Source organism: Patiria miniata, unplaced genomic scaffold (assembly GCF_015706575.1).
Source record: "Patiria miniata isolate m_02_andy unplaced genomic scaffold, ASM1570657v1 HiC_scaffold_16, whole genome shotgun sequence".
Lineage (NCBI taxonomy): Eukaryota > Metazoa > Echinodermata > Asteroidea > Valvatida > Asterinidae > Patiria > Patiria miniata.
The window spans coordinates 2,970,646-3,114,824 of NW_024037054.1; the positions used below are offsets into that span (position 1 = coordinate 2,970,646).

At 40.3% G+C, this 144,179-nt stretch overlaps 5 protein-coding genes across 11 annotated transcripts; all 5 read right to left on the reverse strand.

Annotated features, from left to right (window-relative positions):
* Positions 1-3,757: 3,757 nt before the first annotated feature.
* LOC119722674 lies at positions 3,758-26,200 on the reverse strand. Of its 4 annotated transcripts, XM_038192918.1 has the most exons (11): positions 26,088-26,200; positions 21,012-21,139; positions 18,942-19,069; positions 17,632-17,817; positions 15,084-15,273; positions 14,011-14,070; positions 12,354-12,559; positions 10,548-10,750; positions 7,841-8,019; positions 6,003-6,266; positions 3,758-4,050 (listed from the first exon to the last, which is right to left on the reverse strand). In XM_038192918.1, exons 2-11 carry the CDS (start codon positions 21,055-21,057, stop codon positions 3,797-3,799), a joined length of 1,716 nt encoding a protein of 571 aa, XP_038048846.1. In that variant the 5' UTR covers positions 21,058-21,139; positions 26,088-26,200; the 3' UTR covers positions 3,758-3,796. The 4 variants fall into 4 exon arrangements, with proteins under 4 accessions (XP_038048846.1, XP_038048842.1, XP_038048845.1 ...); XM_038192914.1 differs by lacking the exon at positions 26,088-26,200 and having other exon boundaries at positions 21,012-21,508; XM_038192917.1 differs by lacking the exon at positions 26,088-26,200 and having other exon boundaries at positions 15,084-15,225; positions 17,656-17,817; positions 21,012-21,506.
* A 7,058-nt stretch (positions 26,201-33,258) lies between these two features.
* On the reverse strand, positions 33,259-34,507 carry LOC119722564 (adenosine receptor A1-like). Its single transcript, XM_038192750.1, has one exon. The coding sequence runs from the start codon at positions 34,413-34,415 to the stop codon at positions 33,384-33,386; it is 1,032 nt and encodes a 343-aa protein (XP_038048678.1). The 5' UTR covers positions 34,416-34,507; the 3' UTR covers positions 33,259-33,383.
* A 6,872-nt stretch (positions 34,508-41,379) lies between these two features.
* On the reverse strand, positions 41,380-42,704 carry LOC119722675 (adenosine receptor A2b-like). The gene has a single exon (XM_038192919.1). It carries the CDS (start codon positions 42,576-42,578, stop codon positions 41,526-41,528), a length of 1,053 nt encoding a protein of 350 aa, XP_038048847.1. The 5' UTR covers positions 42,579-42,704; the 3' UTR covers positions 41,380-41,525.
* An 11,677-nt stretch (positions 42,705-54,381) lies between these two features.
* Positions 54,382-96,590, reverse strand: LOC119722676 (fibroblast growth factor receptor substrate 2-like). Of its 4 annotated transcripts, XM_038192920.1 has the most exons (7): positions 96,505-96,590; positions 86,464-86,521; positions 73,765-73,876; positions 61,235-61,341; positions 59,741-59,927; positions 57,961-58,328; positions 54,382-56,173 (listed from the first exon to the last, which is right to left on the reverse strand). In XM_038192920.1, exons 4-7 carry the CDS (start codon positions 61,295-61,297, stop codon positions 55,154-55,156), a joined length of 1,638 nt encoding a protein of 545 aa, XP_038048848.1. In that variant the 5' UTR covers positions 61,298-61,341; positions 73,765-73,876; positions 86,464-86,521; positions 96,505-96,590; the 3' UTR covers positions 54,382-55,153. The 4 variants fall into 4 exon arrangements, with proteins under 4 accessions (XP_038048848.1, XP_038048849.1, XP_038048851.1 ...); XM_038192921.1 differs by lacking the exons at positions 86,464-86,521; positions 96,505-96,590 and having other exon boundaries at positions 73,765-73,977; XM_038192923.1 differs by lacking the exons at positions 73,765-73,876; positions 86,464-86,521; positions 96,505-96,590 and adding an exon at positions 69,156-69,362.
* A 1,509-nt stretch (positions 96,591-98,099) lies between these two features.
* Positions 98,100-120,772, reverse strand: LOC119722677 (G1/S-specific cyclin-D2-like). Its single transcript, XM_038192924.1, has 5 exons — positions 120,232-120,772; positions 118,134-118,349; positions 115,553-115,712; positions 111,054-111,184; positions 98,100-102,160 (listed from the first exon to the last, which is right to left on the reverse strand). The coding sequence occupies exons 1-5, from the start codon at positions 120,436-120,438 to the stop codon at positions 101,927-101,929; spliced, it is 948 nt and encodes a 315-aa protein (XP_038048852.1). The 5' UTR covers positions 120,439-120,772; the 3' UTR covers positions 98,100-101,926.
* Positions 120,773-144,179: the final 23,407 nt, after the last annotated feature.

Below are 144,179 nucleotides of genomic sequence, written 5' to 3' on the forward strand. Positions count from 1 at the left end.
GTAACGTTTCAAAGCCAGTTGGCTTTTAAGCACATTTTTTTCTTGAACGTTTATGTGCTAAATTTACAATTGTTAACACACTTGTAGATTATTGATGTATTTTTTTAGAATATCAAACTTCAGGTACTGATATTTCTATTCAAGTCAAGAAAGACACGAATAAATGTTCTTATACCCTCATTTCTGTTAAAAAAAAAAAAAAATTGACGAGCCGTTTATCTATCCATCGCAGGTTACTCCCAGCTAATGCTGATATTCATTAAAATACTCGTGGGTGGAGAGAGGCAAGTGGGGTGAAGTGGCTTGCCAAAGGACACAACACATGGCCACTTATCTCTATTATACTGACTTGATAGCGCTTCGACCATTATGCGTGTGCACAAGACCGTAACGCCCTCACACATACGTAGCGGCCATTTTGAAGCTCCCTCAAAAGCCCCACACTGCACGGATCGTATATAAAAAGCGCAGAATTATAACAGTTTACGAAGCAATTTTGGATCATCAAACACATTTCTATTTATTCATTTTGCCCAAAGTGTTATTTTACTCATGTTAATGTGTTGAAATATATAAATTTATTTTATAATTTTGCATATACTTTTAGGTGGCCAAAGGGAGTGTCAAAATGGTGTCCAGTGACTTCACCCCCACGGCCCGAAGCGCTATCCAGTCAGTATAATAGAGATCAGTGCATATGAGCAGCAGCTGGATTCGAGCCCCTGACCCTCTGATCATGAGTCACGAACCCTAACCACCTGGCCACACTGCCCCCAAATATTATTTGCCCAAATATCGGTTGACGTACCCCCGTATGAGAAGAAAAACATATAAATAAGCCATTATTATTTTACAAACTGTATATCAGTTTGTAAAATAATAATGGCTTATTTATATGTTCAAAAGCACCACATATTGACCGACTGTCAAATATTGTCTACTTTAAACAGCGCCCCCATTAGTCAGGCAGTGTCCATTGTGATGAGGGGTGAGCAATTTGACACATTTAACAAAAATGTTTACTTAAATACTGTTTCATTTTTAAAAGTTTTTTTTATTTAAAATAGCAAATGCAAAGTTTATATAAACATTAACGATATTTACACATATCTTCAATCACATAATCTGCAATTATTCAAGCAGATGTAAAATATATAGTTTTTGCAAACAAAAACTTGACAAAGAAATCCATGTGTACTTGGTCAACACTAATTTACAGAAATGACTTATTTCAATTCATTTTTAAACTTGCCATAATTCTCGACTGGCCTGGCAGCACAAGTCAAACAGGGTTTTAGGTTTGGCCTTCAGTTGAAGGAGAACAGCCAAAGAGCTAAGAAGGTATTGTTCTGTATAACTGACATACAGAACCTTATCGTTTGATTGGTGGAACTCACATCACGTGATATTCGTCATTTGCTCCCATTCACGCCGGGGATCAAAAAGACCCATTCGCTTATGGGGAATAGGAAATACTATTCAACAGTTGGGATCATTCTTGTTCCATGACGCGGTATTTGTGTGCAAATGCATGCTGGTGTGCGCATTCAGCGTTGCGCGTAGTGCATATTGTTCCAAAGAGCCAGCGCTACAGAGTTGAGTTCAAACATTTTCGTGAAGGGGTGGTTTGAAGACAGAAATACATTTTTCACCAATTTTGTATTGAAATAAAAGTTCAAATTTATCAAATGACAAGGATCTATATGTCAGTTATATAAAACAAATATTGAGTGGCTTTAAATTGTGAAATGGGAGGAATATTATCGTTCGGTAAAATCTGGACTTTTCCAGTTCACTCGGCTTCGCCTCATGAAATGGAACAGTCCAGATTTAACCTTGCGATAATATTCCTCCCATTTCACTCCGAGCCACTCTACATTTGTATACTAGTACATGAACCAAATATGGCCATACAGTGGAATGATAATACAAAGAACATGCCACTCTATTTAAATTTGACTTCCAAATGTCATGTTCAGTTATACAGTGCTCCTAAATCTCATACACAATTTTACGGAGCTTTGGAAGCTGAAAATTGTCACCACGAAAGACGTTAATACTGAAGATTTTTTTTGTGGACTGTATGTATTCATAATAGTGAAGTTTTACTGTATACATTTATATACATAAAAACACAAATACTCGGCTAAAGTTGTCTGCAATTTATCCCGGATATTGAGATGACTGCCTATGGGATGCAGGCATGTGACCTTGTTCTGTCAAAACAAAACTGAACCGGGCAGACCCTGAAATTGAGAAACAGCCAAAATTGGCCTCAGGGTGTATTTCGACCACTTTGACATTTGGCTTATTTCTTATTCCTCTAAAAACCTCATGAACATCCTGCTGAAGTTTTAGATCAAAATTCCATCCATGAAATATATTTTTGGTGATTTTTTTTTTAGGCTTATCAGTTCAAAGTTTTCACTATTTTTTTTATTTTGTTGCATAACGAAGCCACAAAATACTTACTTTGCAACTCCTCAAAAGACAGCAAAGTATCATTAGAAAGCTTTTAAGATAAGATTTTAGATAAAAAAAATGCTCAAAATGGATTTCCCGCCCAGTTCTGACAGAACACGTCACACATGTACACAGGCCAGGACTCCTTGCCATCCCATGATTTAGCCGATAAGTTAGTATACAAATAACGAATGTTTGTGAGTGCGATGGTAAGAATAATTTCATGAGGTGACAGATTGAATGTTCTATTCCACGAGGCGAAGCCGAGTGGAATAGAACATTCAATCTGTCACCGAATGAAATTATTCTTTCCATCGCACGAACGTAAAACATTCGTTATTTGTTTTATACAACACCTGAATAAATTCTCGTCATTTGATTGGTAAATTATAAACTACAATTTATTTTGATTTTAAAGATGTTAAACTACCCCTTCACGAAAATGTTTGAACCCAACGCTGTAGCGCTGGCTCTTTGGAACAATACACGCTACGCTGAACGTGCACACCAGCATGCATTTTGCACGCAAATACCGCGTCATGGAACAAGCGCAAAGTTAAACGGTATAACGCATGGGTATAACGCATGGTCGCACTGTGCATTATACTGAATAATAATATGTCACGTGATCTACAATTCACCAATCAGATGACGGGGATTTATTCAGGTGTTGTATAATGCAGAATTAACTACAGTTAGGAGGGATTCTTCATAAAATGCACTCTCTGGACTAATAGAGACAGTAAAATGGAAGGAGTTTATAAAACTTGGACACATCAAAGCACTAAGGGACCATCATTGCTGTCAATAAACACACAAGGAAATGGTGAATGAAATAGCAGCTACCAAGATTCAATTCCCATATGCTTCAGCACACAAAGCTTTAAAATAGTGACAATGAATGTCAGGCACAAAAGGTCTTTGCGGTCATACTTGGGAGTGTTATCACTCCCAACCTGCGGTCGTCGCACTTTGGCTACAGACAGCGCACAGAAGTACCCCCTCAATACAAAGAGAGAGTTGGGGGAAACAACTGGAATGGGCATTCGAACGCATTTCCTTCCAGGTCTGACGAACTACTAACGGAAATTGCCACAGATACGTCTCTAGACGCATCTTTGGAAATGACCGACCTTTTATTGTGTCCTTCAAAATGACAGCATGCCAGAAAGTATCATTTCACAGGGAGTTTAGTGCCATTACTATATGCTTTTTAAAAATAATGTACTTGTTGGATAGCTGCCATGATATACTCACTCTACCTTTAAATAAGGTAATTGGCTAGCTTATTTTCTTTTTTTTATGGGCAAACTATGCCCACCTTCCCCCTCCTCTACGTAACAATGGAGTCTCTGACCAAGCTTAAGTATTCCTGAAAGCTGACGCCCATGACCAGCATTTCTTGTTGCTCTAGAGTCCTGAGCCAGTGTAACGAGGCCTTGTGTTCGTCCGTTGTCACGCCCATTCTGTCGTACATCAAGGCCAACCCTTGGCTGTTAGCGGCTTCAACTATCGCCCTTGCCTCGGCCTCGCCCAAGGATCGGATCAAGCTGGCCGTTGCGGTTCCGTTGTTGGTTACTTCAGAAGCTGCGGATGAGGATTATTCAAGAGTGAGCTCATAAATTGATGGTTGTTAACTCTTTCGCTACGGCGAGCCGCTGACAGCGGCATACAAAAATTGTACATGTCGTACGGCAAGCCGCTGGCAGCGGCTCGTTGACGTCGCTGTGAATAAACGGGGTATCCGCATGACGTGTGCCTTATCTACATAATTTATATCGCATAACCTCTGACCCTAGTTTGAGCCGCTGCCAGCGGCTCTCCGTCTCGCCGGGGTCTGCTGCAGATTATTGTGAGCAGATTGTTTACAGAGAGACATTTCAAGATGGCGGCGTCCACATCGACACACGGTGGAATTTCCAGCGGTTTATTACGTCCAAACGTGGAAAAATCGGTAAATTAAATTCTGTAGCAAAAGAGTTAAACATCCATTTCGATAAACCATTTCAATTTGTTCAGTCCATGACACCAATAGTTGAGTTACAAAGGATTAAAGAGTTTCTGTCTGATTTTTAATTGGTGCGTTCAATTAGCTCATCTGGATCGACTCGGGTTAGCCCCGTGCCGTTCGATTAGCTCTGACGTCATACTCGGGGCTCACATGGATCAGCCACCACAGACCCTGCTCATGGAGTGGAGTCAGTGATTGAATACGTCACACACATGCATTGTTCATTCCATGAAATGGACAATGGAAAAGATCGAATGGACCCACAAATCAACTTTATTTGAAATCTAAACATAATTATATATTAATCTCATCGCAATTTAGGCCGCTAATTTCAGCCCGACTTTGTTATTTTTTTGCGATTGACGGAAAAGCAGTTAATCTTAAAGGCTGTGGAGGAAGGAATGGTAAGACTCAGTTAAAAAAAGGGTGTTCTGTCAATGGCTACTGTCACAGCTACTGTTCTACAGACATCACGGGAGGATCATGAAGGCCAGCGTTTGAACGTTTGATTAGCCTCGTGGCTAACCCGTCTGCCTTCACCCAAGTCGATCCAGTTGAGCTACTCGAACGACGAATGCACCCAAAGGGACTTTGGTAACTTTCATATTTGTGGAAATGTACTCACACTCGTATTCAGACTCATTGGAACTAATTGCTCTGTACGCATTCTCTATGAGTACTTTGGCTAAATCGACAGTAAACTCCGGCTAAGTTGGCGACTTACGCGAATGCCAACATCTGCTGTAAGTCGTCATTGTGCTGCCTTACATGAATGGCCTTTTTGCACACATGATTCATTGTACTAATTGGCTTTGATTTATCCTGGTTTATCTCCTTAATACTTGAGCTGAATCCAGCAAAATAATACTCAAATTTTTCATCATGTTTGGGGTATTGATAGTGGAGACCACGTGTACAAAATAGTGATACATTGTAGGTACGTGCACAGTAACGAATTAAATGCGTGCATGGTCCGGTATACCATGCATGCATTGACTGTAGCACTAGTCATTCAATAAGACAACCCCCACAATAGACAGAGCGCATGCGTACAGCCTAGAGGGGGTACTGGTATTGATATGCTCACGATGCATATGTGATGTATGCAGTAGGACACCTTTTTTCGACACCAATGCATGCAGCGATCACGGGCCGTGCCAAACCACTTTTCACTCGACACTTCTTGCCAACCGCAGAACAGGAAGTCGATGCCAATGCGTGATTTTTTGAATGCCGACTTACACAAAGGATTTTGTAATGCTTTTTATGGAAGGGGACCGAGAGTAACACAACGACTTGAGCGAAATGGCGACTTATAAAAGCCGACTTAGAGAAATAAAAATTCAATGGAAATGCATTACAGACAATCGGGACTTTAGTTAGACGGCCGACTTGAGCGATTTGACGAGTTGTACGATGTTGATTTAGCCGAAGTTTACTGTACTCATGACTAATTACCCATGCTCATTGCAAAGTGTTTGTACTTGTACACATGGAAATGCACCCAACCACAGAACTGCTCCCCCACCTGAATTGAGAATTTCCTGGGTTTCTTTCTCCGTCTTCTTCCTAGCCAGCAACTCTAGCTGCAGGAAGGTCTCCTCCTCAGCCTGTTCGTTCAGCAACTGCACCTGTAGGTTCCTATCCAGGATGACGTCGGGCAGGTCGATCTCTAGGAGCTGGAAGTAAGGCACGTCCACGTGGTAGCCCTGGGTACAGTTGGTGGTGGAGTTACTGCACAGATGGCAGGTGTCGTAGCGTAGGCAAAGCTCTTGATCAGGACAACAGTCGCCTGTCAATTCAAAAGCAAAAAAAACACCTCTACAAATATCTTTTATTAATATTTTATTCCTGGTCATGTAGTTGGTAAAGTGGAGTGCTGGAGTACCGAATTCTAGATCTGAAGGTAATTGACCTATCGCGTTAGAATCGCGTCCACGCAGCATGTGAAATATTGTCCAATTACATGATATACAAATGGACGCGGAACGCGCAAAATCTGAGACAAACAAAACTTTATTATTACAAAAATTCCATTTGGTTGTCTAAGGGGCGCGGCTAACTCGCAAACGGCGATAGGTCAATTCCTAAGTAGGGTGCATATTTAACAACTAACCCGTTGAAGTTTCAGCGTATACAAAATGTTTTGGGTCTTACAACTGGATTTCGTTACTAATGCACGTAAAAGCATGTGCCCGTGGGCAACCTATTGTTTTGAGACCACGTTCAACATTAGTTATCCAACAAACAATACCATTTCAACCAAAAGTAATTTCACAGGATATTAATTTCTGGAGCGCTGTGGTCCAATGGTTACGGTGTTCGACTCACGTGCCTTGGTACGTGGGTTCGAACCCTGACGGGGAACAGGGTGCTTGTGTTCTTGGGCAAGGTACTTTACTACAATTGCCTCTCCCCACCCAGGAGTATAAATGAGTACCTGTGAAGGTAGAGACCAGAATGCGCTGATCTCGAGCTGCTGCAAAAACTGGTCTCATGACCTTATGAACAGGGGTAATAATTGTAAAGTGCTTTGAGACCGTTGGTATAAAGCGCTATATAAGAACATTATTATTATTATTACTTCATACTAGTTTTATCTTCACGTTGAGCAAAATTTCTGTCATTACAGAAATCTCACGGTACATGTAGATACTTTTCTGGGTAATGGGAGACTTTTAAGACAGTGGTGGCAGCAAACACACCAGTCCTTTTCCATTGAAGGCGTAACTGTGAGCGTGCGCACATTAGGGCAAGTTTGAGCAAGGACCAGTGGTTAACTAGTGGTTGGTTCGTGACGTAACAAGCACATGCACACTGACGTTGAAGTGCAAACGACTCTAGTCAAACTATTGTCATGTCAACAACCATCAAGAAATGGCGGTTGCACAATTATTCAACACTTGTTGCTTCTCTTTATTTACACAATAATAGTGATTGTGTATAGTTAAGGACATCGTACATAATCGCCAATATTATTGTACAATGGTGACAAAAGTGACATAATCGTAAACTAACTTGGAAAAACTGTGCAATGAAAATGAAAGGTTCGTTTCAATAGTTGGTCCCTTCTGCACTATGCTGTGGAAATTGCTATTGACAACCAGCTATAAATCGTTGCGCGACCAGCCGCGGTAGGCTGGTTCCAAATAGTCGACTAGCGTAGTCAACTATCGACAACTAGACAGAGTTTGGGCAGACTATGGTTAACCATTGGTCAACAATAGTTCTTGCGCGAACTTGCCCTTAGCTTAATCATGATGTAAACAATTGAAAAGGACCGGTCTGTTTGCTGCCACCGACGTCTCAAAAGTCTTTCATTGCCAATAATTACAACTACGTGATTTTAATTTCTTCTATTCTTACCACCCAGTTTGGCCCGGAGCGCATCGTGAAACATGATCTCCACTCGTCTCCTCTGCTCTAGATACATTGATAAGGAGATGGTGGCCGCGACGTTCTTGAGAGCTGCCTGGGCCACAAACTCAATCACATCAGGGTACGACTTGTCAAATCTCTGCTCTAGAAGGCCTAGTTCCCCTTCTCTGTGGTTCAAACAGAAAGCACAGGGGCATTAAGAGGGCTGTAGTATACAGGTCCAACAGTGTTTAACCCTAAACTTCCTCAATCCTCCAAAATCCTCCAGGTGGTTTTTGGAGGATTGAGGCTGAATAGCAAAAAAAATATTGTTTAAAGGATGCATTGGGTCGAGTTTGTAGGCTGTACCGAGCCTTGCTTATGTACAGTCATGCATCAGTGAGCAATGCATTATGCTCGATATCATCTGCACTGCTTCTGAATGTCAGCGGCATTGCCTCAAGAGTTGTAATGAGTTGTAATGACTCGAGTCCATGACTCGACTCGAGTCCGATTCGAGTCACAATTTTTGGTGACTCGACTCGACTCGAGTCCCTAAAGGCAAATGACTCCACTCGACTCGAGTCACTGCGAGCAAATGACTCGACTCGACTCGAGTCCCTTATCAGAATGACTCGACTCGACTCGATGAAGGCTAATGAGACTCGAGTCCCAAAAATAAAAGCAAAACTTTGCGAAAAATATTTGCAATGACTTACGCGGGTGCCGGTTTTTGTTCACGTCACGTTAGAATGTTCGCGAATAGTGTATACATATACATACATAGTTTGTTCAGTGTCCCCATTAGTTGAATGACGATCAGCTGGCACCCCCTTTTTATTTTCATTAAGAGGCAAATGTGGTGTCGCCACATGTAGTAGCCCGAATGTAAAATTTAAAAAGCCAAAAAATGAATTTCTCTCTTGTGTTTATTTATTGTATAGTGCTCAAATATTTGTGACTCGAATTGACTCGAGCTAAATACTTGACTCGAGTCGACTCGACTACTCACTGTGACTCGACTCGACCATCTTGACCTAATGACTTGACTCGACTCGAGTCACTTCTTTAAAATGACTCGACTCGACTCAAGTCACAAAAATCAGTGACGCGTTACAACTCTGAGGATTGAGGCAATGGTCACTCCACCACTGAAGAAAGTCAAGAAATAACGGATGACTTCGGAGGACTGAGGCTGAATTAGGGTCAACTAAGGGGCAATAAGTGCAAATTCACTACTTTCCGACACAAAGCGGAGGGAGGTGGTCCAAATCAGCCAACACAAAAGGACCAGTGCTTCTTGATCACAATAAATCACAATAACATGATTACACCTCGTACATAATAAGTTCCAGTATCAACCTTTGACAAAAATGGTGGAGACGGTAATTTATAGCTTCCCCAACCCACGAGAGACAAGATTCCCTTTACTTTGTCAAAAGTTACCATTTTTAAGTCCCAAAACCTCCATGACAGGGTTCCCACAGAAATCTGAAAACCACATTCCATGACTTTTGCAGGACTTTCCAGGACTAAAATATGACAATTTCCTGGAAATTTCCATGACATTTAATGCCATTTTGCCATTTAAAATGTTTAACGCCAGAAAAGTTGTTTGGTATTATGGTACTGATGAACTGCTGATACCATTTGTGAGCTTTTGAAAATGACTTTGAATTAATAATGGCCTCCTCTTCCCCTTACAGCAATCCTTAAAGCGGCCCATCAAAAATAACCCTTAGGCCAAAAAAAAAGTCTCCGGTATCTGGTATGCGCGCGCGTCGCCGTAGCCATGCGCGTCAGCAAAATGAAAAAGTTTTTTTTTCAATGAAAGATGATGTCTCAAAACTGCCAAACCCACTGGTTTGACTGGAATCCTGCTGCTGCACAATTTTAACGTGTTTTTAGATGGGGTTATGATCGAGAATATGCTTTATGTGGCCTCTCTGGTCTCCCATAATATTTGCACTAAGTTTAGTCGGGCACCGTTTGCAGTCATCAGCCGACATTTGAAGCAAAAAAAAACAGGTAAAAAAAAAAAAAAGCTGCGTCGCCGCACCACTTTTTGGGCAAGCTCCATGCCAGAAACCGGAGACTTTTTTTTTTGGCCTTACATGATCTAGATTTCCATGACTTTTCCATGACGTTTGTAATTTTTTTCCAATTTTCCATGACTTTTCCAATTCCTTTTCCTGGACAACTTTTTTTCCAGCACTTTCCATGATATCTCCATGACCATGGGAACCTTGAATGAAAGTCCTGGAGAGACTGCTGTCAACAGACATCTCGATTCTCAGTACAAGAAACTGTTGTGTTGCACTCGCATGAAAAATATCAGGAGGGTCGGTCCAGTGGCGCACCCAGGATTTGGCTTGGGGGGCTCACAATTTTTTTACTTCAAATTTTTATAATGCCCAAAATTTTTGGCCACAGAAAAAAATGGGGGGGGGGGGGGCTGAGGGCCGGGTGCACCACTTGGTCGGTCGGGATTTTATTGGGGCTTTAATGAGAGCACCAGTGAGAGCTCCTTGGCAGGGACACATCGCTGAATGTGCACAAATTGGCATTCCAAATGTAAACGAACTTGTGATGTCTTTGCGTGAGTTTCAGGCACTTAGGGCGGCAATGCGTTTTGCATCCTTTCAAACTCTCTCTTTGTAACCGGGAGATGACGGGGTACTTGGGCCACACTAGTTTTATTTGATGCCATACAAACCTGATGAAATACTGAAAGCTACAGGAGAAGCTGTGAGACAGTCCAGACGTCGTGGTCACCGAGATGTCATCCAGCTGAATGTTGGTGGCCCAGGAAGGGTAGATCTTGAAGGTGTAGTCCGGCCCGATGGCGTGCCGGCCTGACTCGTACGCCCCATCACTGGCTAAGACCCGTCCGGTGGAGCGCTGTCTCTTCAGGCCAAGCTGGAGAGGGTTAAAAAAAAAACCCATATATTTGAGGTTTCTGTCAAAAACGGACTTTTCTGGCCAAAAATAAGGTCTTTCCCCACTTCAGTCACAGCTTGATTTTTAAAAATGGACGTCCTTGGTAAATTTTTGCATTTGGAGTTCATGATGTCACAAAGAAAAAATAAAACCGAGAAACTGCCTGTTAAGTTTTTTGGTTTTACATTTCTTGAACTGATACACCTCTAAAAATGATTAAAAAACATCCCTTTTGAGGTACGACCATGATCTTAAACTTTTACAGTACATTTGTATATATTTAGGATCACATATTTGCCAAAATAAAAACCTGAAAACTCAACAACAAAACAAGCATCCCCATATCAGTTATCAGTTTTTGGGGTCATATTTCCATTTCAAGCTTTGCCCAGATGTATCTGGTTTTCACAGAACATCTCACACATGACAAAGGTATTACAAAACCTGACATTTACCGTTTGAGTGGAAGAGGTACAAAATTAGGGAAGAATGCAAAGATAAACCTTGTAAACCTCGAGGTAAACCTAAACCTTGAGGTTTTACCATGAGGCACCCCACATAACCCTGTTAAACCTTGGAAACCTTGAGGTAAACCTAAACCTTAAGGTAAACCTAAACCTTGAAGTTTTACCCTGAGGTACCCCACATAACCCTGTTAAACCTTGGAAACTTTGAGGTAAACCTAAACCTTGAGGTTTTACCCTGAGGTACCCCACATAACCCTGTTAAACCTTGGAAACCTTAAGGTAAACCTAAACCTTGCAGTTTTACCCTGAGGTACCCCACATAACCCTGTTAAAACTTGGAAACTTTGAGGTAAACCTAAACCTTGAGGTTTTACCCTGAGGTACCCCACATAACCCTGTTAAACCTTGAAAACCTCGAGGTAAACCTAAACCTTGAGGTTTTACCCTGAGGTACCCCACATAACCCTGTTAAACCTTGGAAACCTTGAGGTAAACCTAAACCTTAAGGTTTTACCCTGAGGTACCCCACATAACCCTGTTAAACCTTGGAAACCTTGAGGTAAACCTAACCCTGTTAAACCTTGGAAACCTTGAGGTAAACCTAAACCTTGAGGTTTTACCCTGAGGTACCCCACATAACCCTGTTAAACCTTGGAAACCTTGAGGTAAACCTAAACCTTGAGGTTTTACCCTGAGGTACCCCACATAACCCTGCTAAACCTTGGAAACCTTGAGGTAAACCTAACCCTGTTAAACCTTGGAAACCTTGAGGTAAACCTAAACCTCAAGGTTTGACCCTGAGGTACCCCACATAACCCTGTTAAACCTTGTAAAACCTCGAGGTAAACCCAAACCTTGAGGTTTTACCCTGACTCTCTGAGGTAACCCATACAACCCTATTAAACCTCATAAAACCTCGAGGTAAACACGGCTATGTACCGGTACCTCCAGTCTCAGAATTCCCAAAACTGCAGTTTGACGTATATCACTGCACTCAGTCATAAAGTTTAATCTAACCAACTGGATTTTCACCGTTCATTTTTAAGTCAATGCAAATTTTAAGTTAGTATTTTGAGCATGAGATTGTAACCTCAGACCAGCGTTGAGTTTTGTACCTCAAAGTACTCCACGTACGAGAAGGTCAGAGGGAGAAGAACGACGATCAACACTGCGAAGACAACGACGAGAACGCTGAAGACCATGATCAGCAGACTCCGCGAGTTGGTGTCCTTGAAACCCACGTGGAATCTGTCCGACCAAAACGACTTCTCCAGCGTCTGGCTTTCAATCTCCATTGGCTGTACGTAACGCTTGATGGAATCTGCGAACATGGGAAAAGAGATACAGAGCTATGGGAGGGACGCACCGCATGGAAAATGACTGTCGACCAAAATGTAGCATTTGACAAACAATAAATCCATGCAACTTATATAAGACCTGTCTACCGCTTGGCGAGTAACCTGATTACTCGAGTACTCATGAGTAGTTTATGCTACTCTTTCTACTTGTGGTTTTTCATCTACTTGAGAAGTTTTCCTGGCGCGAGTACAAGCAGGTAATCGCGAGTAGCAATTTAGGGTTTAGGGTTCTTGGCTTAATACGTCCCCTGCAAACAGGGAATCACTCCCTCCACCTCTCTCTCCCTAGGATTCCATTCATCAAGAAAACAAATTTAAGCAAATGACTCAAACGTCGCACAGTAAGGATATCTCATTGCTGAAGAATGAGGTGTGACTTGCACGCTATTTGCTTGCAGCTACTTTCCATCTAACTAACCTATGTGTCATTTTTCTGCTTTTATGGGAATTCGGTTAACAATTCTTGAGTACTTGACTACTCGCAAGTAATTTCTTTGCAAGTACTCGAGTAGAAAAATCGACTACTCGCCCAGGACTAGAGACCTGTCACCATGAAATGAGCTTAAAGTTGGAAATTGGGATTTTGCAATACAGTGGGGCAAAGCCAAAATTTGAAAGGGTGGTAAATTTTTTGCTTCCAGGCAAAGCTTGATCTGTAAGTCCTCTTTTACATTTCTCCAATGTTTTTGTTCTGTCAAACATCTTTAAACCCATTTCATCCCGTCTATTTCAAGTTGACTGTTCATCCACAACTGTAACACAACTGCAGGATTGCCATTTTCTTGAGAATCAGTTCAACAACTTCAAGTAAGTTGGTGGTCAATGGGCCATATGCACGAGTCGGCCACATTGAAGTTAAAGTGTGGTAAAATCTTCATTTGTGGAACTTGCGTACAGAAGTGAAACCAAGTAATTACAATTTAGTTCAAGTCTGCTTCAGTGAATAATCTACAATTTGTAATTAAACATTCCCTAATGTTTTACGTCAGATTAAAAAAAACCCAGTAAAATAAGGCTGCATAAATAGTCTGGCGCCATCCCATTGAACAGTTTACAATTTATGAAGGACATTCAGGGAACTAAAAAAAGCCCACATTTCTGTTACTGAACTCAATAACCCTAAAGGTATACATGTGTATACCATTGGAAAGCTCTTGTTCTGCAGAATCCAGATATGTAAATATCCCAATTCTGAAAAAAATTGACTTTAAGCTCATTTTGTGATGACAGGTCACATATGATTAAACTAACAACATTGATATTTTCCTTCCTTGTTTGAGAGACTCCTTCAATTTTCAAATCAGAAGAATGCTTTTGGGGTATTCAGTGATGATCAAGTATTCAAATATTGGGTATACTCGGAACAGCCATAAAAATTGTACATATTTTTTTTTCTTTTCTTTTCTTTTCTTACCACTGCTAGAGGTTATTTCAGCTGCTGCTTCGGCTGATTGTGGTGAGTCATCTTTAGAACCTGCAAAAAATGATCAATCTTTTCTTCAGTGGAAAAAAAAAGGAATTGTCACCGACTCATTCAATACTGACTCAAACAACCTGCGACTGCATCAGGGACACCTTTTTTTTCTTCTTCTTGGTTTTATTTTTTTTATTTTTACTAAGTGTCACCATCAGATTTTAAAAACTAAAGGGAAATCAGAAAGAAAGGAAAGAAAATGGGGAGGTGGACTATAGAGTCCAGCACCGTTCCAAAGCATAATGTAGCGCCCAATGGTAGTGCCCGTTATAAAACACTTGTGTGATATTGGTAACCTAGGCATAAGCAATAACGGCCAAAATGGAAGAGTGGTCAATCTATCCACTCCACTCACAAGTACCCCCTCACCGGCAAAGAAAGTACAGTTGGGGGTGACCGAACGACGCCATCTTGCCTGACTGCAATATTTTGCCGCGGAGCGTGGCCACTACGTGTACATAGTACAAATCCCCTGGTGTACGTGCGTCACACACAAGGAACGGTGCAGGCGCGTCAACCAGCGAAATGTATTATGTGTCCCGCCCATGGGACGTCGTTGCTAGGTAAAAGGGCGCCCTCTTTTGTTGGCGCACGGAGCCCATACGTACTTGTAGGCAATCCTGCGTGTACAGGTATGTCCGTTTCCTGGATCTGACCGGACCGCTGTACACCGGTGCGGCACAGAGCGGTGTGACCATACACACGCTTGCTAAATTGCAATAACGCAGCAGCTTAGTACAAAATGTCAATATTATTGTTCGACGCTAGGCTGTGCACAAGTACAGGATTCTGGAACTTTTGAAAATCTCATGAACTAAAATGAAGTGTAAAAATGTGTGAGTATTGGTGAAAAAAAGTTGTTTCTCGTCGGGCTGGCAACCTGGAACTTTTGATTGTCCGACAAAATATTTTGCTTGTCCCAAGACGTCAGATTTTGTGAGCCCTGCATCACCCCGACGCAAATTCTATCTGATAAATAATTCCATTTATATGTAAGTGGTAATCCGACTTACCAGTCATTTCTCCCATCTCAATATCCTCCCATTGTGCTCCGTCCCTCGGCTCATCAAAGGGATTAACCACTACATGAGGCTCAACGGAATCTTCCTGATCCCTTACTATATCCTCGTCCTGATCCCTTACTATATCCTCATCCTGATCCCTGACTTTATCCTCATCTGGATCCCTGACTACATCCTCATCCTATACAAAGAAAAAAGAACCACAGGAAGGCCATTAGCACCTAATTTACATTGTAATACATTGTATATATTTGTAATACATTGTAATACATTGTATATATTCTCAATTAAAACCCCAGAAATCCACTTCAGCACTGGCAGCTGATTTCAAGAAAAAGTGCGTAGCTTGCGCCATGCGCAAGACTTACGCAACAAATTTTGTGCGCAGCTGCGCAATAAACTTACGATTGATTTCACGCACTTGACATAGCTGGGCAACATTTTAAATAACTTAAAACATCTTGGGCGCGGATAATAAAAGCATTTACGGCGGCTGTTTGTGTATGAATTTGTTTGTTTATGAAATAGTTGTTGAACTACCTCAGCCCGCCATGATTTTGAAACTTATTTTGTTTGACTTTCTTTGGAATCATGGGGTAGCTCTACACATTCTGTCGCCAGTAAAATAGAAATTCAATTACTTCAAACAAGAAAGCTGTGAGTGTCTTGTATCAACCTTGATAAGTTGTGCAAAAATTACGCCACCTAAAATGAGACTTTCGTGAAATGTGTCGTGAGTGAAATGTTGCCCAGCATGAAATGTTGCGCAGCTTACGCAATAAATTGTGGCGCAAGCGGAGTTGCGCCATTGCGTGAAGTTTCGTGAAAGCAGTTGCAGGGCCGTTTGGGACTTTACAGAGGATAGCGGGCAGGGAAGTTTCATCAGTGTAGAGCAAAGAAACATTAACCAAAACCTTCCCAAATCCTCCAAAATCGTCTTGGAATAAGTGGGAGATTTCGAAGGGGAGTCAGGTTGGCGTAGCGGTACTGGAAGTTAGGGTTAAATATTTTAAAGTGCTTCTACATTTTCCGTACTACTTCCTGATATATGAGGGCGCTGTTGCCTTGATGTCCTTGAGCAGTGGACTTTACCTATATAGGGACTATGAACCTAAACTGTGGCACACTCATACAGTTTGTGCGTCAAGTTTGTCCAATGACTGGCAGTTAAGAATGGTGTAAATAAAAATCAACACAGCAACACAGAAACAAGAGATTTGACCACGATATAAAACAAAACAGAAACTTGTTGTATGCAAGTAGCTGCAGGGCTGAATCCTCTACCTCTCATGACATCACTGATATGCTCATGAATATGGAAATTCACATTTGCATAAGTAAAAACACGTACCTCAACACAACAAAAAGGGCAATGCAGGACTGAAAATAACTTGATAATGAAACTAGCAAGAGGTATCTTGTGAGTTACATTTATCTTTATGCAACGGTAAAGAAAGCCAAATAAAAACAATACACAGCACACAATAAGCACAAGGTCAAAAGAGAAAAGATATGTTTCCAGTAACCCGATTGACCAATTTTCAGCGTAAATGGGATCGGTAAGTAGGTTTTTTTGTGTTATCAAAATATATTTTTGGAAGTTAAAAAAGTAATGTCCTTATAAATAGTAATGTTGTTACAACTGATAATGTAGTAACCAACGGATAATATATCACCATTCACCAAACGATAATGTCACACAAATTGACCGATATTGTATCACTAACCGACAATGGACTGATATTGTATCACCAACCAATAATGTAACAAAAATTGACTGATAGTGTAGTAAATGTTACTATACATGTACTATCAGTCATTTTTTTTTACATTATCAGTAAGGACCGATAATGTAACAATTGACTGATAGTGTAGTACATTTTACATTATTGGTCAATTTTTGTGACATCATCGGTTGGTGATACGTTATCCGTTGGTTACTACATTATCAGTTGTAACAAATGTCCTCCTTAAATGTTTGATTTCTTTTCTCCAAGTAAACACTGACTTTAGAGTTTTTGAACTGAAAAGTTGTATTTCTTTTGCTATTTTCGGGTGTCTGCAACCCCTTCAAAAAAATCTTATTTCTTTTTTTGGTTGTTTTGCACAAAACAGAATTTCCCTGCAAATAGACTGGTTCCGGGTCCCCACAATATGGATTCTAAAAGTGGGTGGGAAACAGTCTATCATACGAGAGCTCCATTGTTTTCAGACTGATTCATTCAAAATTGTATACCTTTTGCAATTTAAAAACAAAATCTATTTTTGAGGTGGAATAATAGCTTGGACAGAACATCTTTGAAAAATGACAAAAAATAGAAAGATGTCTATATATGTACACAGTGGCGTTACTACGGGGGGGGGGGGGGGGGGGGGGGCAAAGCTTAACTTGCACCAAAGCACTATATCAGTTGCCTTCTTTACTTTTTGGCAATGTTACTGGAACGTTTGTTTGCTTTTTTGACCCAATGAAAGAGCACTTTGGCACAGGCTAGAGCTACTACACATTACACATGTACATGTAGTTGCCTACCGGTACCTGGCTCCGCGTTTGATAGTTCACCTCAATTCCTGACAGCCGCAGTGTCTCCCTGTACGATGGGGGATCCTGGTATTCTGGAGGGAGGGACACCGCAACTCCCTTGTCTACTTTATCTTCATTATCACCTCCATCTGCTTGCGTGTTGTCGTCGCCTCTGCCATCAGTTGCGGCATCAGGTCCAGTCTGGGGGGGGGGGGGAATTACACAAGGGTGAAAAGTTAATTTAATTTGTAAAATGATTCCGAATGAGCTGAGATTAGTCTTTTTCCCAGACTGAATTTTACTTTTTGTAACAACAGGTCCCTGTAAGCAGTGATAGAGGGCCCTGCCAACAAGATATTTTTGGGCAACGGAACCAAGAAATTCCAAGTAAACCTAATGCACACTACCGGTATATTACAGCTAAATGTGTGCACAAGAGATACAGGCTCCGTGTACAAGTACCCCCTCAACGGTAAGAAAGGGAGAGTTGGGGGAGACCACTGGGAGAGACATTTGAAAGCATTGCCGACGACGCCCGACTCTCACGCGAAGATGCTATGGCTTTGTGTACATTCAAAATAAAATAAGTCGTGCGTACTCCACGCTATACGCATGCGAACCAGTAACATGGAAACTGGTGTAAACAGATGATTAAAGGTTCTGTGCGCCAACGAAAGAGGGCGTGTTTTTACCACAATTGAGAGTCCCATGGACGGGACACACAGCGTGTGCGTACTGTACTGGTTCGTGCACGAAGTACGCACGACTTCCTGAATGTGCCAAAGCTATTAGCTACGCGTCTTCGCGTGAGCGTCAGGCTCTTGATAAGCCAGCTTTGCCTACAACTTGCCTGGTTTTTTTTTGTCTGTTGACTGAATTTGACAAGTCAGAGTGCTTGCCTGAAATATGATCTGACTGTTGGTGACTAGCCTGTGTAAAACACATGGCAGGGGAAGAGGATTGATTTTGACTGTCTTTGACTGTTCAGATAGCAGGAGGGTTAAGAAAGCGACAACATCCCCTTACTAATTAATGAGACAAGTGAAACAGGATGACAAAACTGTGAATATTCAACACAGTATCGTACATGTAATTCACACAGAAACTGACTAGGGAATTAAAATAATTTGTAAAGTTGGCGTTTGTAAATTGACAAGATGGGGACTTAAAACTGTGACCCCAAAACAAGAACTACCATACATAAAGATAAAGATTTCCCATGCCCGGGCACAGACATTAGACACACTCAAGTTCTAAATAAATTTTAATTATCAATTCAAACCAACTTTCCTAGGTTTTCCTACAAAGCTATGAAAACAACTTACTTCGGGCTCATCCACAGGGCCTCCCTCAGGCTCTGTCTCACTGTCACTGTGCGGGGGTGTGGGGGTGTCATCTGCTGTCCCGTTTGTCACGGGGTCCGACTGTGTCTGTGACATGTTTTCACCAGAACCTAGAGACACATGCACATGGACACACACATTTGTTTATGGTGTAAATCAAGGATTTTCATTTGTTCCTCTTCCCTTTTCCTTTGTTTATACTCTAACTTTTTTTGCAACAGCTCTCATTGGTTTTGTACACGTTTTCTAATCGAGGTCATCCTCGATTTGCTTATCCTCAATTCATCGATGATGTTGCATGCGTGTGTCCTCGATTTACACCATATACCTATTCACGCACACAAAACCTACTGCATCGTCCTGAATTTGCAAGTATCACATGTACTTCCTCAAAGTTTCAAATGTCATATAGGAAATGCAAGTCCACAGCATCCTTTTGATTTGTAAGTTCAAAGACTGTGATTGTAAAATGGTGTCACCAGGAAATAGATGTGTTCACGTACATGTACTTCCTCATGCACCTGGAGACTGCACGAACCACACGGTAGGCCATGCCAGGTTTAAAGGTGACAGTCCAGTGAAGCAAATAAAACATGACATTGAAACACATGAGATTGTGTGACGGGTGCCAGTGATGTAGTGCCTTGATGCTGGGCCTTGGCCTTAAGGCTGCCTTAAGGCTGGATTTTAGGGCCTTGGCCTTGAGGGTCAAAGCCTTGGCCTTGGCCTTGGCCTTGAGGGTCAAAGCCTTTGATCCAACACTGACGGGTGCATTATGTGAACTTCCACTAATGAACCATTCAGAATAGTCAATATTTCAAATGTCGATTTATTTTATTTGAAATGGTTTTGATCCACCATCCACCCACCCCAAATTGAAATTTGGATTGTTCAATTAACCTATAAACTCCCTAGGCCTTTTTGCTAGGATGCAGCCTCAATCCTGCAAAATCCTCCAATTGGCCTCATGGAAGGATAGCATATAGCCTCAATCCTGAAAATTCCTCCATTATTTCTTGAATATGGTCCGTGGAGGAGTGACCACTGCCTGAATCCTGCAAAATCCTGTCAACAATCTCAAAGCACTTTACAATTATTCCCCCGTTTATCAGGCCATGGGACCATGCGGCAGCCGATATCAGCGCTCATTCGGTCCTCGACGCTCACAGCTACCCATTTGTACTCCTGGGTGGAGAGAGGCAATTGTCTTGCCCGAGGGCCCGAGGGGGAGGGGGCCAATGGGGGCCTCCCCCCCCCCCCCAAAAAAACGAACCCAATTGTTGTTTTTTTATTGACCTCGAAATAAAGGCAGGCACTGTGCACACCACCATCTTTTCCTCAAAAAAGATTTGGTTAAAGGGAAGATACAACATTTGCAAACATCAAAAAACGAAATGATCAAATTATCACAAAATATCTTACTGGATTGTCTGGGAATGACAGTCTAAAGCATCCTGTAAAGTTGTGGCTCCTGGTGTGCTGACATTTTCAAGAAAAACTGTGTTTTTCCAACGCTGGTCGGCCAGCGTTGGAGAAAACTGGCTTTTTTTTCAAAAAGTGCTCCTAATTTTTCATATTTAGTTCGTCTGTATTTTCTTTGCAATTGATTACACACCTGTGGAGACTACAAGCCTGCTCCAGATTGAATCTCTGATCTTACAATTCCCCAAAGTCTATAAATTGCTCAATTTCATCTTAAGTGGGGCCAGGGAGCCAGCCTACAAGAATATGATTGGTTTTCTTGGTTTTTCCAGCATCTACGAACCCAAAACTTGAAACAAGTCAGTGTAACAATATTTGCTATAACATACTAATCCTCCAAATCCATTTATTTCTGAAAATTGCAGCAAAAGCAAATGTTGTACATTCCCTTTAAAGTGGTTAGAAATTGCCTCAGATCGCACCAGAGCTTCTAGAATCCAAAACAAATTCGAAATTTTTAAACAATGACTATTCTGAATGGCCCCTAAAACAAACAATGTATTGACTATTGTGCAAACGAGTTAAAAATATATTAAAATCCCAAATCCAATCTTGGATCAAGACTGGTACCTTGAGCATCTTCCTCCTGGAAGGCATCACCGTCCTGCTCATCCATCAATGCAGTTTCTTCATTTACTTCTTCTTCCTCTTCGTCCTCTTCACTGATTCTAGATAACTGGTACTTGACTCCGCGTCGTCTGAAATCCATGGTAAGCGATTTTACGAGGTGGAATCAGTGGAAAATCATGTTTAAGTCGATTGGCGGTGCTGGCTTGCCGGCATGCAGTTTTTGGAGGGGGACAGACAGGTTTTTAGGGTGAAGAACGGAACCCACCCAACATACAGGGATTAGCAGCAAAAGATACAGGCTGGACGGAAAAGAAACTCAAATTAAAAACAAAAAGACAAGAAATCAAAATGACAGAAAATTTAAGTAACTAAAAAAAATTAATGACAAGAAATTAAATCAACAAAAATTGACACCAATTATCGCAAAGAAGTCTACAGGTAGTACAGGCAAGGTTAGTGATGGGGGAAGGCATTAAGGAGGTCCACGTGATCAAGAAAATAAACAAAATAAAACAGAAAAGATTATAATTTACAGACTTTGTTAAAAGAAGGAACAACCAAAGAAAGAACATTTAACCCTAACAGAACTCAGCCCGTCAAACCCCAACAGCATATTTTGTTGGAATCTGTCACGATGGGTACAGTACCCCTAAACTGACAGTCTTTAACATTGGGTTGGCACACCTCCAGAATCAAAGTCAGAAATATGTGTGTGCAGTTTCCCATATGGTATTGGCATTTGCCAGGATGGGTATTCCTAGTAAATCATGCTAGGGAGTTAGGGTTAATGCATACGTAGGAAAAGCATCCTGTCGCCCCTTTTTTCATCAATGAACGTCAGTTGAAAAAATGTTGAAAAGATGTGAATCTGGGACTGAGAAACATTTCCAATTTTGTTAGAAAATACTGCACTTGACTCTCCCTAGACTTTGTACACAACCAAAGAAGTGACGTCTGGATACTACATTCTTTCCAGCATGTATTTCAATATAATTATGTTAACATCACAGGGTGCCTTGATTATTCATGCCGAGTAGAACATGTAACAGCCGTCGGGTCAGTAGTAGTACTAGTACATTCTGCATACACAGTACAGTCCATTGACCTGCAACTGTTTGATGTCCTTCTCAGCATAAATAAACGAGGTGCCCTGTGCTGCGATTGGCTGTTCTGATCCTCGGATGCGATTTTGGCCCCGCATATGATACGGCCAGATCTGGCCATCACTTATCAGTTGTCACCCTGTGCACAAACCCTATGAGACTGGTCTGAAAATTTCGAAGTATTTTCTCAGTAAAATACTTAAATACTTTCCCTGCTAATTTTGACTTTTTTTGGACATATTATCACTTTCTGATGGTTGATAGGTCGCTGGAGGGAAAAATTAGTGATAGCCAGATATGGGAATCTTTCCCAACTCTCCGTAGACTTTGTACACAACCGAAGAGGTGGTGTCTGCATATTACTGTTATTGTTACTACATTCTGCGCAAGTCTACTTGAGTGGATATTTTGCCCGTAAGGCCAAATAAAAAAAAAACATGTTTAGCGTCCCCACTCACTTCCTTTTTGGAGGCCGCCTCCTTTTTTTTTCTTTTTTTTTTTTTTTTTTTTTTAAACTGAAAAAATGAAAAATTTTAAACTGTGACATCATTTTGCCCTCTTTGTCTGTTGCATCTAGCCCATATAAAGCTTGTATACCTAATGTCATTTCCTGAGTCCAAGTGGTGGCCATTTAAAAAAAAAGCTGGCAGCCATCTTTAAAGCCTGGTGGGGCGGCCATTTTGGAGGGGAAAAAAAAATTTCAAAAAGGCAGGACGCTAGATATGTTTTTTTTTAAACTTGGCATAACTACAAGATCGCTAGTCTACTGAATATGAACAGAATCGCTGATTAATTAGGCAAGACAACTGCATCTTGACCTCTAGATTTTGACCAATCAGCGGGCGCTTTCTATGTCGGGTCTTCGGTCATTCACCCGTTGCGCGTCATAGACAAGGTTAAAAAAAAAACTGTGTCACACACTCTGTATCATGTTACGCGATATGCGCCGGGCTGTTGTTGTATTACAAAACACTGCATTCGAATTGACCAATCAAACCATTAGTCCTGATTCGGGAATGAAATGACGTCACGACTTGCATGTTTAGACATATCAGACGTTTATACAGGAGACTTAGCTCCGTGGATAACGGGTGATACTCAGACTACACGATCGCCTACATTAAAGGGCTTATGAAAATAATTATGATTAACGATGTTTAGCCTAGTCCAAGTAACTAGGACTCTACGAATCGCCTTTTTTTATCATTTGGACATGGTCGGGCGACCATGTTAAAAATGTTTAAATGGTGATTCGTAGAGTCCTAGTTACTCAGGCGATTGTGTAGTGTAGGGCCCCTGTTTTCTTTCGATCAAATTAGAAATGGAATCAACATTTTTTTTATTACTAAAATATGACACTTTAAACCTAAAACAGACTTCTCTCAATGTAATGACACCTTTTTCGTTATTTTTAACAGTTTCTTGGGATAGAAATTACGATTGCAGCGTGACTTGCGCGCTCACGGTACATCGTGCGATGAAAGCAATCTTTATTTTCGTGTTGCGTTGTCGTTTTGCGTTAAGTCATTTTACCCCCAAATTTCCCTCAAAAAATCAAAACCCTGCCCTTTATCTACAGTCCTTTTCCTAGCTCCAGATAGCAAACATCATTCAGGCTGCTTTCGGCTCAACTACTCCACAAATTCAAGTGGCATTGGTTAAAAAGTCCACAAAATAATTTTCAAATTTAAGCTCTTTATATTTTGACTTTACGATGTCAAAAGTACCGATGTCGCTTTTCCTAGCTCCGGATTGGTTCAATCAGTTCCGAAACGATCAAAAATTGTTTCGCGCAAATAAAAAAATCACACGAAAAAGTCAATTTTTTCCGCCAGAACCAACCAAATCAAGCATATTTTCTGATAAAGTATTATTTGGGCAATTCCACGGTTTGATGTGTTTGATGATCTAGCCAACAAAAGTCGGAATGACATGAAAGCTATACTTCTTTTTTAGAAGCCGACGCTAAGGGGGGATCCAGACAACAATTTTTGGGGGGGGGGCCAAAGACAAAATTTGGTCCCCCAAAAAGTGAGTCCCAAAAAAATAGGGCGTGGGATTCGGGGCCGTAAGGCCAAATAAAAAAAAACATGTTTAGCGTCCTGCCTTTTTGAAATAAGGAAGGAGGATGCCCTTTCCTTTTCCATCCAAAATGGCCGCCCTCGATTTTCTACTGGTACACAAAAAAATTAAATTTGGTTTTATGGTATCAAATGTTCATTTTTCTGCCGGTGGAAATTCGGAAATTTGGTTTGGTCATAAACGCAATTTCTGATTTTCTGCTAGTAAAGAAATTCGGAAATTTGGTTCGATCGTAAACGCAATTTTCAATTTTCTGCTAGCAGAAATTCAGAAATTTGGTGTGGACGTGAACGCAATTTCCAATTTTCTGCTAGCAGAAATTCGGAAATTTGGTTTGTCCACTTTTGCCGCCTGTGTACAAGAAAATCAAAAATTCAAATTTTTGATTAGTTCTACTGAGTGGAGCGTTGAACTCCGGTACCCACCGTACTATACGCTCCACCAATTTGCCATACTTTGGTGACGGATACACTGTAGCAAATTGTACATACCCACGCGAGGACAAAAGACCACCCAAGACAATGGTAAAGAGAATACAAAAGAGAGAGACAGCTACCCTGGATAGATCTACACATTTCATGACATTCCATAAGACCCGTTATATCGTTCCCAAACAGCGACAATTTAAAAAAAAGGAAAGATTCCATATAAGAAGTTCACTCAACACTCTGTGTACAAACCCTATGAGAGTGGACTGAAAAATTCTAAGTGTTTTCTAAGAAAATGCTTGTATTTTCTCACTGCTCAAATTGACTTTGATGACATGAAATTGCTATCTGGGGGCTTGTTAGTCAATACAGAGGAAAATTAGTGAACTTCGCATATGGTAATCTTGCCCAACGACTGTTTTGTATAATGATACATGCTCCGATCTGCGCCATATTCAAAGCCCATACCGTAGTACAGCGCAGATCGGAGCCACCTATTACTACACAAAACAGTCGATGATAAAGCGCAACTTGTTTTTCTTCGATTGAGCGACGACGGTCACGTCACGTCAAGCGCCCTCATCGGTAGAACGCTAGTGCGGAGGGTACCGGAGTTCAACGCTCCATTTAGCCCCATAAATGTGGCCAATTTACTGGACTACCTCCGTAAATAAAGGCCACACTTCCACCATGTACAAAAACATGTCGAACTTTGTCAAATTTGATTTTCACATTTAGGCTTAGTTTGTAGAACTTTTATTTTTGCTTTAAAAGTATACTCAAACTCTTTATAGGCTTATCAGAAAGTGCTGCCTTTTCAGATGTCTAATTTTCGTGAAATTTCATGTTGAAATTTTGATACGCAAACCGTCATGACCGTCACGTCAGACCGTCAGCCCCACTAGTGTGGCCGTCGGTATGCTGCGCTGGGTTCAGCGCAGCATACCGACGGCCACACTAGTGGGGCTAGTCAGACCGTGTGCAAACGAATCTGGAAATTTCACAAAAAATAGACATCTGAAAAAAGCAGCGCTTTCTGATTAGTGTGTAACGGGGACAAAATTGAACATTTTCCAAATTTTTTTGCAAATACTACAAGTTTTGAGAAAAATGCGCTCCAGCCCTAGATGACAACCCAATGATAAAACTCAGGGCTGGGTAACTCCAGCTAACCTATAAAGAGGGTGAGTATGCTTCTAAAGCAAAAATACACTACAAACAAAGCCTAAATGTGAAAATCAAAATTTGACAAAGTTCGACATGTTTTTGTACATGGTGGAAGTGTGGCCTTTATACGGACATGACGGAGGTAGTCCAGTAAATTGACCATTATTTATGGGGCTACTTAGACCCGTGAACGTGGCGTTGGGTCTAGGGCTACTGTCATACTGAACCTTAAGGCTTAAGTCAAACTTGACAGACGCTTCAAAATCACCTCTAAATAATATTAGATGACAACTTGCTTTTAACAGATGTCGACAGCTACATGAATTTACGAAATCACTAAGAGAAACTAGCCAGAATACTTGGATTTATATGACCAGCACAGCAGTACATGTACTTCGATATGTACGTGTACTGTACTTGCGCATATTGCAATGCATAGGTGAAAATAAAATATATGGCGCCCTCTAGCACCAGTTCTTGAAGGCAATGCATCGTGAACTGAGGTACAAGTACACTCGGTGAAAAAAAACCATAATCACAGCATTTTTATAAAGGTGCTCTCCCCATGTTTTTGTCGAATTTCATTGTCGAAAAATAGATCATGTATGATATTTGCTTGTTTTCTATAACAATACAAAGTTATTTCGGAATGAGACATATCGACATCGAACGAAAACAGTCCGCTCACTCTTCAGGCAATGATTTTGTTTTGTATTTTTTATAGCCTAGCAATGATTCCAGCGGAACTGGTTCCTCTACGTCAGTGCCAGGCGCAAAAGCAACTCAAAAGTTTTTTGAAGATCTTGCAGGCCAACAAAATAGCCCCCCCCCCCAAAAAAAAATGGTTCAAAAAAGCACAAGTTCAAATTCATTGAAGAGCACGGGGGCGCAATTCAAAAACTATAGCCCCCCCCCCTCGAGTCGTACGCCCCTACCCCTTGCGCCGGCAACCTCCCCCACCCTAAAATTTTGGGACTAGGCAAACATTAGTATTGTTAAAAATGCAATAAGTACCCCCTCTAGAAAATGAGGTCCTCTAAGTGTCCCCATGCAAATTGGAACCCAGTTACGTCACTCCCCCCCCCCCCCCCCCCCCCGCTCCGCCACGAGGAAGGCTGCAGCAGTTCTACTTTAGGGCCGCTGCGGAGGGCCCGCCGCCAAGATATGAGGCCAATTGCCCCTCCCCCCCCCCCCCCCCCCCCCCCCCCCCCCCCTCCCCCTCCCCTCCCCCTCCCCGGCAAAATAATCACTTCATTGAAATTCTCACCCTCTTTGTGTACCTTGACTCCTTATTATAACGTCGTCTTCTTAAAGGGAATGTGCAACATTTGCTTTTGCTGCAATTTTCAGAAATAAATGGATTTGGAGGATTAGTATGTACATAGAAAATATTGTTAAACTGACTTAATTCACGTTTTGGGCTTGTAGATGCTGGAAAAACCAATATTATCATATTCTTGTAGTCTGGATGACCCCCTTAAGATGAAACGGAGCAATTAATACAATTTGGGGAAGGTCAGAGAATAAGTCTAGCAAGCTTGAACCCCTTCACAGGTGTGTAATCAATTGCAAAGAAAAGCCAGAATAACTAAGTAGGAACAGTTTTTGAAAAAAGCCAGTTTTCTTAAACGCTGGTCGGCCGACCAGCGTTGGAAAAATACAGTTTTTCTTGAAAATGACAGCACACCAGGAGCCACGGTTTTAAAGGATGCTTTAGACTGTCATTCCTATAACAATTCAGTAAGGTATTACGTGATAATTTGATCATTCCGTTCTTTGATGTTTGCAAATGTTGTATCTTCCCTAATGACAATAACAATTCAAACGAAACATCACATTCTCACGTACATCCTTGTGCAAGGGCAGGGGGGGGGGGGGCAAACAAAAAGTGGGTCCCGAAAATTACAGCGCAGCGTGGGGTTCGGGGCCCGCTGATTCTAGATGCTCTATAGAAGATGAGGAAAAGATGGTGGTGTACGCAGTCCCTGCCTTTTATTACGGCGTCACTTTACAAAAGAAATGGATTCGTTTGCCCCCCCCCCCTTCCGCCCTTGCCCTTGGGAGAGTAGACTGTTAAAATGAGCGCCACAAAAGAACTCCACAAAGAGTCACTAATAAGATGAGACTGAACACTCATGTTTTTACTGTGCCACATTTTATATTTCATTACGAACAAAGTCTATTCACAACATGAAGTACGTGAACTTTTAAATTTGATTCAGCTGTCAGCAGTTGTCAGAAAACAATTATATTCCTTCTCTTTTCCCGTTGTTATCCCCGTGTTATTTCGAGGTTTCCATTGTCATATTTTCTGGCAATACAATAGCTTACTTTGAATCTGCCAGCTTCAACGGTAATGGAATAACTATAATGTCCACATTTTGAATTGAATACTTGCCGCCAAGCAATTATTCAGACGGATCTTGTTGTGCATTAAAGGCATAAAAGCAACCCACAATAATTATAAGCTTTTCTTTGAGATATTACAGACGCCCCAAATAAAAGATGTTTTTTTTTCACTTTAGAATAAGGCATATAAAATAGCGGGGGTTGATAATTGGGATGAAAATCAAAATTTTGGAATATGATTGCGCCCACTTCAGAGGTGATGCATTGGGTCATTTTGGGGATATTTTGTATAGGAAGTGGGTATCTAGCATGAAAAAAAAAACCCACCCCGCCCAAAAAACTAAATCTGCACTGCACGCACAGTGGACAGTGAGTATTATTGCGAAATGAATGATTTTTTTCCCATTTTAATCGTTTTGACATAGTTTATATTGAACAAACCACTGAAGTCAATAAGACTTTCATAGATGAGCACATAACTGACAATTTAATATATTAAGAACATTATTAATGCACTAATATCACTAAATATCACAGACAGTCGGGGCATACATGTAGATACACATGTAAATGATTGTATAAAACTGATATAGACCTAGGGGTCTTTCCACACAAACGGTAACTAAAGTGTGACATTTAGAGGGAACCATAGACAGAAGTCGATACATGAAGTACTCTGTCGTGTTTTTTTCCCCTCTTCCTACATCCCATGTACTAGTAAGAACATTGTCCACCAACAAGTTTGATACATTTCTCAGGATTCCAGAAATTACAGAGGACTATCTTCAAGATTTAACGTTCATAACATGGACAGACATTTCATTTTTAAGTGTTGGGAAGCAGTAAATGAAATGCATGAATTATCCCAGATTTGTTCCTAAAGTAAAGCTATCAATTGAGGGATTGCTACTGGCCAATCTTACATTAAACCTGTACCGGTAGGTATTTTTGAACTACAGGGATGTACATCTTCAAGACTTCATACATTTTCACAACAGGAACAGAAATTTATCACAAATTTGTGTCCTTGTTATGAACATGTATCAAGTCGCATCTCAATTTCATCAATAAAATTGGTTGCTTTAGTGTTGAATGATACCAATTCTACATTGAATAATGGACCAAGAGCTGGATTAATCATAAGAATGAAAGTAGTATGATTCAAGAATGTCCATCCATGTCCGTCTTTTCATCTTAAAGATGGCATAGTAATTCCATACATATCCATTGATCAGCTTACTTATTTATCAGTGCAATCACGAATAATACAGGAATGTTTATAAAAAAATTAAAAAAATATCAAAAGACCTGCTTTGAAATCCACCTCCCATGTCTCACCAAGGGGGTCAATCGCTTCTCAAAATTGGTGGGACATACCTTGATCAGAATGTGATCGCAAAGCGCGAAGCCCTAACGGTGTGGGGTCCGGGAAACTTTTTGAATTCTAGACGATCTGTTTTGCGATCTTAGGCAATTTTGACAATTTAAACAAATTTTTGTGAGCAAAAGATAATCTTTTAAACATTATTTGTTCGAGTTTGAAGTAATTGAATCAGCCTTTCTGAGCTCACTTTCTGAGCCCTTCTGAGGCTACAATTTTCATACGGGGACGAAAAAAGTACCATGTATACGAAGGGGGAACATATGATATCCCCCACCCACTTTAAAAATTGTCAGGGGGGCCTCGGCTCCCCCCCCCCCCCCCCGTTATCAGTTGTAACTTTACAAAAAGTCATGCCATTGTGCCATCGGCTGTATGGGGGCGCCTTCGTAGGAATTTTATGTATGTATCGCCCTGAAAAGCACTATACATCCGTTATACTAGTGCGCATAATTTTCGGCTAGAACAGCACCCCCATCGACAGATGGTACCAGGCCCCCCCCCCCCCCCCCCCCCCCCCCCCAATTTGATTTTAAGGATGCCAAGTGTACTAAGAAAAAAATGTGGCTGTATAAACATTTCAGCCTGGATGTGCAAGTGCCCTTTTCAAGACATTGTTACCCCCCCCCCCCCATATACATGTAAATGCCCTTGCTATGCTCCTGTTGCCTCCTTCAGGGGTTAAACTTTCAAGGCAGCACCTCAAGCTAAGCATCTTTCTGAGTTCTTTCCATATGCTGTTGTGCCTGAATGTTTCCAATTTGAAATAATAAGCCTTTATTCATCATTACTACAACACGACTAGTCAGGGTATGAACAGCAGAATACTCAAATAGCCAGAAAAAAGGGCTATTTTGGGGTTAATTTTGAATTTCAAGGGGTGGGGGGTTATTTAAGAGATACAGCATTAGTTTTGGTGTCAAAGTCTTGTATTGATGGTGTTAACCATTTCCCAGATGGGCGTCTTCATATTTTGACATTGGACTTTACCACCCCCCTCTAATATAAATTAAAAATTCAGTCCGGGGAAAATCGAATTTGTTAAAGAGTAAAAGAAGATCAACTCTAAACTACACATAATTAATAAACAATCACACAATTATTACAAAAACAAGCGCAAGAGAAATGTAAATTCCACATGACGTGTAAATAAATTGTTTCTTCCTTAACAGCACAGTGCAGGGTGAGTCAAAAAGAAAGTGAACCGAATTCAAGGTTAAGTTTCTTAAAAACAATCAAATTTGATACACCAAGTATGTTTGAAGTATGTCTTAAAAGAGCTTTGCTTCCACTGAAAAAAAAAAAGAATTACTGAAATCGATCCATGCCATCAAAAGTTATGCATGTTTTACTAAAAAGAACCAATTTATATAGCTGTCCATGAAATGCCATTGGAAGCTATTGAGCTGAGTGAGAATTACACTCTTTTGAATATGAGGAACAAATCAACTCTTTTTTTTATCTGAAATATTGAGGGCGATTTTTGTATGTTTTCCTTTGCAAGTTCTCGTTCATTCATCGAGGTGGGAAAACGTCCATGTTTCATTGTACTCGATGGATATTCATCAGTTCGTCACAGTAGAACGGTAAATGATCAGTGGTGGACAGCCATGTGATCTTTTTATTGAAATAGACATAAGTTAAGGAGAATACACGAGTGTGGATTCGTAATTTAAGAATTCACGAGGCGCGAAGCGCCGAGTGAAATTCGTAAATTAAGAATCCACACTTGCGAGTGTATTCTTCGACTTAATACCATTGCGTCAACATAAGTATTGGAAAGAATGTTGCAACCCGACGCCACTTTTTTCTTCATATATCATCTTAATGAAGGTCATTCGTTGCAAAAATGATGATAATACATGAATCTGGGACTGAGAAATGTTTCCAATTTTGTTAGGAAATACAATGTACTTCAAATGACTCTCCATAGACGTTGTACACAAGCGCGGAAGTGGCGTCAGGTTGCAACATTTTCTTCCTGGCGTGTTTAGCATGACTGTGTGTCGCCACACCCGTACAACCAAGTCATTTTGTGTGTGTAGGCTCCTCACGTCAAAATGGATAGTTCAGACGACGATTTCTTTCTGACTAAAAGTAGATTTTGCAGTGACGGCGGGGAATCTGACAGTGAAGATACATTGGTAATTTTTGGAAAGCAAATTTTCATGCAGACGGTCCTATTCATGCTCATCATGGAGAACAATTGTCCGACATGTTCAATGTGTGGATTCGTAATTCCGAATCCACACTTTACTAAAGATTCGTTGTTCCGAATCCACACTTTGTGACCAGCGTAAGAGATTCGTAGATCCGAATCCACACTTTTAACGATAGTGTGACGTCATAGCAATGGTTTAATTTGGGAATAGAGCATGCAAATTAATTAGGGAAATGTTCACAGTTACCAGTCAATAAGATATACCATATCCCTATGGGTTTTTTTTCTGAATGAAATGGAGTAAGCCAAATAGTTTTCAAATGCATGTACATTAATTTAAAGCATTTCAAAGAACGGCTTTCGTCGAGCTGCCACAGTGGAATGAACTATGGAACGCAATATCTGTGGTTCGAATGTTCATTTCATCAAATATTTTGGGAATAGAGCATGCAAATTAAGGGAAATGTTCACAGTTACCACTCATACCAGTCAATAAGATAAAATAATCCGTCAGTACTTGAGCATATCGTGGGCCATGAATATGAGGGTTTGTAAAGATAAAAAAAAATAAGGTGAAAGTTACAGAATTTTAGACATAACATGCACCGTTTTGAAGTTCTGTCCACGAATCACAAAAAAGGGTGTGCGTTCTTTCAGCAAAACAAAAACAATTCACACACATCCCATTAGTGATTTGTTTTCGTTTTGCTGAAAGAACACTTACCTTGTTCGTGATCCGTGGACAGATCTTTAAAACGGTGGTTGTGTTTACAATTCCATAACTTAAAAAGTACATAAGTGATTTGAATGATTCTTGTACTAAAAAAGAAAGTTTATGAATTGGGCTTTTATATGCTAGATTTTGAAAGTGCTACATGCAGAACTTTACTAATCAATGGCCCAAACATTTAGGATTCGGGTTTTTTTACTCACCCTGCTATATTATAAAAGGGCCGCAGACCAGTACACCCTTCTTCTTCTTTTTTACATGCTTTAGCAACGGCATACGAGACCCCCAAATAATGCACACGTTCTCGTAATTTTTTAATTTATGAAATATGGTATCCGCTGAGCTGAAACTTCAACAAGTAAGTTGCATGCTTTGCACCCATTTGAGCAATTTTGTTACTCCAAACAGGAACAAATGCACAAATAGCAAATGAAATAATTATGTATCTTTAGGCCTACGCTCGTTTCAAATACTTTTGAGGCAGTCTCCCGATGCTTTTTAATATAGGCTTCAAGCGGCCTCCCCTATCAATGGTCATTACCACGATCCGAAATGTTTATCCTAAGAACCAGTGAAGAAATAAATTGTCATTACAAATCAAAAAGCACGTGCCGCACAGACGAATTTGAATGCATTAGTCTTCCAACTGATCAAACTGAACTGCAATGAACCTTTTAATAGTGGCTTCAAAGAAGATTTAATGAATGTAACTTTCAATTCCATTCCAATGAACTTATTTGTCCCTTAGAGTCCCTCCGATTCTTTTCAGAACCACACATACTCACAAAAGAGATTTATTCACATGGTGCTACCGCAAACTTATCTTGTCTTAACTTATTTGTCGAATGCATGCGCTATAGGGATGAAGCAAAATGACTCTTGGCGACTTCTGTATGTAAAGGCAGCATTCATTCTCTAATGAAATTGAATTGACCAAGGAGTGAAGGAATGACGGGGGAGTACTCGCAGGTTCAGGCAGGATCTGTTGACGAGCCACCCGATGGATGGACGGCAGTAGGCCCCTGACACCGTCTACAGAAAATCTTGGACAGCGTTTCACGAAACGGCCGGAGTCGCAAGGAGTAGAGCAGCGGGTTGACGGCGCTGTTCATATACGTCAGGGTGCTCAAAATGAACCGGGTCTGAAATGTCGGGTAGTAGGTCGGGTCGTAGATCTGCCTCAGGAGCATGCAGGTGGTCGGTATCCAGGCTACAGCGGTCGTACCAAGCACCAAGGTGAGCTTCTTGATCACCTTCAACTCCCGTCTGAGCCACTTCTTGCCTCGGCCGGCCTCCTCGCCTTCGGCTCCGGCCGGTATCTGGTCAGATTCCGCCCGGAGTTTCTGCCAAACTACCGTGAGGATCTTGCCGTACATGACGAACATCAGCAGGAAAGGCGCCAGGCCGTTCACGTAGCAGTGAAACTGAAGGTGCGCGATGTTGAAGACGTCTTTGAAGTCAAAACACACGAAGGACTGGTCCTTGATGCCGTTGACGCCGACAAAAGGCAGTAAGAACGTGGTGATGAATGTGTAGCTCCAGACGAACGCCAAGATGCCACAAGCCCAGGCTGAGGTCATGTAATGATGCAGTGGGTAGACTATCTTGAGATACCGGTCTAGACTAAGAGCAAGAAGGGAGAACACGCTGGCGGTTGATGAGAACATTATGGGGCACCAGAGCGAGAGACAAGCGTACTTGTTACTGGCTCGGGTGGGATGCAGAATGAGATCTATCCCTGGTATCAAAGCAACAGACAGCAGCCCATCTGCAGCTGCCATGCTCACAATGAACGAGTTCTCCAAATTCTGCAGGGTCTTGAAATAGGCGACCAGGACTAGCACCGTAGCGTTGGTGAAGAAAATGACGAAAATCAGCAGGAACTGGGTGGTGATGGAGAACTGGAGCCAGCCGGTGATATCCGGATAGGACGGGACCAATCCGGTCGGCTCCGCCCAAGTGCAGTTTCCTGCGCCGGTGCTGTCGCTGCAATTGTCAGCCATTTATGTTTTTAAATTCGAGTATACAATCTGAGACGAGACAATGGGGAAAAACACAAGAAGGTGCAATTATAACCTACACATGTATATAGGAGGCTATTACATAATAAACGATGATTATTATTATTTTTCGGTAACCAGTTTACGCGTGGTCCATTTTATTGATTTTGTCTAGGTTTAAAACCATTAATTTATTTATTATAGGTTTTCCGGCTAAATCAATTGACATTTTGATGGTTTTTTTTTTGGTTAAAGGCGTAGGCCTACTGTTCGTATTTTGTTTTTAGACTTTCACCCCGAACAATTAAGTTGTTTTCTGAATTGTTATTTTGCTACAATATAAACAATTGTCAATTTTGAGTGAGATATCGACAGAAAAAATTGACCCATAAAGTTTAGTCATGGAGTAATTACTGTACACAATTATTTCTTTTCTTTTTTTTTAATATTTTTTTTTCCAAAGTATTATTATTCTTTATTATTCATTTCAGAGATGCAATTACGTCATTCTATTTCGCAAAATTGCTGGGATTTCAAATAGTTATTCTTGTTTACAAGCAAACAATTTTGCACAACAGCAATTTGAAAGGCACGAGAGATGTCCATTTAAGTACAACCACGGGATACATATACTTTGTTGTACTAATGAACATTTTTTCCCTATCTGTTTATCGATACTGCTTTAATCTGTTAATTTACTCATAATCTGCTATATTCTTTCTGTAGTGTACTTTTGGGGGGGGGGGGGGTATTTGAATTCGATACACGTCAAAAAAGAAAATCACAAAATACAGCAGCCCGTCTGTATGCTCCCGAATAAGTTTGAATGAGAAAACGAACGCTTATCAGAAATCAATGCAAACTCGGTTGACGCCGCGTCAAATTCGTTAGTTAAAGCTTGCATACATAATGAACTTTAAAGCTAAGTTTTAATTTGCTTATTAAAAACAAGTACCAAAAGCTTGAATTGAAAGACGCATTAAACTTTGCTGCTATACGAGTTCGACGGGGAACATTTATATTCTTGTGATTTTGTTTGTTTTAAAAATTCGCAACAGCCTTAGGTTTTGAAGTGAAAATTACAAGCAAATCTTTGCAATATTGTTCAACCACAAGTTTTACAACACATGTATGTTTGTGTCACTTTACGACTGAAAACACTGATCAAAATTACTACAATCTCAGCATTCCACGATTTCCAAGTATTATTGCTCAATGATGGTTTCATGGAATTCCCTGTAAGTTTGAGAGCATTTGTTTTTTTTCAAAGAGTTAATCGGTGCTTGCAATCCAATATAACCAGTAATTTTTAAAAATATTATTATGTGCTTTGGTTTTAAAAATTTAACGCTGTTTCTTCAAAATTCTCATTATTTTACTTAAAAACCAACGGGTTTAGAGAAAAACTGTGAGTCTTTCTTAGGCCTACCTGTAGTCAGAGCTACGGCGTGGATGAAGATAGTACAGGTTCAATGAGCTTGCTTGAAGATGTTTCCCGTTCGCGTGCTGCCTGTGTTAATGGAAGCAGCGTAATTTCTTATCCAAGAAAATGGGTGAAACTTGTATAGACGTTTCGTGAGCAAAAGCGAGAAACGTCGTCTGATTTGGGGCTCTGTTTGTTTTTTTGTTTTTTTTTACAGTTTCTGCCCTGACCAATGGGAATCTATAACGAGGGTTGCGGTGGTTTTTGACGTCTGACTTCAGCCAATGATAATTGTTGAATATTATTTGGGCCTCTGAGAGGATGCTGTATACATGACACGTATAGGTAACACCTACTGCTCTGTTATATCATCTTGCAAGGGTGAGACAACACTATTTTTTATGCAAGTGTATGCGTAAGCATCTTTATGAGAAAAATCCCCGCCCATGGCAAGCCAAATTCTTCAAGAACATCAATTCCTTCGAGTATAAAACCCCTGTTCATAGCGCCCTCACCGAGGAAAAGTTTTGTTATGTGAATTCTGTGACAACGGAAGTATAGCGGGGAAGTGTATGCGTAAGCATCTTTATGAGAAAAATCCCCGCCCGTGGCAAGCCAAATTCTTCAAGAACATTAAGTCCTTTGAGTATAAAACCCTTGTTCATAGCGCCATCACCGAGGAAAAGTTTTGTTATGTGAATTCTGTGACAACGGAAGTATAGCGGGGAAGTGTATGCGTAAGCATCTTTATGAGAAAAATCCCCGCCCATGGCAAGCCAAATTCTTCAAGAACATTAAGTCCTTTGAGTATAAAACCCTTGTTCATAGCGCCCTCACCGAGGAAAAGTTTTGTTATGTGAATTCTGTGACAACGGACGTATAGCGGGGAAGTGTATGCGTAAGCATCTTTATGAGAAAAATCCCCGCCCATGGCAAGCCAAATTCTTCAAGAACATTAAGTCCTTTGAGTATAAAACCCTTGTTCATAGCGCCCTCACCGAGGAATAGTTTGTTATGTGAATTCTGTGACAACGGAAGTAGCGGGGAAAGGACTGAAAATAAACGGTTCATTCTGAAATGGCTACAAGCACAAAGAGTCCTGGGTTTGGATGCTGATTTTATTCGTATATAATACAATACCTGATGGAAAAAACCCTCTTCTGCAGTTTCTACAAAAATATAACCTACATATAAGGATTAGTTTGTCTCCATGTTAGTAATACATCGAGGGCGCCATTCGAGGAAACTGAAAACGGATCCAGGCACGGCTAGGGGTTTAGTTGTCAAGACGGAAGGAGGTTTTAAGCCGGTGTAGCATGAATTGAGGTTTTATGAAAATGACATACGGACTCATTGGTGATATTAAGCATGCTCGATCATAGATAATTAGGAGGGGGACCAGTCACGTGAGAGGGTTTAACCAATAAAAGGGAAAAAGAGTCCGATTTTCATACGAGTCCGATTTTCATATGACACCGGCATGTGCACAAGATTTAAACTTCGAATGTCCCTCGTTGATCTAGGTTAACCTGTCGCCTCTGCAGCCAAGTATAGTCAATTACCTTAATGCGCATGCGTCAGTTGGTAACATAATTGTTCTCGTACTTAACTTTCCTTTTAAAAAACCTCCAGAGCTATGAATCAGAAAAAAGGGTGAACTATATTTCATCGATCAGTAGAACTTGATAATGCACAATTAAAGAAAGAAAACTTACCTCCAGGAAAAAAAAAACATGCAGCAACCGCAACCTGCAGCACTGTGACGCTCGACATAATTATAGTGCTTACCACGCATGCATTTCGCCGGTTTCAAATCACATGACGTATTTATTCAGTCACGTGATATGTTGCACGCATTCGTTTTATTATCTCCGCCTCCGCCAAGGGGGTTATGTTTTCACTGGCGTTGGTTGGTTGGTTGGTTGGTTGGTTTGTCTGTTAACAAGATAACTCAAAAAGTTATGGACGGGTTTGCATGAAAATATTTTTAGGGGTGGCCCTTGGTACAAGTACAAATCGATTCTCCCTCCATGATTAGATTTCGGAAGTGATTCAGATCTTCAAGGGTCTGGATCATCTTCAAGGGTCTGGATCCAGGAATTGTTTTAATGGACTCTTTCACCATTTATGCGAGTATTTCTTTTGGGTGTACTGACAAGCATGTCAATAGACGGCGCCCTTCAACACTCGCGGTCATCGCGCCTTGGTCGTTTCCCACCCGGGTATTTCTCACGCCCCACCACCGAAGGTATGGCGGGGAGTTGCTGTGTTGCAACGAAAGTAGTAATCCACCGAAACTTGCGCTCTCTGAATGCTTTCTAGTTAAGGTAAATGACTTTACTAGCCTGAAGAAGAAAAAATAGCCAGCCGGTCCCCGCGGCGGTAGAGGTCGCTGTCTACAAGATAAATCAAAGCCAGTTTAATCTGCCAAAGATTAAACACAATTCTGTGCTGCAGATCCAGCTGGAAGCTTTAATATTCTTAATGTGCAGTTTCTCCCTGTATAGTACACTCTTCTGTTACGGTCATGAAGTCGTACACGGGATGATCAGGCACAGAATGACTAAAATAAAATGGAAAATAAATATATGTCATAACAAAATATCCAGTGTTTGCGTAGGCTTTTGATTTCAGCAAAATTAGATCAATAATATATACATGCACATGACTAAAGCAATGTTCATGTTTACACAGAAAAAGTCATGTAGGCCTACATCGACATAATTATACGAGTTTACCAACTCTTACCTAAACTCAGTGTTAATGCAGTATTTGCACTCATAGCTATCTTCATTTCAAGAATATTTGGTGTCATGTAAGAAAGGTTTATGCTACACCGTGCAATCTCGACCAACGGTCGGACCTACTAACTTGGGCCCTATACTTATCGCCTTTTTAACATATGGACATGGTCTGTCGATAGTGCCCAAGTTGAATGTCAGACATGGCTTTTCAAACAATTAGCGACCCAGTCATTTGCCAAGAAAAACATCAGATTTCGCCCTCAAAACGGCCACAAAATTACTAAATACACCACCGGCGCCCTCTCTCTGGTGAACTGATCATTTTTCTGGCTTTATTATTATTAAATGTTACGTGCATTTTGTTTACAATGGGGGAAAATACTTCGTGCTTACGATTTTCGATTGTTGTGAATATCCTTCATCAAATTATCTCAACATAATCATCACTTCTTATAACCGTCTGAAAACTCAGCTCTTTTACTTATTATAGAATTTAATGTACAATCTATACACTATTTCACTCAAATTATTACAATATACTATGTGCAAACGGTACCTAACGCAATATCGTTGAGCATAAATAATTTCACAGACGCTCAAATTATACTTTTGAATAATATAAAAAATAAACATTTTGTGCAATATGAATATAAACCACGAAGTGTGTTTATAATTATAGCAATATTCAACACAAAATAAGTTTGCTCCGGTGTAGTGCAAAATTGGGACTCTGTGAAATACGGACTCGCTGTATTGCGCATGTACAGAATCGAGTCACGTGAGAATGTTGTAGTCCATATAAGGTAAAACAGACCAGATTACATAGGAGTTCAAATTTCATATGAAACCGCCCACATTGTTTTCCACACATAAAAACAGTGGGTTTTATAAAGTTTGTACATAATCCAGCGACATCTCCCAGCCCCATCCCCTACAAGTACCCACCTTATAGTTGCCTATACGCCACTGCCACCGCACTTAAGTCTTGTAAAGACTTGGGTTAAGTGATAACTTAAGCCAAATTACTGAGACTATTGTAACTTCTTGGGGGAAATTCAATGTTATACTTTCATGCCACGGTATGATACTACATTATTATGATGACAAATTTACTGATGCAAAACTTTTCTACTTGCGTCAAGCGAATATATCGGCTCAACTTCGTCTGCTGACGTGAACGAACAGATACGTCATGACGTCATAAAGCGTTGTTTTAATAACGTCTAATTAGGGCAGTTAAAGTTAAGAAACTCTCAAATCCCAATGCGTTTGTCACAAGTGATTGGAATTAGGGCCTACTACTATCACATTGTTAATGCTTAAAGACACGTAGAATCATTTACCCTGAAAGGTACCTACCGATGTAACGACAGAAGCCTTACACAAAGTGAACATATAACTGGTATCAAATACCCTGTGGAATTATTCCACACCAGAGATGGTAAACTCAAATTTAAGAAAACTCAAATTTAAGCTATTTCAAATTAGGGTTCCCGCGGGCCGGCACCCTTTTTATGTTTTACGTACGTTACTGGCAACGGAATCTATACACGATACACCCAATATAATGCATATACGTTTTCGTTGTTTTCATATAAAACGTACAAACATCCGCTGAGCTGAAACTTCAACAAGTTAGTTGCTATCGAGCGATTTTGTTGCTTCAAAGGGAAAAATGCACAAATAGCAAATGAAATGATTACGTACCTTTAGGCCTACGCTTGTTTCAAATGCTTTTTACAAATCGAAAAGCACGTGCCGCACGGACGAATTTGAATGCATAAGTCTTCCAACAGATGAAACTGAACTGCAATGAACCTTTTACTAGTGGCTTCAAAGAAGATTTAAATAATGAATGCAACTTTTAATTCCATTCCAATGAACTTATTTGTCGAATACATGCTCTAGGGATGAAGTCAAAATGACTTTTTGGCGACTGCATGCTTCTGTAAGGACGCATTCATTCTCTAATGAAATTGAATTGACCATATTAGATTAACTTTTTGTACTGAACTTTGCCGGGAAAACCTACGATTGGCAGTAAATCACGGTATTATGTAAGTAAAATAAAATATATCGTCATCAATATTGACGATGTTGTGGTCCGTATAAGTTTTGCAGATAAAATATTGTACTATAGTGTGCATTGAAACTCAATTACCAGAAGTACATGTACAACAACAAGGGATTGTTATATCTTCTCCTAATTGACTTTGTACGCGTTAATTTACGTGTGTACCAATATCACCGAAATAAGTTTAACGTTTGAAAGTTTGGCAAATAAGAAAATATAAAATATAAACCAATACAGGGTGCGTCATAACAAAGGAATCCCAAATGGTAGGACCATTTTTTTCTTAATTAAGTTCTGCATGTAGCACTTTCAATGTCTAGGATCATGAAAGCTCAATTAATAAGCTTTCTTTTAGTACAAGAATCATTCAAATCACTTATGTACTCTTTAAGCTACGGAATTTTAAACACAACCACCGTTTTAAAGTTCTGTCCACGGATCACAAAAAAAGCGATGTGTGTTCTTTCAGCAACACGAAAACAATTTACACACTTCCCTACGTTTTGCTGAAAGAACACTTACCTTTTTTTGTGATCCGTGAACAGAACTGTAAAATTGTGGTTGTGTTTAAAATTCTGTAACTTGAAAAGTACTTAATTGAGTTGAATGATTCTTGTACTAGAAGTCAAGAAAGCTTATTAATTGGGCTTTCATATCTTAGATTTTGAAAGTGCTACATGCAGAACCTCATTAAGAAAATTGGTCCTGCCATTTGGGTTTCCTTTATTTTTTTACCGGCTCTGTACATTATTGGTGTAATTATAAAAACAAAAGAGGAGGGTGGATAATTGGATGGGAATTAAGGGACGAACGGATCTTTACTAGACAAACGGATCAAGGAGTGAAGGAATGACGGGGGAGTACTCGCAGGTTCAGGCAGGATCTGTTGACGAGCCACCCGATGGATGGACGGCAGTAGGCCCCTGACACCGTCTACAACAAATCTTGGACAGCGCTTCACGAAACGGCCGGAGTCGCAAGGAGTAGAGCAGCGGGTTGACGGCGCTGTTCATATACGTCAGGGTGCTCAGAATGACTCGGGTCTGAAATGTCGGGTAGTACGTCGGGTCGTAGATCTGCCTCAGGAGCATGCAGGTGGTCGGTATCCAGGCTGCTGCGGTCGTACCAAGCACCATGGTCAGCTTCTTGATCACCTTCAACTCCCGCCGGAGCCACTTCTTGCCTCGGCCGGCCTCCTCGCCTTCGGCTCCGGCCGGTATCTGGTCAGATTCTGCCCGGAGTTTCTCCCAGACTACCGCGAGGATCTTACCGTACATGACAAACATCACCAGGAAAGGCGCCAGGCCGTTCACGTAGCACTGAAACTGAAGGTGCGCGATGTTGAAGACGTCTTTGAAGTCGAAACACACGAAGGACTGGTCCTTGATGCCGTTGACGCCGACAAAAGGCAGTAAGAACGTGGTGATGAATGTGTAGCTCCAGACGAACGCCAAGATGCCACAAGCCCAGGCTGAGGTCATGTAATGATGCAGGGGGTAGACTATCTTGAGATACCGGTCTAGACTCAGAGCAAGAAGGGAGAACGCACTGGCGGTTGATGAGAACATTATGGAGCACCACAGCAACAGACAAGCGTACTTGTTACTGGCTCGGGTGGGATTTAGAGTGATATCTACCCCTGGTATCAAGGCAACAGACAACAACCCATCTGCAACTGCCATGCTCACAATGAACGAGTTCTCCAAATTCTGCAGGGTCTTGAAATAGGCGACCAGGACCAGCACCGTAGCGTTGGTGAAGAAAATGACGAAAATCAGCAGGAACTGGGTGGTGATGGAGAACTGGAGCCAGCCGGTGATATCCGGATAGGACGGGACCAATCCGGTCGGCTCCGCCCAAGTGCAGTTTCCTGCGCCAGTGCTGTCGCTGCAATTGTCGACCATTTCGCCGGCAGAGAAATTCATGTTTTTTATTTGAGTATCCAATCTGAGATAAGACAATGAGGAAAAACACAAGAAGGTGTCGGTCTTGGTTTAAACTATTTATTGATTGGTTTCAGGTTTTCCGGCACAATCAAATTGGCATTGAAAATCATTTTGATGTTTTCTTGTTTTCAAATTCCTAAAATGTTCTTTCACTTCTAAAAATCGATCATTCATTTTTGACTGAATTTGAGAATCACTATGAATACGCGTTTCATTTTCGCTACCAGAGCATTCGATTCCATTTCAGTTCAATCAATGAAGTGATTAAGCAGCACCTTTCGTATGCTTTTTCAGATTCGTTTACAATACTTCCTTTTCGCTTTTAGAGAGGGCGATTTCAAACACTGGTCATTCTATTTCACTTTTAGTTTAATGGTGTGTGATGTAATCTGCTATTTTGAATGAGAAAAACGTACTTTTGATTGCACATTCACGAAATTGTATGCCAGAACTCTGCGCGAAAAGGTATGCTTGCGTAAAGATTGTACATGCAGGTATAGGCCTAACGTATTTGGCCGTCTGTTTCTCAAAACCGAATGCACAGACAATGAAAACGATTGAAATTTCATTGAATTGAAATGGGATTAAAGACGTGCATTAAAATTCAGACGAAAATAAATAACCGATTTTCAGAAATAATGAACATTTTAGGAAATTGGCCAGGAAAACCTATATTACTAACTATGTGCCATAACAAATTTCAAAAAATGCACCTAACAGTGAGTCAAGACAATATAACAAACACTATCCGCCATTTTGAATGCATGTCTCATAATTACCGCACCTTGTTGCACTCCCGGAGCTCATTCAGTGCATCAATAACACCCTTAAACAATTATACATAACAGGACCATGCACGCATGCTCAATGCGCTCGAAACAATCCATAAGCATCCTAAATATGTCAAGAATTGACGTCATCCCCTTTTCAGAGCAAAAATACTGTTAATTTCACATACATTGTCGGTTTTCGATGATTTTCCCACTGAAAGTTCCTTTCGTGAATCCGTCAGCCATATTGGAAGTGATGTCAATGATTGATCAAAGATATAGGGCGCTACTAATTACATCTGAAGGGCCAAGGGTATAGTCAGCTAGGCACTAATCATTCATGCGTCCCATATTACTTGCAGTCCCATATTACCTGCAAGTATCCTAATAAAAGACGATTGATCGTTATTATCTTAGGAGAACCAGTTTACGCGTGGCTCATTTTATTCATTTATTCTAGGTTTAAAACCATGAATTTATTTATTATAGGGCCTACAATCCCGGCAAAAATGGTTGGGACACGTCCACCCAATCAGCATACCCTTCCCCGGTCCCCCGCTTCCCCGGTCCGATGTTGTCATCTCGCGCTTGAGCAGAGACCGCGCAATTAGAGACAACATTGGCCGGGGGCCGGGGGTGGGGGCCCCGGCGAGTTTTTGCCGGGATTGTAGGTTTTCCGGCCAAATCAAATTGGCATTTAGAGTCATTTTGATGGTTTTTTTTTTTTTTGTTAAAGATGTACTGTCCGTTTTTTTTTTTTTAGACTTTTACCGCAAAAAATAGATATATTTTCTGAATTGCTATTTTACTACGAAAGTAAATATAGGTTTTCCCGGCCAATTTCCTAAAATGTTCATTCACTTCTAAAAATCGGTCATTCATTTTCGTCTGAATTTTAATGCACGTCTTTAATCCCATTTCAATTCAACGCTACCAGAGCATTCGATTCCATTTCAGTTCAATCAATTAAGTGATTGAGCAACACATTTCGTTTATGCTCATTCAGATTCGTTTACAAGACTTCCTTTTCGCTTTTATAGAGGGCGATTTCAAACATTGGTCATTCTATTTCACTTTTAGTTTAAAGTTATGTGATGCAATCCGCTATTTTGAATGAGAAAAACGTACTTTTGATTGCACATTCACGAAATTGTATGCCAGAACTCTGCGCGAAAACGTATGCTTGCGTAAATGAATGCACAGGTAACGTAATTGGCCGTCGTTTCTCAAAACCGAATGCACGGACAATGAAAACGATTGAACTTTCGTTGAATTGAAATGGGATTAAAGACGTGCATTAAATTCAGACGAAAATGAAAGAACGATTTTCAGAAGTGAATGAACATTTTAGGAAATTGGCCGGGAAAGCCTATATAACAAAAATCGACGCGATCCATCAAATTTATTCATGGAATGATTACTGTACCAAATAAAAAGCCCGAATTATTTGCGGTCAAACAAATTTGAAGCAAATACAAGTTTTGTCATTCTTTTCAGAGATGCACATAGGCCTACGTCAATCATGTTCGCCTAATTGCCGGGATTGTTTATTCTATTTTTACTGTTGCCTACAGGCAAGCAATTATGCACAACAGGAATTCGAAACGCACGAGAGATGTTCATTTATAATACAACTGCGGGATACAGAGTTTATTGTACCGAATGGCTGTTTTTCCCCTATCTATTTATCGATACTGCTTTTATCTGTTTATACTCCATTATCTGTTATATTCTTCCTGCCCTTTTTGTGTGTATTTGAATTCGATGCACATTAAAAAAAAGAAAGAGGTATAGCACAATACAGGGTGAGTACAAAAAAAGGAAAACCGAACTGGCAGGACCAAGTATTTAATGAAGTTCTGCATATAGCACTTTCACAAACTAGGATATGAAAGCCTAATTAATAATGTGTTCCTTCAGCAAAACGAAAACAATTCACATAGGGATGTAGGCCTATGTGAATTGTTTTCGTTTTAGCTGAAAGAAAACTTAGCGTTTTGTTCGTGATCCGTGGACAGAACTTAAAACGGTGTTTGTGTTTAAAATTCCGTAACTTGAAAAGTACGCGAGTGATTTGAACGATTCTTGTACTAAAAGAAAGCTTATTAATTGGGCTTTCATATCCTAGATTTTGAAAGTGCTACATTTAGAACTTCATCAAAAAATGGTCCTGACATTTGATTTTCCTTTTTTCTGACTCGCCCTGTTTATAGCAGCGCGTCTGCATGCTCTCGAATAAGGTTTGAATGAGAAAATGAACGCTAATCAGAATACATTTAGTGTGAAATCGGTTGGCCCCGCGTCAAATTCGTTATTTAAAATTTTCCTGTGAAGTCTAGTTTCAATTTGCTGGAACGAGTATTACAAAAACTTGAATTGAATGACTAATACAAATTTGGGGCTGTATGACGAGTTTGACCGGTAAAATTTATACTTTTACATCTTATTATTTTTTTGGTAAAAAAAAAGTTCGCTTCAGCCTCAGGTTTTGAAGTGAAAAATAAACAGAACACAATCTTTGCAATATTGTTCTACCACATGTATGTCTGCGTCACTTGACGAGTGAAAACACTGATAAAAATTACTGATATTATAGCTTCCAAGTTTCCAAATTTATTGGCTACTTAAATGATGGTTTTACGAAAAACCATGTATTGAGAGCATTCTTTTTGAAAAAGTTCATCTTCATCGGTGCTTGCAATCCAATATAATAAGTATTTTTTAATCATGTGCTTTGGTTTTAAAAATAAATGTTTTTCTTTAAAATTCTCATAATTTTACTTAAAACCACCGGGTTTTGAGAAAAATTGTGAGTCTTTCTTAGGCTTACCTGTAGCCAGAGGGACGGCGTGGATGAAGATGGCACAGGTTCAATGAGCTTGCTTGAAGATGTTTCCCGTTCGCGTGACGCCTGTGTTAATGGAAGCAGCAAAATTCTTATCCAACAGAAATGAGGGAAAATTGTATTAGACCTTTCGTGAGTAAAAACGTTAACCGAGCTCTGATTGGCTGCTGTATTTTTTGACAGATGTTGCCTTGACCAATGGGAATCTATAATGACGGTTGCGGGTGGTTTTTGATGAGAAAAAAATCCCCGCCCACCGGGCAAGCCAAATTCTTCAAGCACATCAACACTTTTGTATAAAACCCTTGTTCATAGCGCCCTCACCGAGGAAAAGTTTTGTTCAGTGACAATTCCGTATTACTTAGACCTTCACAATTCATTTTCTTCACAATCTTTGAAACGTGACTTGAAAACAGTATCAAGCAAACATTTGGGTAAACTCCGGACGAAAGTACAACAACTTTAAGTTTGCTGCTACCACAATGCTGCAGACTTATATGACTCGTGACTCGGACTCGGACTCGAGTCCGACTCGAGTCACATTTTTAGTGACTCGGACTCGGACTCGAGTCACTTTGACTTACGACTCGGACTCGGACTCGGACTCGGGGCTACGGACTCGGACTTGGACTCGAATTGACTTGTGACTCGACGGAAATTACCGCACTGCACACGCACACATACGTAGAAGTCTAACAAAAGATATTTGAAACACCTGAACTTTAAATGCATAAGTTAGGCCAATACCAGTTTTGTCTGAATTGCCTTTATAACTGTTTTTGCAAATGAACTCCTTATTTCCAGAGAAAATTCCAGAGAAAAGCTGTGGGAAAAAATGGAAATTTACAGGACCTGAAATGTACGTATTTCCAATACTATATCAAAGGTGACTCTGCATCTCTGAATTCCATAAAATGTACGTTTTTCCAATATAATGTTAGAGGTGACTCGTGACTCGGACTTGGACTCGACCTTTGTGACTCGTGACTCGGACTCGACCTGGAGGACTCGGGACTCGGACTTGGACTCGAGAAATGTGACTCGGACTCGGACTTGGACTCGATGTTTCATGACTCGAATACAAGTCTGCAATGCTGTGACGAGAACCTCAGCATAAGCACGGAGAAGTTTGTTGTGTTTTTCTTAACTTGATCAGCCTTCATAATAATATCTCCTATACTAAACTCTACGGCATCAAGGGAATTTTATATAATACGCAGTCGCCATTGTCATGGCAGCCGTCTGCGTAATTACAAATCCTCGGCAGAAACACAGAGCCGAGCCTTTCAAAAGCACAATTCGCACGCAAAAAGTCCTGACAAAGAAATTCAACAAAAAGTCCTTCCGAGCCACAATTAACTGCCGTTTCGCCGAAGAAAACCCAATCAAATCTCGGAGTAATCTACGACGTTTGCTGGAGCCCGCTCTTTTAATGAAATAGCGATAAGCTGCTGAGCAAGACTTTCAGTGGAGATCAATGACCTTCTTATTTTAATCAGTCTGTGAAAATATTTTCTGGAATACTTTAATATAACGATAACTGCAGTTTAAATATTATAAGATTAAAGGGGGGGGGGGTGTCTTTCAGGAAAACAATAGACGCTCGCCCACGTTAAACGTGCTGAATGCTGATTCGGCGATTTGTGATGAAAGACAGCTAGACGCGCTCTCGGCCAATCAAGACACAGAATCTGTGAGTGAGGTGTTATTTTTATGTTGACCTTCAGGAGTCTGTTGTTCCTTCGCCGACATTACTGACCCAAACAGCTGAAAAATAATACTTTTTCTCGATACCAGTAGGAACTGAACAAAAGCATGGCGTGAGTTACGAAAATACGATTTATTTAATGAAACTGTTACGATCTTATCGAAACAACATGCAGTATCACATTTCATATTAATATGAACAAATTGGAAAGGAAATGAGTATTTTTGAGAAGGCGTGGACGAATGATCGCGAAAACACGTACTGCACGTTTTGAATAACAACACCAAGTACACGATAAAAATCCATTTGTAGCCAATTGCGGTATCGAATCAGGATACAGGATGAAAGTTTTCTATCCAGGGCTTACTATTGGAAACGCGGTTGGAAATAAAGTAAGCACTGGGGACGAGGTTGCCTCGGACTAGACAGAGGAACAATGTTTCCTTTTAGTTTCATATCCTTGGACAAATTCGTATTGCCGTTATTTTTGGAGCCCAAGAGTGACCGTAAATCGGGGGGGGGGGGGAGTTCTGGTTGGCAATCGGATTGACAGCGAATTTAACGCTACTTGCAACCATGGTGTTAGAGTGTTAAATAATGCAAATTACATTTTTTAGATGCCAAAACGACTTTAGTGATGTGAAAACAAACCACGTGTTTGATTTAAAAAAAAACCACACACACACACACACGTGTAAATGCCGGCAATCGTGGACGCCCCATTGTCCCTAATCCTCTTTCCTTTGTTTGTACTTTTTAGCGACAGCTCTCATTGGTTTTGTACACGATTTGAGATCGTGGACGTTCGGTCAATCGTGGACGTATTGTTTGCGCCCCAATTCTTTTGTCCTATGTCCACGATTGTCGGTGTTTACATACTTACACCCACACACACACAACCAAACCCAGTCGTAAGAGTACGTCCGAGGACAATGCTTTGTGAGTCCCTTTGTGCCTGTAATATAACACTTTCTCATAGACTAAGCACATAACCGTACGATCGAGGACCGTTTTGTTCTCCCTTTGTGTGTCTGTCCTCTATCGTAAAGCCATACATGAACACACACACAGTGTGTAAGCACCTTCAATCATGGACCCCCTATTGTCCCTCTTTTGTTACTTTTAACTTTTTAGGAAGACCTCCCGTATGTTTTGTTCACGATCATCAATCGTGGACCTTCGAAAATTGTGGACCCTAGTGTGTTCTATTGTTCAACGTCCCCTATTGAATGCAATAACCAACACACACACATCCATGTTTGTTTCACGCTATGTGGACATTCCTTTGTTTTCGTGTAGTTAAGAGAACTCGGTACAAAAAATAACTTTACTTAAACTGTGAAAACTCTTTCAACCCCAATTTGTTTTTTTTTTTTTTATTTCCTTGAATGTTTCTCTTCATTCTGCGACAAATAACCCTAACCCCGAAAATGCCTCTAAACCAGTTTTCCAGAGAAGGCGAAACGGTATGTGGACACGGCTTAGTCCACATAACGTCAACACAACCTGCATTATGTGGACATCTTTTGTTCACATGTCCACATAGTGACTGTAAGACAAACTCACAAAAACAGCAAATGTCTGGCAACGCTGCCGTATATTACATTTATTTTTAGTATAGACATTGCAGTTTACTGAAAACGGTGGGAAAATAAGAAGACAGATGAGAGGATTTCAATTTTTGTGGAGGCCAGCCTGGAAATTACGACATCGGATACGACGTGGTCATTGAGGCTTGATTGGTGAAACTATCAGAGAACTGACATTAAAACACCCCGAGCAATTCGCTCGTACGAGCGAACCCGAGCAATGCCATACACAAAACTTCTACAAAGGGCTAATTATTTCCCGTACCAAGTTTCGTAATTTGACCAGCTACCTTGTGTCGAGCCGGGGGAAAATGAAAAACCCCACCTACCTTGTGTCGTGCCAGGGGGGAAATGAAAAACATATCTCCACGGGCGTTATTACTTCTTTGAAACAGACAAAAATGGCGAGTCTGTTATATGATTAGCAAACTGTTGTTCACTGTATAGCTTTTGTACTTTTTAGCCGCGCGTGGTGTGTGTGCGCGCGCAAAGATAACGGACGGGGGTTGACCCGACCCCACCGGCCCATCCCCAAAATGCTTATTTCAGTTGGCATTCAGAACCTCAATCGGCAAACGAACTGTCAATGTTAATCTAGTCAAGTCTTTGGGTTTATCCTATTTTAATTCTATTCCCGCCTGTATCCCACCTCTCATTTACCTCTAAATTCCCGGTATTTCAAGATACAGCCACGATACGAAGAGGCAATTTTCACGAAACGGAGAAATCTGGGAGTTGCAATTTTTTTGAAATCTAACTGTTTGCTTGGATCAGGCCGCATAAATGTCGGGGGGAAAAAGTGTTTTTAGTAACTCAGTTTTTCTTTGGAAATTTTCACGAAAATCACAGCACACCAGGTGTCATGATTTCACAGGATGCTTGAGACTATTATTCATTTACAGTCAAGTAATGAACCGGTACAGTATTTTGTTTTTCAATGTTTGCGAATGTATATTTGTCTGTACATTTCTTAGATTAAAAAAAAATCCAGTCAAATGACAAACGTTTTAAATGTATGAATACTAATTTGAGAAAAAAAGTTCTGGTGGCTGGCTCCATTTTGGCTTACAATGGTCAACCTATGAGTGTCTTGGACAATGCTGAAAGCAAAAATAAAAGGCGTAAAATAAGGCTATTTAGCAGTGTTGTAGTCGAGTACCTTTTTCCGAGTATCAAGTACTGCCGAGTACTTAGGTTGCCGAGTACGAGTACGAGTACTTGTACCTCTGAGTACAAGAACAGGTCTCCGAGTACGAGTACTAATACTTACGAGTACGAGTACTGTACTTCCGAGTACGAGTACAAGTACTTGTATTTCCAAATGCGGCCATACGGCAAATGGTTCGTTGGGCGTAATTGGCCCAGGCCCAGTCAAACCTATATACAGACTCACTCACGGCTAGCTGTTAAATGTGTTTGTCCGGACGTGCACAGAGGAAAATCAGGAAACTTCGATTTCTCCACAAGGCAAGCAACCATTTCAAACTGAAAGTATCGATAAAATAAGGCCGTGGTATATAGTCAAGCTACACAATTTTTCCCCGAGCACTGCTATTCGAGTACGAGTACTTTGATGATCGAGTACAATTTCGACATGTCAAGTACGAGTACTTTGCTGCCGGAGTACGAGTACCGTCATTTCGAGTACGAGTACTTTGACATTCGAGTGCGAGTACAAGTACGAGTACTCAAAAAAAAAGTACTGGAGTAGTACTCGAGTACGAGTACCGAGTACGAGTACTACAACACTACTATCTAGAACTAGGGTAAGAGACGTACAAATTAAGAGGATAAGCCAGATTGTAGTTTACTTTGTGTCATGTGTGGGTATATGGAACACTTAAAATCAGAAATTAAGATTTGGAATAAGGGAAAACTCAATGACCAGGAAAATGTCTGCACAGTTTTTACATTATCAATTTACACTTAATATTATTATTATTACATGTACATGAATGCTCACACGAAAAAAAAATATTTAAGAAGAAATATACATTATCTTTACATACAGTAAAAACTACATATACAAACCACAAGACTTGGATATAAAAGTAATTAATTTTTACACGATACCATTTTGTAAAATTGATTTTGGGATTATCATTTAACATTTCATTACAAATTAAAATAATTAATCTGACATGATTTTTCATGTACAGAATACCACACACTTCGTGGAATTGTGATTCACATAAAATATGTTTTTCCCCCAAATGAATTACATTGAAATTCAGCAAGCACAGTTCGCAAGCCTACCATACATGGCTTGAACTGAAAGACCTACGAAAAGTATCGACCAATCCCAGCTCACTATATTATTCTGTAGGCCCCCTTCCATGGCGAATTCAGCATTGTGCTAGCTATTGTTCAGATAATCGATTGCGGGTCAGTTGTTTGGACAATAGCTAGCACAATGCTTTCGCCATTGAAGGGGGCCTCCGTGAATATACATGTACATCGACAGAGTGGCTCAGAATGGTCTTTTATTCTTCTTTCTTTGAGCTTTTTGGGAAAGGAAGGAGGAAACATGCAGTCAAATTTGGGGGAGCGGCAATTTCGAGGTGGACAGTTCGGGCCATGGCAATGGGCAACAAGTTATTTCCATATTTTCCGATATATACACTCTTGCATTGGTATCTTCCTGGTATTCACGATCGAAGAGATTACGAAAGATCTGCCAAAACCGGTTGTTGGCATAGCATCAGGAACACAACGATGTAAACATTGCCACCACTCACTACGTACTTGTGTGATGTCCGGGTATTTTTTCGTCGTTTCGTTAGAAACTTGGCAACAAAAATCTGGTGTGACTTTTATTTGTATGATAACAGTCTGCAACTAAAAGGTTGACCATCGTAAGGTAGCAATTATTCACCAATTTTACCGAACGATTTTACCTCGCCTCGGATACACGTCCAGTACCAATGGCTGGATCAGTTGCCAAGTGTGCGGCATGATCTATCATTCGGATGAATCCAGTGACCTCGCTGGCTATTACGTAGCACTTCGATTGTGAATTCAAGTAGTACACTGCATTTTTCTGGAAAGGTGTTATTCTATGGGCTCCACTCATGGGTGGAAATGAAAATAATGTTTCAGTACATGGTATGCAATAATTCTGAAATGTTTACCAATGATAATGGCACACACATAACCACCGTTGCATTAATGGTCTCCCTCCTAATTTTTTTTTCGTAACTCTCTTTCCAAGTCCAGAATATAAGGGGTACGATCAGAAACCCTTCATGCACCCATTTTAGACTGGCCTTAAAGTTAAAGTAAAGTAAAGTCTGTTACAAGCCTATGTGGCCCATCAGGCCGGCGTTTATCTCCGGTTTCAGTAGCATGAAATGACTGAGACTATATGGGATGCCAGTCCATCGCAGGTTACTCCCCAGCTAATGCCGGTACCCATTTATACTCCTGGGTGGAGAGAGGCAAGTGGGGGTGAAGTGGCTTGCCCAAGACGCAACATATGACCAGCAGCTGGATTTGAACCCCTGACCCTCTGATCAGGAGTCACGAACCCTAACCACTAGGCCACACTCCCCTTAGACAGGACTCACAGAGTCCCACCTTTGTTCCTAAGATTTGAATTAAGACTTAATTAAGTACACAAAAAGTTTGACGTCTGAACAAGTATGGAGCAACCACATGTCTGTAGTCTTTCCAAATTACTCAGGAACATCTTGATTTGAGTCGCCACTCTAGTAATGCAAAATGAATGCACAAAGTTTGCCTGTTCAATATCTTTAGGGGTTGACTTGAGTTGCTTACTGATATTTTGGTAAGCCATAATAATAATAATAACAACTGGATTTATAGGGCGCCAAATTGCCAAAGGATACAAGGTGCTTATTATTACCCTGCTCATTAGGCCAATGAAACATTCTAAATACCATCTCAGCTCCCTTGGGAGTATACAGCTCCATGCTGCCATTTTGGCACAAGGCAGCCAAAATCAATCACAATAACCATCTCTGCCCTCACAGTGACAAAGTGCCTTGCCCAAGGGCAAACACACCATAGCCACAGGCTGGACTCGAACCCACAACCTGCAGAATTACCCGCAGACCACAAATTCAATGCTCCAGACAACGAGGCCACGGCACTCCATAAATCTGGAATAGCAGTCCCAAAAAGGGGTAAATTGCCTCCAACCCTTGATGTTATATAATGCCACAGTCAGAGATACAGTCGAGTTCTCACATGTAAAGCTTGTGTAAATCACAGATCCTTCAGTCACAAGCCACGTCACAAGCTATTCACATGAACTGTAACAGAGTCATAAGTCTGTTATTGCTCATACCATATTAATTGTGACCTTACAAGTGACCGACTTGTGATAGACTTGTGATTTGACTTGTGACTCAACCTGCGATGGACGCGACTACAACTCTTGCCAACTTTAGTGCATAAATAAGGTATGAATATAATTCTTTACTTTTTTAATTATCTATATATTATAATGGTGAGGATTTTTTTTCAATACTGTTTGCACAAAATTTCTAAGGTTGAACTGGCATTGGGATAGCACACTTTCAAGAAGACCGACCAAAAATTAAAGATGTGTGTCTTGCCCATGGACACAATCACTGCGACCTCGCAGATGAGTCTACATCCTAAGTTTCAAAAAGTCAGTATGCAATTACATATTTATAGCTAATACTTCGAAGGTTTTTCACGTATTATACAGCACACTGCATCTTTCCTGATGTCCTGGGTATATATCGCTTGGAAAATATACAACTTTGAAAAAAATACCCTGAACAAAAATGTACCTTGCTTTCGTAAGTTTGAACTTGGGCGTTTTTTTCCGCGACCATGACCACAAACATGTTTTCGCTTTGGTCATTGGTTGTGCGTTTTCGCGTCTTTGGTTATGGCTGTGTGACGTCATTGTTTCGACCAAACAAGAACCGAAAGTTGGAGTTGGTTATCACAGGTTCAAAATGGCAGAAAATACTGAAACGTAAGCAGACGATAGGTTTGTCGTCCCAAAAATTAGTGAATTATGTGAAAAGAGAGGGCAGCGGTGGGGGAAACACACCAAATGTTGGCCTGTAATGTGAGTGAAAATGACGTTCGTCGTCTGCTACTTTAAATATTACTTTGCTATGCGCGTGTGTTCGGTAACCGACGGTTTCTGGTTCTGCGTTTTCGCGCGCCTATGTAAACATGTTCCTGGCTATTGTTTTTGACGTCACAAACATGTTTCTGGTCATGGTCACGAAAACACACCCCTGCTTTATTAATTTTTATATGTACAACAAATATTATTATGCATATTCAACACCATCTCAATCAGTCAGAAATCTCTAACTGTTCACTTCAATGTGCACCAAACAGTGTCGCATAAGGGCTGATGAGACATGTTCCAGAATTTCTCATATTTATATCGTACCAGTTTTTCCAATGATTGCATTATACATGTATAAATATATTAAAAGTGGAATGGTTTATTGTTTCAAAATATTGGAAACTTCAACGCAGTGTAATAAAAATGTGATCCATACTTGCTGTTGAGCTAACTTTTCAGCAAATGTACGTAATTTATTACTTAAAATAGAGTACATTTTTGTTTCAACTATGCATGAATTTCCCACGCTGTCGTCCATTTTCCCATAGAGGCATCCATTCTTCTATCGGATCTTACTATCATGTCTTGTCCTTCTCAGTGGGCCTCCCGGAAGATCTGATTCGTCAATTTGTCGCTGAGAGTTAGCCAATGCCGTGGTGCGATTGAAATCAATCATGGCGTAGGTGTCAGTCCTGCGACTGGACCCCTCGGAGTTCAAACTGGCCGGGGTCTTTGGTGGGGAGCTGGTCATGCTGGAGCTACGACTCTGACGAGTCTGGATGATGGGCGTGGTCTGAACCGCCTCCAAGCTCTCCATGTCCAGGTCGGCGTAATTCATACGTCCTTTCGGAGCCGGCTGGAGAACAACGTTGGAGTTCCCGTTGTGCGCGGCCGGTCTCATTCCGACCTCGGACAGCGCGTCCAGGTTAGCGTAGCTGTGCTCGCTCACCGGTGACCGGTTCCCCGCCACGTTGGTGTCAAAAATGAACTCCGACCCCGCACTGCCTTTGCTGGAGGATGTGCTGCAGGGGGAGCGCAAGTCGCAGCAGAAGACAAAATTGTTGTGAGGGAGTTCCCCGACGGTGTCCAAATTAGCGTAGTAGCTACTGCTGCCCGAAGTCCTGCTGCTGGGCGTGGTGAGGGAGTTCTGGGAGACCAGACTGAGGGGCGTTGTTATCGACACAGGCGAGGCCCGGTTGGTGTGACTCTCATCAGTAATCACCTCCGAGGTGGTACTCGTCAAGCTGAGGACGTTTGCATTGCCGTTCAGGTTGAGGACGCTTGTATTGCCGTTGACAATGTCTTTCACTGAGGGTGGCTTCATGTAGTGGGATTCGGGTAGGTTTGCGGCCGGCAACATGGTGAGTGGTGGAAGCCCCACCCTGTCCATGTTACCGTTGACGTCGTTCTGAACCAGCGTCACAGCGTCGGTCTCTGTGACACTGACATGTGACGAATCTTCGTCCACGTCGTGCTTGAGCCGCGCATAGTTCACGTTAGGATCTTCGTCTCCTGACGATTGTTGGACGGTCTCTTCACTCACCCGAGGTAATAAGATGGCAGTCACAGACGATGAGTCGGTCTACATGAACAAAAGGATGAATGAAAGCAGAGACAAATTAATCATTTTACACTATAATTCACATAGCTGTAGTGTACAAATGCATTTATGAATGCGTTACAGTTTTTAAAAAAATTCCTACAATTATATTTTGTGGTGAATCAAGAAATAATACATATTGGGGAGGCAATTTTATACAAGACCTTTTCCCACAAAGCCTGGACATAGTTGAACAATTTCTGCTGTTTTAGGTTTTGGCATTTGAAAATGCCAAAGGTTCCTACTCGGGTTCCTACCCATAATCAAAAGCCCAAATATGCTGAAATTTGCAGCATACCATTTCATCAAAATAGTCAGGTTCCTACCCATAATCAAAAGCCCAAAGACTCTGACCACATCTGGTAGCACATGTTAAATCTGGACTTTTCCAGTTCACTCGGCTTCGCCTCGTGAAATGGAAAAGTCCAGATTTTACATTGCGATAATATTCCTCCCATTCCAATCTGAGCTACCCAATATTTGTTTACTATCATATATATTTCGGTAAACTTGTTGGCAGTGAACAAAGTAGTCGAGTTCATCAAAACGTCCTCACAATTCTATCACAAGTCCCAAGCTATTCAAATGAACGGTGACAAATGCAGTCCTTTTGAATAGTTCATCCCCTGTTACTTGCGACTGGATTTGTGAAAGGAATTGTGATTTACTTTTAGCCGGACTTGTGATGGACTTGACCACAACACTGGAACTAATTGGCTTCTATGCCATTGTTACAAATCTAGCTAAGCTTTCAGAGAAGATGTACACATATAGTAAACTCTCGTTAACTCAAATTCGGATAACTCGAAACTCTGTTTATCTCAAAGTAATATTCCATTCCCCTCACAAGAATAGGATATTATGGACATGAATACCCCCGTAACTCAAAATGCCAACACCGGTACCTCAGTTAATCTCAAACTTTTGTTCGGCCAGTCCATGGAAAACGCTGCCAAAACATTCACAAAGTAGTGTAAAAAGATTGCAAAACTTTTTTCCTGACTCATTACTGCCCAACACACTTCGTCTTTAAACGTGGGAATGCATTGTGAACGCTCCATTGTGATCGGACTCCAGCCCGTTACTGCAACAAATCTGGCTTTGAGTAATAGCCTGATCGCTACCACTGGCCCATTGTAGCCTGCATGTCGGCAGCCCAATCACTGGCTTTGCAATGGCTGCAATGGAAACCTTTTGAGGATATGCGCGAGTTATATCATGAGCATTACTGCCGTGCGCACATCATGTTTTAATGTGGGGATGCAACGTGAACGCTGCATTGTGATCGCACTCCAGCCCGTAACCACATCAAATCCTGGCTTTCGAGTTAGCCTGATTGCTACCGCTGGCCCAATTGTAGTCTGCGTGCCGGCAGTTCAATCGCTGGCTCTTTGTGGTAGCTGCATGGGAAAGCTTTGAGGATGCACTGGAGTTACAGCCTGACCGCTCTGCTGGCCCAGTTGTCGCTGGTGCGCCCTCTACCGATTATACAGGACCGACCACATGACTGCACATTGGAAACCCCCCCCCCCCCCCAGCATGGTGTTTCGATATTGATATAGACAAACGACACAAACTGAAGATTTACTACATGTGGATGACATGAATGTAGAAAAAAGCAGGAACCTTGCTTAATCAACTCAAACTCCGGATACCTCAAATATTTTATCCATTCCCTTGAAATTTGACTTAACGAGAGATTACTGTACGAAGGTTCCTTCTACTGGTTCTCGTTTGTTTTGTCTGTTTTATTTTCATTTGATCCTTACCCCGCTCTCCTGGGGCGACTCTGGGATATCTGGGAAGGAGTTTGCATTGATGTAGTGTACCGACGTGCCGGGTGATGCTGGACTCTGCACACCAGACGAAGACGACGCGATTGACACCGTCCGGCCGGAGTAACTGGCCAGTCCATACGCGCTGCCGTTCCGTTGATCGCCGAGGCTGGACGTGTCCGTGGAGAAAGCCGAGAGGACTGGGGATGTTGGCTGGTGAGTGGGGGAAGCATCGCTGTTGGCGAGCTCAGACGAGGCCGAGTAGCTGCCCAACCGGCCGTTGCTGTTGCCACAGGCCTGGGCGTTCTCTTGGACGTTGCGGAAGAGGAACTCGGCACGCTTGCATTTGAAAGCGTAGATGCCTGTATTAATTAGGGAAACAAGTCCAGGCAAAAAATTAAAATCAATCACAAGTACAATTTGGGTGCCATAAAGAATGAGTTTCTGAGAATTCATAATTAACAGAAGTTTTTGGTTTGATTGAGGACACTGAATGGGGAAAAACAATGAACAGATGAGAAAATGCGCCAAGGACAAAGTAGGAGCTAGAAATTTTCAAAACAGTCAGTTTTAATGGATTCTTATGTCGATACCCCAATCTTACTTTATTTGCCATCTGTTAGGTTCCTGCACTCCCAATGGGAGGGAAATGCACAAAATGCCCTCCATCAAATAAATATTTACAGCTACGTGTAACTTCTCCCTGGACAAATCCAAAATACTTCCAACCTAACAAGGCATGTACAACTTTGAATCGTAGGAATTCCACAGAAAATACGATCCCATAAAACTGTAATAGACTTTAATGGACCTCAATGATTTGTTTCCATCCACTTTTTAAAAGGGGTCACAAAGATGTCAACAAAGTTTTTTTATAGGTTACTTTATGATCTCCCATCCACAGAGCAAAGTGCAGGTATCATTTATGGAGGCAATGGATCTCTCAAAGACCTGGAGGACTCCTATTTCTGAGATTAAAACCACATTTTGAACTGACAATAAATGTTTAGAGCCGTCCACCATATACTGAATATTCGAATATTCGATCATTAACCGAATATTCAAATAGCTTTTTGCCGGTTGGAATATTCAAAAACAAGAAAAACTACGCACAAACACACACGACTGTGGTGTTACTTTATCGTAAAGTTCGGTGCTTTATTGTCGGGTGCCACGTTTTTGTCGACGGCGATTCATTGTTCCCATCCTTTTAGCAGGTTAAAGCCCACGATAGTTATAAATACTTACTGCAAAACATTCCAGCGGCTCATATTGATCGCAGCACGCAAATTTGAACTCTGCGTGCAACTTTTGACCAGGGCGGTATGCAGTTGCAGCGGGCAGTTTCGAATATCTGAATATATATTCGTTCAAACACAGTTTCGAGTAACCGAGATCCGATACACCGTGCCCTCTGGAGACATGCACACAATAGGAAACAAAAGATTGTATACGTCTCCACAGAGCAATTTCTGTAGATGAATACGTCTCCACAAGATTTTCATGAAATAGATATATGGATTTTACTCAAAAACTAGGAATTTCCAAGGTGGGTTGATCGCAAATGGAAGAGTTTTAGAAAAGGAATATTAAATCCGAATTTCAGCCCAGGAAATTAATTCTGGTTAAAACAAGAGCATTTTAAAACTACACTTACTACACGAGAACAAAGAAATGTCTCCACAAGAATACAAATTTCAGTATCCGAGTACTAAATTATTTGAAAATAGACAGCCCTTCTCGTTCTTGTTGTCTTTTGTGAAACCTAACTCACCAGGCCCGGTCGCACACCGGCGTCCACTCTCAAAGGAAAAGAGTTTCTTGTCAAAGCCGTAGCGTCGTAAGCTCCTCAGCGGCCACTTGATGGGATCCTTGCCTCGCTGATGGAGGATGATGTCTGTCTTGCTGACCTCAATCACCGCCCGTTGGATTTCGGACCCTTTGTCGTCCACGTTCCGCACCTGCAGATTGACAAGACATCGTTACATTTAATTGATAAATACCTTGGAGAGTTGATAGCTTCTGATTGGTCGAGACTCACGTGGGGGTGTATTAAAGGGGTACTAGGTCTTGAAATCCCCCGAAATTTCATGTTTTGGATTGTTTACATTTACAATTTCAACATGAAAACGCCCAGTATTTAAAGGATAGTTGTGTAGATGTTTATATCCTACTTTTAAATGTTCTTTCCTATTAACATCATTTTGTTCAAAGTGCGTTTTGTAGCCTAATTGGTCTGTTCCAGGATGCCGTGTCCTTTTAAAATGTGATGTAAAGACCGGCTTCAAAAACAAGCGAATAAATGGCCCCCGAACCAGCATTGATCCAGCATCATGTAAGCCAATGATTGGCCAATATACAACAGTCCTACGGTAGCTTGTAACATTACAGCAGTACACATGCCCTCAACCACGACACGCGAGAAGACTTACGCGTGCATATATACAACACAGTTGGTATGTGCGCGGAATAAGTCTTCACATGACATGTTCATACCGAGGATGTTTACGACAAAAGTGCAGATCTGCAATTATTTTCTGTATACACGTCGCCCAAAGACATATTTACTTTTTCTAAACCAAGCATCTTTGTAATTCTGGACGCAAGGAATTTGTAAACAAAATTTCAGTTACCTCCTTTAGGCAAAAATATGAAAAATGAAAAGTGTTGTAATTTGTTTCACTATGGCAGCAGAAATTCATACCCTGGACATCAGTCGTAATGCAATGAAGACGAATACACATTGAAGAGACAGGGTAGCATACATGTATCTCAGGCATTTATAGCTAAAATATGAACCCTCAACATGAACACAAAAAGTCTGGAAATATCGCCGGGGGATGGCCGCTGTTAATGGACCTCGCCTTCGGCTCTGTCCATTAACAGTGGCCATCCCCCTGTTCTTATTCCCCTGTTCTTATTGGAAATACGGTAATTCTCGTAAGCGAAAGTAGACACAACCACATGGTGTTACCGGGGCAAACCGTAGCTATATCGATACTCCACCACGCAAAGCCTAAAATCTTATAAGTTTAAAATATATATCACATACCGATACATATATGCGATGTGATTTATAAAAGTAAATGTAGTTAAATGCAAAAATTTCTCAATTGCCAGTTTCAATATGTCTCAATTAACTCGGACACAGAAAGAACAGCAAAAAGTGCACGACACTAAGGAATGGATGAAAAGTTATTGGGAAAAGGTATTTTACTTGTAAAAGTGATGGCATTTTTAAATTAAAAATCCTACTTGTAATTCTTACCTTGAACATGTTCTGTGCCAGTTTGGCATCTTTTGGACGGATGCATGCCTGCTGGTTCCCCATGGTGATCACTCTTTACAAATGCTCAGAAAGCGCACAGAGGTAGTCTGCAAAAACAAGAAGAAAAACAATTGAAAACAACCACGAGTGATAATAACTTCAACAAGTCTGATATTTTTGGTTGTGACAATCTGCCTTAAATCACAAACATGGTAAGGCAAATTTATACCTGCGTGGCAAAATTTGTCCTGTGTACGGACCATAGTTATTGCAAAATCTAGTTGACATTTCCATGGCAACGCATGCGTATGGAAACTCAGAAGGTTTAACTAACCCTGAAAAATACAGCTATAAGCAGTCCACTTGAAAGTCAACATGACAGGGTTTTCCCAATTACTGCGACTGTCATGGAAAGATTGAAAATAATTACAAATTTTCTGTCTACAGGAAATGATACATGTACATTCACATGATTAAAAAAACTGTGGAAAATCTACAAGAACACACTGAATATCTGTACGCATGTAGGATTTGGAAAATTGCCAAAAAGATGCATGCCTAGAAACTCACGTGTCTGACGCAGGTAAAACTCAAGGCCTACAGTTCGTGCCTAACGGGGTCTACAACTGAACCTTTCAGCCAATCAATGTATTACTATTAGCACATACACACGTACTGGTAGTTCCAACATTTCACTAGCCTTGGTCAAGGCGTTCGTCAATATTCGTCCGTATGCGGTAAACGATCGGCAGCATGTCCTCACACTATGCAGTGCATTAAAAACACAGCGCGAACAGCGACCTCATGCGGCCACTATTTTATGCAAATCATTTGGACCCAGACGAACGCCTTGGTCCAATCATCCATTTGAGTTTTTGGGGTGGTGCTCATTATGCTAATAGCCTAAGCTGACCTAAAAAGTTGTTTTCTTATTGGTCGATCTTTGCATGGAAACGTGCTTGCTCTACAATTGGTCTTGTGTTTGGTCTTGTGTTTGGTCTTGTGATGGTCTTGTGATTGTCTTGTGATGATATTGTGATGGTCTTGTGATGGTCTTGTGAATGGTCTTGTGCTTGCCCTACAATAGGTCTTGTGATGGTCTTGTGATGGTCTATGGTCTCGTGAAGGTCTTGTGATGGTTTTGTGATGGTCTCGACTACATCACTGCATTTGCAATGTTCAATGGTCTGCTGATGGTTCAACAGTTTAAATGGTGCCGACTTGAGGCCAAACGAAACCATGGAGGACGGAACACTATTCACTAATCAATTACAATGTTGTTTGTCAAGGTAGTTAAAAGCGGATAAACTCTTTGGAGATGCAGTCATCTGAATGCTGAATCGGTACATTATTGCAAATTGCATGTAATCCTCTTTTGCAGGAATCCCAGTCTTCAAAAAAAGTCTTTTGAGTTTTTGAAAAGATTGCCCTTGTTTGTTTCCAAACTAGAAGGATGTGGTGGAGGACAGAATTCCTAAGAGGATTACATGTATCTCCATTGTCCATGTCTTCACAGATGGCGTGTGCACGTTGGTGGGCCCTGCATTGAACCTAGGAGAGCGTCATGCCCAAAGCTTGCAGATCAATTCAGTCCTAGCTAAGTCGCTGTTTTGTGCTGACGCTAATAAAAAGCACCAGTGTGCAAACAATCGGTCAATTTGCAACGGGAAAATTAAGTGTACAGTACTTGGACATTGTGAGCTGAGTGAGCAAAATGTACCTAAGCCCTCCACATTGGAGTGAGCATGAATTAGATTTTGTCCATTTTTTTTGTCCAGAGTTATTGCCTTTACAATGTAGGTCTTCGACCATTACAACTACATGAATGTTGGAACATGCCGACAATAGACATGTACAGCCATACATGTAGCTAGCTCTGGAAACCTGTTAACCCTAACGTACCTAAATCCATCAAAATCCACACCCCTGTTTTGGAGGATTTCAGTGGAATCAGGATACCTCCATATTGAAAAAGTTCGGGGATTTTGATGGATTCAGAACAGTGAGCCTAGTGGTACTGCAGGATTTTGATGGATTCAGGATACCTCCATATTGAGCTGTTGGGGGACTTTGATGGATTCACGATCTCAACAGATTTACTCCCGCCTAACTGGTGGATTCTGATGGACTCACTGGCAAAATTGACTGATTTGGGCGGATTCAGGATACTTTCTGGTAAAAATACCCAAGGGGGTTAGGGTTAAAAGAAACAATTAAACCTATACATGTATGTCATCCATAATCATTCACACTTTCAAAATTGTACAAAAACGTACGCTCAGTGAGAGGGGGTTAACAACCCATGTACGCTTTTCAAATTTTGTAAAAATGTTGATCAATATTGTGGGTTCAGTATTTTTTGTGATGGGCTTTCTGAAGATCTGTCATAAAAAAACCCTGATACCTCAACTTGGTAAACTCCCAACCAGCTCGCGAGTCATAGGTGCAGCCATATTTGCCATTCAGCTTCGCGCTACGTGCTGGTGACAAACATGTACACGATGCAGACTTTTTCAGCCGCCACTTTTGTAGCAATGAATTGCATGTACCGGTACACGTGCGCGTACGGCAAGCACCTCGTGTGCCTAGCCTATCTTCAAGACGGTAATATTTCCATAACTAATCCCGGCGCTATGAATGAACTGATCGTTCCAGTTGTACCGTGTTAGTGCGCCGTCCTGATGCATTGTTGTTGCCTCTCACTTGCGCCTTGAGCCAAGACTAGGCCGCAGTTCCCAGGATATCTTTGAAAATCAACATTTTTGAAAGTGCTCTTTCAGAGTTGGGGAGGGGGTCTGCCAAAAAAGTATGTTTTCAAAGCTTTTGATAAAATGTTGATAATTATGGATGACCCCTAAGTATTTCAGTAAAAAAGTGGAAAAATAAGACTTTCTCTACAATCACTCCTGGTATGGGAAAAGTATATCGAAAACAGTACAAGTGAGGTATTCTTCTTAGGAGGGAGAGGAGTTTCGTAGAAATTTAGCGTATCTCTCGGGGAAACCGTATAGTTGAAAACACCTCTAGAATTTCTCTTTTTGCATACAAGCTTTTCATTTGGCAACACCCTTGCTCCAAGTAGCGACAGAAAAACATCTTTCAAAAACAACTTTCCCATGAAAAACAGCTTTCTCCATCATGATCTCCAAGGATAGTCTAATGTATTAAGAATTCCTCTTCATGAACAAAGACTGAAAAAAAAATACTCCAGGCTTGTCATTAATCCATCCCCAACAGACAAAAGCACTTCCTCCGAGCATCGGTGCAAAATTGCCCACTTGTATTTTTTTTCCTTTTTAGAACCACCTGTGAAACTGAAAGATCTACATGTACTGTGTGCGCTTACATGTGCATTCTAGGATGCAAGAAAAAGTTACACGGTTTGCAAAACCACAACCACAAATCTACCAGACCGGAAACATTTTCAGAATGTCTAAGTCCCAATCTCATTATCCTTCATGCTATTATTGTCAAGTACCGGAATTGAAAGGTCTACGTTTTTGGAATGTCTTAAATAGCCAAATATTTCCGTCCGGTCTTGTCAGGCAAACCCTCTATTCATAACAGGAAGAATTTCAACTCTCTTGCCGCAGTCTTGAATGTTAATCTGGAATGGCTGGCTGATGATGTCATTGGTCAAATCAGGCATTATTGTCACATGAGGAAACTGGTCAAGAAACATTTTGGGACAAATAAAAAACTTTTTTTCTCCTTTACAAAATTCACTTTCTGCTCAAATTTTCTGCAAGATTAAACTACATGTACATGAAACATGTAGGAATGTGTGCATGACCGAACAAAATAAATGGATCCACTGAACTCCTCCATTGGTAAGTTATTCGTTGGTTTTCAGTGAGCATTTTGATTTTTAAATCAAGCAAGATACATGTCCATAAGCCCCCCCCCCCCGTCCCATCATTAAAGGTAGACTACATGAACATCATTAGCAGCTATCAAAAAAGTAACTGACAAAATTATTGTTGAAAACCTCACTTGGTTTAAAGATAGTAATGGCACTAAATTCCCTGTGAAATTATTCTTTCTGGCATGCTGCTATTTAGGAGAAACTATAAAAAAAAAAGGTCATTTCCAAAGATGCATCAAGTGACACATTTTTGGAAATTCCTGTTAGTAGTTGGTTTGTAATTCGGCGAAACAGTGAATGGGTGCATGCAAGAGTTGAAATAATGCACATGCACGTGCGTGCAGTTGCTATTATTCGTCAGTTCAGTACGTGACATTGCATAGCTGCAATCAGCTGAATGAGAACATGTCCCGGATGTTGATTTCAGGTGCAATTCAAACATGACTTGGCAACTTTTGAAATGAAACCAAGATCCTAGAATATTGTATTCTTGGAATATACAGCATTCACTGAGCTAAAACTTCATCATGTTAGTTGTTAAGCACCCATCTTTAGATTTTTAGCACTTTTGTTGCTTCAAACGAATAAAAAATGCACAAACGAAAAATTATCTACATTTGTACGATACCTTTTAAGCTTTCCATAATTTTAGTAAACAAGATTTATTTTTGCCATGTCCTTTTGTTTTATAATGCGAGTTAAAGATAGAAGTCTTATTGCCAAACTAACAAAAAGATATTTGTTGCCCTCTTGTTAGGTAGAGAAGAGAACTTCTGAGGAAAATCCACCCTGAAGGCTTTGACATTATACATGTAGATCAACAGCACAGAGTTGACAAAAGAGCCCCCTTAAATATTGCCCATGTACTGAGGTGAAACTTCATCAGGTTAGTTGTTCTGCAGCCTACTTATGTTTTTGAGCAATTAGTTGCTGCAAACAAATAAAACCCAAAAAATTCACAAAAAACAAATGCACCTACGTACCTTTAATAATGCAGAGGTGTATTGACCTCAACATTTGCCAGACTGAACGTGACAAAATGGTTTCTAATTGGTTTCTTGCTTTTATTTCTCAGTCCAAGAATTCTTAAATAAACAATTCAACGTTAATTTGACTTTCAAAAAAAAAAATGCGCATTCTTAGGAGACTGCACAACCGCTCGAAGCTTGGCTATCATATGTCAGGTGACAGCCTCAGCTGCTTCCGCCATTAAGTCAGTTGCTAAAATCCAGACCCTTAATCTGCTGCTCAGGTGTCCTTTGCATCCTTTCGACCGATCGGCGCAATCTTCAGCTGTCTGGGGGCACACAATGATCCTGAAAGGGGCCCCAGCATGTTTCTCTTCATCCAGCTTCAATAGGCTTACAATGGTACAGATGTTGTGCATGTAATGCGCGGGCTATAAGTCTCCTGGTCAATCGAAGCCAGGCGCACATGCATACACATACCGTACCGCTGCTGCTGTAGATATTGATTGAGCCGGCTCGGAGACAAGACAAACAAGGGGGGGGGGGGGGGGGAGCAGGGGAATGGCTTTTGCTTTTAAGAGAAAGACTATAGGGTATGCATCCAGGGTTTTGAACCAAGGGGCACAGGGCTGGGAATAGCGTTGGGTCGATTGCTGAGATGCAAAAGTCGGGGCAGATATTTTGGTCGGTGTTATGAAAACAAAATTATGTATTCACAGCATAGGATCATCATTCACGCTCGGGTCTTGCTGCTTACAATTAATGCACACCACATGTGTGGGTAGGCCTACACCGCGTTATGGGGAAGGTTTTTATTATTAGGCACATAAGGACCGAGTTGGGACTTTCTGCTGTCCCCACAAATACATGTACCTCGTAGAGACAAGTGAATGTCCCCACAACTACGGAACAGTGTTGTGTACCGATACCTGCACACAGTGAAATGTAAAACTGCACCAAAAAAAAACACTGTGTTTCATCATGAGAAGGAAAAAAACGGCACAACCCCAACATTCCAATTCCACACAATTGTAGCAGGAAAATTATATTTCATGGACTGACTCAAACTGAAATTCTTGACTTTCGTTCCAAAACAAATGGAAACACTAAACTTCAGTCAGTGTCAAAAAAAACCAACTTGGATGAAATGCAATGCTAATTTTAAAAACAGCCTTACAGGTTTGCTGACAGAATTTGCTTTAAAACAGATTTGCCTACTGAATTTACAACTTTACAAAATACAGTTGATGTTCTTATAAGAACTTACCAAAACTGTGGTGTACTGTATGTCAGTCACCAATGAGATTATCATGTGCAATACAAGGGACCTGTTCCTAACAAAGTTGCAGAACCTCCAAGCACAGAACAGGCTGAAACGTGACTGCGACACCTGTCACCAACTACAATCCACAATATGATTTGGCACTAGATAGAGGAATACATGCATGTATGTTGAGAGATTGGCATCGACTTGAAAGCCTAATGTCTGGGACAATGGATGAAGCCTCAGCACACGTGCTGCAAACAGGAATGAACAGCAGATAAAATGAAAGACAGCAAGGCCACTGACAATGCGAAACTCGGAACAATACTAGACATATACTAGACGTATGTAAAATGACTGGACAACCAACTCTTCTTCAGCTTCGCGAAGATGTCAAGGGAGTCTTTGCAACAAGAGACAAGAACAATTCCAATACACAAGCGTTTCATGTATAAAAAACTGTACTACACTGTATTACATTGTGTTTATTCACTGAAGAATAAACACAATTGACTGGACAATTACAACAAAATCTTCTTCAGCTTCATGCAGGTCAAGGGAGTCTTTGCAACAAGAGATAAGAACCATTCCAATACACAAGCGTTTCATACATATGTATATACATTTGTAAGCAACTGTACTACACTGTATTACATTGTGTTTATTCACTGAAGAATAAACACAATTGACTGAACAATTAAAAAAAATCTTCTTCAGCTTTGTGAAGATGTCAAGGGAGTCTTTGCAATGAGAGATAAGAACAATTCCAATACACAAGCATTTCATATACAAACAAATGTACTACATTTGTACCTCCATGTTTGTACTACACTGTATTACATTGTGTTTATTCACTGAAGAATAAGCACAATTGACTGGACAATGAAACAAATCTTCTTCAGCTATGTGTTATTGTCAAGGGCATCTCTGCAAGATAATTCCAATTCACAAGCTCCAATACACATAAGTAAATATACTGCATTGTATTACATTGTGTTTATGTACTGAAGAATCCACAAAACCATGGAGTACTCAAGCGGTTTCAGCGCAACAGGGAATAACAGGCAGGGCAGTTTGGGGCAGTACAGTGAATAATAGCCATTCAAAAAACGTTTACAGAATATGAACGTCAATTGCTAAGACAATATTAAACTACTGTACAGTATGTAACTACCGTAATTTGCTTAATATTTTTGCACTGCCTTTTAGAAAATAGAAAAGTTCTCCACGGTCAGATCCTATCTAAATATGTACAACATGTTGGCAATCTGGTGAAGTAGAACTAAGAAGTAAAAGAAAATTGAAGAAATTCCCGAAAAGACAATAAATCCGAAGAGAGAAGAAAAACAATCTGCATTCTGTGCATTGTTGAAATCACTGATTATGTTAGCTAGCATGCCTACCCACTTATTTTTGTCAATAAAATTAAAAGGGTAATATACAAAATGCCATTTCATTACATAGGCCCTGTATACACATATCAATTGTACAGAATACAGTTCACGTGTACATCTTAAAAAATCTAGTGTTTACTAAGCCGCAGACAACAAATTTCATTTAACTTCTCAGACAGTACTCACATATGATGACATCACAGAATATTTTTCACACTAGTTGTTTCAATATGAACACACCTTTTATTAAAGAGCAAATGTTTGAAGGTACATACCCACAAAAAAAACAATGATCCACCCACTTTGAGGGTCAGTGTATTGAACCATTGAACACATTTCAATCAATCTCTCATCATTCCCGGAAACCAAAACACAAGATTTCATAACTTTTCTTTTTATCCACAGGACGTGCCGAGATGAAAGAACTCACCTTGAATTCCTAACACCGACAACACCACAATGAGATCCAACACGAACCAGTTCTATTTGCAGATTTTCTTTTCCCATCAACAGCAGAACAATTACTGTGTAGTCCCGCAACAAGGCCAATCAAAGCTGGTTACATAACCTAACCTTGCGTGTTGACCAATGCTGCAGCATTCATGTGTTTGTGTGACTGCCATGCACATGCAACCTTGGCGCCCGCTTTTATAAAGCTCTCAAATTTTTTTGAGTCACACCTGTGACTCTTCCATTTTTCGGCAACGGGGGTGTTGTTATTGCGGCTGAACTGGAGGGGATGTTTTGTTGGATTATGAAGGCAATTGCACGTGATTATCAGCCAGGTAATTTGTTTTAGGTGCAAGGTTTTTATTTTAAAAGAACACCATAATATTAGTCTTTTGTCATTTTTTTCTGAGGCCTTGTTGTTTTCTTCTTCTTTTTTTAAAACTTGGCTAGGAGAGGGAATTTTAATTTTGGAAGGGGTATCACTAACCACATTTGGAGTATTCGTATTACTGAAAGGAAATGTACAACATTTGCTTTTGCTGTAATTTTCAGAAATAAATGGATTTGGAGGAATAGTATGTTAAAGCAAATATTGTTACACTGACTTGTTTCACATCTTGGGTTCGTAGATGCTGGAAAACCAAGAAAACCAATCATGTTCTTGTAGTCTGGTTCCCTGACCCTTAAGATGAAAGGAAGCATTTTATAGACATTGCCGAATTATAAGGTCAGAGAATCAGTCTAGCTGGCTTGTACCCCCCTCACAGGTGTGTAGTCAATTGCAAAGAAAATAAGGAATTTACTGAATATGAAAAAGTAGGAGCAGTTTTTGAAAAAAAGCCAGTTTTTTCCAATGCTGGTCGGCCGACCAAAGCATTTCGTGGTAATTTGATAATTTTTTTTTGATGTTGGCAAAGGTTGTATCTTCCCTTTAAAAGCTTGTCAATAAATTGAAATGTGACTAATTTAAAATGGAGGATTTATACTTTATGTGTACATGAATATAGACGTGTGGGCATTTTTTCATTTGACATTACGCATACATGCAAAGGCATATGGGCTCATTTCTATATCATTCCTTCCTCCATGGTATTATGTACCAAAAAACCATACCATCTTTCAAGGAAATAATTTAGAACATCAACATTTTTAACTTCATGGTATTTAAGGATAATCAACACAGATCAAGTATACTGTTTTTTCTTTAACAGGAAGTGATATAAATAAATGTACTCAAATTTCAAAATATCTTGACCTTCACATCCCGATTTGGATGGCTGCAGTACAATGGGCAGTATATTGAACACCGGTTACGTGGGCTGAACGTCGCACATGGCTCGTCGCCCGTGGCTCACGTGGATTTTCGTGAACGTGCTCCGCACAGTAATTTGGTTAATCGTCAGAGAACAATGCCACGCTGAAAGGCTGCACCCACGCACACAGCGGTAAACAGATAAGGGCAATGTCAATTTGAAGCTGCTTTTTCGCCATGCTATTTTCGCCGGAGTTTCACCCTGACAAAACAGACTTTGTTTTTGAAATTGCTACTTTTCTAGCAATGCAAATATGTTCACATTTGAATGCGACATCAGACACCGTAAAAGACCCTCACTTAAATAATTATGGGTTATTGACTTTAAAAATTTTGAATTCTTTACAGCTTGACAATTATTCCAGCATATCTTTCTGTGCAAAAGGAACTCAAAACAAAGGGGTTATTTTCAGAGGCTTGAAAATGGCAGAAATAGAAAATGCCTGAAAATTTAAAAGCTTTGCTGTTGCAAAGTGTGTCCAATTGAACCCTCATATCAATGTTGCCCAATGTAAACAAATAAGGTTTTTGTCAAACAAAAACATTCCATACTTTAATCCTTATCCATTTGGTACAGCAACATGCCTCGATACTGATCAAGATTGTGGAAGCCAAACACTGCACCAGTGATAAAAGTTGAGGAATTTGTAAATACTGGCATCCACTTGTAATTGTTTTTCGTTGGGGAAAAAAATCAAAGTTGTAGTATACATGTTTCACCTTTTGAGATTGGAATAAAATGCAACTCAAGTATCACACAGGGCTGTCTAAGAGGGGTTTTGGGTGTGTCCCTTAATTTTTTTTTCATTTTTGGTCGTCAACTTTGTTTATAATGCAGCTGCTAGGCTAGTTACCGATGAAAATTCAAACACATACATAATGTACAGTATCACCGGTTTTGCATCAACTACATTAGCTGCCAGTGAAATTGCGTATAGATTTAAAAAATACTTCTTTTTACTTTTAAAGTTTTAAATGGTCTATCCATGGAGGAAGGAATCCGCCACAGTACATCAGTGATCTTGTTACATGTAGTGTGAAGAAAATGTCGGCAAATTGTTTAAAAGGTAAAGGTATCCCATAGCCATTATTGGCCGTAGGGGCAGTGGGATGTTAGAGGTCCACTGTGTCTTGGGCGCGGCATATGAGTGGCAGGGCCCAGTCCTCTCCTCTCGCCGTCTTACCTTCCCTGAACGAATCAGGTACCCATTTTACTGTTGGGTTGTCAGAGAGAGTTTTCCAGTTTTTGGTCCGAATGGAATTCGAACCGCTAACCTTCCATAGCCCCACACTCTAACTGCTCGGCTACAAGGCCTCTATATTATACACTGTTTCTGTTCCAACAAAAAAGTGTTTGGAAATTCCTAAGTGTCGAGTGTTAAAAACACTGGGGGTAGATGCTTTTCATCAGCATCCCCAGAATTATGCAATAAGTTGCCTGCTGACATTCAATATTCACGTGCAAAGTACGCACGACTTCCTGAATTGTGCCAAAGCTATTAGCCACAGCATTTTCGCTTGAGCGTCAGGCGTCATCGGCACGCGAATACGTTCGAATTGAACTTGCGATGGTCTCCCAGACTAATCCCCAACCCCAAAAACTTTGGATCATGCGAAATACGCAGTGGATGGATTGGGAACCAGGTCTCCCCCAACTCTTCTTTTCTGGCCCTTGAAGGAGTACTTGTGCACAGAGCCATTGGAGAACAAATTCCAGTTTTGAATCAAAGACTACATAAAATTCCAGCCATATTTTTTTAGGTCAACTCAATGCACACTATATACACCAACGACACATCCTTTCTAATTTTCTCATTTGGAAACAAATTTGTATGCCACTGTGGACAGCACCCGGACCAGACAGACAATTTGATAGCTCTTGTTTGTCCACATAATATGTCTGTCCTTCTGCAGTAAATGGCCGCTACATAATAATACACAAGGTTGGTAATGGCATATTGTGTTGTTTTGTCCTTCAGTTCTTTGTACGCCTGAAATTCAGTTATTTATGGAAGACTGGCGCTACGCCATGTGAGCCATGCAATTTGTTTAGTTCAGTGTTATGTAAATATTTGTCAAGCCAGCCCTGACTAAATGACTGAAATTAGCTTGCACAGATTTTGCAATTGTACAAGATGCGAAGACAGAAAATGAAAATAAGTATCTTGAAAACAAGAAGTTATGTTCTGTGAAAAAAGTACACGTGTACACGTACAATGTGTCTCAAACATCTAAAATTACCAGTATAGAGGTAAAGTAGGACCTGCGTTGCGTCATGGATACGCGTGGGAGCATCACACGTAATGCACACAAAAAATACACCTGAATTATTAATTAGGCCGCAAATAATTTCAACCTTTCTAAATAAAATATTCCTCAGCTCAATGTGGACGGATTTTTTTTTTTTTTTGGTGTCTCATTCAAAAGCAAATAACTTTTGTATTGCTTTTAAATGAGCGATTAAAAAAAACCAAAATATTTTAGGGGGTGAAACTCTAAAATTGCAAACTCAGGTCAGAGGGAAAATAACAATCTGCCATAAACAAAGCGGAAAGATCTGAAATGGGCTTGTCTGATTTTTGAAGCTTTACCCCTTGTTAACTACATCTGACACACTGATTCATCAGGTTAGTACTTTTTACTCCCTACCTCAGAGTATAGTTTCTACTTTCACAAATTGTGTCAAAATCGGACCCATATCGGAAATTCACACTTTTCTTCAAAGTTCTAAGGACGCAAACACCCACACTAATTTTGGAGGAAGACTAGTCTTTTGTGATTTACAGAATGCATAAATTATACCGTCTGCTTTATGGGAATTGTTCTGTCATGTCTGGGGTCACGAGTGGGGCATTTTGATCAGTCACGTGTGTGACATTTTGTAATTAAACTTATGCTAATTTATGCTCGGAAAGACAAACCTATGACACATCTTAAGAAATTTGCGTGTTTACTTACTATCAACACTGGTGCACACAATAATCATCACATCAAATTATTTTTTTCTCCAAAAACTAATTTAGTTTCAATTTCTGAAGAATCGCTAAAAAAAACCCCATGATATAGCCTAGTTCAACCATCAAATGCAACCTAGACAACGATGCCAACAAATACTGTACACAATATTTATATTCATTACATAGAATAACTTCAATCAGTCATTCACAAGGATGGCTGTCCCTGCTTATCACCAAATGACCTTGAAAATCTAGCGCACAATTAATACTCTCTTCTTCTGTGAGAGTAGATGGAAAAGAAAACTGCAACATTTACTCACCTCAATATGATAACAAGCGGTCAGCCGTTGACCATGTTGACTGCTAACATTCCTTCCACAACTCAGACAGGTAACTTGAAGAATGCAGGCTCTCCCAGCAATCTGTCTTCTCCTACGCACAAAAAAATCATACTGGAGAACATCAATGCATGTGATGTGGTGGCGACAAAAAACAACGATATGCACGTACTGCAGCATCACTTCACTTAATTCAGAGAGCTAGGCCAAAGACCTTTAAGACTAGTCCGGTGCCATCCCTCCCTCAGTACAAATCTGATGCAAGGAGATGTGGGCAACAAGACCGGTGCTAACCAAGACGCCACAAGGCCACATGAATAATTCATCAAGGCTGGACTGATTGCATCAAAACACAGTGGGAGAGTCCATTTGCCAATAGGGGAATTTTAGAAAGATGAGGGGAAGGTGGAACAGATAAAAAACAAGTCAGCATCCTGCCCGTCGTTGCTCATTGTTTGCTGCATCTTTGGAGCACACAATGTCTCTGGTCAATCATTAACCCTCCAACTATTTAAGAGGTCACAAACAGTCAAAATTTTCTTCCTCACCTCCTGGCATACTGTGTACAAACCAATGGGGGTCTTGACCAATATTGACCCGAGTAATAACAAGGCTCACAATGCACGTTTATGCAAAATGGAAATAATTACCTTTTGATAAGCATATTAAGATGTTTTTGCATGTTTATTTTGACACTTATTACTGCAGAAGTATCTACTGAATCATAAAGGAAGCCTTACACCTCAGTTGCTCTTTGTGCATTTTGTCTCACTGAAGCAACAAAATTGTTCAAAACCTAATGCTTGAATGTGAATTACCGTTATACCAGTACTATAAAGCAGAAAAGGTGTATTTGTGGACAAGCATTACATTCACTGTGTGGACTTCCGAACAAAGGATGTCCACATAAACCAGGTGGCAGTGACGTTGTGTGGACTTGCCCACGTCCACACAAGGTTTTCCCCTCTCTGGAAAACAGGTTTAGAGGCATTTTTGGGTAAGGTTTATCAGTGGCAAAATGAAGAGAAACACTAAATGGAATCATAGAAAAAAATTGGGTTGAACGAGTTTTCACAGTTTGAGAAAAATGATTTTTTTTCACTGGTTTTCCTTAACTACACGAAAACAAAGGAATGTCCACACTAGGTGTGTAAAACAAACATGGGTGTGTATTTGTGAGTTTGTCTTACAGTCACTATGTGGACATGTGAACAACAGATGTCCACATAATGCAGGTTGTGTTGACGTTATGTGGACTAAGCCATGTCCACATAACGTTTCGCCCTCTCTGGAAAACAGGTTTAGAGGCATTTTCGGGTTAGGGTTATCAGTCACAGAATGAAGAAAAACATTCAAGGAAATCAAAGAACAAATTGGGGGTTGAAAGAGTTTTCACAGTTTAAGTAAAGTTATTTTTTGTACCGAGTTTTCTTAACGACACAAAAACAAAGGAATGTCCACATAGCATATGTAAAACAAACATGGGTGTGTATTTGTGTGTACTGTTCAGGAGTTGCTCATGCAAATTATAGGCTGCTATGGTGGATGCACGTTCACTTTACTCATGCAAATTATGCTGCTAAGTTAATTGATCGTCCCCACGATGGGAGATCCCCCGCGAGGCTGGGACTCACCCACGAAGCTACCTCTGCAATGCAGCAGGCGAGGCGAAGTAAAGAAAACATACATGTACATGTATATATATGCACGACATTGTGGGTCTTGTTATGGAATTTCTGTTGCTATACATTTTCACTTAAGCCACGGATTTCCTCATCAAAATCGGAAGGTGCGTTTCTGGGTGATTACCAATGTTTCTACGTGCCTTTAAAGCTATAGTCCATCATTTGTAATTAGTGCATTTTGTTCGTTTGAAGCAACAAAAGTGTTCAAAATCTAATGAAGGATACTGGACAACTTACTTGATGAAGTTTCAGCTCAGCTTCAGCTTCATATTCCGAGAAAAACAGCAATCTAGGATCTCAATTTCAAATCAAAAGTTGCTAAATCATGTTTCGAATTGTTTTGAATGGCAGCTTTACGCGATGCTACGCACTGATCCAACGAATTATAGCAACCGCGCGCGCCTGTGCGTCGTTCCAATGCTTGTGCGCGCTGCGCCGAATAACAAAACGAACAACTAATTTAAATTTTCCTACGGTGCTTCTTAAGAAGCACCGTTGGAAATGCCTTCTTTCGTTGATTTCTTCAAAATGAGAGCTTGCCAGAAAGGATAATTTCACAGGGAGTTTAGTCCCCTTACTATCTTTCAACCAGTATGTTTTTCAACAATAATTACGCCGGTTACTTTTTTGGATAGCTGCAAATGATGGACTCGGGTTTTAAGAGAAACCTGCTAAATTGTCTTCTTCTTCTTCATTCATTTATTTTCATGATGACTGGGCCCAACTGTCCCTGTCGAGCATGGTGTTGGAAAGAGATGGACCACTCATTATAAGCATTAATTTCATGACATTTGTCTTACTGGGGGCATTGTAACTGTCTTGGCAAATGCCAATACTGCAGCACCTACAGGCACAGGTTTATCAACTGAACTTATAACAGCTAACAGTCCTGAATCCTCCAATTATAATATTATTTTGTACACCCCCTAGGGAGTTTGGGTATGATAAATATTTAACATGACATACAGATCCTTGTCATTTGATTGGTGGAGCTCACATCACATGACATTCATTATTGCTCCCATCACGCCAGGGCTAAAAAAAATCCCATCCTATTCAACAGTTAGGATCATCCCTGTTCCATGGCACGGTATTTGTGTGCAAATGCATGCTGATGTGCGCGTTGAGCCCAAGAGCCTTGTTCCCAAGAGCCACTAGCTAGCTACAGACATGGGTTCAAACATTTCATAAAGTGCTGGTTTGGAAAAGAAAAATACATTTCCCACCAATTTTGTATTGAAATAGAAGTTCATTTAAACTGCAAATCAAATAGCAAGGATCTATATGTCAGTTATATAAAACAACTAGGGGGGCCTATTGAGTTGCTTTAAATTGTGAAAGGGGAGGAATATTTTCGCTCGGTAAAATCTGGACTTTTTCATTTCACTCGGCTTTGCCTCGTGAAAATAGTCCTGGCTCTTTGTAAATTATTTTTCATTCTTCTATGAATATGATCATCCTGGATTTCTTTCCAAATCAGAGTAAACAACAAATCCTTGAGTAAAACAAAAACATTAAAAACTAGTGCTACAGAGAACAACCCTAGAAACGGGAATGGAATGTGCCGTCCAGTTTTCATCTTTCGGAGGCCCGCTCGCGCATTAAGAGCACTTAATTATTTTGGCCCAGGCATCCAAGGTACCATGATAGCTAGCATTGGTGATGACACATATGCACGCGTGTGCACGGTCACGTGCACGTACAGACTCTCCTGTGTAATACCCCGAAAATATCGCTAACGTAATCGCAGATCTTGCAGGGCCGAGCCGGTTCCCCTGATGACGGTTACCGGCATGGTAACTATGAGCAACGGGAGGTGGATAGCCGATAAAGAGAACAGGACTTGTCTTTTTTTTTCCTCTCTTGTATAAATGTCACAAGATGTGATGATTATGATGGAACAGATATTAAATGTAGATGCTTTGGGAAAATAAAAAAACAAAAAAGGAACATAAAAAAAATTTGGCCTGGAAGATTCTGGAATCACGATTCGGGGGAGAGATGTTAATTACCAGATTCTGATTAGAGAAACTGATATTATCTAATGGTTTCCAAGTAAAATGCATCAAAGTGGAGTTAATTCATTGAAATGAACATTTTAATTTTAGGGGCGGGAGACAGATAATTGAAATGGAGAATATTGAAACGTTATACGGTGAACAACTTGATACTCAATCACCAAGTTTTCAGAAGTTGCAAAAAATATCATGAATATATTGCACAAAATCTCAGCAATTCACACAAAATCATTAAAAACACAATATTTTTGTTTTGAAAACCTGTTTTTAAGAAAATTATAAATTTGCATTTTAAACTGTGGTACCCATATGATACATGTATGTGTTTTTTCTTCTAATTCAATAATGGAACACTTTTTGGGAGAATGTGCTCTTTTAGGCTCGACAACTGTTTAAAGGGATATTACCGCCTGGAATCCTTGAAAATCTTATGTTTTGGATTGTTTACTTATCCTAGATTTCAAAGGCTGGTTGAAAGGCAACTAACCTAATGCCTTGCAGTTTACCAAAGTTTACCGTGGTACACGTTGTGTGTGTCACACATTATACAGATAGCACCGTCGGAAAAATCGTCTGTCCATCAGCAAATTTGCAGGGATGAAGAGCGCCACTTCTTGTCCGATAGTGTCAATGATTGTTCGGTTTGTAACAGTGCCCCCTACCAGAAGATTGTGCCCCCCCCCCCTTCAATTTTCCGGAGGACGGAAGGCCGGTGCAAATCCTGTTTACCTTTTACCACGGATGGTCCGTGAATTTATAAGCGAGACAAACATTATATTTACAACGGGCGAACAAAACCCTGGTTACGCAACTGAATGTAAGACATCATGTGGAATTTCCGTCACCAGACCTTTACAAAAAAGCAAAGAAATGTACTACATGAGATTTTTGTGCAATCTGGCCAAATGTGCATCATACCCCACACACCGATAATTACGCACGCTTCGTGACATCAGGTTTGTATTTGAAAATGTCCCTTACTTATTCTCGTGCAGCACGTCGTCGGTCTGAATTGGCGTCACAAATCCTCTTGCTCGGAATGGGATCTTATTTGTCCAGAAGGATCTGGTGATTCGGGCAGCATCGTAAACACGGTGGGCTGATTTAAACGCGATATCGTTTTTCAATTCATGAAATGGTTCCCCCTGGCGCGTGCATGACCGACTCTGCATAAATGATTGCCCGATTTGATGCAGTTGACGTTTGATGTGGTTTATGAAAAATTCATAAATGTCAGCTTTAGAAATGACAAGATAATGGGAAAAAAAAACAAAAAAACAAAACAAGGTAGAAAGAAAATGTTTCATTTGCAATTCATGATAAAAATGCAACTAGTTCACAAATGTTAAATCTAAAAAAAATTCAATATGCTTAATACACTTAGGCCTATCTCATAATTTTATACAGTAATTTATTTGACCTATTCCTAAGAGTATGTACACAAAATATTTGATTCTTTTTTTTGTTTATAAAAATCACTCACTGCAAATGGAGAAAATGTCATTGGTAGGTCATGAAAGGTCTGGCACAGCTTTTCTCAGTACATTTAACATTCGTGAATGCCGTATTTATGCAGAAAATGGGGTTTTCCACCTAAAGCAAACACAGTGAAGACGTGTCTGATTACTTAGGGGGAAAAATATTTACCGATGGTCGGCTTGAACAAACTGCGCGCTCTCGCTGAGAGATACGTCACGAGACGGTAGAAAAAAGGGCAATCGCCAAATCACGTCACAGCGGTCGGTGAAAGTGCGGCATTTTGGGCAGGGAGTGTTTGCAGAATGCCTCGTGTGACTAAAACGGGAACGGTTGTCAACAAAGGGTGACAGTGGGGTGCTCCATTCTTAACTTTTTTTGTTTCTTGAATCTAAGTACTAATGTACTGTTGCCATGGTAATATGAGGAATTCTGGATGTGTTGTGCACGCTGAAGAGAGATCTTTGTGTCAAAATGTATATATACAGGGTGGATAAAAAAAAATGAAACCGAGATATTATTGCTAATTGGAACAGAAGTAGGGCACATATGAATCAAAGGGAGATATCCTCTGTTAGGGTCGAATCTCCTCTTTAAGATGACACCCTGGTCATGTCATTACATTCATGGTTGACTGAGCAGTGACCAATTTTATGACAGGTTCTATTTAGAGGCTTGGGCCACTTTTTCAATTGTGGTTTTTGTGGTGTCATTTGTCACAGAGTGAAAGGCTATGGTTGCCAATCAAGGCAGGTGGGGGAAAAAAGTGATTTCACCATGAAAAGTGGCGCAAGTCTCTAAATAGACCCTTGCATAAAATTGGTCCCTGCTCAGTCAACCGTGAATGTAATGACATGATCAGTGTGTCATTTTAAAGACGAGATTCAACCCTAACAGAGGATATCCCCCTTTGATTCACATGTGCCCTACTTCTGTTCCAATTAGCAATAATATCTGGGTTTGTTTTTTTTTTAATACGATGTACAATTGTACATATATACAGAAAAAAATCTTTTGTTTAGACTTGTATATTAAAGTATATTCTCTATTTTTTAAAAATTTTATTAAAAATAATTCCATTATTTAGAATTCCATTCAACAGAAGAGGCCAACATTCAACGTAACAAAAGTCAACATTCACCAATTTTTCTGAAGTAATATCCACCGTCTTTTTTCAAAAACACAAAACCAGATATTCAGTTTTCCTTAAATACTGTATCCTTTATTGTACTTGTCAGAAGTAAAATGGATGTTTTCAGTGAAGTTTTGCACTGTTATTTAGTGCACAGGGTGAGTAAAAAAAAACGAAACCCAAATGTCGGGACCATTGTTTTAGTGAAGTTCTGCATGTAGCATTTTCGAAATCTAGGATATGAAAGCCCAATTCATTTACCTTTCTTTTAGTACAAGAATCATTCAAATCACTCATGTACTTTTCAAATTACAGAGTTTTAAACACAACTGCCGTTTTAAGGTTCTGTCCACGGATCACAAAAAAGTTCAGTGTTCTTTCAGCAAAACGAAAACAAATCACATAAGGATATGTGTGTGAATTGTTTTCATTTTGCTGAAAGAACACGCACTTTTTTGTGATCCGTGGACAGAACTTTAAAACGGTGGCTGTGTTTAAAACTCAGTAACTTGAAAAGTACATGAGTGATTTTAATGATTCTTGTACTAAAAGAAAGCTTATGAATTGGGCTTTCATATCCTAGATTTTGAAAGTGCAGAACTTCACTAAAACAATGGTCCCGACATTTGGGTTTCGGTTTTTTTTACTCACCCTGTATTTTTTTAGTTTGCAGGTTGAATTTAAAGGGAATATACATCATTTGCTTTTGCTGTAATTTTCAGAAATGGATGGAATTGGGGGGTTGGAAATATATAGCAAATATAGTTACACTGACTTTTTTGAGGTTTTGGGTTCGAAAATGCTATAAAAACCAAGAAAAACAATCATTTTCCTGTAGTCTGGTTCCCTGACTCCATTTAAGAAAAAACAGAGCAGTTTACATACATTGGGGAATTGTAAGGTCAGGGAACCAGTCTAGCTGGCTTGTACCCGTTCATAGGTGTGTAATCGATTGCAAACAAGTGCGATGGTCAACTGGGGCCAGTATTTGAAAAAAGCCAGTTTTTTCCAACGCTGGTCGGCCGATCAGCGTTGGAAATTGATACAAAAATACCACTTTTCTTGAAAATGACTTTATACCAGGTGCCATGATTTTACAGGATGCTTTACACTGTCATTCACTAACAGTCCAGCAAGGTATTTCAAAATGATTTGGTAGTTTTATTTTTTGATGTTTGCAAATGTTGTATTTTCCCTTTAAATTAGCCAGTTCATGCTTTGTGCAAACACGAAATGAATATGATATATCAGGAAACGTCCGCTGAGAAATCTGCCGGAGTTGAAATATGACGTTCACCTTTTGTGAATTTGCAGCGCGACTACTTGCTGTGAATACATGCGCTCACTTCGCTTTCACGCCAAGTATCAAACGGCCTCCGAGCTTCTGAAACTTTTGTCCAGAAGGCGAAATGTAACATGAATCTCAAAAGACTCTTACCTACTATTCACAGCAGACGTATTATTATTTCACTGGGTTCGATAACCGACGGTGCAAAGACTCTAAGAGGTGTCATGAGAGAAAAAAAATACTCCACGTTTTCCATGAATGATGGGCAAGCAGCTATATCGTATGACATCTATGTGACTTCCGTGTGGAAAAGATTCATTTCAGAGGGGCGAACTATCACTGAGGAATAGACATGTTGCAAGTTTTTGTCTGCGATAAATATTGGCGCATATTTGGCATAGTAATTCCCCACCTTTATCTGTGTAAGAAGTCTTCCAACGTTGACATATTACATACAATCATATTTTGTCTATTTTGGGGATCAAATCACCCACATTAGCAATCCTTCGCCTAATTTTTAGCCCAATTTACGGACACCTCATTGGTTTTTTCCCCCTTTTTTTCTGGGCTAATTATCATGATATTATCATTGTTCTCATTATTATCCATATCATTTTATTAGGGTAACTGCTCCAGTAAGTAACTTTGTGAATTTGAAGCTCATCAGGTTTGGGAAGACTACTTGATGATATCTTGGGAAAAGGTAACTGCACACAACTTTAGGGTATAATGGTAGCGGCCATTTTGGATCTTTCCTATGTCCTCATAATTATCCAGTGACTTAGGCCTACATGTTTTAGAAAATCTTATTTAAGTAAGGATATATATATACATGTAAGTAGAATCCCCAAAATTTACTTTTTCAAAAAATATGTAGGCCTATACCCAAACATGGGAATGAATATATTACACGGCAGGTATTTATGCAAATAAGGCACCCTTCCTGAACAAATTTCAGGTGTCAACCCTTCTAAATTTCTTCTCTAGGGCTATAAGAATCTATCTGCCATAAGCTTGGTGCTTTGGACCAGTCGGTCACGATTCAGACCATAAGCCACCTGACTAACAGAAGAAGTGTAGGTTCTGCTGGTTGTTCCAACAACAAAATGAGTTTATAATCCAGGGTACTTCCATACCTTTCGAGTTAATAATGTTACAAGGCCTGAAAGAAGTAAATTTTTGAAAGTTGCGATGATTTTTTTTAATAGAAACTATGGAACTTACAAGGGGCATTTTCCAGCTAATAAAAAAAGAGTTTTTATAACCACATTTTGAAAACACATCATGTACATGGTATACAAGCAAGAACCCAAGCTGCCAAATGATACTTGCTAACGAGACCATGCGTATCTTTTTAAAACTTGAGACCGGTTTTCCGACCCTCTGCCGATACTGTTTCCAATTCACTTCCCCCACAAGCGTGTAACATTCAGGATGACGGCAGGAATTGAGTGTGAGCCGATCGCCACTCGACATGGATACCGGGCCTCTGGTTTCTACTTGCTAGTCATGAGTGCGCAAACTTCCTGCGTTAGACCCCACTTCCAGGATGTTCACCGCACGGGTTCCAACAGCAAAAGCAAGACAAGCTAAGTATCTTACTGGATCAGGTTTTACACTTATTTCAAAAATAAGTAGTCTAACATGATACAGTGTACCTGAATTGACCTGTACTGTGAACGGTTCAGCAATAATAATGTGGTGCTTATACCGGTATGTACTTTTTACCAAAGGTCTCAAAGCGCTTCACAATTTGGGCGATTCACAATGCAGTGCGCCACCAAGAGTTTGCCATGGAGAGTCAACTTTTCAAGTTTACGGTCGACAAAACATGGCCAATTTGAATGAGTGTCAGTAGACAATTTGAGCTAATTTGTTATAGATTGGGGCATAGCATTCTGCCGCCTTATCAAAAATTACCATATTGATACAAAGAAAAGAAAAGGGCAAACATATACTTGAATCATATGCTTATGAAACTACTGACCGGAAAAACGAACAATTTCAAATGTCCCGCGCTGCAAATTTGTCGACCATCTCCCACAATGCACTGGGAAAAATGAACTCTCTGTGGCAAACTCTTGGTGGCGCACTGCATAGTGAATTGCCCAAATTATTACCCCTGTTCATCAGGCCATGAGACCAGTTTCTGCAGCAGCTCGAGATCAGCGCATTCTGGTCTCTACCCTCACAGGTAAAAGAATGAAATCAAGCAAAAGGATGAAATCCCCCAAAAATCTCAACCACTTTCGTTTTCCAGACACCATTAGGTTTTTCCTCCCTCCTTCATGAAAACACTTATTGACTTGGCAAAAACACCAAAGCATGAAATTTTGAGAAAAAAAAGTACCTAAAAGACATAATGGAAGCTACATGTAGGCACAATAAGTACATATAGTACAGTCCAAACCTTTTCAGCATCCAGTTTTCAAAAATATCTTTAAAATTGTTTTTTTTTTTTGTAGAACTTCAATGCCGAAACTCATGAAAACAACATTTATTGACTTGGCAAAAGCCCCAAAGCATAAAATTTTGAAATAAAAAGTACCTAAAAGGCATAGCGGAAGCTAGGTGCAATAAGTACATGTAGTACACAGTCCAAACCTTTTCAGCATTTAGTTTTCAAAAAGATCTTTAAAGTTGTTTTTATTTTTTAACTTCAAATGCGGAAACTTTCCCTTATCATGTACCGGTAGATACCCATTTGCACAATTTTTATTTTATTTTTTTAATTTTATTATATTTCAGCCACATCCAACAGCGCAAGCACCAATAACAGGATGGATAAATGGAGAGAAGACAATGAGAAGAAGTTACAGTTTTAGAAGTGGGAGGAAAAGCCCAGAAGAATACTCTAGGGGAAACCCACGGAATCAGGCAGGGACTGAAAACCCAATCCACATATTGGCCCAGGCAGGATTCAAACCCAGGTCACAGCGGCGGAAGGCGAGGAAAGTACCACTACGCCAACCTGACTCCCCTAACTCACAAGCAGTCTTAATGCAGTAGATGTAGAAATAAACTCAGCCATGGTGACAAACTGACAATATCTAGTGCTGTGCATTTTTGAATAAATTAGTACATAGATGTATGTATGTTTGATTACTGGACTTGATGGAATATATTATTCAAATATTTTTAAAGGGCTGATCAAGTTTTACACATGCCGTTCCAAACTGGCCACTGATATAGGGATTTGTGTGCACCTGCACGGCTTGTTGAAAATTGGCAAAGAGCTTACAAATTAAAATAATGAATAAGAACATTAAGTTTGTATCGATATATTTTTTGAGGTAGAGGAACAGCTGATATTTAAAATTATTTTATTAAAAAGAAGTTTGAGCTAATATTCCTCAAAGGTGTAAAGTGGATTTTAACAAAAAATGTGGCATTTGAAAAACAATAAAACAACGCAATTTACAGGTAGGCCTATATAATTATGAATTAAAAAGAACTGCCTCTAAAATATTAAATTTCTAGAATTTTTCTTAAAATGCAGGGGAAAATATGAAAGTGATAAAATTAAACGAAAATTTTTTTATGAATCGAAATTAGTGAAAGAATGTGAAAGACAACACTTTCTAATTAAATTGTCAAGGGCTTTTGGTGTTTACATCTAGCCTATTTTCCATTTTTAGTGGCCAAAAAATGTAAATAAAAACTCTACAAATTCAATAAGTGCATTTAAGTTGTTTATCAGTTCGCTATCGGGCAACGGGGCAAGGGGACAGCCACAGGCAATGAAAGGGGGGGGGGGGGACACAAACAGCCAGGCATTAGCAATCCATCACGGAGCCCCATGATGACACATCAGACTGATGATATGCGGGCCATCATATGAGTAAGCCACCGAGCCTAATATAAATCTAATCAAGATTATGAAGGTTAAAGCCAGTAGAATGATTCTGACCACTGTGGGCTACCCTGGGAGACAGGGCAGTACCATTTTAGAACGGGGAGGGGGACAGGGGAAGGGTTCGGTGATAATTAGGGATGTGACACTGACAGGGTTTAACATTTCAGTTACAAAAATGAACCGAACAGAACTTGGCTTTAGAACCTAGTCAGGCCCCAGAAGTTTAACAGCTGGAAAGTTCAGGACATGATTTATACTCAGTGACACTCATTCAACCAGTAATTCTGTCTGTCGGTATTCTCATTCAGTCATTCAGTCAGTGACTCCGTAGAAAGTCCCTTCGGTCCAGCAAAAATTTAACTATAGGGCCTATGTAACAAAATTTTCCTGACTGTTGAAATGGTACCTAAATTTGTTCACCAGTTGATCATTCACAAAGTAAGCATGCACCCGAGAAGCGACCGAGCCGCCTCCCACACGAAACAGGTTGCCACCTACATTTTAACCCCCCCCCCCACCCCACCCCATACAGTGTGTATTTGCCTACAATGGGACCCCTATTGTCCCTCTTTTGTTTGTACTTAAACTTTTTAGGAAAGACCTCCCATATGTTTTGTATACGATCGCCAAATTGGGGACCTTCGGGAATTGGGGACCCTATTGTCCTCTATTGTTCAACGTCCCCTATTGAATGCAGAAAATCAAGGATTTTCTATTGTTCCTCTTCCCTTTTCTTTTGTTGATACTCAAACTTTTTCGCAACAGCTCTCATTGGTTTTGTACACGTTTTCTAATCGAGGTCGTCCTCGATTTGCTTCCTGTCCTCGATTCAGCGATGATGTTGCACATGTGTGTCCTCGATTTACACCATAAACAAGCGCACACACCCATTCTGATTTTACTATACTACCAAACTGAGGACCTTTACTGTTGCCTTCTTTTGTTCGAATTGGTTAGACTTTTCTCGACATGTCCCATAAAATTTGTACAAGAAAACCTTCCGAGGACCTGGGCTCAGGACCGTGGGGTTTACTGCCATGATAAGAAACCCATTGCTTCAAGTCCTCAGACGTACAGGATAACCAGGTACAGATATTCAGTTACATGAACATGCTTTCACAGTTGGTCAAATGTTGAAGACTGAACCAGGCAAAGACAGTTGAAAACCAGCACTTCTCTGTTTTTGATTAACTCACATTGAAATTTCTCAGACTAATTCAACTTACCCTCTACGACTTGCTACATGTTGAGATCAGTTGTGTATATTACTTCTCCGGTTAAAAACTACAAAAGAAAGGAATAAACAAACGTAAAATCAATCACATAAACCGAACACAAAGAGAAACTGAATAGTCACATTATAAAAGAGGGGCCTTGTAGCCGAGCGGTTAGAGCGTGGAGCTACGGAGTGGAAGGTTGGCGGTTTGAATCCCATTCAGACCAACTGGAAAACTCTCTCTGACAACCCAACAGTAAAATGGGTACCTGATTCGTTCAGGGAAGGTAAGACGGCGAGAGGAGAGGACTGGGCCCCGCCACTCATATGCTGCGCCCAAGACACAGTGGACCTCTAACATCCCACTGCCCCTACGGCCAAGAATGGCTATGGGTACCTTTACCTTTACCTAAAAAGTTAAACAAAGAAATTGACTGGAGCAGAGTTTGAACCTGCAACCTCCGGACTGCCATTCCAGTGCTCTACCAACTGAGCTATCCAACCCTGTCTTGGTGGTTCCCCAAGTGGCATCAATCGTTGAGGACGGGACGGGGGGGGGGGGGGGGGGGTGGAACAAGTCCCCCCCCCCCCCCCCCACTCCACTCAGGAAAATAAATTCTCATTCACAGATACATATGTAACCCACTGCAAACTAAACTAAGGTTGGTCAATTGAGGGAGATAAAAGTCTTTTTGTTTGTTTGTTTGGTCCGAACCATTGTAAGGAATTAATGGTAAACTCCTCTTTTTCATGAAAATCACAGCATAGGCCTACTGGGCACAATGATTTCACAGGATGCTTGGATCCTATAATTTATTACAATCAAGAAGCGTAATTCATACGATTTTGACAGTTTCGTTTTTTGAATGATTGCAATTGGTGTCAATTACCTAACGCAACACGTGACTACACAATGTTGACGTCATGAAATTGTGCTTGGCTTTCATTTTTTAGACTGAACGGACCCTAATCCTCATGGGATATCGCACCGGACACCGTTGATGCCTTTCTTACATCTAGCCCTCACGGCACGGGATTACGTGGAAACGAGTTGAGCTTGGACCAAAGAGGCAGGATGACCGCAGTCACAGAGGATTTCAGAGAAGAAAAATGGCCGGAAAAGAGAGTTTTGCTTTCAGAAACTCGAGTCAAGGGCGGACGTGGCGTCACTACCGGTACTTTGATTGTTACATGTAATTGAAGACTGATCAGAACTGTTATGTATAAATTTGTAATAACTTTACTTTGCATGCTCCTTAAAAAAAAATGAAAAGTGTTGCTTCATCCTATATCCTTGCAAGAAGGTAGCTAAACTCTGCATAACTTTCACAGTATTCTGTAAGTAATTTTGGAAGTGGCATTGTTGAAAAGCTCTTGAAATAAAATCAGCAATATTTGCATTTAAAAGCTTACTATAATAACGGATGATTCCGGAAGATTGAGGCTCTATACATGTAATTTTTACATGGAGGCAGTTGGAGGATTTTGCAGGATTGAGGTTGCGTCCTAGCAAAAATGCCTAGGGAGTTCGGGTTAATTAAAGATGCACAGTAGGGCCAATATTCCTCGCAGCTCTCAAATCATGTAATTTTAAAGTGGCTGTCCACAAAAATGTTACATGTGACAAACAATAAAACTGCTCAACTTATACGAATAAATCACATCCCAGATGTTTTTTTGTCATCTTCTATGAGACGGCTCACATTTTTCAATATTCTATTTGGTTTACAAAAAGCTATTCAAGTATTCAGATATATATCTACAGAGGCTGATCAAATATTCCCATAATACGATAATACCCTAATGCATGCAAAGCTCTCTAGAGACCCATAAAATGTCACTCAATATGTAACAAAAATTACTCAGAAAAAAAAAAAGATATTGAAGTTGCCCATGGCACAAGCATTATGTTCTGAGTACAATATAGACAGGATGTGGTCGCGATATATCTCATTCCCAATTCTCTACGGTGTGCACTGGACACCAAGCTCCATTATTTTTTGAGATTGGAGAAAGATTAGGCAAAGCACATCCAAAGGCAAAACCTGTGCTACATTTGCAGATCTACAATTTTTGAAAGGCCTACCGGTGCTCAAATTGTAGATTTACAGATTTATAGAAAATTTACATTATATACACATACATGTACGTGTACATTTATTCGAGATGTAACAATCATCATGTCCCCACGGCACACGATAAGCGGCATACAGAGTTGAATATGTTTCACATAACATGTACAGAACTTTGCGTGTACACTGAAACACAGTGAAAAAACTAGGATTTAAAGGTATGATAAAAACGGTATGCTAAAAAAGTTACTATAGAATTTGACAGCTTTTCCACTTTAAACAATTTGGGATAAATTTGTACATTATGAAATGGCCAATGGTCTCTCATGGCATTCCCCCACCACCCTGGGGTATAGCGAATGGGGGCGGTGCCACTCCCACCTCCCCCTCCCAATTGATCGTTTTCTGTCGGCAAAATTGTCATTTATCATGTGTCTGTCAGTCAATATGCCGCAACGAAGAACGCCACCTAGTGGCCCATAGTGTCCAAGATCATCTGCTTTGAACAGTGACTCTAATAGTCAGATGCTGTCCAGCCCCCGCCCCATCCCACTTTTTGATTTTACGACAGCCTGGTTACATACATATGTACCTTTCAGCACAGAGGGTCTGTTGGCAAATATCCTTCAATCAAATCACCCTCTTGTTTAAAAAATGAGAACATGAATGTGATTAGAGGCCTGATTGCCGAATCATGGTGGCCCGCTTGTTGTGCCAACCTCAAGGACGAAGAGTTACAAGATATTTAAATACATTTAGGAATCCCCCTCACAAAAGGACACTTTCTATATTATATTACCGTAGACAGGTAACAAGATGCTTTGTACACTGCATGCAGTCACGTCCTCATAATGTAACAGTAAACAGAAGACACATTACAAAAGTAATGAAAACGAGAAGTGTGTTTGTCAAGTCAAGAAACACAGCTGTTTCAGCTGTTTTTTTATGATGCAAGTTATCTGCAGCATCTGGTATTAGACTCATGGGAGTCACAAAATAAGGTTAAAAAGCTAAATAAAGTTAGAGAGAATGTACAGCATTTGCTTTTGCTGCAATTTTCAGAAATAAATGGATTTGGAGGATTAGTATGTTACAGCAAATATTGTTGAACTGACATGTTTAACGTTTTGGGCTTGTACATGCTGGGGAAAAAAAAAAAAAAAACAGTCATGCCGACCAGCGTTGGAAAAATGCAAATTTTCTTGAAAATGTCAGCACACCAGGAGCCACAATTGTACAGGATGCTTTAGACTGTCGTTCCCTAACAATCCAGTAAGGTATTTCGTGATAATTTGAGCATTTTGTTTTTGGATATTTGCAAATGTTGTATCTTCCCTTTAAAGGGAATATACATCATTTGCTTTTGCTGTAATTTTCAGAAATGGATGGAATTGGGGGGTTAGAAATAAACAGCAAATATAGTTACACTGACTTTTTTGAGGTTTTGGGTTCGAAAATGCTATAAAAACCAAGAAAAACAATCATTTTCCTGTAGTCTGGTTCCCTGACTCCATTTAAGAAGAAACAGAGCAGTTTACATACATTGGGGAATTGTAAGGTCAGGGAACCAGTCTAGCTGGCTTGTACCCGTTCATAGGTGTGTAATCGATTGCAAACAAGTGCGATGGTCAACTGGGGCCAGTATTTGAAAAAAAAGCCAGTTTTTTTCCAACCGATCAGGCCGATCAGTGTTGGAAATTGATACAAAAATACCACTTTTCTTGAAAATGACAGTATACCAGGTGCCATGATTTTACAGGATGCTTTACACTGTCATTCACTAACAGTCCAGCAAGCTATAGTATTTCAAAATGATTTGGTAGTTTTATTTTTTGATGTTTGCAAATGTTGTATCTTCCCTTAAAGCCAGGCGGTCTTGTAGTTTTCTTGATATAGGACTTTGAAGTCTCCATATGTGACTCATGTTGACATCATAACGTAGGTCACACATTTTTCCAAATTCTATGTGTACCGGTACTTCCTATTTAAGCAATTACAAACAGATTTTTAAGTTGTTTTGTTCACAAGATATAAGTTCAATTGTCAAAAATCTAAGCATCAATGAAAAAATCACATGATGATGTCATCATGATGTCACATCAAGTTCCACCAAGAATACATCCCCGTCTTTGACCGGTAACTAGACCTGTAGTTCTGTAGTTCACGCGACACACGATGACGTCATCATGAAGTCAATCATCTTTGGATGGTCATGGTAGTCTACGTGTGTGAAACGTTGAAAGTCAATCAGATTTATAAAAGTTCCAAAAGCGGTTTGTAGAGAAAACAAAAAAAAACTACAAAGGCTATTGACAAAAGTGGCAAAAGAAAAAATAAAACTTTAACAAAAACAAGAGCATTTTTGGCTCATTGCTGAAACAGCTAAAAAAAAAATTAAGTCTCGAAACTCAAGTGTTTCCACTGTATATACTTCCCCATTTTCTTTTTCAACAGTAACACATACTTTAGTCCAAAACATGCAATCCCCTCCATTAATAAGCAGTGCCAAAAAATGAATATTCATAACAAAGTTTACATGCAAATCAGAGCCTGCAAGAGTTCACACACCCCCACCCGCCCACTCAACATTCCATCTGTCTGCAAGTGGTTGGCTGTAAACAGCTACTTGTTGGAATGTACTAATAAGGTCTTCAGGGGGTGTCCTGAGGTTGACCCTGAATAGTTTGAGGGTGAGATCACCCGCTGAGGGAATTCCTTGGGGCTGTCACACTTTTACAGGAAGTTTAGAACTTTTTTATATCTGGAGTGCAGAAAGTATGGTGGTACAGGAGGAGATGATTTGACCTGATGAGGTCAAGGGAAATTAATTTGCAGACATTTATCATTTTGTTAATCAATTAAAAAATTATGTTATAATGTTATAATGTTATAATGTATACTATTGAAGAGATCACCAAAAGTGCAACAGTTTGTTCAAGACTTTTGTCAATTGCTTATAAACAGAGCAAATTTGTCTAAATTTTGCAAAAACACCAGGAAACAGTGTAAGCAATTAGACCACTGAATGTACGTACTTGGTACCGTATCTGTAAGCACATTTTAAATCCACTGAACAACAAAATGTAAAAAGTTTCATAAAAATTCTACAAGAAAGTTTGAAAATCGAAATACATGCACTGTTCTGGCCACCACATGTCCACTTGAAGCAGAATGCAATGTTTCACAAGAAATTGCCAAATAAAAAAATTAAAAAACCAATTCTATACAATCTAGTTTACAAAGTGTTTTCTTGTAAAACTAATTTTCATATAACCCCCCCCCCCCCACCAACCTTTTGGGGGACGGGTGGGGGTTGGCGTGGGGGGTGGGGGTTTGGGAAGGGGGCGGGGATGGGTTTGAAAATTGGGTGTGATTCCTATGTAACGCATGGCAAAAACAACAGGACTCAAGCATCCCAAAGAATATACAGTGAAATCTCAATAAGTCAAACTCTGATAACTCAAAACAACTGTCAAGTCAAACAAAGAATCCATTGCCTTCGGTAGTATAAAAGTGATAATACAACCCTGCTTTACTGAAAACTCTCAAACTTTGAACCTGTTCCCTTGAGGTTTGAGTTATCAAGCTTTCACTGTATCCACAGGACTTGTCAAGACATGAAGACTGTAGGCTAACTGACTAGTTATCCAATCGGTGACAGCGGGTCACAATGAAGGTCAGATGCATTTACACGAACTGTGTGGGAAAAGTGGGGGGGATGCGGGTTTTTATGGGTCACTTCAGCAGCACTGGGAGTGAATATTGGGTTGTAAATGCCAGTCAGGCATGCTGAGAATGTTGAATTACGGGTAGCTGTTGTGGTTTGTGGAACCGGGATTCAACCACTACAGTTGCAGGTATTTTTCTTTTTGGAAAACAAGTTTTGAGGGTCAGAAAAAAGGGAACCTAGGATGGAGACCACAACAAAATTATCATATTTTGAACTTTCATTACAAAATTGACATGTGATGCGATCAAGCTGAATGAGTTATTTGTTGACCCTGGTCAAATTTTCACTACAGTTGCAGGTATTTTTTTTTTTGAAAACAAGTTTTGAGGGTCAGAAAAAAGGGAATCTAGGATAAAAACCACAACAAAATTATCATATTTTCAACTTTCATTACAAAATTGACATTATTTGATGTGATCAAGCTAAATGAGTTGTTCGTTGACCCTGGTCAATTTTCACTACAGTTGCAGGTATTTTTTTTTTGAAAACAAGTTTTGAGGATCAGAAAAAAGGGAATCTAGGCTAGAGACCACAAAAAAATTATCATATTTTCAACTTTCATTACAAAATTGACATATGTGATGCGATCAAGCTAAATGAGTTGTTTGTCAACCCTGGTCAATTTTTTTTAACAGATTTGAAAAGAGTAAAATCTAAGCATTACTGATGTGAAAACGGTTTAAACCGCATGCTGATACCACCTTAAGTTAAAAAAATTATGGAAGTCGGAACACCAAGAGATGTGATGAAGTGATGTGATGAAGAGGCCCTATTTTGGCCTGTATCTCCAAATGAAAGTTCCTGACAAACGACTCATTTAGCTTGATCGCATCACATATTCTGTCCAATAATCTTGATTGTTGTGACTTCTGGGTTTGAACCTGCAGCATCGTGACTTTGAGCATGATCCCTGGTTACATGGCATACATACCGGTTTATGGCTTCCGACTAGTGCCCCTTGACCAAAGACATTGCCAGAATGGGAAACTGCCAACATAGGGCTGGATAGTTCAGTTGGTAGACCACTCCAGTCAATTTCTTTGTTCAACATTAAAATTATTAATCTAAAATCCTGCAGTCATTACGAACAAGTTTTTCTGAACTACCCCTCAAATTAGGGGATAACTAAACATCTAGAGGTTTGCAATTTGACTTTTCTTGCTTTTTAACCAGGTAAGTTGCATCTATAGTGAATATCAAGTGGAAAACAGTCTAGATTTTTAGGGACACAACTTAAATTCAGGAAATGTAGCATACATCGCTATGTGGCTGACAATTTGTAGTCCAAGTCCAAGGATGTGTTCCACTTGTTTGCGTTTGTTAGCCTGGGCCTGCAAATGTGATGACCCCAAATGGAACGATAAAGTCATCGAAAAACTGTTGTCAAAATGAACTGATGCAAAATAGCCAATCTACTGTTTCGATAAGCAGCTTTTAAAATACCCAAAAACCTTAATCTTGACTGAAAATGAATTGTTTCCACTTTCCAGTGTCATATATACTTTAATATGTTGAAAACAGAAAAATTCAGCCCCGACAGAGAATCATTACGTTGATTGTGTGTGTCGCCTAGTCCGAGTAACTTGGACTCTACAACTCGCCTATTTTAAAATTTTGATCATGGTCTGGCAATAGTACTAGTAGAGTCCTAGAGAGGTTCTTTCCTGGAAGCAAAAACGTTAGCTTCGAATCAACCTCGTGCCCCGTGGGTACGATCTTGCAGCGCCATGTTGTTTCCCGTCATGCCTTGCACGATCAAAACCCCTGGAATTGTGTAATTTAAATATACCAGGGCTGCAGTTTATCTGTTTTACGTGCCGACGCCATCTTTAAAATGTTAAAAGTTGTGATTTTGAAGAATCAATCCTTTCAAACACAACGTTTGGACGTTGTGTTAATTGGCAAAGATTTGTATTAAATGTACGTACCCCTTTCGTGCCTTTACAACCACAGATACAAGGGTTTTTTTTGCGAAAAACGCGGCTGACATAATCCATATCGTACAGGCTTCGCGACTTTTGAATCATAATTTTTTTTTTTCGTACGTGACGTTACATGCAAAGCTAAGCACGCAAGTGCAAGCGCATTATGGGCGCACCCGGCTTGCAATCTTCGAAATGCCTGCGCAGTACGCTGTGAATAGCCATTCAGTGTCATTTACGTCATCATCACAGCCAGGGTTTAGTGTAAGGAACGAGAACGCGCCCTTGGAGTCGAGGCTGGCTTCGAATTGCTTCAAAATGCAATAGTCAGATCGTTTTGGTCTGGCAACAAGATGCTGACAGTATTTTGTACACATTTCAGATGGCCCGACAAAATGCACAGTTGCACACACCAGGAGTTGCACCGGGAAAAAAACTCTTCTAATCTGGTTTGGCTTAATTGTATTCTCATTTTGAGTGGATCCTTTGCTGCAAGAAGGATAAATCTGCCGTCTTAGGCGAGTTTCTGCTTGTAATTTGTACGAAAATGGAAAATATCGGCCAAAAAGTGAAAACCGCATTCTTAGTCGGCAAGGTAATTCCAGCTCTACTGGCGAATCTCCCCATATCATGAGCCTAAGGCCTAAGCTGAAAATGTCAAGCTATGATAAGACTAGCTGTCTAACCTTTTCGATATTCGCAATGCATCTTGGGATTGGATGACAAACAAACCAGGCAATTTGTGCACAAACATCGGGTTGCAACTTTCATTTGATTCCTCCTTATTTTATATCAGGAATTTAGTGAATATCTTTTCCTACATTGTTGTAGGTCTACTGGTAATTTGAAATATCGTTTTAAAAATCATTCTTTAAAGCCCATTACTCATAACACAGGGGTCAATTTATTTGAATGAATACAATTTCGGGGAATCTCTTTTAGAGGCCAGTTTTGTTACTCGTGAATATTAATATCATGATATTGACCAATCACAATCAAGATGTCGAGGTCACGCCTCCAAACACTGACCAATCACAACAATTTCACTGTGTCCGTCCCGATGACTGGCATCCTGACATAAATTTAAAGATTATTTCTTGTTTTTGCTTGTAGAGTTTAAAAGTTGAATTTTATTTGCAAATTATATTTCTTAAATTCTATGCATTTTATAGGTGAATCGGTGATCACCTAAATAATGAAGAAAAAAATACTTTAAAAGGAATGTACATCATAAATTTGCTTTTGCTGCAATTTACAGAAATAAATGAATTTGGAGGATTAGTATGTTATAGCAAATATTGTTACACTGACTTGTTTCACGTTTTGGGTTCGTAGATGCTGGAAAAACCAAGAAAACCAATCATGTTCTTGTATACTCCTAGAACTATGAGGCTCCACTACGTGGAGCCTCATAGATCAAGAAGCCCGCAAAATTGCCTGCAGCACAAAACACTAATAAAGTACAAAAACGTCCATCAAAATGGAGAAATTTCACACAGGACCGCTGCACAGTTTGCCCCTATACTCCGTACTTTATCTCTTGACATACTCACGTATCATGCGCAGAACTAACATAGGTGGATTCTGTCGGTTTTTAGGCCAAAATGATGAAAAATGTGCCCTTTCCGCACTGAGCCAACCTGACACTTGAAACGTGCATGCATATGATCGAGCGATGATTTTCGGTTCGCTCGGAGCGCGCCGCGGGGGGTACGGTACATGCACTTGTACGCATGCACATACTATCATTTCGCCTGTACCGTACCCCCCGCAGCGCGCTCCGAGCGAACCGAAAATCATCGCTCGATCATATATGCGTGCAGGTTTCAAGTGTCAGGTTGGCTCAGTGCGGAAAGGGCATATTTTTCCTCATTTTGGCCTAAAAACCGACAGAATCCACCTATGTTAGTTCTGCGCATGATACGTGAGTATGTCAAGAGATAAAGTACGGAGTATATGGGCAAACTGTGCAGCGGTTCTGTGTGAAATGTCTCCATTTTGATGGACGTTTTTGTACTTTATTAGTGTTTTGTGCTGCAGGCAATTTTGCGGGCTTCTTGATCTATGAGGCTCCGCTCACGCGGAGCCTCATAGTTCTAGGAGTAGTATCTTCCCTTTAAAGCTTGACTGGTTCCTAGATCCCCCGTAGGTTTGTGCACAAATTGCCTGGTTGTTTGTCATCCAATAATATCGAAAAGGTGCTCGTGAAACTTGCGACTTGTTTTTGAAATTATAGCAATTATAATACTGATTACACTGACCGTGTTTCTAGATCAAAATCAGTGGATGAGACACAAAATAACAAAGAATACGGTAATTAATCTTACCGGACCGGAACGGAATCCCCCACAAAAAAGGATGCAGATGACAGTGAACTGAAGCTCGCGCGGTACTGCTATGGCGCGCCCTCTTGTGACAAATCGGGACGTGAATTATATTTCCAAAGAGGGCGCCAGAGCAGACTCACGGGATCAAAAAGTTTTGATCTCTGAAGAAGGTAGCTGACTTCTATGTCATCAATTTCAGTGAAAAGAGTTCATGCGTGACTAAACTACAAAAGCTTATCAAAATGACGAATAAAAAGGGATTTTATAAGATGTGCGAGGAAAAAGTAAGCCTGCATACAACTGCTTCTAATCAAATCCCCTTGCCAAACGACAGTCAATATTGTATCAATTGCCTAAACGGTTTTTTTGCAAATTAGACCCAAACTTTGATAATATTTTAATAAAATTAACCGAAAATTGATGTAAAATACTTTTTTCGAGAAAGTCACACTGCACACATTTGTTTAAACCTGTTTTTTTTATTATTTATTATTTTTTACAGTATATTATATCACATTATACCTACCTCATAGCCTAAAATCGAATCCTTTGATATCAAGGAGAAGGGGAAATGAAGAACAAGCGGTGAATAGTGCTTGGAGAAGACTAAGAGCAACTTTTCACTTTTCCTCAAATTAACATTCTCGTTAAGTGATATTTCTGTAATCCAACGATCTGTTATCTCATGCTCAGCCAAATCATGACTTGCTTGCCCTCAGATTCTCCACCGGTATTTTGAGGGTCATGAACTTGAGGGTTTGAAAAAAAGAAGGTGAAAGCCGTGAAGAGGACTGCGAGCTTGTATTTCTGTAAAATTCGGATGGAATTAGGCCCTACAATTGCTCTGTTTTGCAATGACGATCATTATTCAAAATGGCGATGGGTTTCAGTCCTACTTTTAGGGGTGATCGTCTTCAAGTCATCGGTTAACCCCCGAAAATTGAACAGAAAATGCAAGATGATGAAATAAGCTCTAATTTGATGTGTGTCTCAAACACCTTGGAGAGTTGCGAATATTTTTCGTAAGTTTTGGAAGTGGGCGTCATTATCACTATGGCCACTCATCTGTTGGTCTGCATAACCCTCTAGCGCTTAACAGACTCGCACCGTTAAAAATGTATAGCGCCCTCAGTTGTAGGCGTTGGTTAGATGAAGCCTGTGAATTTTAAGTTCCCGACAGTGTCTCTCCTCTTAATAAATGTATTTTTTTCTTATTATAAACTGAAGATAAACCAGTTAATAGTTCCAACATTTGCATAGGGGCAGGGTAATAGCACATCTACATGGGGCAATATTTTTTTCCGGTACGATATGTTTACGGTTATATAATTTCGTATGTTACTTTTCCGACAAAATGGCCCCCCCCCCCACAAAAAAAAAACTGAATAGCGCTGCATCAAGACCGAAGAATGTCATTGGAAGTCTATTAAATTCTTGCGATTTTTAACACATTTTCCCTGCAAAATCCAATGAATCGTGCGTATTGGTCCATTTCATATATCACACAGGAAGTCTGTGGCTTGCAATCTTCGCTCGTCAACAACTTAAATATAAACATACAGACGACAAACAGTAAAAACAGAGGATGTACATCATTGTATTCTCATTTGTTTTTCCTTTTTTATTGTCTCTTTCTCGTTCCTCCACGCCTCAAAGTCCAGACCTTTTGCGCACCTCCTGTGTGCGCATAAAATAATTACTGACTTTCTCGGAAACAATATTTCCATGTTAGCCATAAATCAAACGTCTAGTCCTATAATAAAAACAAGGGGTGTCATTTTCCTCAAAAAGTATTATTACAGGACATTCTTACATCTATCTCAAGCAGATTTTTTTATGGTCTAATACAACAAACAATCAAGCGCTTGGATAAATATGTTGTTTTTAGCTTTAAAAAACGACAAGAGTACAGAAGTATTTTTGATCACATAAGCTGCAAACTCACTCATAAAATAGTCGTATGGTTTGAATCTCTCCTATTTGACTAGCCAATCAAACTTGGTGTACTACAAACGCCCGGGTTCCATTGGTCAGCGCTTGTCCTTTCGGCATTATGATTGCGTGGTGTGTGATTTCAAAAAGTTTAGTTGTTTTCTTATTTCAACAGCACATTTTATATAGTTCACTCCATTCCACAAAATTCAAAGGCTGTCTATATAAAAACGAGCAAACTGGAAAATTCGCGAAAAAGAGTATGGTATGAAAAGCTTTCAAAGGGGCTATATAAAAATGTCACAACAATTGGGTAAATATAAAAACTCTCAAAACTTGTGAATAATCAATTACGACTACTCACCACAACACAGTCGACCACTCAAAACTGTTTGACTCAAATCAAGTCGTACTAAAAATACAAAATTCTAAAGCATAATATATGCATACAAATTTCTTTTTCATTGACTTTTGAGTGATTGACTAGTATAAACTGTTACAAGCATAAAAAACTCGGGGAAAAAAGTGCACTGCATAAGACCATTATCAGGAGAAAAAGGTCTAGAAAATTAGTAACAAAAAATAATCTCCGTAAAAAAACATTCAACAGTTTATTGGCTAAAAAGTTGTATACAATATAAGAACTCTGTAGAAAGTTTTTGTAAACTGGAAAAATGCATACTGTTCCTTACAGCCCCGAGATACCACATGCCAACTTCGAACATGCGATGTCACAATTTTTTTGCATTGCATAGAAAATATGTACATTTTTAAAATTTACTGTTTAACGTTGTCGAGAAAAGTTTGCCAAATGTATTCTGGTAAAAGCACCGTCTTCTTTCCATGGTCCTGGTACAGTGACAGTAACAAATACGTTTGCAAATATTCCAACTGTTTCAAGGATCACATTGTTTTGATTTATACCGTTGACATCTGTATTTGATCCAAACGATTACTGACGTGAACTCAATTCTTTGCAAAATAATGCAAAAAAAATCCATCGACAAACAAAACTCACAGGCTGAAAAAGTGGCATTTTTGGTACTTCAAGGGACTTTTTTTAAACAAGAAGGAACTCCGTATGCAATTTACAATAATACCCGTTAAACAAATTTCAGCAATAATAAAGTGAAGGTGAAAAAAAGGTGCCAGCATGTAAGTGTATAAAAGAAATTACTGTTGTCTTTTCGGTCCAGGGTATTAAACTGCTTGGCACATACACAAATAATACAATAACCATGTTTTAATGGTTAATGCATTATTTCATCAGCTTCAGTGACTCAAAGAGATGAAAGCACATTTTTCTGAACTGCACGGTGATGGTGTGTAAAGTCATTCAAGAATTTGTAATTAAAAAAAAAAAATTAGGATACAAAAAGCCACCGCAAACACTTGTTACAACTTTATAGTTTCGCACACAAATTGTGAAAATGGCATTTAAAAAAAAAATAATTTTTCACTTGATGTTTTCCCCAGTCAAATTTACTGTCGTTATATAAAGTTTCAAAAACACCCTCACAACAAAAATTTGAAAAGGATTAATTCATTGGATTATCCATTAGTTTAGTTTAACTAACCTGCAACCTAGTTACTTGTACACTGCAGTTTATCAAAATATGTTTAACTCATTAAAAAAATATTATTAACCACAATTTCATCTGCACAGAATTCAGTGAGTTTGCTTTACTCATTTGTTTTTCAAGAAAATCTCGTTAAGTAAAAATGTTTCTCTGATTTTGGTCCAGGATTTGATTATATACATTAATGAATGTGAAAAAAAAAACACATTTCACAAATGTAAAAAAAAAATTCACAATTTAACGCACCAAATTTTATTCAAACTATTATTGAACGGTATTAAGTGCCTGCTCCATTTTAATGGAACAAGTCAAATTGTCTGTTTTCCCCACAATAAAATTACAATCAACCGCTTGCATAGTACAACTCTTTCGTCTCTAGTCACAAATGGAATCTGCCAATTTTTTAAGTTTAAAAGAGTGAGGTATCGTTGATTTGTCAGATTTCATTTGGACAAAAGTAAAAAAAAAATGGTCACATTTTCTCAATAACTCTCGATAATAAGCTGCTGTACGGTGAATATATTCATTATTAAAAAAAAATATTGCGAACGAAAAACAAAAAATTCTCCTCCAAATAATGTCTCTTTTGCTTTCTATCCACTGTCGGTCAAATTACTCCAGACAAATCTCAACTTCAAAATGAATATTTTTAACCTCGACTCTTCAAAACGTTGGCAACAGAAGGCTGTGGCCACACTTGTAATTTTTTTTTATTTAATCTTTAAAAATCATTTATTTTGAGGAATGAACGCAGTTCTTCGCATTCTTGTTCTCATCCCAAATCAGCTATGCACAGAACAACAAAACCAAACAAAAGTATATGGAAACAAAACACTTCAACAAAACACTTCAACAAACTAAAAATATTTGCATTCAAATGCACTGAAATTACATCCTGAAACTGCCTTTTCAACCACCATCCTATTCGCACTTTCAAACTCAAATCCAGGGCTGGAACAATCCGACCTTCCTCACACTTATACTTTTTAAAATCTATTTTTGATATATTTTACACCTTTATTTTTGTGCGTGTGAGGAGTGAAAGGTTGGAGGTCAAGGGTGAAAGGTTACTTTGATGCTACAGTCTCGGGGACCAGCCCTGACATAATCTGGCTTCTCCAGCCCTACTTGTCAGCGATTAGAGAAACAAACACAAAGATAGATTGAGCTAGGTCCAACATGGCCAGCTGGACAAAACATTCCAAACAGAATCAGCCGGTCCTTTTTTTTTGGGGGGGGGGTGTGTATTTTTGTAATCAGCTTCCAGCAAAGGGTTTGCCAAATCCAAATACTCTGTGAAGATTCCTATGGCAATATTCGGCAAATAAGGAACTCGGTAAAAGAGCACCAAATTCAGACAGGATTTGGCAAACCCGTCCGGCTGGGGCTAGGGCTTGAGGGAGGTACATGATGTTGGGGCTTGCCGAGCTTCGTCTGGGGAAAAAAGTACCAATAAACCAGCCTTGCCGTAAAGAGGTAGCCGGTGTCCGGAATGTCAAACAGCCATTTTACTTCAAACCAGCATCCAATGCACGAGGTTTATGAACGGGCAGCCCGTCTCCTTTGACATGTAAACAACAACAAACAACAAGAAGCAGGACAGTGTCGTGCTGCTATCGACTGCCACAGTCTTCAGCTCATAACAAAAATTGAAAGTCCCAAGTGAAAACATCTCAAGACTTCTTTGACGAGCCTCACCGGTGCCCATCCTGGGCACAGAAATTTGCAAAGCACTGTAATCATTTGCTTAACACAGGTTACCAGTGTTTGTGACTGGTATTCAACCAATTGATGCTGAGCACGTTTTCTTGTCAAACTTTTCTGGTTAAAGTAGCCCAGGAATTTAAGAAGTCCTGAGAGATTTTCACGAGGGAAGGGGGTTTAGGGAATGAGTACTTAAAGAGCTAGTGTTATGATAAACTCTGGGGTGCCTGTAGCCGTGGTTTCGTCAATTTGGACAGGCTTGGTCCTGACTGGTCCAGGAGCTTGGCAACATCTTCAACGTCGGTTGGCGTCGTTGGTTGCTCCTTCTCGTACTCGCTCTCGTGGTGCTTGTTGGCCTCGGTAATGTCGATGGTCACCGGATGAGCAAGACTGTCCGATAGCAGCGACTCCATTCGCTCTTGACATGAAATGAGGTAGTCCTGTGATGACACACAAAAAAAAGAAACATACAAAATCAACATCAATTGGTTTTTTTTTTAGCTTTTGACTTATAAGTTCAGTAAAGTAAACACAGGTTTTCAGATACACCAACAGCGCACTTCTGTGTTGTGGCAGTTTGACTTAAAGTAGGGAGTTCCTTTAACCACCTGGCCTCCACCAAAGCATTCTGGGAAAGGTCAATCGGCTATCCTGACCCACATCAAGGTCAGAAGCCTGTGTCGAGCACTGCCAGTGGGGGCTGCGTTAATTCCCTCTACCCTCATCAGTGTCCAAGTCATAAAACTCCTATTAGTGCCAGCCCCACTATGAACAGTAACCCCTGGGCCAAATCCCCTGGGTGGGGGAAGGAAAGCCTGCTGTTAGTTTGCATCACACAAGATGGCCGCCGCCGCCAGGTTTCCCTGGGCCAAATCGGAAGTCTGTCCCAAACAGAATTCCCCAGTGGAGTTGCTGTATGAAAGCTCTTTTCTTTACTCGCAGAATAGGGGTCAACGGGTAAGTAATAAGGCCACTCATCATCACAGATTGATTTGAGAAAAAAAAAACACACTGAAAAAAACAACCCCAAAACACAAACCTAAATATAGAAGGCAGAAACATTTTTGTATCCCCTGTAGTTGTTTTGTACACTGATTGTTTAATTGATCTAGTGATTGACATTCACAGAAGATGAGGTCAAAGGGCACAAAAAAATCAACCAAGAGGAAAAGTCAGTAAAAAGTGTTCAATAATTGACCCCAAAATGGTAGCTGAAATCATGAGGACAAGTGACATGAATATGGAATAAAGGGGTCTGTACATAAAAAGATGCAACCTTCGGTCATCTTCTCATGAAATGTGAAGTTTTCGAACGCGTCTGGAATCCGTCTGGAATCCGTCCCAGCAGAATTAGCAAATGGCAACAGAAATCCAAACATCTCCGGAATTTCAATGCAAAATGAAGCTGCTTTCCCAGCATGCCAAGGGGTAAAAAAAAAAAACCTGTCTGGGTTGTTAATATACATGCATGACCACCTGTATGGCGGCATAGCTGCAACGTGCATTGAACTTTCTTTCCCATGATTGGGCCTAGCGCATTTCTGGTGAGTCTGGTAAAAAGTTCAGAAATGGGCCAACTCAAGGCACACACAATACTGGCTGTGTTGCCAAGCCCGGTGATTATTGATGTGTTGGGGGAATCCGTGGCCCTTTCTTGGATTTGTTTGGTGATTGAATGGGGCTGGTTTCTGGTACGATGGAAACCAATGCATACATTTCATCTGCCAGGAAGTCAAAAGTACTGCTGAACAAAAGTGGCAATGAAAAGTGCCAATTCAACCGTGATTTCAGTGTGAAATAGCCCAAAGATATCAAAAATATGCAAATAAGGCGAACATCTGGATCATTGTATTTTCTAAATTAATGAGCAGTATTTTCTAAATTAATGAGCGAACTGAACAAAAAGTTGAACAAAGCAAAGAAAGGACTTTACTTTGCCATTTAGGATGCCATTTAGGACACCATGGTTACTTGTAATTACATGTGTCCATGTGGTAAGAATCTTGGGAAAATATTGAAAGTTCATCGGGCCATCCAGTGTAAACACCCCAGAGCCATGGCACAGAAGTCATGTGTCTTTCCCCAAGTCAACTTCTGCCGACCCCAATTGACCCATAATAAAAAGGAAAAAAATTCAAGTTCCCATGGCATTCTCAGTCTTATCGTTGCAACATTCTTCAGGTAATTTGCCCGAAACTCACTTCTCACTCTCTCATAATGAATTTTAACTTCCAACCAGAAATACATTTCGTGTTTACTGTTTAGAGACTTTCTCTCTTGTTGATGCTTTTAAAAAGTTAACACCCGTCATGAAAACAGGCAAGAAAGTTTGATACCAAGAATGTGTGTTTAATGGGGGTTGAGTGGTTCAGGTGAGGGTACAGTGAGTGATTTAGAGGGTGTCTATAGGACTAGGATTTAATCTCATTACGCATCTGGTTTTATAAATCTCTCAGTGGCTCTGTGGTGGTGGTACATTTTTTGGTTGGGTTTTCGTCTGATCGGCTGCCACTGTTTCTTGGGATTGGAATGTGAACATTTCCTTCATAAATCTAGAGTTCAAGCAACTGTACTTGTCTGCACCCACAGTTGAAATTTTGCCAAGATGAAGTCCATGCACTCGTACATTGATGCATTCTTAATTACTTGCTTCCAAACGGAGGATTTGTTTCAACTAAATGTCATCCCCTCCCAACCCATAATTGATATCTGCCTTGTGTTTAATATCTCGACAACATGAGTGGTTTTTAGTTTTCATAGATGTGTCATTACATCACATTTCAACTTCATTTGCTTGGGTACAAGAAAAATGAAACCATGGATTAAGCAAGAATTTTTAGTCCAAGGCCAAAATATGGGTGTCCTTGGTCACTGATCTAGGTGTGAAATGAACAACATGGGACAATCTTACATGTACAATGACCAAATGCACAATTTATATTTTCCCCATTTCTGTTCATAACGATGAAAATAATTATTTATTAGTTACTTCTCTATTTCTAATCTTTTGGCTATTCACCAATACTGCTAGATTTTTGGGATTGCATTTTCCCTCCTTTTTTCACGATCATGCATTAATTGCATGTTATTTTCAGTCCAGCGAATTCATACTTTCATTTTTAGCAGCATTTTTTTCTTGATTCAACTTTCCAAATTGACGAGATTCCTTAAGCGGAGGTCACGGGTGCGTCCGCGCCGGTTTATTGTCGCCTGCACCAGGAGGAAGCCACTTTGCCTCTGATGGCCCCCTCAGTGGGACACGAGACGGCGGCAATTTGCGCAACGTGACAACCGGAGGTATCACTGTGGTGTATAAACAATGGCCGCAAGACGATACAGGTATAAAAATGGGATACAAAAAAAAAGGGCACAGCTTTGATTCGACCAGGAGAGCAGAAATAATCAATTACCAGACCACAGTGGCAGTAAGGGAGAATTGTGGAGGAGACATGCAAAAGACTTTGTAAATTGTTTTCCAATTTGTAAAAGTGAAGTGAAACAAAAGGAGGAAATCAGCAGATCTGAGGAAAAGTTGCATGCCTGTACATGGACAACTGTTTTAGGTCAGTGAAGGAATTCAAGTTATTTATTGAACTCAAAACCACAATCTGTGCCTCAGAAGAGAAATGTACATGTAACAGTGAACACCATTTGCCACTTTAATTCAAGGAGTCTCTTTTTATGGCATCATTTGGCAACATGAATAACATGCACCAGCAAAATAAAAAGTCTCTTCAGTATTCGAACAATATGCCCTTTAACTGCAACCAAAACACCCCCCTCACACTTTGTGTATTTACATGTACTACTTGGTATGCCACCCTAAATACGAAGAGTGCCCTGAACAAATATTGAAGTTGGCTAACTTTATGGCAGGGCAAGAATAAAGTCCAGAGCAAATCAAAACTTCCTATCTCAAATCAACAAAACAGGTTGATTGCACACATAACACATGTCTGTTATGCCATGGGATCTCTGGCCTGCCCGCTCCCACCGCATTCCTTTTCAAACAGCAGGAACTTTTTATTAAAGGGGCTAGTGTGCTCAGAGGCTTAATTCTGCCTTGAATGTTGTATCAAGGCCCCCCCTCTTGGCTTATTACAAAACAAGGTTAATTTCTGCTACCACAATTTGGGCACTAGACCTGCTTTCTCCAAAGCCACCTCTCCGCGTATCCGTCTCCGAAAATTATACAACTCTTCTAAAGTAAATCCAAGATGGCTTCTGTGTTATCGTCCACATTAACACTTTGTCAGCAGTCAGATCACAGAGTTTCTATCACAGTGACTCTGCTGTTAATTTTTACCCTTTTACCATACAATACAAAAAAACTGAACTTTTGTACGGTGTTGTGGAACTCTTTAATTTAAGAATGAAAGGCAGGGAAAAAAGACTTCAGCAAGAGGCTTATCTGTGCCACCCACTCTGATGGTATCAGGGTGCTTGCCCTTGTAGGATCACATGCTTGGATCTGGCAATGTAATTTGTACCAAATTCCAACAAAAATAACAGGACCACTGGTGTAAAGTTAAGTAGCCTTGTGTAAAGGGCCCGATCAGTCCACATTTCGGCTGCACAGGGAACAATATATCCCTCAGTTGGCCAGACTGCTGCCTGGATTGGCCTCAAGGATTTCTTAATAGGAGAGCAGAAGGTCACCCAGTGGTCTGACTTCCCTGTGGCATATCGACAGGGGTCAACATCATGCTTGCTTGCCTTTTTATTCTCTGTTTAAATACTTTACAGGATGAAAATACCCCCAAAAAACTACCAAATCCAGTATCCTGAAAAAAGGGCTCTGACCCTACATGCACATGAAAGTTCCTGACAAAAGACAGCGAACTAGTATTCGCATCATCAGTGCTGAAGTCGGAATACGGAATGATGTTTTCCTGCTTTTCAGTGTTCCAACTTCCAAGATATCAAAAGGACACAAAAACTTCTAGAGTCAAGTTTGACAAGAATTAGATGAATAAGCTTAACAGGTTTACAAATCTCGCAGCCGAGATGCCACCAATATATCAATAAAAAGCCTGAAACACTACTACTAAAAACTACCCCCTTTCAAAAATGTGTTCTCTGGATGTTTCAGACCAAATCCAGCACTTTTAATTTGTCAATTTTTTTGAAAAAATAAAACCCTGAAAAGCAGCATCTCTGTCGCAGGTACCGGTAGATTTTCTGGGGTTCTACGTTTTCAGTGCAGTGTGGGTGGGGTGGTGTGGTTGTCGGACCTGTGTATGCATAAACAAAGGGGTGAAATCTGGCCAGGGTTTGGAAAAGTAGAAGGTCCATTGGAAGTGGTAAGAAATTTGACACACAACTGGCATTCCTTCTCCTGGCACCATAGAAACTGAGTCCACGCACATAGGGTATCTCCCTCCAAAAGGTGCATGTATCCTTTCCAAGTGCTTGTTTGCTCAGAAATCCCAGACGACTCGATTTTAGATCAATAAATACTGGCGCACCTTGGCTGAGATCTCGGGTTGGTCATGTTTGGGGTCTTGTTGTTGTTACTCGGTTGTATGTGTGATCAATTTTTGGAGAGGACAAAAAAGTCGGAAGTGACAAAAAAGGTGATTATTTTTCTATAGACAGCAGTATGACCCCAGAGTAACCTCCCTTTGCTTGTTGGGTTTAGGAGAAAGTAAGCTCGCTTGTTATTGGTGACACATGATCTCGTTCAAACTATTCAACCAATTGGACAGCCTGATGAAAACTGGGACAGGACACAAAGGAACCCTACCGCCTTAGCCCCTAGTGTTCTCCCCCCCCCCCCCAATCCATTAGAAACAAGCAAATTCCAAAAAGGTCAGTTTGAAGGACCATGTTTAGATCCCAGCAATAAAAACTTGAGAAAATAAACTGGATTAATTGATTAGCAGTGCCAATGAAAACCGGGGAGATATTTTCATCCATCATCAAAATGCCTTCCCCTTTCGCAAAGTGTGAGGCACACTGGGTATGGACCACGGCCAATAACAGGTGTCGGCTGGCAGTACGGACCAACCCCACTGAACTTGTCCCCGCATTCCATCAGGTAGCAGAACTCCGCATCACCACGGTAACAACTTCAGGGAGGGTAACCAAAAGTAGGTCACCTGTTGCAGTGTAAACTTCCTCAGCGCGCACAAAGTATCTGACCGAGACATTGGAATTTGAGGAAAGAGGTTGAAAAGGGAGCAGACAGGGCGATCCTCTGAATTATGGGGCCACCTCAGAGGGAACCTGAGAACTTTTCGGCGCTGCTGGCAGGGGAAGTGCAACAAGCACAAAGTACTTGAGTTGAGCCTGGATGGCCTGAGAGGCTTAGTAGTGGATGCAGAGATCATCTTACAGAGATACCAGTCAAATATGCCGGCCATGGCTATGAGAGATGCTGCTCGAATTCTCCAAGGAACAATCTAGTTGCTCCCTAACACTTTTTTTGGACTACTTTTTTTTGGAATCAAAAAAGGTTATCCAACCTTAAATAAGGGGGGGGGGAGATGGGGTGAAGGGACAGGGAGGTAACACATGCGGTCAGAGGTCACAGAGCATGACCACATCATCAAACAAAACGAAAGGGATCTGCAGACATAAAACCGGTGTCTCAACATTTCAAAAATGCAAGAAATGTTTACAAACAGCAAGCTGAATGGGTGTCAATGACAAGCTAGAGAAATCAATTCCATGATATGCTAACGAAAAGTGACCAAGCCAAATTGGTGACCATGCCAAATTGACGGAGCTTGTTTCTGAAGGTCTCTCACAAGAAAACCCTGTGTGGTCCTTTATGCTGCACATTAAGTTTTAAAAGTCGGCAGACATTATTGGGAATGATAGGACAACATCTCTACAAAACATTAGATTCAGAACGGTCAGCTGCGCTATGTCATGCCTTAAATTGCAACCACTAGTACTCCCACGCACGCATCTGATGTAATAAAAGGACTAGTGAACAAAACAACAATGCATTGGCAATTACCACCAGGCAAAGCTTTGTTCCGGAAATTGGAATGCACTCCCATTCTGATGTAACCTTAGGTCACCTCCTGATGTCCAGACCCCGTGGAATTCCAATTAAATCCCAGACTTATTTTCACACATTATGCAGGAATTGTCTGTCCCCTTATCTGGGCTTTGTTGTTCTTTTACTGATGGTGGCAGACCACAGAGGAGAAGGGAGGTATTACTTGGAATTTGGAAAGAAGGAAAGAAGGAAAGCAGCTGGTTATGGGTTATTAGGTGTCTTCAGCATCTTGCAATGCCATACTTTATAGGCGTTTTATTAACTGATGAAAAAAGGATGTCTGAAGTTTCTGGCAGAGTTTAGTCCAAATGTGTTTCACATGGGATCCTCGTGTGCTTCAGGCTAAGTTGAATTGGATTCGCATGAATTTTACAAAAAGCTCCATTAAGAACATGGCTTCAGATACATGAATTCTTGCTTGGCCTCCAATGAATAAAATCAGCTCAATGAGGTCCTTTAGGTAAATGGAATTCTGATTACTGTGTGGAATGCAAACCTTTTTTTTCAAATCAGCTGATGGAATTGAGGAATGTACATGTACATCCATTTAGTCTGAGGTATGGGATGTGGACGCCTTCCTGTTCCACAAAATATACCCAAGAGGGTCAATTCAATTATAAAATTGGTTTCCCTGAAAGTCCCTCTAGACATCTTTATGACCCCCCCCCCAAAAAAAGTATCCTCAAATATTTAAAGATGTGGTTTCTATGGTGACTAAAAATGTAAAAATGACTTATTTTATGACACAGGCTTGGGTTGGGTCACCGACTCCAAAATCCTGCTTTTCTCTTGCAGCAACAATCAAGAAACGCAGAATTTATTTAAACACTGACAAGGAAAATTTAAGTCAAGAAATAATTTACTTTTAAGGAACTAATGTACTGACTCTCTTCATATCTTTTTTTTTGGTGGAAACTGAATGGTTCTTATGAACTAAGTCAACTTCTTGACTGGAGAAAAATGAAGAATTTGAGTTGTGTTTTGTTTACTGCGCAACTTGCGCAGCGACAGTTCTTAAACCTTTTGAATGTCTGTGCCAGTGTTGCTATGGGAGTCCCGACAACCCGTCTAAGGGATTAAAATATTTCCAGGCAGTTGTTGGGTATCATTCTGGTGCCCTGAGCAAACTGAGAGCTGGCAATCACGGAAAACCTACAAGTGTATCAATGAGATTGAGACTGGTTCAAGCAGTAAAACTGCAGCTCTAAAAATTTCAGCTGGGATTAGCAGTGGTGTGGAAGACATGGTGCAACCACTGGGGATGCTGTGGTGTACTGACTCTGGGGAAAAGGGGCTCTTTTCGGTGCCGAATCTTTGAAAAGTGAACAGGTACCAAGATAGTTTGGGAATTGGCTTTTGGGAATCCATTCTTTTGAGAGCAAAAAGAGGGATAAGTTGAGAGGAAAATTGGCCCGGATTAGTAGCACGTTACAAGGAAGCCTGATTATGCGAAGCCTGCCAACTGCCAAGTTGGCAGAGAGGGATGCTTGAAAAGAATAGGAGATCAAACGCCTTAACTACGGCTCCACTTTAACTAGAGAGGTTTTTTTACCTGTAGGAAACAAAGTGCGTGAAGCGGTATCGTCTCAACACAAAGTTTGTTTGACTTGAAATGTGGACTATGAGAAACCCCGTGGTCAAAAGTTATATTTGCCCTGGGTACCCAAATGGGCGACACTCAAGACCAATCAAAATGCCTGCGGACACCAGTTGCTAGGTAGCTGTGGAGGGTCTTTAATTAGTGGTTGCTAAGGGACAGGTTGGCAAGCCTCCAGGCATGTTTAAAAAGTGAGGGAAAGGATTTGTTGGGTAAACACATGGTTCCCCCAGGGCCTTGTGTGCTGCAGGATTTTCCCCCTTCTGCATTCTATGAACCAATCAAAAAAGCACAAGCGCTAATTACTCACATGGACCCGTTGGGTAAATAGTTTTACCTGCGTGTTGACGCGCCACAGACAAGTCTCATTTACGAAGTTGTTCTTAAGATAAATTTACTCAGTTTACAATTGAGCACTGGCTGAGTATGTGGGGCTAACAGTGGGACAATGCCCGGGCTTTTTGGCTGTTGTACGAGTCATTTGAAGAAGAATGTGAACTTTTGTTCAAGTTGTGTACAGTGGGCCAAGGCTAACATTGCATTGTGAGGTAAAGTAATCCAATCCACTTCAGACAGTCATGAACACATCTGAGAGCCAGGGTATCTCTCGGCCAATCACAGTCCCGGTTAGAAACTTTTGACCAATCAGAGCCGAGATGTCTCTACCAAGTACCAGCCAATGATAAAGTGGTAACGGATGGATGCAGGAGCGAGTGGTACTTACTAATTCAATCTTCGTTATGCTGTGTAGTTGGTCCATCAGCTTCGGGATTGGCATATGTGATGAACCGTGCACTACAGCACCTACACTGCTAGCTGCTATAATTGATGGTGTTTGCCTCGCAAAACTATACTCTGAAAAACAAAAACAAAAGGGGACCATTATAAAGGAGTTTTTCTTTGTATTTCAAATATATTGTGAACGTTTTGCTACAAAACTTGCATGTTGTACAAACACTCAATATTATTGTTTTAAAGTGTAAAATAAAAAGAGTTTTTTTTAATATTTATGAGCAATTGTACAAATAATTTTTATATAGTTACCCCCACACTCACAAAAAGTGCATTGGTGAAAGTAATAATTCATTATTTCAAAAGTTCACATGCCCAAAACACACAAAATCTACAACTGGTTTGAGAGGGCACAATTGTGAGTTTCTCACCAGTCCCGAAAAAGTGTCAATCAAATAAATGGCCAGAAATATTCCAGTTGACTTTGACACAATATGGATCTTTGCACTTTTGTAGATTTATTAACAGCTGGACCTATGAGAACAGAGTTTACTGAATTTGGGCATAAATTATATCACTTCGTACCCACAAATCAAGGCAGTTTTACGTCTATACTGTAAATTAACGCCAACCCAAATATGACACTGGCACCATAACACGATTGTTTTGCTGTGTCAAAAGTTTAGCTCTTTTAATGCTCGTTTTCTAGTGGGTCTGGCAACTGTAGTTTCGAAAAAATGTGTCATGGAAATAATACAACAAGACAAAACAAACTCCCAGAGAGATTAACGGCAAATATTGTAAGAGCATGACATTCGATCATAAAACATGTACCCGGTATCTATGGGAAGGCAGGGCAAAATCTTCAATGTGATGTGAAATTATCACCACTTTGTCACAAAATGTAACATTAGGCCAGGCACATTATATCAACCTACATTAAACTAGGTCAGGTTACTTCAAAATGATACATGTACATGCATTCTGTAAAAAGTTCTGTAAAAAGTGGGCCCACCCTATAAAGGCAAAGCACCCATTCTCTTTATAGTAATTATACTCTATTATTTGCCAATGAGAGGCGAGGAAGTTGAGAATTTGAACTATCCTCTTTTGCCCAAACACTTTAATTGTCCAAATTTTGTCACCCTATCTTAAGCTGGCCTTATTTAAGGTTGGTTCGTACGGTGTCAAGTGTCAACTCATTTCATGCAAACACCAAAACTTTTGTGAATTTGCAACAGAATGACACGCCATAATTTCAGATTTGTTCATTTTCCCACAGCCAGTATGGGCTCTTGCGCAACAAAGTGGCATTTGAACAAAGAAGACATTTATCCAAGGATCTAAGTAAACCAACACTTATTATTCTGTTTCAGATAATAAAGATTAGAATTACATGTGCATGTGAAGTGAATGACCCCTCCCCACCAGCAAAAATTCTCTGCCCACAATTGGCCACAAAATACTTTACTGGTCTCAGTGTTGTTCCCTTTAAATCCACCACAACATCTGACCACTGTACATGTACATGTACCATGGCCTGATTCAGGCATTTCCATACAGTGCTGCAACAATAGGCGATGGGTCAATAAAGCCTAGGCAGCCCTATAGAATCTTTTGAAAACTCCAGCAGGATACTGGAGCGCTCCCCTGAAAGGGGGCCATGCTGCCAACTCAGATACCTCTTGAAATACCGCTTCTCTTCTCTGAGCACTTAAGCCCCTTGAACAAAATGGGATGCCTTACGGGCCGAGTTTCTCAGGAAGCCCTTAGAAGAGGCCAAAAGTTTGTTTTGCATTGCAGCCGGGGGAAGTTCTCAGGCTCAATGTGTGTTTGCCACTTCTTTTGGGAAGGGCAAAGTTGATTATCCAATTTCAACCAGGAGAGGAGAGCGAATGATAACAGGGTAACCCTAATTTTTGTTTCAAGGGGGCTCTTCTGCTGAAGATTAAGTACAAAGCATCACATGAAGATGTTGAGTTGTATGAGAATCTTTTAGGGTAAATAATGGCATTTGGGTTATTTCATCTTTCTCTGTTTTTTTTTTTTTCAGTGAAATGCAAAAAGTGAGGTTTCGCAGAGATGGTGGTCAATGCTTTTACGGGTCGAGGGTCAGTGATTTCAAAAAGGAATAAAAAGTGTGAGTTGTGTGTACATGCAAGAATTTTCGCCCAAAATTATTCATTGCTCAATCATGCGGCTAACTTTAAAGGTGGTTCAACTGCGACAGTTATTAAAGGCATAATATTTGGATAGTCTAAAGAGGAAAAAGTGTATTATATATTGCAATGAACGAATGAAACATGATGAATAAGAAAATACCAATGAAAATCTACTTGTTTGAGAATTTCATGATGCTCATATGTAAATAATTTGTTTTCTACTAAACTAACGTAAATAATCAAGTTTCTGCTATGGTGCAAAATCTTCATTTTATCATTTTTTTCCCCCTCCAAATTAAACATTAAAAATAATTTTCAGGTGTAGTTTTTTTTTAATCAAACCTTCTAACTTTTGAATACTTTTCAGATGTATTTTTTGCTTATGATGTGTGCTCCCGACTTACTAAGACAAAAATAAGACTTCAATTTCCCCTTTGAACGATTGCAACCTTTTTGAAGGGTGACCTTTACTTTGTCTTTTTTTGACTATAACTAGCTTTGTTGTACATGAAACTGAAATTCAAGTCTTCTTTAAACTTCCTTTAAACTTAAATGGGGAGACAAAGGTTTGTATTGTATGTATTTTTGGACCGTGTGGAATGCCGATATATTACTTCTATTGTTAAAAGTGCAACTTTCCTTTTTGCCAGCGATTGTTTGTTTTCTGCATATTCACGGTTCTCTCTTATGCTTTCATTTTACAATAAAAAGCAGGACAGTACGAATGCCGACTGCAAATACACAGAGGTGTCAAGTTAAACGTCCTTTTGCTTAAAGGAGGTTTGCAATTTTCCTCCGTTTGTTAGTTTGGGGATCGAGTGACAAACTGTTCAACTACAAGTTTAGTGCTCGTGGAATTTGATGGCAAGGGATTTCAGTAACTTTTGGCTCTTTAAACTATTCACAGATTTCTGGGGGTTTTTTTTGGGGGGGGGGGGATCATGTGGGCCACACTTTTTAAACCAGGGAACACAGTTGTGTAAACCTGAATTTACGATGTTTGGAGTGGAAATAAGGGTTAGGCATTTGCTTGTAATTGCCAATAGATTTCTACCACTCATTTCCTTGCGTTAAAAAACATGGAATTACAACACAGGCGTTTTCAAGGTTCTTTCCTATAACCCAATAACCACACTTGCTGTTCCCAAAGAAAAGGAACTTTGTTCGGAATCACAGGCGCCAATTCCATCAACCTCGCCTGACTAAGAAATCTAGCTTGCTGGTTGGGTGGCTACATATTGAGTTACTGGTGAGAGAAAAAAAGAAGAGGACTGCTTAATGGTGAAACCTTGTTGGCCGATCTGGTAGCACTATTCATGCAGACTGACTTTTTTGGGGGAGGGGGAAGAATAGTTTAGAAGTACCTGTATGTTGTAACTGACTATGGGCTTGCATGTTCATATGTCTTAACTGATACAAAATCCCCAAATCAGGAGGAAAAGAAACCTCCAATACTACTACTGATATAAAGAGGCTTCTTTTAATTATTCTGTTTATAGTGTTGGCTGGACACTTCGCATGTAGGCTGGGCATTTCTTCAATTCTTGTTTTTATTCCATGGGCATGGGGCCATAGAAACTGTCTGGGAAGCTGTCTGCACATTCCACAGCCTTTTGTGTCTCCAATCTTATTGTGTAATGTGTGTGCCTATGACACCCGCTTAAGCCCTGATCAATGCCCTCAGCCCATTGGCGGCCTTGTTACCATGCACAGCGCCCTCTGTTGGTAGGTAGTATAAACTACAGTGATGATGAATAAGCTTTTTTCCTACTGTACTTGTTTTGCAGACACTAGCACTTTATAACTTATTGATATTTTTTGTTATATTTTAAGGTTGAACAAAGAAAATTAAATGGAGTGGGGTTTGAACCTGCGACCTCCGGATTACTGTTTCAGTGCTCTACCAACTGAGCCAGTTGCCTTATGTGGTTTCTTTGAAAAATTATTCTTATTTTGTATGACTGACTTCCTCCCTGCATGCTCTCAGTACTTTCAAACCAAACAATAACTGGAATAAACTAGGATAAAACTAATACCAAACAAAGTTTTTTAATAAATAATAATAAAAAAAAAAAATTAAAAATTTCTGTAAATTAAAACTTACCTTCAGAAAGAACATTTTAGAGGTATGCATCCAACCCTCACAAGTAATATTTCAATATCGGACCAGAGATTTGAATAAATCACAGAACTCGGACCTGAAGTTCCTTTCGGAGATTACTCATAATCCAGATGGAAAAACGGGACACATCAGTATTTCTTTAAAACGATGCTTTGGGGCCCTGTACGCTCAAGTTACAATTTTTTCCAACCCAAAAAAAATCTTTACCTGTTGCGCACAGGGCGATGAAAGTCTGAGCGTGCCGTCTTATTCTCTGGGCACACTCCTTTGAGATGGGTAGTCTATGGAGGATCTGTTCTAAGAAATCGTGCGGAGTTATTGCAGACAGGTCCCATTTTAACCTACGGAGTACAATCAGTTCAAAATGCTGCAGAGAGACAAGAAAGAAAGAGAAAAGAAACCAGACAAAAATTAATCGATTGAAGGAATAATGAAGAGTATGATTTAATTATAGCATTGATGTCATCACATGCATATAATTTACTTAATGGATTGAATATGTTACAACATATACCATAACACCAAATACACTAATCAGCCTACATTAAAAAAACGGACTTAGGTTTTAGATTTTATATTAAGAGCGTCCTACTCTCAATTATGCCAGTTCTGTATCTCGATGAAGTAGTCAGGTCAAAGGTCATTCGGGATAAAATCAATGACGCGATGGTATGCGAACGCCCATTCATTCTGCTAGTAATTAACACGAAAGCATCGTGCGCCTGTCTCCACTCTTCCTGAGCGTTCATGCGCCTTCAATGAGCGTGCGATTATCCCAAATGACTCGTGACCTATTTATTGTGCGCATAGGCAGTTGAAATACCAAACTGGCTTATTCCAAAATTGCTAATTTTTTTCACGCATTTTGTGTTAAAAAACCCACCTTTTCCTTACAAATACGAAGCTAAATTCAAACAATTCATTTATAATTTTACTCTTTTTGACTGGTGACGGAAAACGGAAATAAACGCCTCTCTCTCCAAAACAAATATTTATATAATGAAGCCAAAAAGTGGCTTGATCCAACCTAACCTAGGTTCTTGTGTATCCAATGTCAACACATTGGAAAATCAAATTAATGACGAATGAATGGTTTTAACTTGTCCAATTAGTAACCACAGAGTGGTTGACCACCAGCACTGCACTATCTCCTAATGTAGGGTTTCTTACTGCCCACACAGGAAATATCAAATTTAGTTAACCTCAAAAAAGAGCAAGCCAATTAAACACAGGCCCATGGAGTTTATAAACAGCATCATTCATGGAAAAATGTTCCCAGGGAAACCACGAAAATTACACAGACCACAGACCGAGATAAAGGGAACACTGCCAGGTCAGGAGTATACCACTGGAAATTTCTTTCTAGAACAAGAGGTACCCCCCTGCCCCCTCCCCCCCCCCCAAAAAAAAACCCCAAATATATTAACAAAATTTGAATATAAATAAAATGTTTTAAAAAATGGGTTTTTTTTTTTAATAAAACAATCGAAGATAAATTAGAATAAAAAAATTATATAATCTATTTCCCCAAAGATAACAAAGTTTTTACTTTGGGTTTAAATTCACTTTTTTGAGATATTGGTACTTGATCAAATACTGAACAGACTAATTAATTATCTGCACCAGCAGCAAATTTTCTATATTGACAGAAGTCTAATTTAAAGCCAGATGGATATTTAGCCAGCCAAACACTTAATCCTCAAACTAAGTTACCCTACCATCAAAACCACAATTACTCTTGTATTAATTTATAATGAGTAAATGTTTTAATCAAAGGACCTCTTCCCCAAAATGCAACCTTAGTGATCAGTTATAGAAGGTTTTCATCCCTTTGAATGTCCATTGTCCCCACAAACAAATGATGGCATCCTCCTTCCATCAATGCCCCCCCCCCCCCCCAATCAAGCTCTTCTTCAGACACATCCCCCCCCCCCCCCGCCAAAAAAAAATCCCCCGCACCGCGCAACGCGTACGTACGGTCCCCGGATCTTTTTCAGCAATGTTCATGGGGCAATAATTAATGTCGATATTAAATACAGGATAAATGTAACAAATTTTCTCCAACAACTCCCATCACCCAGTTGATTAAAAACGTACTTCGGTGGCAACGAAAAAAAAACTCAGTTAGCTCACGGATCCTCTACACAGCCGAAGCAAGGCCATATAAAAATAGCACAGACGAAGTACTGTTTCCAGGCAGATACTCCACCCCCCAAAAAATAGATACATCAGTTTCGGGACAGAAGTGCTACAATGTATCCTTTTTGGCCCATATAATTTCAGAATCTCCGACCTCCCGTTCCTCTAGTGCAGCGCGCGGCGCCGCAAAATCTACCCTCAAACTCAGCGCATCGCAGACACAATTTTTTTGTGAAACTTTTTTTTATCACCGCTATTCTCCGCAATGACGAAACTTCAGATGAGATTTGGGTGGACTTATTTCCGGATCCACCAGATGTGGCCTCAAACAAACTCGCAGCTGGGAAACTCATGGTTCTGTTAAGTGGGGTTTTATCCGCCGATTTCTTATCAGAGATCCACCGCAGGAAGCAGGCCATTCCCCAAAGGCACTTCAACCACTTGTTAAATGCCGGCCACCGGTACAGATAAAAGGAATTTTAAATCCATCTTTTTCCCCGGCTGTCCTTAAAAAAATCGGGAAAAGGATCGTCATGTTTAAAAATGCAGACACCAAATGACACTGTATGACAGTGTTATCTGCTACAATACAAACGGAAATTACTAAAGTTATAAAATTGATTTTTTTTTTGGGGGGGGGGATACTTACTAATAGTTGATCCAAGGTGATGGAATTGTCGGTATAAATGATGAGTTTTTCGGCTGTTAGAGGTAAGGTGTCCTTTAATTTGGATGCTAGGAACATACAGGCGGCACCGAGAAGTTGGAATTGACTTCGCTTGATGCGCTGCACGGCAAGAAATCTGTCTAAATAGTTCATTGCAAGTGGAAACACCTCTTCTTCACATTGTTGCTCCTCACAAACCTAGAAAAAGGTAAGAACAGAAGACGTTATTTTTGCTGAACAGAAATTCTTTGAATATATTTAGACGCGGTTCAAATTGAAAACCGCAATATTGTCGGACAGACAATGAAAGTGGAAACATGGTTGTTAATTGTTATCAACCACAAAATGCACGATTGCGCTAACACTAAGCAACAGTAACTATAAACATCTCAGGTTGTAAAATAAAAAAGTGCAAGAAATATGAAAAGCGCCAGAAATATTAAGAGTTAGTCTAGGAACATTATCTTCGTTTTTTAAACTTGCGGGAATGACTTTTTCAGGGTGAAATAATACCTCAACCCGAGAGTCAAAACAATGGCGCGCCATATCTTTAATATTTTGGCGCGACTTTTTTTATTTCGATCGAAGAGACACAGCTTCACAGTAAAACCAACATTCAACAGAGGAAAAATATTTCCTGCAAAGCACATTCATTGAAAGGTTTCTTTTAATTTAAACTTCTTTTAACGGTTTCAGCTGAAGTATAAAGAACAACGAAAAAAGGTTCATGAGATTGAGAATATTCCAAGCATATAGATCCACGTTTTCGGCATGATGTTGGGGCCCTGTTAGTGTTATCACTGCAAGTTTTAGCGCCAAATACCCCCGGAAATTTAGTGGTTCGAGAGGAAACAATTAATATTTTATTTAAAGCTCCACGAGGAAACTGAAGAAAATAGCGGGAAAATCAGGAATAATTGGAGGGAAATGTCAAGAGGCGGTCGGCACCACTAGGTTTCTCAGAAAGAAAATCATGGGGAGATAGCATTTTTGGTTGCGAAAACAAGTGGATACATCGTAAGCGCCGATGCTAGGCGCGCAATAAGTTCAGGCAAGGTGTTTGTCTCGCGTCTTGCGATCGTCTCCATCGGAATTCGTCTACTTATTCAATAGGATCTGGAATTCCTTTACATAGAAAGAAAGCTTGTTTCTGTTAAATAATTTATAACGATCGAGCAAGCTATCACAGTCAGTATCAGGTGCTACAAAAGTACAATATTATATATTTTCACGCAGAGCACAAGGACCGGTTTTTTTGGTCCTGCAAAAAAAGCCCCAAATGACCGAAATGCGGAGGAAAAAAGCTGGGCCTACATCGAAAAAGGCTCAACCTAACTTCGGGGTTTACGCCACAAACGAAATAATGTTTACATCTGTTCAATACGTCTTGTAAATAATATCTCTCACAATTGGCACATGCAACTGAGCGCTGGACGAAATAGGCTCATCATATTGGTCTTCGATTCTAAGATTTGTGACAAATTACGATTTCTTTTGCTTTTGGGTTCAGCTTCGCTTTCTGCAGCCGCACCGCAGCTACAGCCAACAAAAAGAAGTAGGGGCCTACGCGTCCCTTGCCGTTCATCATCATGCCGCAAAATGGTAGTCTATTTCCTAGTTTTGCAGGAAAATTAATCTCCGTTTTAAAGTTTAAAATTCTTGAAATAATAACAGTGATAAAATCTAAATGCTGTTAAAATTCAAAACAAATTATAAATAGGCCTACAGCATTTTACCCCATGAACATTTTAATATCAACCGTCATGACCGTTCGTGCCCGCGTACCCGCCTAGACAGGGGGAAAGCGTGCAATCCAGGTTAGGGTAAGCTCGGTCCCGGCGCGGCCGGCCAACCAAGCACAAGGCATATGCAAGCACCCGAGCTTGAAATTAGGCCGGCCTAGGCCGGCCTACCATCATGACCATGGGCCTACATCGCCGTCGATTGGTGGGTCGATTGGCATGGTCATGTTGGTGGGAGATTCTTCAGGCAAAATGCAGGGAGGTTTTAAAACAGTTGCAGAAATAAAATGTACAAATATCATGACACCAGCTGAAGTAAAAAGGAAAATTCTACTCACCTCGAACACCCACTGCGCGACCATTTTCCTCATGAAAGGTTTAATGTCTGTCTGAAATTGGTTCCCAAAATAATCCGAGCACGGCGTGTATTTGTCCTCGGCTTCGAGAAGATTCCGTAGTACTCTGTCGTCGTTTAGTAAGACTGGATCGAGGTAGGCTCTTCGTACACTTTCAACTTCACAACATAGAAGTTCTAATTGTGCCATGATTTAGAATGTTTGAAGGAATTAATCAAGCTCACAACCAGTTTTTCTGGAAGACTTTCTGAACAGAAACGAAACAGTGGAGACATAGAAAAAAAAAGTAACTTCCAAGGAGATACAGTGGGGTTTTTTTTCAGTTGAGGGCCGTGCTTACCCCCTTTGAATCAAAGTGTTTCCCTTTGACCAATTAACTCTCTGTTTTGATGGAAAATCAGGAGTTTTTTGGTCGGGACTCGCTGAGATATTAATGGCGAGTTTGGGGTGCTTCCTGTACCCACACGGCCCTTCGACTGATCACAATTGCGGCAGGCCGGCGGTACACAGTACACGTACGTACACTGTGCAAAAGGTATACAACAAGGGCCGGTATGCGTACACAATCGTTGGCTTGATGAATAAACATTAGCACGTGGCACCGATCAGCTGTTCATGCATTGCATGCAATGCATGCAGACGACGATGATACGGGGTCACGTACGTACGTATCTGCAGTGCACGTGTCGTGCTTGTCAGTGTGACACGTACTTAAGTCGCGTACGTCTGTAGCTGTCTACGTAAAAGAACCACACACGAGTTATAACGTCATAATGACGTATGTTTTTTTTTGTCTTGTCGGTGCCTGATAAAGCTAAAGACGATAGCCAACATCAACAAAAGGAACAACATTGAAGGCACGCAAGAAATGTACATGGCACATGCTCGCATAACACCGTATTGAGCTACGTTTTCTGATAGTTATTGAACATGTTATTGAAAATACTGATTTCGAGTTTAACATTTTGTTTTAATAATTATATTCTTCAAAGTAATCACGAATGCATGTAAAACCACGTGAATAGCGTACGATTTTATCCCACCTGTCCACATGATTTTATTTTACAGTTTGTCATACCGAGATATAGTGGCGTAACCATGCTTTCTATGCCCCCTTTTTTTCCCTTTTCTTAAGCCTGCATGCATATGCGACAGCTGCTCATTCATTCCCACAATGATGGCCCCCAATGGGACACCCCTCTTTGGTTATTTTGCCCCTTCCCGGACAGTCCCCCCGCTGGGCTAGGCAACGCACCTGCTGACCTGAATACAGCCTGGGCGAAAATGGCGTTAGGATCTTTTGTGTGTGCGTGCAGCCCACGTACCCTATCGCCCACCACAAGCCCGGACAACTCGCACATAAATAGTGCACACAAAAAAGTTCCTTTTCAGAGTCCCGCATTGGTGGACCATTATAAAGATTGTGTCAACGATCTTTGGTAAACAAAAGAACGAAACCACAAAAGATAGTGAAACAGGATTTTGCTCTGCGAGTTGTTTCAGCTTGTTGCATTCCGACACATCCAACGCCCGATACAAATCGTTCTGCTTTAGTCTTTGGAGCAGATTTGCACCTCTGAAATTACCTCCGGAGTTTCCTAAGTGTTTTTTTTTCGGTCTTAGTTCTGGCATGGAGGTAGAAAACATTACATGGATCGTGTTCCAATCTCATTAGAGGCAACATTCACAGTGAGGTTTGTTACAAACTTTTGGTTTAACACCATAACACCAGTATATCACGCGAAACACTTACTTGGCACCCGACAAAACAGTAAAACGCAAGTTCATGCCCACACCGATTTATTACGTGACCGACCATGCACGTACGTATGCAACTTAAATTTTTGCCGCGAAAATTAAAACCTTTGATGGCGAAAATTAAAACCTTTGATGGCGATAAATTCACCCTTCCTCAGAACAAGTCTTCCCACCAAAATAGGTTAAGATTAGGGGTGATCAAGAACGTAGAAGTGTTTACAGCCTAAAATAATAGTTTAATGGCTTTTAACGCACTTTCAAAGAGCAGTGGTTGCATTCTTCGGTGTTGAACCCATGCGTTCGTTACAGCTATGAACAAAGACTGAATACTTATATCAGTACATGTACCTGTGCCCAAAGCGTGTACATGAATGCAGAAAATGTCCATGTGTGCGCCCACAAAGCATGGCCCCGTCCCGTTCGAGCTTTCGCAGCAAATTTCATGCGCAATTTATGCAAATGCTCACATGGCATGAATCCAGGATTCCAGTCTCTATTTACCATGGTGAAACGAAATTACTGTAAATTTAATGGAGAAGCTCAAGTGGGATGCAAAAATCAGGCACCACCCTAGTAGGCTCCTATAGCTGTTACAATAATGTGTCCGAATTTTTTAATGTCCCCGAACTTGTTTTCTTTGTTGTTTTAATTTTTTTTAAAATCACATTTAGAAAAACAAAAAATGGAGGGAAAACCTCGTCGCTTGCCTTTAATCTCGCGATAGGCCTCCCTTTCTTTCACTACGTTACAGAATGAACACGTATGGTCTAGCGAGACTTCACATATTCTGTCCCCGTTCTGGTATCCCGCCAAAATTGTCTGTACGCCCTCCCCTTTGGCTCACCCGAGCGCTTTGATGGACAATTTGTCAGGTTAAAGGACCACACCATTCCCAGCCATTTTCTAATTCCCTCGAAAAAGTCTGCCTGGGAAAAACCGCACACATTTTTCTCATCATTGGGAACAGGAAAGTTAGTTTCAACAACACGGAAGATTCACATGCACCACAAACTCTCTTTCCTATTTAGTCCAATCCCTGGGACTTGTACAACATTCAGCGAGCTAGCAACTTCGATTAATTAATTGAAGATTTCTTTAAAAGTTTTGGAGAACTGTTAGGTAATGCTAGGGGGCCTATCGCTCCCTGTTATGCCAACACTGCATATGCCTTTAACGTGAGATAGCTAGAAATAACTGTACCAGCTAGCTATACTAGCTAGGTACAGCACAAGTTGCGAGGCAGAACCTGCTATTTATAAAACTATACTTTTGAGTGACAGACCCCGGCCAGGCCCCTCCTACCTGGACCATGGGGTTTGCATTGGCGCAAAAATGAAACTACATTTTTCCAGCCTCTGTTGTTCGCTGCATGAATATTCATTTCTTTCTCTATGCCAATACGTACGTAGCCCGGTTGTCAGGTGGTTACTAGCATGTTACCAGTAACTCATCAGTGCTCAAAACTTAACTTTTCCTTTGTTTTGATGCGCATGCGAAGTAGGCCCGACTCCTAACCCCTTCCCGTTGTGTTAGATTTCCAACTTATCACGCATAGGCCTACTTCTTCCCGCCTAACTGTTTTCAAAATTATTACCAAATCGTTAATAACTTCTGGTGTCACAAAACCTGACAACTTTCACGAAGGTTTTCTTGTAAAGCTCTAAAAATGCAAAAGACGATTACTAGTTGATAATTTAAACCAAACCTGTGGGCAAAAAGGAGGGCCAAATGTTTCCCGCCTATTCTCAGGCAAACAATCAATCGTGGAGAATCAAGCGTTTCCATTGGTTGAATCTCAGCGCAGCGCATACCATCGGATTCAATGCGCTCAGCGCATTTGCCGTTGATACATTGGTCCTTGCTGCGGGAATGCACGTGATAATTTTACAGGTCTGTATATCGTATCACGTTGGTACTGAGTGTATAGAAAAGTGTGTGTGGGTGGGTGTAGTATGCGTCAGCATTCTTATCAATTCGAAAGTTTGCTGAAATACCTTTATCATTAGGCCTATTATTATGTATTTTCTGGTAACGAAACCAAGGATTCCTTACTAAGCTAGCACTTTAGGCTGTAGCTCGCAAGCCTGAAAAAATGTATAGGGGAAACAATGAGAAGAATTACAGTTTTAGAGCTAGAGGCGGGAGAAAAACCCAAAAGAACTAGGGAAACCCACGGTATCAGGAAAAGACTGAAAACCCAATCCACATGTTTGCCCAGGCGGGATTCGAACCCGGGTCACAGCGGTGGAAGCCGGAGGAAAGTACCCCTGCTATAGCTGCATGAACTATGTCAGAGTTCCTTTCTTAATTAAACTCAAGACTACGAACAAATTGAAAGTTATGGTCGTAATATTTTAAAGCGAGATATCAAAGCAGTTTTCTTTTAGATTGTATTCCCCGTTCTGAGAGTTCTATAATCGAAATTCCGATTCGATTTCGGCTTCTATTTATAGGTAACAACAAATACTCGGATAAACTGGGAAAAGTTACCCTACATAATGAAAAAGACAAGGCAATATTTCAGCCTCAAGGGGCGATGTAGAAGTAAATATGGATAAATATTGCTATGCAGTTTTGCACACCTTCAATAGGCATATTGTCCAAGTTCCGCACGTACATATTTTTGATTAATATCCATTAAATCCCGTTCATTTTGCCGTGGAAACCAGGGCGATAACACTATAGCATGGCCCAAGCTTTCAATTCATATCGATCTTTTGCCACGACTTGTTTCATTTGGGATCAATGGTCAACGCATAACTGGCATTCCATTATTATGTGGCCAGAAACAAATGACCTTGTACAATAGCTCACTGCCCGGTGAGTGCCCATGCCCATTGTTGTGGGTCTTGTAAAGTGGACCATTTTAATAAAAAGGGATCAGATCGTGCCACTGGGACATTATAAGGCGATGGACAGTCATTTTTATTAGCCATCGAGATTGGTGGGACAGTTGACTCAACACAAAATCCAAGCTGTCCAACAACCAGGCGTGAACAGTGCAGCAAAACCTTCGTTGCATACTTCCAATCTGTCTGCAAAAGAGTCTCAAATTCGAAATATATGCGAACTTATTCGTTTGACCCGTTTTTCTCGTTCCGTGTTGTACGCTCAACTATTGCACCGCTGTCCCACTATCTGAGCTGAGACGGTCCAACAACGACTTTCGCAGCATTTTCACACATCCACATCAGAAAAGTAACTTTCCTTGCCAGTGCATTATTGCACACTATGCGCAGTTCATGCATAGGGCCTAACTGTGTAAGTCGGAAAGCAGAAGTATCGTCAGTGGAAAACCACTTTGCGATACAAATTAGACATTTCCTGCGAGGATAAAAGTGCGGACGGACGAGACGAGCTAGACATCAGCTGTTTAGGGTCACCTCCTCGGCTCATCAACGACTGTTACATGTCACATGCGAAAGAGCGGTTCGTCAGCCATTAGCTCCACAATTCGGCTCGCAACATTTGGAAGTTTTTTTATCGCAAATGTAAAAATCTATATACGCAATATTAATTTCATTGTTTTTTTCCACTCCCCAAAGTAGAATAAAAGTGATCTTATGTGAAATCCGTTTCCTAAGAATGATGCTGTAACGAAACAGCCGTTATAACAAACACCACTGAATCCGAGCGGTGTTCAGTGCACATTCCGAGACGATCTCCTGGTCATTTCCCACGCTTTTGAGAAAAAAAGAAGAATCTCATGTCCTGTTGCGGAACTTCTGAAGTCGACGAGCCGATGTCCTTTTGACCTTCTTGTGTGACAAGGTCACAGGGAGATTCAACCACTGGGGCACGCGCACGCAGTATCCGGGGACACGGTCTGGCGCGATTCTGACCAGGAGACCCGGAGGGGAGGGGGACAGTAGGCTGCTACAACCCCTCCCTGTGGTTATTTTATTTTTGGCCATGATGGCCTCCCAAAGATATACAGAAGACATATAGAGCTAGAAGAAGAAAGCAAGTTCGATTTAACATAATAAGAAGTCTGTTCCTTCCTCTATGAACTAACATGGCCTTCCATCTCGGGTTGTTATGTGGGATTAAGGAACTGGATCATCACTTAAAAAGCTATATTCTAAAGTTGACTATCAACGAGTTAAGCCACTGACTGTATAGCCCAGTTATAAACTATTAAAGATGAAAAGAGGTAAATCAGAACGAAATACAATGCCGATAACAGCTAAAAATAAGGATACATGTAGAGGTTGGTTGGCCCCTGCCTCTGGACAAGTTGATCCCAACCAAGCCCCGCCCCCAAACCGGAAATGGGACGCGTGCGAGCGCGAGCATCTCGCGGTCGGGATTGTTCTGGCACGTGGCCAGGGGAGTCTTTTCTACAGAAGACAATGAAGAAACACAAGCCGAACGCGAAATAGAGGTTTTGGCAAAAAGACAAGTGGGTGACAAAGAACAATGGAGAGACAAATTGTAGTGCTCGTTTTTCAGGTTCGCCCACGGGTCATGCTTTGATGCAAGGAGGGGTGTGGTGATAGACAGGATTAGAAACAGAGACAAAACAGATGTGATTCAGGAAATGGTCGTGTCTGGATGTCTTAAATTCCTTGGCAGCTTGAGAGGGGCGGCTGCTGCCTTGTGACCTTCGGGTCATCCTGGGGATCTTAAATGATTTAAGCTCATGTTCTGCTTTCTCACTTTTAGAAAAATAAATAAATATACAACATTTACAAACAGCTAAAAAACAAAACTACCAAATTATTATGAAGTACCTTGCTTTAAATGTACGTGAATAATTCCAAGCATCCTGTGAAATCATGGCAAAGAATTTTTTGTTTCTATTGCTAACGATGGTCGGCCGAGCAACGTTACAAAAAACTGACATTTTTCAAAAACTGCCCCAAATTTAGTGAGTCCATATTTTGTTGCAACCAGTTACACATCCGCGAACGGGTGCAAGCCAGCTAGACTGGATCCCCGACTTGACACTTTCCCGACGTCTACTTCGTCTGAAGTAGGGTCAGGAAACCAGACTACAAGAACAGCATTTTTTCTTGGTTTTCCATGAACACAAAACTTTAAGCAGGTCAGTGTAACAATAACCTCAAAAATCCATCGATTTATGTAAATTACAGCAAAGCAAATGTTGTATACTTTGCCAGTCGATATTATACTTTTATAGATGTATACTATTTCGAGTTTTAACGCAAAAATATCTTTATTCACTTTTAATTGAATGAGACGTCGAACGAAAAATCGGCTTGCGTTTAGTTATTAAATTATTAATTATTTATTAAATTTCGATAATTATTCAGGTGTAACTTTTTTTGTACGAAAGACGCAACAGAGACGCAAAAGTAACCGGACATTTAAAACAGAAAATACAGAAACTTAAAATTGCCGGCGCCAAAAGGGAAAAAAAGTATGATTTGTTTTCGTTAAAATACAGCACAAATCTAAATTTCATTGTGTGAAAAAAATCTAGTTTTCAGAGGTTATAACCGATGATTATTAAGCTGTATTCTATATAATACCCTAAATGTAATTTCACCTCATACACGTAAGGTCACTGACGTTAACCCTCTATTTCTGAGCTTTACATCTACCGGTACCTTTTCAAGCCAATATTATTTAAACGTGGTTTGAACACTGACCTCTTTCATCCAGAAATGCTATCACTGGTGAAGTGGAGGCCCCGGGCGTCGTGGCTATTATATTCGGTCGAGTTCCGGTCACTTTCCCGGAAACAACTGCCGCAGGTCGTCGTGTTTCATATCGCATTTTGGAATGCCAACTTTACAGTGCTTTGGCAATTGAAAACACAACGACAAAAAGCTTGGGAACAAGGCAATTAATACCTGGCTCCGGAAATAACAAATTGGCCGAGATATCTTGTCATGTTGACGTATAATGTTCCTGTGCTGTAGAAATGATGAAGTTATCAATCGAAAATTGGCATATAGGCAAAAAAAAATTATTATGATGTGAAATTTTAGGGGGTAACATTTTGTGACTTAAGTTTCAACTACACTCTCAAGCAATACACACAGTCATGTCCGTAACATGCATGGTAACAGTAACACTCCTTCGTGGAAATTTGTTTATTGATTGTTTTCCCCCTTCAATTTCCGATGGTAAAGGCCTAGGCTAGGTGGCCGATCATTTTTCCCGTTTTCGACACCGCCCCGCTGCGCTTATTTCCCAGCCAAAAGGCTCCCAGTAATTCATCCCGTTTAGTTAGCAGGGCTATCACCATTTCCCGTCGGCGACCGTTTGAAGTCAGTGCTAAACCTGTCATTGTGCTAATTGTTGGGATTTTTTTCACAGTATTTCAATGATCCTTACCGACATCGACAAACTGTATCATGTGTTGTTGATCTTGTTTAAAAGAGGACTCCTATGCTTGAGCGTTGAACCACAATTTTCACACATTACCCATCGAAAGTAAGTTTATTTCAGGCACGGGATTGTTTCAGCCAAGGCAGCAGGAAATAGCCGTTGCGAGGCGGCGTGCGGCTTTGCGTGTTGGTGGTCTGACCACGCACGGTGTGACCGCTTGGTACCCGAAAGGTCACTGCCACGGCTGAAGTAACACGTCTGTCAACCATGGACTAACAGGGTCACCAGGGCATTGGTGTTTGACCCTGGCCGGCTTAAGACTGGTCGTGAAACTTGGTCATTTTTTGGGACACTATACATATTTTTATGACATTTTGCACACCATTTAACGTATTGATAGACGATGCATGTCGAGAACGCACTCATCTCAGTGTGGAACCTCACTATTAAAAGTCACGAGCGCAGTAACACGCTTGGCGCGAGTTTTCATTGGTTAATAGTTATGTGACGTAAAGCATTGGTCGACCAATCAGAACGGAAAGTCATTGGCATGTGGAATGCGTATCAATGGTGGCATGTATCATGGTGCGATTCAATATGATGAACGCATGTATACATGCATTGACCTTGGTATGATTTTTTGAGGTAAGTTAAGGCAGGAAGTCACTGAAATAAAGAAATAGTTGTCTTGTATATAATTGGATAAGTTCGACAGTTTACCAGGTGGTTTAAAACAACCCTTAGCTGGTAAACAAGATTTAAAAAGCTTTAAAAAATACCCTGACACAAAGTGTGAGGGCGAGGGTGTGACTGAAACTTTACCCCAAAATAAAGTGCGTTTGAAAGGCTGAGCTACATGTATATACATTCTATAATCTGCAGGGTGTCCATTTTGTAACTGATTATAAAATATTGTGATATCAGCCATTACTTTTCAGTGACAGTTACCTAGCCTCGAGAGCTCTTCGGACGGAACACCCTCTTGTGAATCGGTACAACACAAAGTCAAAAGCGCCCTCGGCGTATATTTAAGAAAATTTATCCTATGTTCCGGTCCGGGTTCTCAATCAGCTGTGTATACAAAAACTTGCTTTGAACCTTTTCTATGAAAATGAGTAATGTTTATTAAAAGAGAGTTTGTAACAGTTTTCTGCAGCCTTACGTTGGATTTTCTGACCTTTTGGGGGGAACTTAATACCTCCTCGGCAAAGTTCGTCAAAGTAGCCGAATCTTAACCATAATACATCGTGGAATAACTTAATGTAACCCAATTTTAGTTTGTTTTATTTATAATTATTTTCAAGAAAATATTATCAAGCAAAATCATCCAAACAATATTATTTTAATAATTCCCCAATGGTTTCAAAAACCCTCGAAAGATCGCGGACCGAGAAAAACTGGTTTCGGATAAGTTATTTTTAATTCACTCACCGCCCCAGAATAAAAAAAAAGGCAAGGTAAAAAAACTGGTTGAGGGTGCACAAATGCTATTCAATAATCGATTCAGAATGGCCATTCACTTGATAATTGAAGTCTTTTCATGCATCAGTCTTCACAATGGACTGGATTTCGCCGGCGATCGTGTAGTTACGGGCCTCTTTAGTTTCGATCAAATTAGTCAAGGGTGTTTTTTTGTCATTCAAAAACGACATTTTCAACCTAAAGCACTTCTCTCAATTCTAATGACACATTTTTTGTAATTTTAAACAGTTTCTTGGGGTAGAAATGACGATTTTCGTGCAAGGTTTACGGTTGGCGTCGTGCGATTCAGCGCGCCATGCGCGTTCACGGTATATACATCGCGGTGATCGCCATCTTTTATTTTCCTGTTGCGTTTTGTCGTTGTCATTGGCATTTTACCCCCAAAAATTTCCCTCAAAAATTCAACACCCTGCCCTCTATCTATGCCATACCTGCATGTTCTTAATGTCGTCAACTAGTTTGGTAAGTCAAATAAAATAATTTAAACGGGATTTGTTCGCTTCCTTATATAGGAAACCGGGCCCGTAACTACACGATCGCTATTTCGCCTACTCGTATATAGACGTATGTGGGGTAATCCTATACGACAGCACTGCCCAGCCCACAAGTGAAGTCAGGGAGTGAGCCAGACTGGGTTCTGAAAGCAAATTGAAAGGTTAAAGGGAACCTATTCTAAGGGCGTAACCCAGTAACCCATTATAATCACAAATCACCCCGAGCGGAACATACTTCATAATTACATTCATGTGGGATCGCTAATAATGAAACCAGACAGGGCTCATGTTTGGTTAGTCACTCAGTGGCCTACACGCAACCCTTGCATAAAAACTGTTACCGTGCAAAGTCATGTTTGTTTTCAACATTCCAGCCCACGTGAACAAGTTGTTTTAACACCCGATTATGTCAATATCGTACCATGTCTGCATGGGAAAAAAGGCGATCATGTCTGCATGGAGAAAAGGCGATAACCCCCTGGGATTTTTTGAGACTTAAATCGAACCTTGATCAGAATGTTGAGTGTCGCAATAATAAAACACAGTACACAATCAGCTATCCACTAAATATGAAATGCAAATTTTATAAACCAGTGATCCAATCATTTAACTAAAGACTGAACAAAATCCTCAAACCATAAATATTGATCTACGACAAATTTCAGCGGCACCGAGTGAAAAGTAGGGACGGATCTATAGGTTTGGGTCAAGAAGGGGTTTATTTGCCAAGAGGGGGTTTTAGCAGGCGTTTGTCGTGTTTTTCTGTACACGTTTTCCCTTTTTTTGCCCAAGGAGGTTATAGACCCTCTAATCCCCCATGGATCCGCCACTGAAAAGCTCCTCCCAAATTTGACCCGACAGCTATGCAAGTACTAGTCCATGTTAAAGGCCCTCTTTTGGGCTCTTGCCCCTTTCTGCGACATGGATCCACCGGGTGCATATAATATGCCTATGTTCCCCAACCCTAACCCTGACCCTAACCATCTAACCCTAGCACTATCCCTAACCCTAAGGATTTTGGGGAACATCGGTATTGGGGAACATAATTTTATATTGGAAGTTGAACATCGGGTAGACTCTGGATCCACCCTCTATCTTTGCCCCTTGAATACAGCAATGACTCCACACCGAATAGTGGTCATAATGCCATTCTTTTCCGACCATGGGTGATCTATATAGGGTACCACTGTTTTTGCAAGGGTTTCATCACAATAAGGATGTGTTAATTATCAGAACAATACTCGCAACAGGTGTTGTTTTAGTCCACAATCATTCACGACTACTTGTCTACATTTTGTTGAGACCAGATCCCTGTGTCCTTTTGCGATATCTTGCGCAAATAATTCAAGGTCCGCATCTAATTCGAATGAAGAGGTTTACCATCTGAGAATAAATGGCCTAGGATCCGGAATTCTGCTGTACCAAAACATCCGGGTTTCAGCACGTCGTCGGGAGATATTACAGCGGCCAGGGAAAACATCGTGGTGGGCATGACGTCTGCGTCGCGAACACCATCAAGGGCGGATCCTAGTGGGGTGATAGGAATGGATGACCACCATCCCCTTGTCCGACTGACCGATGTTAAAGGGAATATTAACATTTGCAAACATCGAAAAATAAAACTACCAAGTTTTTACGAAATACCTTACTAGGATATTGGTAAATGACAGTCTAAGCATCCTGTAAAATTATGGCACCTAGTGTGAAGTCATTTTCGAGAAAATTTAATTTTTGTATACATTTCCAACGGTGGTCGGCCGACCACCGCTGGAAAAACTTTTTTTTCAACTACTGCTGCAACTTTACCCTTTTTTCAGTCCAAATTTTGTTTGCTATTGGTTACAATGTTCATGAACGGGTGCAGGCCAGCTACACTAGTTCCCTTACCTTATAATTTTCAGGCATCTATAAATTGATCCATTTTATCTTTAGTGGAGTCAAGGAACCAGACTACTTGAACATTTTTGTTTTTCTTGGCTTTTCCAGCATTTTCGAACACAAAACTTCAAAAATGTCAGTGTAACAATATTCGATCTATTAGGCCTATACTAACCCCTCAAATAGTTCATGTCTGAAAATTACAGCAAAAACCAATATGATGTACGTTTCCTTTAATTACTAATAATTAGTTACATAATGAAAAAAAATCAATGTTTTTTTTTCGTTCCCTGAATAACGTCATCACACAATATTGCATAACTTGATTCAGTGCTCCAGGCCTCTGGTGTTTTTATGCGTTAACTTGCAACACCTCATCCATCCCCTTCAAAAATCTTGGACTCCAGATCTCCCCCTTTCTGAAAATCCTGCATCCGCCCCTGACGGATGTACCGCCGAAAATCGCCTCCGACGGGATAGACTGACAACGCGCTGCTGGGGTTTGTCAAGTGATAACTTGTCCTTCCCTAGAAATCATCGTGCCATCCTTGTTTCAACTGTATTAAACTTACTCAAGCAAAAGATAATTTCTGAATTTGGGGTTGGGAATTCACCAGAAATGAAGGGGAAGCTAACAACATGAGCAGGTTTTAAGGCAATAAGGTCATTTTTGTACAAGGAACTTTAAAAAAAAAAACCCAGAGAGTCAATGACATCGCAAAAGGCTATATACAAAGCAGACAAGATGTTAAACGTCAGACAAGGTCCTGGAAAACATGTGGAGCTTTTTCTATCTTTTCATTCAAGTTTTGTTTGTCTGTGGCAATAAAGAGATCACGGACCACCAGAGTGCCGAGTGTTATTGCAAAGCAATAGTTTTTATACCGGTCTTTTCCCCTAAAAGTAATTCGAAGGTTGAAGATTTTGCTGCACCCCGGTAAAAGGAAGTAACCAATCATGGAGGGCCAATTGACCTAGTCTTGGCATAGTACGTGGAACCCCTTTATCTGTTGCTGCAGGCTTGTGGGTCGCAGCGAGAGATCAGTCGGATGTTTTAAAGTTGTCAAGTATCTTTCACTTTGGATCGTAAACGGTTTCTGTTTCCAGTCACTGAAATGTCATTGAACATTAAAACTTAATTCTATTATTCGAGGTAAGATGTTGTTTGATATGGGGAGGGATCGTTCATTGTATCTGATTTGACGCTAGCATATTTGAACACCTTTTCTTTATAACTGTGGAATCTGTGAAGATCAGCTTGATTTTGCTCAATGTTTCGTCGAATGTAATTAGTCATCGTCATCATTGGTCAGGTTCACGAAGCAGACACTTCCCGCCTTGACTTTTTTTACGACGTCATTAATGCTTTCGACGTCATTAATGCTTTCGACGGGACTGTGAGTTCAAGTTTACCGATTTTTGGGCAGGAGTTTTTTTGTCCGTTTGCAAGGAGGGATCAAGAACATAATTTAAGTTGGGGGAGCCAACAAAAATTGTTCCTTCAAAAAGTGGGTCCAAAAATTGGCGGCGTGTGTTCGGGGCCCACTTAAGGGTACATTTTTGTATTCTAGATACTCTGTGGTGCAATCTGAGGCAATTTCTGAGCACTTGAACCAAATGATTTTGAGCAAAAGATGGTGGTGTACGCAGTCTTTTTGCGACGTCCCTTAAAAAAGAAATTGGTTTCGGGTTTTTTTTTGGGGGGGGGGGGCATGCCCCCCTGGATCCGCCGTTGTCCGTTTGTACTCGTTGAAAAAAAACTCGTCATGGTCCTAAGGGAAATATCCTCTCTTCCCCAATAGATCCTTTTGGCCCTTTTGTCCCACAAGGATAGCGTCAGTAAACCTCCTTTGCAAGTTGTTACTAAATTCATATTACAAAGACGTCTCAAAGATGGCTACATAATTCAGATGGCCATTACCAGTGCTGTATCGTTTCACATGTCATAGCCTTGAGCTTTCTGTCTTAATTTTTCGGCATATACATGTACATCCTTCATAAATCCTACAGACATAATGCATCCGGCGAACTAAGTTTGTATTTTTATCGAAGCGGCACCTATTATTTTGTATATTTTAAGAAATTTCCCGATTCCTGTCCAGATTGGTATCAGAACCGGCCAGACTTCGAAGGTCAATTAAAGGTCCTCCAATTTGGAGATATTTTTAGGGGGAGAGGAAGTCCACTCCAGAAAATATTGCAGATGTCTGGGAAATCGTAAACCCCCTCAGGGGACCTCCCGACTGTAGGATGGTCGTGTCGGCGGTCCCACTTTCATTTTCTGCTGATCGATTTTTGTTTGTAATCCCTGATAAGGGACAAAATTTGCAGAACGTGGGTGACGGTACGGGGGCCTCATTTTCTGCGGGGACAAAATACTCTTTTCTGCTTTCCCCAAACCTGAGTTGGTGCACAAGCAGGGAGAGGGGGACAGGTCCCACTCCCCCCCCCCCCCCCCCAAGTACACCATGGACTGGATTGCGAAGAGCGAAATTGAGACCCATTTCAGAGAAATTTGCAGCCAGAAGTCACCGAAACCACGGAACGTGTTTTTACCTATTACGAAATCATATCGCAGGTGTTGAGTGTCGTAAATCATACTTGCATATCCGCATTCGCGTGAAGAAACTGGTCTATAGGCTAACGGTTATGATGTTTACTTTATTTTGGAAAAGAGATGCGAGGAATCTAAAATAAAGGGAAGGATGGGCACATCCAATTACCCCTATAATATATGGGAATAAAGCACGAGGAGTGAATTGTACAGGGTGAGTAAAAAAAACCGAAACCCAAATGTCGAAACCATTGTTTTAGGGAAGTTCTGCATGTAGCACTTTCAAAGTCTAGGATATGAAAGCTCAGTTCATGAGCATTCTTTTAGAACAAGAATCATTCAAATCACTTACGTACTTTTCAAGTTACGGAATTTTAAACACAACCACCGTTTTAAAGTTCTGTCCACGGATCACTTGTGCGTTTTTTCAGCAAACCGAAAACAATTCACACACATCACTATGTGATTTGTTTTCGTTTTGCTGAAAGAACACTTACCTTTTTTTGTGAATCGTGGACAGAACTTTAAAACGGTGGTTGTGTTTAAAAGTCCGTAACTTGAAAAGGACATAAGTGATTTGAATGATTCTTGTACTAAAATAAAGCTCATGAATTGAGCTTTCATATCCTAGATTTTGAAAGTGCTACATGCAGAACTTCACTAAAACAATGGTCCCGACATTTGGGTTTCGTGTTTTGTGACTCACCCTGTATACGCAATGTAAAGGCAACACACGTTTTTTGTTAGGCGGTGGTGGGGGATTGCACGCGCATAAACTTGGAGGGCTGAAGAAAAATGACTGATAAAGGAACTGGGGCCAAAACCTACCCTCCTCATTGAACAAAAATCAGAGTTTAAGATAGTTCAAGCATAGCTCCATGGTTCAAGCAAGGCCAATCGATAACGAAATTCTGAAGCCCTTTATATAAACCGTTGTCTTGGTGTCTTTGGTGGCGTGCATGGTAATTTTCTATACGACCTTTCAAATTCTGACAACCGATCATACCAGCTCCATTATGACAACACCGGCTCCACCCTATATACCAAACTACGTTGAAGAACTCTTTGATTACCAAGAAGTGGTATTTGGGCTATCTCGGGGCCCTTTCTTTCCCCCTCGTGCACACGATCATGGCTGCCGAGAGACAGTAAAGCTTCTCCACACCCCAATCACGTTTATCTTACACAATATTTCCATAACCTCGACCTTCAAAATAGTCAAGTACCACAATATACAATGCATATAAAGCGTGAATTGGCTGTTAATAAGGACACTTTTATGGACATACCGGTAATATCTGGATCCTTCGACTTTTCGATAATGATTCAATTTTCGATTGGGTATCCTGACGTAAAAACATATTATGATCATTATTTTGCTTTTCATATTTTGTTCGTTTCCAATACTAACACTTCTCAAAATCCAAAGAGGAATGTTCAAAACCTAATCTGATGAAATTTCAGCTAAGGGGATAATATAGGCCTACACTTTTCGGAAAAATACTTTTGATCACAAAACGTGATTTCGTCGATTGCACTCTTTAGTTCAAAAAATCAGTAAATATTGTCTGATCGTTAGAAATCGCTTTTTCTAAATGGCAGCAAGCCAGACGGAATAATTTATCGCCGGTGTTTAGGACCAGTACGATCTTTAAAGTCAAGTAAGGTGTTGGATAATAACTTTTGGGATAAAAAGAAATGATCATGTATGCCTTTAACTCAGAAACTAGTTGAAAATGTCCATATTTTCACTGTCTATGCTCTCCCTGTATTGTCAGCAAAGCGATAAATACAATGCCATAGCTGCTCCAATACAGTAGCCTACACACCCTTTTCCCCTATTTTTATTCCCAACAAATAAGTATGATTTTGTCAAAGCCAATGATAAAAAGATCGTCCATAAACCTTTGGCACGTTAAATATTGGGTCGGACCCTGGGCAGTTTACAGTTCAATTTTCGGTATTTACTCTAATATCGATATGGTCCACAAAGTTAACTCTATAAATAATTACGTTCGTCATTTGTGATGTGTGAAGTAAATTTCAAGGCGTCTTTTCAGAGCTGTAATGTTAAAACTCATATACGCGAGCCTGGTTGAGATATCCCGGACGCGATGTTTTCTTCTGCAGGCTAGTAGAGTCATTTAGCTTAATACGCATGCGTGGAACATCACTAATACATCATGTGATTTGTAAAAATAAAAAAAACAATTCAGTTGTCAGTTGTCAGTGGCTGCATGTTGCGGGTTCGATTCCCAGATGTTACTTTTTTTTTCCCCAGAAGTCTTACTGATCATTGAAATATATTTCACTTTGTTCTGATTCATGGCACTGGATTATTTTTTGTAAAGGAAGTTAAATCCGGGAACCATTCCGTGACCAACTGACGAATACGCATGACCATAATCATGGACTACTTGGTTGTAGAAAAAAATATACTTGCATCCTGGACCAATACCACAAGAAATTTTAATAGTTAAAACTATTTCTTCAACCCATGAGGTGATTTACAAGTATGCAGAATCTATCAAATGAAAAAAAAGAGTATTATTTCTCGAAAAGACGAGACTGGCTTTCGAGGAAAGACAAAGAGTTTTGTGTGATCAAAATGTGTGCTTGTTTAGCCAACGTAATCATTTCAGTTACCCTTTCATGGGTACGGACTCTCTTAAATCACTGAAAATAATTGTCAAAACTTCGAAGCCTTGTTGCCCTAGTTTAGTTTATAAATGAAAAAAAGTTGAAAATCTGGAAATAAAAACTTGGAAGTTGCGGAAGCGTAACAATTCTTAGCAACAGCTACTTCATAAGATGCAACTTTAGGAGCAGTTAAACGACTTAAAAGAAACTTCCGCATCAGCGTTAATTCGTTCCACAGGGGCGACTGATTAAACTTGGAGCATTCCTTCCTCTATGCTTGGAGGTTTAAACGGAATGTTAATAAAAAGTAACGCTGGACAATTTTAAAAAGTTTGGCTACGCTCTTGGGTTAAGGATTTTGATATTGTGACTATTTTAGGTTGGGATGTGAAACGCCTCCTCAAAAATCGCAAATTGTTGGTGCTGGATTATGGTCTAAGACAAAATTCATATCTCGGTGTACAATAGAGGACTTTGAACTCCCCGTACAGAGCGTTAGTTGGGCAATATCGTCTATCCCCAGGTCCAGGCCTAGCCTAGGACCGTGTTTTTATCTTTGTGTTGACAGACCACTTGACTTGCCTTTGAACAATCACTTCCGATTCCGTACGTGAGTAATGTGCGATAGGAATTCGTGCGAGTTGCATGTTTAACTTGCTGTTTTTGCTTGTTGAAGAATGTGACATTGCGCCATGGTAATCCTTCCGCACATTCAAAAATGCATTGCAAACTCTGGCTGCGGGTCATAGTGGTATGATAAAGTATGAAATGATATTCGCAATGCATTATGGGGATGGATGACAAATACCTACTAATCTGTGCACAAACCTATGGGGCAGCTAGTGGACCTATTGAAAGTTTCATTTGATTTCATATAATTCAGAGTGGAGCGATTATCTCTTCACACATCGTTGCATTGGTGATGAATTTGAAACATTACTAGTATATACAATATTTTGTAAAGCTTTTAAAAATGACGCAAAGGCCTACATCTTGAAGAACTATGAACCAGAACCTTGAGGAGACAACATTGGCCAATCAGAAACAGGATTTAAAGCTCACCCGCTGGTGGCTGATAACCTATACCTCAAACGAAACTTCATGTAGATTCTTCTTCTGCTTTTGTGAATCTCAACAACTCTGCTTTTGTAAATCTTTATTTAAAGAAAAAATCATTGCCCAGGGGTTTGTGCATAAACTGTATTGCTTGTTTGTCATCAATACTCAGAATGCAATGCAAATATCAAAACGGTTTATTATGCAGTGTGTTCAAATCCCTGAAAAGCATATGAATGGGCTTAAACCATAGGCACCACTGCAACCAGGCTCAGTTCTATATATTTGCTGGGGGTGTGCAGCACCTTTTAATTTTTTTCGGGGGGTGGGGGAGAAAATATTTTTGTGAATGTAATTTTTAAAAAATGGTTAAGGCTTAATAAAGAATGGAACATAATGCTTGTCTATGTTCTCTTGTGAAACTCTTTGTCAATTTCAGGCATTCAAGTAGACTATACCTAGGGCCTATACTTTTTTTCATTTTAACCTTGCTCCTACTTTTCCAACTTTTTCTTGAAATTAGGCTACTACTTTCCCCTAGTTTTCCTACTTTTTGTCACGCAACTCCAAAAAATTATATCTCATTGAATATTTTTCATAACAGTGTTACACACTAAATCATACACTGAAGGGCTTGGGCGCAGAAGTACTGCATCTATACTTCCAATAGTTAAGGATGGAGCACACATGTTGTGAGCACAAAACATGTCAAATAAGGCTAATGATGCTCGACAAAAACTACTCCTGAAAGCCCGCAAAAGTCCTTTTTTTCCTGATTTTGTCCTCCAAAGTCGTACATTTGTCCCCCCCCCCCTTTTTTTTTTTTTTTTTAAATCATTGATCCTACTGTTCTCCTACTTTTTCACCTGTGTCTGATTGAAAACCTTAAAACAACCCTGCCAAATGTTGGGTAGTAGGGTAGATGATTGTCCATCCCATGTTTGATACAATAAAAGCCTTGGTGCCTTGTGGGGGAGGGGAGGCACGTGCATCCCCCCTCTCAGAATTGGGGGAAGGAAAACAGGAACTTTTTATTGGTAAAAACGCACTGAATGCCCCCTCCAGAAAGTGATGCCCCTAACTGGCTCCCTGCAAGGCGGACCCAAGTTACGCCACTGCCACTGTGCCACTCCCGTCTACCAATGACATATAATCATGTGACAAGCCTAGCATTCGAAAACTATTTAAAAGACAATGATGATGAAATACAGTAGTAATGAAAATCGGCCTTGATCCAATGTAATCCTCCCTGCATCAGGTATGTGAAGCCCCCTTCCCTCACCGCACTTCTTCCTTCCTCCAACCATAGAGAGCCTTTCTCCAGATGCTCCAACAGTTCCTTGCTCTATGCTCCAACCAACCAGAAATGAGGTTGGGAATTCAGCCCTGCAAAGTGCCCCATGTTTACTTACACCAGATACCAAAGAGGCACCCCTTTTGTCGTGGAATAATTGTTACTCAAATTCCGCCCACACGAGCAAATGTTAGCCGAGCCGAGCACACACCCTTGTTGTGATCTTTGCTGGGAACGCTTTTATTTCAGGGATCCTCGTGGCTCCATTTAATAGTCTACTTTGGGGATATTGAGAGTGTGGGAATTTTATGAAACCTTCGGGATCTCAAATTGAGCCCTTTTTATCAACAAAGAGAAAACTTCCAATATTGATTGGGGAGGGTTGGGTTGGATATCTCCGAGTGTAGATAGTGGAAGATGGTTTCTGGTTTTTGGAAAAAGTACATGTTGGTGTTTGACATATAATGCTATCTACAATGTTCATGGGCTCTTTAAAGAGAAACCCAAGTTTGGATGGGGTTGGGGAGGGTTCAGGACGGATCAAAAACGGTCAGGAGTTGGTATATAACTTATGTTGCAACCGTTTAAATGGTTAATTTGAAGAAAAAAATGTAGGGGGAGGGGAGGGAGGGGCACATCACTTGCCCTCTTTACCAACATGCTACTGTGGGTTTGATGTTTATTATGTGAACTAAAATGCTGTGGTCACATAAAGTGAACAGTAAACAGCAGCAGGGTATTACACAAGACAAGAGATTAATTTAAAATATGCAAATGATCCCTCATTGAGAATAAAATGCTGATAAGCTGAGGGTATAGACAACCACTAAACTGTGCTAAAGACTTAATTGCTGGCACAATATGGGATTTCCTGGTAAACGTGGATAAGACACTAAGCAAATGTGGGACCTGCCTCCACAAAGGCTTCGTAATCCCATGCCTGTATCTATGGACCCAGTCAGCACTAGCACAACAGTTGGTTGGCGGTTGGGTGGGTAGGTTGGTGGGGGTGGGGGGGGGGGGTAGTGTTGTTAGTTCTTCATTCTTAAACCTTCCTGAGACATCAGTGGTGCACACATGGTTGGGGTAGCTGTATAAGGTTGGGGTGGCTGTCTAAGAACTCTCCCTGGTAGGCGGAACTATGCCCACAGACCCAATATGGGATTTCAATGGGCTTTATGGCTGGTATCAAAATTTTTCTGTCGCTGCCTCCTTTAAAGTATCTTGGACTTTTTCACTATGACTTCACCAGGTTTTTCTGTGATGTCAAAAGTAATGTTGCACAGCCCCCTTCTGTCAGGTAGAACACTTGAAGCACAGAGCTTGAAGCCCTAAGAAAAGAAAAAGAAACAATTACCCGGTACAGCGGTGCTATGGGGTACCATGTCATCCCTTCCACTCCCCTAAAGATATTGAGGCCTACTTCCAATAACCCAACTTCTGATTTTCCATCCCCAAAAGACCCAAACAAGCTTGATAGTCAAATAAATGGTAAAGCACTAGTAAGCACTAGCGTGAACTTAAGTCCCAACCAAGTCATTTTGTGAAGTTGTTTTTAACAAGCTCTCAGCCAGCACTGAGTTTACAGTGCTTATAAAAGATTTTCTGTGACGGGAAAACCCAATAATTGTTAAAATTTACATCCCCCCATGAGAAAATAATTCCACAAACACTAATTGATATGTGAACTTTCCAATGAGCTGACCTAGGCAAGCTTATCACTGGTCAAGTGGTAGAGACATCTTTACATGTAAGCAGAAGGTTGCGGGTTCAAGTCCCATCACATACAGTGAGCATGTGGATTTTTCTCACACTGACAGACAGCACTGACTATTGTTACGTTCCCGGGATGCACGGCAGAAAGAAATAAGTAATAAAAACAGGAATCATGACTTTTGAAGCAAAGGCAAAAAAAAGATCAAAATATGATTAACAAAATTTAATTAAATACAGTAAAGACCAAGCAGGCAAAGTAAAGTTATTAAGCAAAAACAAAAAGGCAAATTGTATTCGGCTGAATATAATTACCAATAAGGAACCGGTAGCAGGAACAGGCCCCTATTTCTCGCGACAGCGTATCACTTACATACCGCCCATACATGTATGTGTCTCGAAATCCATGCCATTGTGAATCTCGACTCGGACTTGAACCAAATGACTCGAGACTCAGACTCGGCATCGACCCAAGTGCCTTGAGACTCAGAATCGACCCACGTGACTCAAGACCGGACTCCGAACCAAATGACTCGAGAGTCAGACTCGGAATCGACCCAAGTGACGCGAACTACAATACTGCCGCGGGCAAAACTAAATACAAAACTATCAGTAAAGATGTTAAAGAAATACACCCCATTGCAAACCTTAACACACCCCGGAAACAACACTATATTTTTCACACGTCCTCCAGCTTCTGGTGGGGCATAGTTTATGCCAATTACCCACTTCAATCGAGAGCTAGTCATAAAAAAAATTGCACAATCAACACACAGGAACTCTGAAGTTACTCAACATACATATACTTGAACATTGGTCCTGGCCCCCGAACTTAAAGGAACTTCAGGCGTTACACTAAAAATGGTGTCCTATGAAAATAACACTTGTGTCTTACAGTAGGGGAACTGTATACACTTGTTGTCCAAGGTTGTGTTATGGAGTTCTTTTGAAAAGCAGATGATGACTGATGTTCTCGTGTTCAGGTAAAATGAAACCGGTTGTACTTTAACTGGAGTGAAATCATGTGATTATTGATGCATTTCACAATGGCATACATTTCGATACCGATAATCTTTTTTCCCTCTGTGTAAAAAAAATGAGGTCTTTGCACTTTAGAGAAAGGGGTAGGGTAAGGCTGGATTGTTTACTTTAAGTCATCCTTAGAAATCCCCAACCTTCCATGGCAACTTTCCAATTGATAATTCTGAAAAAAGCACTTGCGAAAAGAATGGACTTATCAGTTTCGCCTAACCGCAAAGGTAGAATATGTTGCCTTTGTCACAGGCAAAATATGCTTCCTGTAGCATAGCTTACAAAACTAACAGAATATAATTAACTTTTGGTTTGGGTTTGGTTTGAAAATCTTTTCTTATACAGTAATACAGTATCATGTGTTAACTGAAGCTTTCAGGAATACAAAATACAACCCCCCACCAAAAAAAAATGTTTGTTGGAATAAATGTGAATTGTTGAAGAAATCAAATCTGTTAGCAACTGAAAGTTCCTAACTTATTGAACATCAATATATCATTTACACATTGGAAGCAAAGACACTACACATGCATAAAAAAAAAAACAGCGCGTCCCAAAATACCCGCAACATTTTTGTGGTGACGCTCTAGCGTCACCGCGGAAACACGTACCCCCATTATTTTCATAACATTTTAAAGCTTGGAATCTTAACTTTATTCATGGTACGTATTGGTTTGATTTTCAAAAGGGTTTTGAAATGATTTGTGTTCAAATAAAGGCATGTCAAAAACAAACTCTACTGATTTTAGGAAAATCAATCATGCACATTTTTGTAATGTGGAAATGGTTCATCATGTTCATGATGTGACGATCTTGTTGCCTTTTACTTTCTGTGTGTCCTATTCTTTTTGATCCACATAGACTACACCTTAAATGAATTCACAATATTGTTCTTCATTTTAAGTTCAATTTTGAAATTCACGTGCAAGTATGTACCTATTCAAAAAGCGCGCTCAAAGTATGACTCGAGTTTGCATCTGCTGTACCGCATCATCAATTTTCCTTGAAATCGGATGAGTTTGTTTTTTGACATGCCTTTATTTGAACACAAATATTTTTAAAACTCATTTTAAATATCAAACCAATACTCGCCAGGGATAAAGTTCAGATTCCAAGCTTTAAAATGGTATAAAAATAATGGCGGTACATGTTTCCGCGCCGACGCTAGAGCCTTGCAAAAAAGTTGCGGGACACGCTGTATATAAAAAGCTCAATAGATCAAAATGCTATGAAGCTTAGTGTTCAAGATGATCGAAATAGAACAAATACAATTATCAAGGTGCATTCCTTTAACAATGCAACTGTTGGAAGAGTTCCCACCTTCTGATAATGTGGGTCATTCACAAGTACAAAGCACACAGGAATGGCAGGTGGACGTCATGTGACTCTACTTTTGACCAATCAGGGGCCTGAGTTATTTTGGGCAGTCCTGTTGCTGTGTACTTTTGGGACTCCCCTTGTCTGATATTATTATTATCGGTTGCTTAAATACCTGGGCACAGATCAAGGCATATTAACCCCGTGTCATTGCATATGTAACTGTCAATTGATAGCCGGGATATTAGCGCTTGCGTGCCCAAAGAGCTCATCAATATCTGGGCTACATGTACTTTGGCAAATCCCGAGTGTAACAACAAGATTGGCACATCCTGGCAGAGATAAGATAACTTACCTAGCAGCAGCCATCTTGCTTTTGTTTTAACAGACAACTTCCACAAATCTGATTGGT

What these genes read in the sequence shown, in the direction of transcription:
- LOC119722676 (XM_038192920.1), bottom strand. Translation starts at nt 61,297, where the DNA reads ATGGGGAACCAGCAGGCATGCATCCGTCCAAAAGATGCCAAACTGGCA. An exon ending in CCGGTGTGCGACCGGGCCTG is followed by an intron (nt 58,329 to 59,740) that starts GTGAGTTAGGTT and finishes TAATTAATACAG; the next exon opens with GCATCTACGCTTTCAAATGC. An exon ending in AGTCGCCCCAGGAGAGCGGG is followed by an intron (nt 56,174 to 57,960) that starts GTAAGGATCAAA and finishes TTGTTCATGTAG; the next exon opens with ACCGACTCATCGTCTGTGAC.
- LOC119722564 (XM_038192750.1), bottom strand. Translation starts at nt 34,415, where the DNA reads ATGGCTGACAATTGCAGCGACAGCACCGGCGCAGGAAACTGCACTTGG.
- LOC119722677 (XM_038192924.1), bottom strand. Translation starts at nt 120,438, where the DNA reads ATGGCACAATTAGAACTTCTATGTTGTGAAGTTGAAAGTGTACGAAGA. An exon ending in CATCGCCCTGTGCGCAACAG is followed by an intron (nt 111,185 to 115,552) that starts GTAAAGATTTTT and finishes TTTGTTTTTCAG; the next exon opens with AGTATAGTTTTGCGAGGCAA. An exon ending in GCATAACGAAGATTGAATTA is followed by an intron (nt 102,161 to 111,053) that starts GTAAGTACCACT and finishes GTGTCATCACAG; the next exon opens with GACTACCTCATTTCATGTCA.
- LOC119722675 (XM_038192919.1), bottom strand. Translation starts at nt 42,578, where the DNA reads ATGAATTTCTCTGCCGGCGAAATGGTCGACAATTGCAGCGACAGCACT.
- LOC119722674 (XM_038192914.1), bottom strand. Translation starts at nt 21,150, where the DNA reads ATGGATTTCAGACGACGCGGAGTCAAGTACCAGTTATCTAGAATCAGT. An exon ending in TGAAATAACCTCTAGCAGTG is followed by an intron (nt 12,560 to 14,010) that starts GTAAGAAAAGAA and finishes CCATGTTCGCAG; the next exon opens with ATTCCATCAAGCGTTACGTA. An exon ending in AGCTTTCAGTATTTCATCAG is followed by an intron (nt 8,020 to 10,547) that starts GTTTGTATGGCA and finishes TTTGAACCACAG; the next exon opens with AGAAGGGGAACTAGGCCTTC.